This window comes from Neovison vison, chromosome 10 (genome assembly GCF_020171115.1).
Source record: "Neovison vison isolate M4711 chromosome 10, ASM_NN_V1, whole genome shotgun sequence".
In the NCBI taxonomy this organism is placed as follows: domain Eukaryota; kingdom Metazoa; phylum Chordata; class Mammalia; order Carnivora; family Mustelidae; genus Neogale; species Neogale vison.
This window is the reverse complement of record NC_058100.1, coordinates 40891881-41017500: the sequence shown is the minus strand read 5'-3', so window position 1 is coordinate 41017500 and position 125620 is coordinate 40891881. Positions and strand designations below refer to the sequence as shown.

Here is a 125620-nt window from a genome sequence, read left to right as displayed (position 1 = left end):
ATTAGAATCAGATCTGACCAGCATGCATCGCATCGGTCACTGGGCCCATGTGTTAGGAGGCACATGTCAGGAAGGCAGGCAGGTGTCCTAAGGGCAGCAGGGGGTGGCTCGGGCCCCTACACACTCTCGCCCTTTACTAAATATATGGCTGCCCAGTGAAGCAGAGCATTCACAAATGTTATCTGGTTTTAACAAAACGAGCCTCTCTGAACGGACAGGAGGCTTAGAAAGTTTCCCACAAAGTGGCCTGGAATGGAAAATAGCAGGAGTGTTGTTAGCAGAAGCAAGTGCCAAGAAAATGGCAGAGCTCTGTGTCAGCTAAGTGACAAGTTCTCATCTGATTTTGTGAAAAGTAACTGAAAAAGACTGTATATCATCAAGAAGACCAGTCAGCAAATCAATTTACCATCATTCTCACTAACAACAAACTTTGCCCCCTTTGGACATCATGCTTGGGCTCTGCGTAGAGCCACCACAGCTGGCAAGATACTTAAAAATTAAGTATCCAGGGGCGCCCAGGTGGCTCAGTCAGGTAAGCGTCTGCCTTCAGCTCAGATCATGATTCCAGGGTCCTGGGATCCAGCCCTGCACTGGTTCCCCTCCTCAGGGGAAAGTTTCCTTCTCTCTCTCCTTCTGCCCCTCCCCATGGTCATGCTCTCTCTCAAATAAATCAAATTAAAAAATAAATAAATAAAAACTAAGCATTCAGATCACAAAACCCCTAATTTTGGTTTTTTTTAATAAGATTTTATTTATTTGAGAGACAGAGAGAGATGCAGGCTCTCCGCTGAGTAGGAACCCAAAGCGGGGCTTGATCCCAGAACCCTGAGATTATGACCTGAGCCGAAGGCAGAGGCTTAACCGACTGAACAACTCAGGTGCCCCATGAAATTTTTTGATCAAAATAAAACACTGCTTCCTCAAATGAATGAGAGTTTTCTCCAGGGGGCAAGGTGAATAATTTATGCCACTTTAAAAGCACTATGGCTGCTAGCAAATTTTTTAAAAAAGAAGAAAGATCCAGCAATCCCACTTCTGGGTATTTATCCAAGATAATCGAAAGCAGGGTCTGAGAGAGAGAGATACACTCGCGTTCATGGTGATCTTACTCACCAGAGCCAGGAAGTGAAAGCAATTCCAATGTGGTGCCTAACCCCGCACAGCCTCCTTCGGACAGGACCCATACATTTACTAGTACCACTTTTTAAAAGAGTTTGTATTTATTTATAGAGAGAGAAAGTGTGAGCACACTTGTGGGGGGAGGGGCAGACGGAGAGTCTTCAAACAGACTCCCTGCTGGCCAGGGAGACAGATCTGGGACTCCACATGGGGCCTAAGATCATGACCCTGAAATCATGACCTGCACCAAAACCAAGAATCAGACGCCAACCGACAGAGCCATGCCGGTGCCCCACGAGGTGGAAGCAGTTTGGATGCCCACCGGAAAACAAATGGAGGGGCAAACCATGGTATGCACGTACGACGGAGTCTCAGCCTGCCTTTAAAAGGCAGGAGATCCCGCCACCTGCTCCAACATGCATGAACCTTAAGGACAGGATGCGGAGTGAAATCAGCCCATCACAAAGAGACAAATACTGTGTGATTCAACTTACAAGCGGTATCTAACTCGTAGTCACCAAACGCACAGAAACAAAGCAGAATGGTATTTGCTAGTGGCAGGGGGAAAGGGGTGTTGTCTAACGGGTATAAAATTTCTGATTTGCAAGACGAAAAGGTTCTGGAGATCTGTTTCACAAGAACATACATACACTCAGCACTACTGAACTGTACACCTGACAATGATTAAGATGGTTCATTTTATACTGTTGGGGTTTTTTTTTTTTACTGCAGTTTTCAGAAAAAGAAAGACCAAGTGCTGCCTAAAACCCCCTAATTTCACAATCTAGTAGTTAACTTAAGAGCTTATAATTAGCAGCACCAGGATAGCAAATCTCCTGTTATCTCTACCAGCAGAGATAGAGAGGCGGCTCTCTACCCTCGGCCCCTAGATTAAATACATGATTACCTACTTGCCCAGCCAGGCAGTGGACCTCTCCCTCCTCTCCTCCCCGCTTCCCTCCCTTTTCTCCTCTTCCTCCTTCACTACTTCCTCCCTACCCAGGCTGGTTTCCTATAAATAAAATTTGTGATATGCCTTATACTCTTTAAAGAATTTTCACCTTCATTATCCATTTGATTTTCCTACCAGTCCTACAAGGTTGGTATTCTTCCCACTTCATAAATTGGGACACAGAGACCCAATAGTATTAAATGTCTGCACCCAGTGCCTTGTCAGTCTGTGGCAAAGCCCAGCTCCAAACCCCACACTTGACTGCGCAATCTAATACTGTCCCAGAGATTCGGTCTTGGGGCCTAATGGGACCCAGGAGCCCGGATTTTTTTTTTAAAGATTTTATTTATTTATTTGAGAGAGAATGAGTGAGAGAGAGCATGAGAGAGAAGGTCAGAGGGAGAAGGCGACTCCCCAAGGACCTGGGAGCCCAATGCGGGACTCGATCCCGGAAGTCCAAGATCATGACCTGAGCCGAAGGCAGTTGTTCAACCAACTGAGCCACCTAGGCGCCCCCCCCCCCCGATTTCTAAGATATACCTCTCCCAGGTGTTCTGATGCAGGAGATTGCTGACCCAACTTGCAGACTCACATGGCTGCCCCGTCCGGCATGAGGTTTGGGGGGGGGGGGTATGTGACCGGGGGGGGGGCTCTTGGCTTCTTTAAAGTGCCCAGAAGAGGCAACATAGTGACACTGACCCTTTACAGGGAAGTGGCTGTAGGAAAAAGTGCTCTCTCATCCAAAAACAACTAGAAAAGGTGAAGGAGGGAAAGTTGGAAGGAAGAGAGAAAGATCTCGATGCATTGCATGCCACAGAAAATAATCCCGCCAGTGGAAATCCCGAGCCAACCAATGGTCTTGGACGTTCTGTTTGCCTCTTAGCATCTGGCACTTGGACACTTGGGAAGGCGGGAGAAGCTGAGGTGGGCTCTGTTTTCCAGGTGGGGTGCACAGGAGGGGGCACCTGACCAGAGTGAGTCACAGGCAACACAGGGCAAAGCCCAGCAGAGCTGGGGGGTGGGGCAGGAGCTCCAGAAGCCAGGGTCACAAGGAAAAGCAGACCCTGCCCGAGAGACCAAGCACCCCTCTTGCCAGGAAAATGCTCTTGTAGTTGAAGTCAGAGGCTGGGGGCTAAGTGGAGAGAGAGGTAAAATATGAACCAAAATGGTTTGAGTAGAAAGACAAATGTTCCATTTGTGACTCCCACATTTATTCTGGAACTGGGCGATAAAACCAGATTTCATGTGGGACGTCTGTGTTCTTCCTTTTTGGGGGCCTTAAAAAAAAAAACCAGACAAATTTGTGCTAAAGATAAATGAATCAGATTCCAAAGAGCTAACTCTTATGACTACCAGAATTTCCTTGAGATAGGCTATGCGGCTGGACATCAGCCAGAACTTTCAGGAGAATTCTAGAAGAGAGTACCTGATCCTCAGAAAGATGATGAAGATGTCGGGGTTAACTCACCAAACTGTGCTTCTCGGGCGCCAGGGTTATGCAGGGCAACTGGCTTCTAGAAGAGAACCTGGAGCCACCCGTGTGTCTAAACAAGTCCACACCTGGGTCTCCGCCCTGGGCACCAGCACACGCGTCACTGCGGCATGCTGGGGCGGGTCCATGCTGCCCAACAAGGTGCCCTTGGAGGCGCCGCCTTCAAGGACCTGTCACGTCCCTGCCACCATCCTCAGTGGCTGCAGTGTGTCCCCGAGGGGTCGAGTGTTCTGAGGGGTCACCACGTCCCCTCCCCATGCTGCTCTGCCCTCACCTAAAGGCATGGGGCTCAGACCCCCATCTGGGAAGTGACTCTCGCACACGTGGCTAAGTCAAACCTGCACTTGGGTTTCCTCTTGGGTCCCATCGCTATACCTCCCGTAAGTGATGATTCCTTGCCCGCATCCATGTTTGCTATTTGTAAATGGAATGACCCTAAGGACAGAGTGAAGTCAAACTTCCAGCAGCCTGGGATATTACTCGGGAATGGCAAGGGAGCCCGTCACTGCCTCCCTTCCCGCTACACTGGTCACTGTAGTGGAGGTCCCCAGACCCCTGTCCTTCAGTCTGGTAGCTCTCCTTTCTGCCTCTGACCCTAGCACACGGGCTCCAAAGGCCATCACTACCCCCACGTGCTGCTGGACCCAAGTGCCTTGACCTTCGGTTCCTTCCATCCCAGCTGACAAAACCCGAACCCTGAGCCGACACAGCAACCCGCCGTGTTTGCTCCTGAGCCTGGGTTATTGGACACAATCCTCCGGGAGTCCCTGAAAATCCTTACACGGTTTGCTCCTCTCCTGCTCTGGAACCCACCACCTTCTTCCTCGTGCAAACATGAGAGAGGCCGTTGGGAAGGAGCTGTCCAAGCTGGTTCAGCGCTCCAAGCCGTCCCAAGGTAACCCTTTCCTTGCTCTACAATCCGGCCCCTCCTGCTTCCTCCAGGAAGAGCACAAACACCCGCGGGTGTCCACTCTCCTGCAAATAGCCCCTCCGCCTTGCCAGCTCTCTCCAGCATGGTCCCGCAGCTTTCTGGCCCTCACTCACCAAACTGGCTCCTCAGAAGCCACCAGTGAGCTCGGTCGCCCCAACTGGTGGACATTTTCCGTCTTCAACTCACCCGCCCTCTCTACGGCCCCTGTCTTCTCCTTGGGATCATCTCCTCCTTGCCCCACGTGGGCTCCTCCTCCCCTGCCGGTCCTTAAATGCTGATGTCCCCCCTGGCCTGTTGACCATTTCCCCTTAACTACTACTTACATGTTGGAACCTCCAAAATCCATCTCTCTTGCCAGATCTTCCTCCTACTGCTCCAACTGATCAGCTGTCTCCCCTGGGTACCTCACTGGCTCCCTGATCCCAGGATGTCCACCACCAAACTCCCCATTTTGCCCACCGACCCTGACCTGCTTCTTGATTTCTTCGCTAAATAAATGGCTCTATCGTCCACCCCCTGGCCACCTGCTGGACTCTTCCCAACCTACCCCCTTCCACCAACCAGCTCCCTTACCACCTGGTCGCCCTGCTTCTGGTCTCGACGCTTCGAGATCATTTTCCACATGATTTACAAAGGATCTTTCTCTGTGATCTTTAGGAAAAGTCCAGATTCCAACAAGAAAACCCAACTGTATGACCAACCCGATATCCTCAATGGTACAGCTCCTGTCTACCACCCCAGTTTCATCTCTCACTGTGTTCCCCACATCTACATTACCTCCCATTCCCAGAGTGCTCCCTGTTTCATGACACCCCCGGGGTGTCTGTACTTGCTGCTCCCCTGTGGAAACCCCCTGGGTCCCATCACCAGCTTAGTGAACTACTCGCCTCTGTCAGTGTTGCCTGATCTGGGAGGTCCCTTCTGCTCAACAGACCATTTTCTCGCCAGAAACTCACCCCCCAGGCCGAGTGAGCTGCCCCTCTCTTGCACTTCCACAGCACCCTGAATGTGCCCTAGCCTGAAATGGGGTTGCTGACTGACTTGCAGATCTCCCTCGCTGAACTGTGGCCTCAGTGAGTTAGAGCCCTCTCGCAGCGCCAGTTCCTAACACAGGACCTGATAATACTCAGGAAGCGTTTCAGGAACCAAGGAACCAACAGTGACAAATTACCTCTCCAGTAGCAGCCCCCGTCCTGCACGCCTAGAAGGAAGCATCATAAGCAACATCAAATGCTGGGGGGGGGGGGGGGGAAGCACCTTCAAACAGGGATCGCCGTGTACGCACGACAGAATACACAGGCTATGGGAGATTATTCATTTTCCTTCACCTTATTTCCCCTCTGCCTTTGAGTCCCCGGGTCTTTCTCCGTTGGGATTCCTTGTGCTCAGACTTCATTCTGCTTCTCCCACAGCTGTCCCTCATGCGGACCACACAATTTCTCAATGTTCTTACTCAGTACTCAGAATGATATTCTCAAGGCAGCTAAGAATTCTTTTTTTTGTTGTTTATTTTTCAATTTAAATTCGATGAGAATAGCTAAGAATGTGAAAGACTGGACGAGGACGGCCACTCCCTTACGTTGTCAATTTCCATTCAGTCTTCTTGTGTCTAGAGTCCAGGACCTCAACCCCGTTACCTGCTCCGCAGATGGCAACACACCGCATCAGCACACTTACACTGCCACACTACGTCACTGACATTTCAGACGAGATTTGTAGACGACACTCTTAAGGGGTTAACTATGAATATTCTTTTCAACAACCCCCTCCCATCCGATGCTGAAGGTTCGTTGTTTGTGGCTTGTTTCAGCACGTTGATACTGGCCCTCACTTTGTGCTCACTCTGCCCCCTCCCAAGACCCTTCTATGCCCAACCTGGGGTCATTCTGGTCATTGTTCATTTTGTCAGCATAATGGATTTGAAGGTCACTGGGGTTTTATTGTAGACAATCCACAACAATCCACAGATAATGTTAAAATGTTTTTAAGAATAAGCTTTAAAATAATTAGCCATTGGTCATTCCATAAGGCTAGACATACCAAGTAAGTTTGTGTTCATCTTTACAATCTAAAGTATTGCAAAGTAGTCGTCACTGGGCATTAATTATAAGATGTGAAATTAACGAGGACAGGCCACCTCTACAGCCATCCTTCGATGAGTCTCCAGGGTGCCTAGCTCTCGTCCACCACCATCATGGCTATGTAGTCCTTGTAATGAATGGAATTCGATTCTGGGTCAACGGCAGCAGACAGCATTTCTTCCATTTCTTCCTGAGAAAAAGGCTCACCTGGGAAGGACAAGAAGAGAGTTTCCATCACTGACAATCTTCTGATCATTTTCTTTCTCCTTCTCTCAGCCAACTTCATTGCCCTGGAGCTGCCCAGGTCCCCACTGGGCTGCTGGCTCCCCTCCCCGGGCCCTGCGGTCAGCGTGTCAACCCAGTCCGGAGATCCCAAGAGTGGGCTGCTGTGCCCCTGGCAGATTTGGGACTTGTTTACCTTGTGGATGTCATAGCTCAAGCAACCTATGAAATCGATCAGTTGAGCCAACCCAGCAGGAGAACACTAAGACATCCTGAACAAGGCTGCTTCTTTAAATTAAGGCTATTGGGATTGCCTAAGGATTCACCTGAAGTCCCAGTTTTCTAGAGCGTCTTATCATTATGTTCGCAAGGGTGTGAGGATGGGACCACCCGGTCTCGATGCAAAATTGCTGAAGGGCAGAGGCTCGAACAGCAACCACCGTATCTCCGAATATCCCCTAACCAGGTCGGGCCGCTTCATGACACCAGCTGAGCCCAGGGACAGATGCCATTTTTCCGCCCTGTCTAGAGGGCCCTCTTTGTCACAGCTTTGGCCAAAGGAACCAGAAGCGGCACAGAAAATCTGTGGCTTTCGCTGGATTCAGAGAGCAGCTGAGGATCATCTCGGACATCGGTTTCACCAAGATGAGAAGCAAACTCCGGAAGAACGTTGGAAATGTCACCAAGTACATAAAAAAGAATTTTGTCCTGATATTAAGTAAAAATACAGAAACATCCAAATTGCCACTTTCCCCCCAAAGAGTCTTCTCTGAGCAGGTGAGTTACCAAGGTCTGTGGATCGCTCACCTTCTGAGCTTGCCACCTGCCCCATGAACAATCCTTTCTAGGCTGGAAGTCAGCTCGTACCACAGGAATTATTCACATGGGATCGTGATGACAACGATGATAGATGATCAAACAAGGGGGGTGTGTCGAGTCCTTGAAACCGTCCTTACATCCTAAGAAAAGAATACCTACAGAGCCTATGGAGATGATTCTGAATCTCTCTTATACCCAGCTAAATCCACTGCCAGTGAATTCTGATGGGCACCATGGAAATCCTTAAAAGTATGTTAGTAACAAGCATTTCTCGAGAACGGCTGTGTTCCAGATACTGACCTGTGTGTGCTTCAGATATGTTCACTAAGTTAACAGCCCAGCCACCTCATTAGAAGTAAGAACTGCTACCCGACTTACAGAAGAGGACACCAGGGGCACCTGGGAGGCTCAGTCTGTTAAGCATCTGACTCCTGATTTCAGCTCAGGTCAAGATCTCGGGGTCATGAGATCGAGTCCCACAGAAGACCCGCATCGGTCTCCCTGCTCAGTGGAGAGTCTGCTTCTCCCCTCCCCCTGCTCCCCTGCCCCCGCCGCTGCTCTCTCTCTCAAATAAATAAATAAATCTTAAAAAGAAAAAGAAGAAGGAGTAGAGGACACCAGCACACAGATGTGAGGCTGCTTGCCCCCCTGCCAGTGAGAGGCAGAGCTGGATCTGGATGCCGCCGTCCAGCTCAAGGTCCATGAACTCCAGGACCACACTCGACTGCTCAGAACAAGGTCTTGCTCACAGTAAAATCCAGAAGGCAGCCACGCCGCTTCCTTGGGCAAGGAAGGAGATATGCAGTATTTGATTAAGGTTGGAAGGAGACTAGCTTAATGATTAAGAGCACAGTCCCGGGAGGCAGACTGCCTGGGTTCAAAAGCTGGGCGAGTCACTTCGACTCTCTGAGCCTCAGTTCTCTTGTCTATAAAATGAAGTGATAATAACAGTGCCTACTGAATGTGGTCGTTGTGAGCACGAGAAACGTTATTATTGAAAGATCATTTAGAACGCCGCATGGCACGTGGGTGGCAATGTGGGTTTGTTTAAAAAAAAAATTTTTTTTTGAGACCTTCCCTGTTCCTAAATACTGTCTGACACCATACACACGCCTGGACAACTTGTAGGAATCTGAGTCCATGTGGTTTGCCACAATCGTCACGTGACATCCTGGGCATTCAGAAGGCATCATCCCAACCTAAGAACGTGTGGACATGGTGAACAGCCACGCTGTATCCATGGCAGCCCACTCCTGATTTCTCTACGTCAGTCAGCAGCATCACCTCGATCCCATCACCAAGGTCAAAGACCCGTCACTCCCGCTCCGGTGCCCACCTCTGTCCCCTGCACTCCGTGACTCACCGAGACCCACGGGTCCTGCTGCACACGGTCCTGCTGTGGCTATCACTTCTTTCTGTCCAACACCCCCTCCTGCACCGTGAGGCCCATGGGCCCAGCACCCTACAAGGTGTCTGCGGTGCCCACATGGAGACTTCCAGCCCCCCGGGCCCAGGCTTCAATGGGCCAGTCCACACACGTCCCCAGATTTCTCTCTTGCTGGCTGCCAGCGAGACCTCTGGGTCCTCTCCCCTCGCAGACTCCAGGATATCACAGTATCATACTCCCCCCGGCTCCCCGCTACTGTTCACACCGTGCGATCAAGGGCGTCTCTCTCCATCGACCCCTTCACACATTCTTCGTTCATCTGCACATTCATTCATTCATTCATTCAACACAGACTTGCTGAGACAGACTAGACGGGCGCTGGGACGTGTAAGACTTCAGCCCTGCTGCAGTAACTCACCCACATGAAGCCTACCATCCCGAGAATCCACTGTCTTATGCTGTGAATTGTCTCACGTCACCTTTGTTTCCCCCAGTCTAATATCCTGGAGAAATGGAGCTTTGAGTCCCTCCCACTGCCCTTAGTGCCCCCCACCTCCACACAGCAGGTCACCCTATTAATGACAATGAACTCTTTCTGGCCATTTGGACTAAATTCACATTGCCTCATATAATCCAGGATTCACTCCCCTTAACTAATCTGTAGGATTAAGAGGCTGATGCTTTGAAAGCCATTCTCTTCCCATCAAAGTGAACCGCTAAAACATGTGTTACAGTGTCCCAGAGCCTGGCGGCGGCTGTGACGACCATGTCACTCTCGCCCTCGTTGTCCACAGCCCCATGTCGCGCTGGGTGAGGCCAACATGGTCAACAGCGACGCAGGCGGACGCAGTGTTTGTCTCCCCTCCTCACAATTAGCTGCACTTTTGATTCCGCCTCAAGCAATCGCGACTCTGAATCACACTGGGCTCGATCTGGAAACCAGTGAACTGAACAGAAGATGGAGATTGGGGAGGTGACCGAGAGGGGCACGGTTTCAAGAGAACGCCCAGTAGGCCACTGACATTCAGGGAAAACAAACCCATCAGCCGAAGCGGAGAGCGAGTGCCTCCAGGAAACATGGCGGCCCAGAGAGCTGAGCCAATACAACGGCTAGGTGTGTGCATCTATAGGTCAAGGTCAAAGCAAATACAGAGTTCCACCAGCAGAAAAAGCTGTAAGTTTTTGTGTGGATTCCATTCAATGGAGGCTGTATTATCTGTAAGTTCATCAACTGAAAAGCTCTTCAAAAAGGAATTTTTATATAATCCAATTCAAATCTTCAATCCAGTAACAGGCATTGATTTCTACTGATTGACAGCTCATGTTTTCCAAGTGGCATAGCTTTTATTCTGAAAAATGCTCTAACTGAATGGAGTGACTTCAATTTACAGCAGAATCTTTATATGTTGTAAAATCCTATAAGGCAAAAATCAATCTTTCTTTAACCTACCCTTTGTCCACTTACCCCACAAAACAGAAACCACTCCAATACCAAAATAATAGGAACCGTAAATAACTCTTTGAACCTGAATGATTGATTTAAAGGTGTTCCTAGAATTTTTCCATAATTGTTGTTAAATTATTAATCACTTAAATAAGTCACAGTTATAAAATGCATAATAAATGCCTCGTACCTTCTTCAGTCATATACTTGATCAGTTCTTCCCTAGTCAGAAATCCACGTTTAGATGAATCTAACACCTAAGAGAAAAGAAGGGTAGATATTCTATTTTTTGCTTGGTGAATATGTTCTACAGGATGAATTTTTCATATAAATATATGTAAAATCTGGAGCTTACACACCTCAAATGCTCGAAGAAGGGTATCTTCTGGAATTGGTCTGTATCTAATCATGCGGTAAAAGGAGAAACACCACAGTGTTTAGCTCAGTCTCTACACAATAAATGATCACATAAAATGAAATAAAGCCTACTGATACACAAGGATAATAATACTTCCCTCATTGAAACATGTTCGGATTTCTAGAAGTTAAAGAAATTTCTGGAAGTTGAAAGCACTCCACCCACAGAAGATACTGAGTTCAGATTCACTGGCCTACATGAAGGTATCTGTTAGCCTTTCTCATCACTATGAAAATATTTGGAAATGAAGTTTCTACAATAAACCAACTGTGGTAAACTAACACTGCACGTTTCTTAGAAAAAGAATTAGGGTGAATTCTCACTGAAAGCTCACAATAGAAGATAATAAATACGTTGTTGATTTGTGCCTTGTGTGGCCTTTTTGCTCTGTGATCATACTTTACTTATGAGATTAATACAAACATGTTTGATATTTCTCTTTTTTTAAGATTTTTATCTATTTATTTGAGAGAGAGAGAGAGAGGCAGGCAGAGAGGAGGAAGCAGGCTCCCAGCTGAGCAGAGAGCCCGATGCGCGGCTCAATCCCAGGTGACCTGAGCCGAAGGCTGAGGCTTTAACCCACTGAGCCACCCAGACACCCCCGTGGTTGATATTTCTAAGCACACTTCACCTGGCAGTTCAGAAGTATAGCGAAAAGTCAGAGGGAAGCGATCCCAGGATAAATATTTGGCTGAGTATAATACACAGAGTGAAAAAGCCAAGTGTTTTGAAATTAACATAATTCTAATCACTGCTTCACCTTAACAATTACATGTAATTTCTTACCTTCTTTCCAGCAGTACTTCGGTCATCACTGGAAGAAATTTCTCATATCGAATGTATCCGGTGGGTTCTTCTTCCTCTACCTAAACACTCAGTAAAAAATAGCCACTGATTACTTCAAGTGTATTGAGCAACGCCTTTTCCCTAAGCCAAGTGCTAGGGATTTGATAATGATCATTTTGGGGCATCGTCTCTGCTCACAGTTTTTATTTGGTAGTAGAGACACAGATAAACCAAAATACAACAGAGCTGAGTGTCTAAATATAAACACAGTGAAGTGACAGCACATGGGTCTATCAGAGTGTAGAGCAAAGGAAAGTTCTAGGCCAGATCAGGACAGGCACTCATGAGGAAATAACACTGGAGCTGATTTACAAAATGTGTGTAGAAGCCAGTAGGGACAAGAACCCAGGTAGAGGAACCTGAGTGCCCTTGGAGGCCAGGAGGCTGGGGGGAGGGTGTGCACAGCGAGCCAGGAGGAGACTGTTTCCAGATGAGGCTGGAAGGAGAGAAAGACACCAGACCTTGCAGCGTCTTATGGTCCATGAAAGTGACTTTGGCTGTTATCCTAAGAACATCAGGAGATCCCTGAAGGTCTGGTAGGTGTGCGTGTTAAAGATCACACTGTTGTGGGCGAGGTGGCTTCTGCAGTGGGCTCGGCAGCTGTGAGGGAGCTTGGATTAGAGCAGTGGCCATGAGGGAGAAGTGGACGGTTTCAAAAATATTTAAGAAGTAAAAGCAATCGGACCCAAGGGTGCCTAGGTGGCTTAGAGTTAAGCGTCTGACTCCTGGCTTCGGCTCAGGCCATATCTCAGCATCATGAGATTGTGGGGGAGTGTGGGGCTCCACGCTCAATGGGGAGTCTGTCGGAGATTTTCTCTCTCTCTCCCTTTCCCCTGCCCCTCCACCTGGTCATGTGCGCATACTGTCTCTCTCTCTCTCTCAAAAAAAATTATAAACCTTAAAAAAGAAAAGGCAATAGAACCTGGTGCTGCATCTATTCTGGGCAAGAATGAGAAAGAAGAGAGCGATCAAGGATTCTGACTTGCAGAAATGGGATGGAGTGACGTGCTCCTGTGATAAGGAACATGGGATAAGGGACCTGGTTCGAGGGCACCTGGGTGGCCTGTTTGGTTGGTCGGTTGCCTTCGGCTCAGGTCATGATCCCAGAGTCCCGGGATCGAGTCCCACATCGGCCTCCCAGCTCCACGGGGAGTCTGCTTCTCCCTCTGACCTTCTCCCCTCTCATGCTCTCTCTCACTGTCTCTCTCTCAAATAAATAAATAAAATCTTTTAAAAGGGCGGGGGGGACGAGGTTAGAGAACCAATCATATCTCAAGGACCAAAATACCTACCAAATCACTGTGATAATTACTAAATGCCTACACAGTTAAGGGAACTTTGTTATACTACCACTAAATAAGAGAACACTAGACCTGAGAAAGAAACTTTGCTACTGAGCACTATTAGATGAGGAGGAGAGACTCCTGCCCATGGGTTCAGCTTCGATGGTGTGGCTGAATAAAACACTATTGATCTGAACGTTCATGTCAGGCTATTTACAAGGAGCCGTAAATTTCCACTCTCTTTCAAAGTTTCTATTAAAAGGCTCATCTATCCCAATTCAACAGTGGACCTTTTAGAAGATTTATTCTTTGAGAAAAAAATAAGAAATCTGTAAGTTGCCGCTAAGTGGAACATGCTGTTGTCCAAATGACTCTTTTTCAGTGTTTATATTGGATGTTCTCACCTAGCATAAGGGGAGCCCTCAGACTCCACTATGGAGAGAAATTGTCATCCATCGAATGACAGAATGGTCCTCCACAATCTCTGAGCCCATCAATCCTCGAACAATTGTTTCAGCTGCCTCTATGTACAAGGCAAGGTTTTGCAAATTAATGTTCATCCGGCCCTGATGTGCTTGAGTCACACTCTGTAACCTACCTACCCCTGGAGCCTCTTAAAAATAAAATGTCAATCCCATGAGATGACCTTTGGAGGGATAATTTTTATTTTTATTTTTATTTAATTTCTTTTCAGTGTAACAGATTTCATCGTTGAGGGATAACTTTTAAACTAAAATGGGGAGTTTCTACGCTGATGACTCCAGAAATGGGTTTCGGAAGCTAGACGAACGGTTTGTTTCCTTCTCTACCCCCACCCCCACCTCCACCCCCAACAAATCAATGCAGAGCAAACCGTCTTGACCTTGAGAAATCAACCCCCCCCCAGTGTTTTATGAGCATCTTCATCCATCTACAAACGGTCTGTAGTGTTTCCAAAGGGAAGTCACCTTTCTAGCACTCTCTCCACCATGCGAAAATTTGCCGCACGTCGTGTGTGCCCCGTAGTGATCCTTGGGCTCCCACAGGACTTCCACGAGCCCCCAGTGCTCTGAACGCAGGGGTGAAAATGGCAAGCATTCTGGCCCCGTCTATTTGTGAAGAGCCCGAACGGCACAAAAACAGCAAGTGAAAGCAGATCTCCAGCTGATCAGGATAGCTGAGGAGGCATACATGCTCTCTGACTTTTTTTGAAAGTCAAAGAGGAATAATGAATCAACAGAAGGCTTGTGGTTACAAAGGAAGAAGAAAAATAAGTAAATCCATCTTCATCTCAGGCAGATCGTGAAAATCTTTCTATGACCCAACACTGTCCTCTAGAGGCCACATCTAATCCCTTCCTCTGTATGAAAAGACATACAATGGCATAAAAACAATAAAACTATATGACCATTCTTACTACCGTGTTAGTAACCTGTTTAATATATGTAAAGATATTTTATATCATAAAAGGCTTTTTAGTATTTAACCTTTTGGGGGACCTGGGTGGCTCAGTTGGTTAAGCATCTGCTTTCATTCAGCTCATGATCCCAGAGTCCTGGGATCCAATGGAGTGGGGCGTCCTGCTCAGTGGGGAGTCTGCTTCTACCTCTCCCTCTAACTCCCTGCCTGACTTGTGCTTTCTCTCTCTCTCATAAATAAAATCTTAAAAAAAAATTTCTTTAGGGGTGCCTGGGTGGCTCAGTGGGTTAAAGCCTCTGCCTTCGGCTCAGGTCATCATCCCAGGTCCTGGGATCAAGCCCTGCATCGGGCTCCCTGCTTGGCCAGGAGCCTGCTTCCTCCCCTCTCTCTGCCTACCTCTCTGCCTACTTGTGATCTCTGTCTGTCAAATAAATAAATAAAATCTTTTTAAAAAATAACCATTGTATTTTAGAATAGTTTTAGATTCAGATTTAGATTTAGAAAAGTTGTAAAAAAGAAAAGAAAAGAAAAGTTGCAAAGACAGTGCAGAGTTCCCATCATACCGCCTACCCAGTTTTCTCTGTTGTTAACCCTTAGAACACTATGGAACAACTTTATTGTTTGTTGTCACAATTAATGAAGTGATATAAATACATTAGAATCTACTAAACTCCACACTCTATTTGGATTCCATTTGTTTTTCTAAAAGTCATTTTTAGGGACACATGGTTAAGCATCTGCCTTTGGTTCGGGTCACGATCTCAGAGTCCTGGGATCGAGTCCTGTGTCGGGCTCTCCCTCTGCCTGCTGCTCCCCCTGCTTGTGCTCTCTTCTCTCTTTGACAAACAAATAAAATCTTTTTTTAAAAAGTCATTTTAAAAATATGGTAATTCCTCTATCATCACAAGGAGACAACATTCTGAGCATCTGGAAACAAGACTGGAGACAGGGAAGAATAAGATGTGATTCTATTATTTCTGCTGCAGACAAATTAGTCAACTTTATGAGGCCATAGTAAGACTAGACAAAAACACTACTTTCCAGAAATGTTATGCAACAATGGCTCTATGATTATTAGACCCACATATTAAAATGTCATTAAGATTTAATAGAAATATAGCATATATCGAACAATATTCACGTGTGTTTATGTGTGTGTATGTGTAGAAGGGGAATATATACATAGATATAGGGAGAGAGAGTGAGTTATGGGTTGATTGCATCCTCCCCAAATTCATATATTGATGTCCCAACCCCCAGTACCTCAGAATGTAATTTATTTGAAGAGAGGGAATTTACAGACGTGATCAAGTTAAAATGAGGACAGTAGGATGGGCCCAAATCCAATATGACTGGCGTCCTTATAAAAAGGGAGTTTGAACACAGACGTACACACAGGTAGAAAGCCATGTGAGCATGAAGACAACTGTCTACAAGTCATGGAGAAAGGCCTGGAACAGATCCTTCCCTCACAGACACCAGAAGGAACCAACCCTGCCCGTGCCTTGACTTTGTACTTCTAACCTCCAGAAATGTCAGTTCATAAATTCCTATTGTTCAAGCTACTGTTAGTGGCACTCCGTTATAGCAGCCCAACCAAACACACACAGGTATACATACACACACGCATACACACAGAGGCATACACATGCATATATGTACATATATATGCATACATATATGTTTTAAGCATGCATGACTCACTGTAACCCAAAGACTTTGAATCGCTATCAAGCTTATGTCTCTACACTCACCGACTGGAGATTAACAAAGATACTGGAAATTCAGAACTGATTTTACAAGAGTTGATACAAGGAAAGGATGCAGCTCAGACCTGCTTTCTCTGAGAGAAAACTTAATTAACCGATTAATAATGAAATGAACTCAAGAAAGACCCCCCAGGTAATAGCGGACATGTTGGAAAAGACTGGGAATTCGTGGCCATTTCTCCACTCTGAGCAAAGCCTTAGGAAAACCTACTTCTCTTCTGTACTGGGGAGTTTAAAAAAAAAAAAAATAGGCGTTGCCTTTCTCATGGAAAAATACCACAATACAGTCACCATGTGAGACAACGGTTTAACTAACCTGCCCCCCTCGCATCCTCCTCTGTATCAGGGAGAGCAGCAGGTCTATGCGCCACAGCTGCTGTGAAGTTCACGTGTGACGGGACACGGGGTCCCGTGAACCGTGAGTCTCTTGCTACGATTATGATGCTTGCCAGCAACAGCGCACACACGTCTGGTTCTCTATCTCTATCACACCTCCTCCTAAGAGAATCAATCTCTGGGGCTGAAATCTCCAACACAACCTCCTTGACTCACCCGGTGGCCCTAACTTGCTCATACAGAAGTCTGGTCCTGATATCTGTCTGCAAATGCCACATCCCGCGTGGGGAGAACGTACTCCCTTTCCGGACAGATCTAACACCTTGTGCCTGGCTCCGCCCCCGGCCTAGAGGACAGGGCATGCCCTCCCCCTCTGCTGTCTCCCTTGGTGCCTCTTTGGACTGACTGATGGGGGTGGGGGGGTCGTACCAACCAGCCACCAAACACATCCCTCCTCTTCAGAAGACAAAACCAAGCCAGACCTGAAACCAAACCAGATCTGGTTACCGCCAACAGAAGCAAGGCAAAGTAAGTTATGGTCTTGCTTGCTTCAGCCACCAGGAGAGATAAGGTGCTGCAAAGGAGGTAAAAATTGGCAAGTAGCCTCAGCAGCAGACGCCCCAGTCTCTTGCCCCTCCCCCCCGCTTCCTGGCATGAAGAAGGCTTAGTGGGATTTCTCAAAATATCGACATTTATCTAAGACTCAAAGCCTGAGGCAAGTACTGTTTCTCAGTCCACTTTGGCAAAAGTCCATTTTCTTAATCTGTTTTGGCTTCTGCAGGAAGTCGGGCACAGGGAGGTGAAGTGCCCACCTTGTCCGTGATTGGGTCAGATGTTTTGATGGGACCACGGCCCAGAGGTTTTTACCTCCAATCTCACAGGGAAATCATCAGGCCATCCTTTTGCTCATTAAAGCATTATTTATTTTAACGCCAAAGTCACTGAGTAGATGCAATAAAACACACAGTGAAAATTCATTTCTCCCCAGTGACACAACCCTCAGTCAAGAGATTGAACTATTTCATGCTTCACAAACACCAGATAATATCAGTAGTTAAGATGGTTTATAAAGCACCTACATTTCAACTAGTTCCAGGTCACCAAATAAGATAGACATAACATTTTTTGCCTGTTTGCAGTTAAAAAAAAAAAAAATCCATGAGCTATTTCAAGTTTGACTCTAAATAACACATTCAAAGTTTGGCATAAGTCATGTTTCAAAATGAAAACAGGACAATTTAGAAACTATTTCTCCATCTTGGATGGAATAAAATAATAACAAAAGTTCATTGGCATTTGCCCCCAAAAATTACCTTTACAAATGAAGAATTTTTTTTATTTCTTTCTTATTTATTTATTTTTCAGAGAGAGAGAGAGAGAGAGAGCATAAGCAAGGACTGGCAGAGGGAAAGGGAGAGAGAATCTTAAGCAGACTCCACACCCAGCGCAGAGCCAGACAGGGGGCTCGATCTCAGGACCCTGAGATCATGACCTGAGCCTAAATCAAGAGTCCAACGCCTAATTGACGGAGCCACCCAGGTGCCCCCAAATGGGAAATTTAAAAAGTCACCTACTTTAGAAAATGTATTTACTACAAACATTCCAGAGGCTCTTACAAAAAAAAGAAGATGTGTGATTTTTTTCAGGTTTTTTGGGTTTCTTATCAATATAATATCAAAAAGTTTGAATCATCTCTTGGCTGCACCATCGGAGATGCTAAGAATCAAGGTGGCGAAACCAGACCATTGATAATGTCCCCTCCAAATGTGAGTTTCTACACCTTGAAGCTATGGGGGAATCGGTGGCAATCAAGCCATTAAATTCCCTATTTTATCCTCTTGTGGGGGAAGAAATCAAGAGCTTCCCGCTAAACTAACTGTACGATAAGATTATGGTCAAGTTGAAAACATGCACAGGAAAAGAATATGGAAGGAAGTACACTAAAATATTACAATGATCACATTATGATGATGCATTATTGGAAAGGATTTTTCTCTATTTCCCTAAAAATTTCCTATATATATTACTTTATTATAATAAAAATTTGAAATAAAAACTTTTATTAGTCTCCTGTTATGGCTATTTTACATAAAGTTATGAAATATATTTATTCATAAGTACTATGTATTTATGTAAGAAAGGGAAAGCCACTTTTACAGATTTCTCTGGGTTTTATTTCCTGCTACTAATCACTGCTTTAGCACCATTTAGTGGTTTTCTTCTAATTACAGATATTTTCCTTGTATAACACAATCTCCTCAACACCCCTCCCATTTACCTATTTGCATCAGAAGTCTTGGCTAGTAGCAATCTCCAGAGTACCTCTTGATCTACAGTGCTTATTTCTTTCTTTATTTTTTAAAAGATATTATTTATTTGAGTGAGAGAGGAGGAGCAGAGGGAGAGGGACAAGCAGACTCCCTGCTGAGTGCAGAGCTCAATCCCAGGACCCCGAGATCACCACCTGAGCCTAAATCAAGAGTCACCTAACCTAAACCAAGCCACCTAACCGACTGAGCCACCAAGGCACCCCAATCGGTCTACAGTTCTTTGATAGCACAAATTAGAACAGACCTACCCCCTCCTCCCACCTTCTCCAACGCCGGGTACTTAGGAAAAATAACAGACAACAATACGTCGCATCACCAGCTACTTCAATATCAGAACGTAATCACCCCCACACTGTCCTTCCCAGTCTTCTAAGAAGCTTGGCACAGTTGGGTTCTGAATGCTGTGACATCTCAGGGCTCCTGGGGAACCAGGATGACGCAGTTACAGTTCAGACGGATGGACAAAGCATGTGGGTAATACCGATGTTGTTCTACTAATTAGGCAGTTCTTTCTGGCGTTTCAAAGACAAAATCTCTGAGACTACTTAACCAATTAAAAATACCGAGAAACTGTGATTTGGGATCTTTGGGGCTTGTGGTTATGTCTGGTGTGGTCTGACATTTTTCATCCAAGATGAAAAGACTCGGTAGAACCATTACGTTGTTTTGGCCGGCTACCAGGCAGTACTGACCACATGGAGGCTTCTCACCAACATTCATTTACCATTAAATCCCTGACCCAGAAAATGCAACTGGACATTCATTTGTGGGTGAGTTTCTTCATTCTGCTGAATGAACAGGACTGAACGCAATCCCAAATATTTAAATGCCTATGTATTTAAATTTTTGATGTTCACAATTTTGAAGTGTTTGAAACTATCTTGAGCCAAATTGGAATTTTTTTTGTTTTTGTTTTTGATTTTGTTTTCAGTTTCCTTGGGTCTCTGAATGCCTGGTACCTGGCACATGGTAAATGCTTGATAATTATTTGATGAATGAATGATTACCAGCTCACAACAGTTTTTAATTACTTTTACTTACTGGAAACAGGATTTTTGAGCGCATGAATCAGACCTATTGTAAAACTCTTCTCTCATTTATGTCTGCGGTGCTTTGCAAGCATGAATTTTCCACTATTCTGATACTAGTTTTCGTAAAAGCAAGAAGAGACAGTGTAAGAAACGTAATTATAACCAGAATACTGCTTGGGCCCACAGGAGATGATAGAGCAGGTCCTTGAACCCCAATATGTCAAGCTTTGTTCTCAGTGCTGACGTACAAAGCGTAAACTCCATGCCTTTCAATAGTTTTTGTTTTTTTAAATGACAGAAGCGAGTTTTAAGACAGAAGTAAATTGGTAATTACAGATTATGTTGAACACTACAGACAAAACACAAAGGTTTGTACCTGTCAAATCAGATTGGCCAGAATCAGAGATCTTACCTAGTATCAAACCTCCAAGGATAGAGAGTCACAAGACACAGGTGAGACATGGGGCAGTTCGAGACGGCAACATCATCTCTGAGATGCTTTCTTGCCACATTAGGACTCACTCTGGCCCAGATCTAGAACATCAGGTCTCCAAGTGCTGTGGGTACTTACTTGGAGGACGAGCAGCCCAGAGCAGGGGTAAAGGCAAGAACAAAGACTTGGAGAGAAGCAAGTGGGACATAGTGGGAGCCAGCAGGGAAGCCAGTATGTGATCAGGGACAATGGCAGGAAGTGATAGGCCTGACCAGTTAGGGCCTTGTCAGCTGTGGTAAGTGACACTACTTTGGGCTTTTCTCCTGAGTGAGTCGGGCACCTCAGCAGCACGGTTCTGAGGAGCGGAGTGGTGAGCTCTGATTTAACCTCTTTTAAAAGCATCCTTTTTGCCCGTGTATGAAGAGTAGGTTGCAGGGGCCCAAGTGCAGGAGCAGAGAGTTCAAAGGCCGCCATGATAGTTCAGGGAGATGGGACAGTGGCTTGGACCAAGGTGATGGGTATGGAAGCGGTGAGAAGGGGTCAGCTTATCATCTGAAGGCAGGGTTCAGAGTCAGTGCAGAGTACAACGGATGATCTTTTTAAAGTCCAATTTTACAATCTCTGGCTTTCAAAACGACATGCTATGGGGATTCATCTTCCTCGCCCGGGTCCCCCGTACCTGGGCTCCCGAGGGTGGGGTCTGCTCCCTTCCCACGGTCAGTCCCACAGCTCCATTTGGCTCTCGACAAAGTATCCACCCTTCCTACCCTCTTGGATGTGGCCTCTTCTGTCCAGCTAAGGAGAGTCTGTTCTACCGTCTTTGGGTCATTTTCTGAGTTGTTTACGCAGATACGCGTGTTATCTCGTGGTATCTGTGAGACAAGCTTAGCTTAAGGTCCTCCTACTCTGCCATCTTCCCAGAAGTCCCATGTCTGACTTCTCTTGCTCAACATGTTCTTGATGAAATTCATCCATGTCACGTGTGTATTGTATTTTGTTCCTTTTTATCACTGAGTAGAGGGGTCCAAAGTATTTATCTATCCATTCCCCAGTCAATGGACATTTAGGTTATTTTCAGCTTTTGGCTATTATGATTAGCGCTATCAAGAACATTTGGTTACAAATCTCACGTGGGCGTAAACTTTCATTTTTCTTGGATAAATAGTTATCAGTGGGATTGCCAGGTTGTAAATAAGTGTATGTTTATCATTATAAGACACTGGCACCATTTTCCAAAGTGATATTTCCACCAGTGATGTGTGAATTATAGCTGTTCTAAATCCTTACCAGCGTTTAATATTTCAGAATTTAAAGCTGTAGCCATTCTCATGGTTGTGTAGTAACACTTCCAGCTCCCCAATGGGTAGAGATGTTCATCATTTCTTATGTGCTTTTTGGCCATTAATACATTTTCCTTTGTGAAATGTCTATTTAAATCTTTGGCCAGCTTAAAAATTGGGTTGTTGCCTTCCTAATATTAGTTAAAATAGATGTAACTGTATTCTGGATACAATGTCAAATAAATTATTTACAAATATTTTCCCCCAATCTTTGATCTGCATTTGTTTGTTTAGTTTTTAACTGTGTCATTTGGGATAAAATTTTCTAATATGATGAAGGAAATCATTATTTGTTGTGATTTTTTTTTAAATGGTTCATGCTTTTTGTGTCTTACCTAAGAAATGTTTGGCTAACCCAACATCACATGGTTTTCTCTCTGTCTTCTTCCAGAAGTTTATCGTTTTAGCTCATCTATTCAGGTCTATGATCCACTTTATGTGTGGAGTAAAAGACTGCTGAAGTTTGTTTTCTTTCTATTCAGATTTATAGAAATGATGATCCTTTCTTTGTTGAGTTACTTTGGCCCCTCTGCTGAAGACAGAGTGTGCTTCTATGTCTGGATCCTCTGGTTTGTTCCATTGGCTATAGGTCTCTCAGTACACAAATGTCACACTGTCAAGATTACTGTGGTGTCATGGTAAATCTTGCAATCAGGTCATAACAGTCCGCCCTGGCCTTCCTTTTCCAAAATCATTCTGGTGATTCTAGCTCCTTTGCTTTTCCATGCAAATTTCTGAATCAGCTCATAAATTTCTTCAAAAAAGCCTCTTATCATTTTGATGGAGAATGTACTAAATCTATTAATCAAAGAACTACCCTCTTAATGTTATTTTGCAATCCACAAACATGTATTTCTATCTGTTTAACTCTTAATTTCTCTCTATAGTGTTTGCTGTTTTGGTTAAGTTTTGCCTATATTTTGTTAAATTTATTCATTATTCTACTTTTATGCTTTTTAAATGGCATTTACTTAATTTCATTTTTCTTATTGTTGATTTCCAAGTATAGAATACAATTTATTTTTTCATATTGACCTTGTAGCCTGTGATCTGGCTAAACTCACATATTAGTTCTAGCAGCTTTTTGGTAAATCTCTCTGGATTTCCTACATGAAAAATCTTGTTGTCTGAAACAGAAAGAATTTCAGTTTTTCTTTTCCAAACTGCATATCTTTTATTATTTTTTCTTACCTTATTGTACCAGCTAGGATTTCAAGTAAATGGTGAATAGGAGTGGTGAATGCAGGCATCTGTGCCTTGTTCACGATTTTAGATAGAAAACACTGAGTATGAGTTTAGGCTTGAATTTTTGTAGCTGCCCTTGGGCAGCTTGACAAATTCCTTTTATTCTTCATTTGCTGAGTATTTTTCTCTTCAATGGGTATTGAATTTTTTTCAAAAGCTTTTCCTATATTTACTGAAATGATCATACAGTTTATCTACTTTGTTCTGTTGATATAATAAATAACAAAGCACATTGATTGATGTGAGCCAACCTTCGATTCCTGAAATAAACTCCACTTGCTCATAATGTATTATTCTTTTTAACACATTATTGAAATTGATTTGGCAAAATCTTATGAGGACGTTTTACAACTATGTCAGTAAGGTCTGTCTTTTTTATAATATGATTGCCTGGCTTGAATATTAGAGTAATGCTTGACTGGAAAGTGTTATCTCCTGTGACATTTCCAAAACAAGTTTTGTGTAGAACTGGTACTATTTCTGCCATAAATATTTGAGAGAATTTGCTAGAAAAGCCATCTGAACATCTAGTTTCCTTTATGGGAAAGTTATTAATTATAAATTTAATTTTCATCATTGATATGGAGCTATTCAAATTCTCCAGATTTTCTTGGGTCAGTTTTGGTAATTTGTGTGTCTCAGGGAATTTGTCCATTTCATCTAAGTTGCCCCATTTATTAGCATGAAGTTGTTCCTTTATTAGCTTTTAAAATGTCTGAATGATAATGATAAACCCTCCTTTAATCTTGAGGTTGGTAATTTGCTTTGATCACCTTAGCTAGAGGTTTATCAATTTTATTGGAAAAGACTAGTCTTTTGCTTTCAGTGATTTTCTCTATTTTCTATTTCACTGATTTTTGCTCTTCATAATTTTCTTTCTTCCATTTATACTGGGTTTATGTTGCTCTTTTTTTTTTTTTCCAGCTTGTTAAGATGAGAATTTAGATAATTAATTTTAGGTCTTTTTTTTTTCTTTTCTAGTATAAACATTAAAGTTTTAAATGGGCCTCTAAGCACTGCTTACCTGTATCCCACAAAGTTTGACATCCTGTATTTTTATGAACATTCAGGGAAAAATAATTCCCCCTGTGATTTCTTCTTTGATTTGTAAATTATTTAGAAGTAGTCTGCTTAGGTGGCTTAGCCTGGGTGGCTCAGTGGGTTAAAAAGCCTCTACCTTCAGCTCAGGTCACAATCCCAGGGTCCTGCGATTGAGCCCCACATCAGGCTCCCTGCTCAGTGGGGAGCCTGCTTCCCTTCCTCTCTCTCTGCCTGCCTCTCTGCCTACTTGTGATCTCTGTCAAACAAATTTTTTTTAAAAAGTAGGTTGCTTAATTTCAAATATGTGAGGATTTCCTAATTATCTTATTCTAAATTGATTGCTGACTTGATCCCTTCTTTAATTTTTACAATTTTTTTAATTTACTTTTTTTAGAGAGAAAAAGAGAGCAGGAACAGTGGGGGAGAGACAGAGGGAGAGGGATAGAGAGAGTCTTAGGCAGGCTCCACACTGAGCACAGAGCGCGACATGGGGCTCAGTCTCATGACCCTGAGATCATGACCTGAGCTGGGATCAAGAGTAGACGCTTAACTGACTGAATCACCCAGGTGCCCCTTAATTCTTTAAAATCAGAGAACATGTCCTATATGATTTTAATTTTTAAAAATTTACTGAGACTTGTTTTATGGTCCAACACTTAATCCATCGTATTGAACATTCCATGTATACTTAGAACACGTATTTTGCATCTGTGGGTGTACGTCCGATAAATAGGCCACAGTGACTGACGGTTGATCTTCTACGTCTTTGCTGACATTTTATGTAGTTGTTCTATCAGTTATTTAGAGAAGGTTGTTAGAAGTTCTTCTATGATAAAGGAGTTGTCTGTTTCTCCTTTTCATCTGCCCATTTTTGCTTCATGTCCATTGAAACTCTGTTATTAGGTACACAGACATTTAAAATCTTTATACCTTTCTGATGAATTGAACTTAAAAAAAAAATCACTGTATAAATGTCAAAATCTCACCCACATACATCTTATTTTCCAAAGTTCTTATAGTTCTCCTTTCCAAATACTTTAAAATCTCCACAATTCCACTTAGGTTTGAACTTCAAAGGCTGTTGACCTCTCCACGCCCTTCCCACTGGTACTGAGACACTGTCCTGTGCTCCCGGCTCCCACACAGAAGATCCTGGAAGGACAGTCCTTCTTAGTAAAGGAAGAATTGTTTGGTAACCTGACTGTCAATAAAATGTGGGTATTAATCCCTGTCACAGCTGTCGAGTTTCGTGATATTCCAAATGTGCCAAGATTATCTGGGGCAAGTTGGTAATTGTAGTATATGAAGTGGTGGGATCAATGCTGAGTGATTTTAAATGATCTATTTCAAGAGCAACGTCAGATTTCATACCGCTCTTCCCAAGTGAGGGGCTGAGGGTTAGTATGTACTTGGACTAAAACTCAAGCAAATGGTGACTAGACACCTGCTCAGAGGTTTTGATGTTTTACTGAATTTTAGAGCATTGTCACGTTATTGCATTTTAAAGCAAAAAAAGCAGAAATCGTTTCATTTCTGAAACTACCGCAGAGCACTCAGCAATAGGACATTCGCCCCTCAAGCTTTGATTTTCTAGATGTATTCAATACCTATAAATATCTATGTGCTTTGTTCCCCTCAGTCATTTGGGAAACCACAAAAAAGAGAGTCATGCCCAAAAGTTCTTAGGCATATCGCTCTAATTTGAATAAATTATACACAAGGACAATTTATGTGCGTAAAGCCAAATGTGTATAGGGATTCGACAGTGCAGTGATCTCTACTGATCCAACTGCTCTAAATGTGTGTAATTTTCCAAGGTTGCGTCAATATACCTAAGGAAGGGCCAAAGACAAAGTAAAACGTTGGGACCCGAGCACCTACTATGATCAACTGCCCAAACCCGTGGCGTCACTTGGTAGACAGCCACCTACAGAGCAAGCAAAATCAAATATGCCTCGGGTGCCCACCAAGTAACACGTGAATCCTCACAGTTACTACATTTAATCCTCATAAAGACACAATTTGCTGTTGTTGCATTCCTCCTGTGGCTGCGGAAACCAGGCTTTGAAAGGTTCAGCTGCTCGGCCAAGCCCGCACAGCTGTGAAGTGGTGGCTTTGGGACTCAGATACAGACCGCCTGACCCGAGATGCGCTGTTTGTTCTACTTTGCCAGAAAAACTTTCAGATCGAGAGTTGGCAAACTTCTTCTGCCAAGGACCAGACAGTAACTATACGGAAACCATAGAGTTTCTGTCTATCACAAGGACTCAACTCCACTCTTGTAGTGAGAACACAGCCAGAGACAAGATGTAAATAAATGGGTTTGGCTGTGTTCCGATAAAACTTTATAAAAACATGTGGTGGGCGGGGTTTGGCCCAGAGGTTGCGGATGGCTGATTAAAACAGACAGAAGGAATTAGGCTCTACAGGTTCTACTTTTCTATCCTTCCAGAGGCATTTTTCCTTGCTGCTCCACTTACCCTACTGAATTATATGCAATAATTACGATTTCACTGTAAATTCACCTTCTTGGTTCTATCTGCTCCACAGGGCCAACTTTCCTCTTTCCCTAGCACAAATTCTAGCTTTGTAGATAAACACTGTCGAGCAGTGATCAACACCTTTTTTTTTTTTTTAAAAAGATTTTATTTACTTATTAGAGAGATAGAGAGAGACCACAAGTAAGCAGAGCAGCAGGCAGAGGAAGAGGGAGAAGCAGGCTCCCTGCTGAGCAGGGAGCCTGATGTGGGGCTCGATCCCAGGACTCTGGGATCATGACCTGAGCCGAAGGCAGCTGCTTAACCCACTGAGCCACCCACGTGCCCCAATACCTTTTTTTTAAAACAAGGACCAACTCAGGAAAACAATAAGGTTTTTCTCCTCTGAGTAAAAATAGCTTTATTGGACCCCAAAATGGAAAAGCAATGTAAATATTCTGTGCTTTACTGAATATTTTTAAATGCTAATGAAAAATCGGTCCTGCCTTTTAGTTACAAAGATGCTAATACACAGGCAACAGAGTCATCTTTCCGTCTTACATTCCTTAACTCTATGCAGTGCTTTAGGATTCAAAACACGTCTTCTAATACATTATTTCATTTCTCTTTGACGGAGGATCATCGTGGAAAAACTGACACAGAGGTTAGGTGACTCATCTCGAGTCGATGCCAATTAGGCACAAAGATCTACCAAATCCCACTTCCTTGCCTGCCTCCTGTCTCCTCCTGCTTGAAGCCTGGCCTCCATCTAAACCCACACGCTTAGATCAGCAGTTCTGAACAGATTCGTCTCCTGCTGGGGGCCCAGGTAGCTTTGTTCCCTTCGGGCTTCTGCTTTGTCGAACCGAAAGCTGCATGACATGAGACCAGACACTTTTCTGGAAAACCAAACAGGGCATGAAGCTCTCCGATCTCACTGCTTCATGGGATCATTCTCTCCAGACACTCATCTACACTCTTACAAATAACCATTTTTACAATTCTTGGACGGGTCAGTCAATGTCAGGTTCGTTCATATTATTTTACTATCTTATTATCTTATCTTATTATTATTATATGTGTACTACTTGTTCTGAAAGTTAGTTTTATTCCCCCCCAATAAACATAAATTTTCTCCAGTTTCTACTTCCCTCTCTCCCCGCTCTGAGATGACTTTCTTCAATCCATTCCTTTTTCACCTGTCAGTGTTCTCTCGGCAGAGAGTTAGTCCCCTGAATCTGTTGGCCTTTCTCCAACTAATTTTATTTTTTTTAAGATTTTATTTATTTATTTATTTGAGAGAGAGAGAGAAAGAGAGGATGAGAAGGGGGAGGGCCAGAGGGAGGGGGACAAGAAGATTCCCTGCAGAGTCCAGAGCCCAATGCGGGGCTCGATCCCATGACCCTGCGATGATGACCTGAGCCAAAACCAAGAGTCTGATGCTTAACTGGACTGAGCCCCCCAGGTATCCGTCTTCATAATTCATTTTAAAGACTGTAGATAATGTCTAAGGCAGGCTCCTTACTTGAGCCGTTCCATTACTGGGTCAAAGCCATTTCTTGCAGATCTGATATTGTTTCAGAACGTTTGCCAGGCCAATCCGCAAAGCAGCCCCAATGTCTTCGCCAAGCACAGGCATTAGTTTAGGACCTGCCCAGTTGCAGGTAAGGGTTTTTAGCTACAAGGAGCAAGGGGGAGCAGAGAGCCCCCCCCCACAAGCAGCCTTGCCGCCACCCCCTCCAGCCCCCCCCCACTCACCTCTGCAATCAGGTCATGGAGCTCTCCTTCACTCGGGCAGCAGCCTAGTGACCTGATGATTGTTCCGATCTCTCTGCAAGGAAAAATGGTCAGAAGTTTCAGAATACAAACTTGGAAAAGCATGCCCGGTGTCCCTCGAAACTTCAGGACGGAGGTCGTCCAGCAAACAGTGCACTCAATACGCAAGCCTTGTGAGGACAGGAGATACTTTCCAGGGAAAGGTAAAAGCAGCCAAGCAAACCAAAGGGAGAAGAAATAAGTGTTTGCATTGATTAGCAAATGCAAGCCCTGCCTGAGCCAAAACCCAGGAAGTTCTAGAAAACAGAAAGGGGGGCGGGGTAGGAAAAAGAAATGCCAGCCACTTACTAGGCGAGTTTTAAGTTAGTTAACTATTTTGCACCTCAGTTTCTGCATCTGTAAAATGGGGACAGAGGTCTGTGCTGAAGTGCACATTCGTGGCAGAGTACTTAGAACGTGGCCTCTAGTGTCCGATTGCTAGAGTCAGATCCCAGCTCGAGGCCAGGCAGGCTAATCTCTGACTACATAGGCGGACCTGGTGGGGAAAACACAGCATCTTCCTTCAAATACTTAGAAGGGGGCTGGGCATAGCCTCAGAGTAAAATAATACGAACTACCATAATATAAAACATGGCTCTTGAGTAGCCCCCCCATAAATATTAGTTACTCCCCTGCCCCCTGTAATAATGTAATTTAATTCAGCAAATAGCCTAAGAAGAGTATGAATTACATTCGGTATTCTCTAGATGCTAAGACCGGGTCTGCAATAGATTATCAAATATTTCCACTTAAAATTACTAAAATTAAAGTTGCAGTACCGGGACGTGTACTTAATTTCACAAATATTCACTGAATCCATTTCTTTACCATTCTGGATAGCATCGATGGTGTTATATTCACTCACTATTTTACTGAGAAAACCTTTTAAAGAAGAACGTCCGGGTTCTTCATTTACAGAGGCTTAAGGATGAGTATCAATAGGAAAACCGAAAGTCAGTAACTGCGGAGGATGGGATTAATTTTCATTTATTGGTCTCCCTTCATCATAAATGAGGGCCCGGTGAACATGTCATGGCTTCCTGTTCCCTGCCTGCCGGACCACCGCAATCCTAACACCGTGCACTGCTTTTCACGCCCACGTCCCTCATGAAGGCAGGACGTGAACGTGAAGGTGGACGAGACGCTGAAGCATCCTGTAAGACGCTACTTCCAAGAAGTCCCCAAAGATGTCCCATGAATCTGGCAAACAGCACTGTAGTAAACAGATCATTGAACATCAGACTCCTACAGTGTACGTTAGAACCACGGGTTAATGAGGCACAGACGAAAGCATGACTTGGTCAGTATTCACAGATCTAGACCCTCTGTAACCTTCTAGGTCTATGTGCATCAGAGAAGCACAGGAAGTCCAGAATCAGAGGGAAAGGCCGTCACCCTGCATGACGGGGACCGGAAGCTCTTGCAGGCACGTGTGTGGGACAGTGGTCCCCACCTCCATCTGACCAGCAAGCCCCGGGCATGTGATCAGTCCAAGTGAAAACAGACTGTAAGTGTAAAATACACACAGATTTCAAAAAACTGAATACAAAAAAAAAAAATGTCAAATATCTCACTGATCATTTTTCAACTGACACGTTGAAATGACTCTATTTTAGACAACAGGGTTGCATAAAACATAGTGTTAAAATTAATTTTCCCTGTTTCTCTTTTATCTTTTTTTTAAATATGGTTACTACAACATTTTAACAGTACTAGAACATTACTAGTACCCCCTCTTACTGGAAATGGCGAGGAATCGCTGGCATCACGAGTCAGCGTGCAAGAAAAGAATTACTCTGCGCTGGGTCAGCAAGGTCATCGATGCCCCCGGAGTCTGTCTGAGAAACTGCAAACCAGAGTGAACTGAGCCCAGGTCATGGGAAGGGCTACGGCGCCAGCTGGGGGTAGGCCCGACCTCCCCTGGGACAGGACACCTGCGACACTGTGATCGGGAAGAAGGTCTGGCCAGGGACAGCTCTGGGAACAAAGCCACAGCAGCACAAGGGCTTCCCTGAGAAGAATGTGCTGGCGGGAAGAGACCAGCCAAGGGTCCAATGAAGAAGCTTCCAGAGCCGGGCCCTGACCCAGGGGTCCAAGGAAGAGGGCCGGCCTTAGACACAGAGGAGAGGAGCCAGAGTGCTAGGCGAGAACTCCACGGATCCGCCGAGGGCCGTGTCCAGGGAGTGAGGAAAGACATGGGGAAAAGTGGGCGCCATCTCGTGTCACGTGCTGCTGAGACTTCGAGCAAGTTCTGAGAAGCACCCTTTGGGTTTAGGAAAGGAACCAGCGGTGATTTTTTTGATGAGGGAAGCGGCTGTTGAAGGCAGTGCAGAAACCAGATTGCCCTGGGTCCGGGTGGGGGGGGTGTGGATGTGTGACGGGAAGGGGAGGAAGGGATGACTGGAGGGGACACGGGGTCAAGGAAGTTTCTGTAGGACCAGAGAGAGGGGAGCGCATGTGGCTGTGGGTGGGCCTGGCTCCCTGGGGGCGGGGGTGCTGGTGCTGGTGCTCAGTGTGCGGGTGCTGGTGCTCGGTGCTCAGCATGCGGGTGCTGGTGCTCGGTGCTCAGCGTGCGCACAGCCGCCCCCACCCCCGACCCAGGTCCCACCAGCAGCAGCAGCAGGCTGCTCTGAGTCAGAGGGTGGCAGGTCCTTCCTTCTGCCTAGAAAGCTCTCGCTCTCCCCTTCCGTTCCCCTTTGAAGGACCACTCGCCCTCTTAGCCTTTTCTTTTCTTTTTTTTTTTTTAAGATTTTTTATTTATTTATCAGAGAGAGAGAGAGGGGGAGAGAGTGAGCACAGGCAGACAGAGGCAGAGGGAGAAGCAAGCTCCCCGCCAAGCTAGGAGCCCGATGTGGGACTCGATCCCAGGACGCTGGGATCATGACCTGAGCCGAAGGCAGCTGCTTAACCAACTGAGCCACCCAGGCGTCCCCCTCTTAGCCTTTTCTGAGTGAATCCAGCTAGAACCAAGCTGCTGCTTTCTCTACCCCGAAAACACGAAGGCCTGATTGACTTAAGAGGAAAAGGCAAAGCTTCTACGGCGGACGAGTCCACAGTGACCTAAAGAGCGACACAGCAACTCAAGAACCCGCCTGCACCCCTACAACCCGGCCCGCGAGCTGCGTCTAGCGGTCATTTCCCGGCTGCTCCGTATTCTCAGTCAACCCTTCAAAATGGCCATTTGCCCCATCCTAGATTCGGGGCCCCTTAACTTTCCACTCTGCTCACTCTATCCATCTGCCATCTCTTGCCTCGAGCTCTAAGCCACATATGCGCATCATCTCAGCGGAAGAGCCCTCAGACCCACCGCTACGTCCCCGAACAGACGCCGATGGTTTGGGCACCACCGCTGACCACCCCCCACCCACCTGCCGGGGTAGCGCGGGCAGCAGAGCTCCACGCCAGAGCCCGGGCGGAGGAAAGCCTTGCACCGTTGCGCACAGTTGCAGAGGCTGCCGCGTCCAAGGCCAAGACGTCGTCAGGGTCCGTGTCTGCTGAGAACCCCGGCTTGCGACGGCCCCTGTTCTCTGTGTCCTCACACGGCAGACAGTGAGCCCACTCTGGGTCTCTGTCTTCTTTTTTGAAGGGCCCTAATCCATCGTGGGGTGCCACTCTCGAGATCTCACCTAAACCTCATCACTTCCCAGAGGCCCACCTCCAAACAGCGTGGGGTCCGGGCTTCCTCTACGAATTGGGGAGGGACGCACACCCTTGGTGGGGGGCACTGCCGTGACAGACCCAGCCCATGTACATTCTAGAAGTCCGGACATCCCTCCCTTCCTGTCCCTCTCAGCCTCTAAGAAACAAAAATCTCCCTTCCTTAACCAAGCGGACCCCTCTTGGTGTCTCGGAGCTGCAGTCTTGGCTCTTTCTTCCCACGGGTTATAGACCCCACTGAGCGCTCACCTTGCTAAGTGTACTTGTAAGCCCCTCAGTCTTGGTTCTTGTTCTGGACACACGTGCCTCCGGCTCAGCATCTTCATCCTGTCCTCTACCAGTTGCTTCCTCTTTTGCCCTAAAATGTTCAGCTATCTTCCTTCCTCATGTTGGGACATTTCTAATAGGTGCCTCACCACACCCCGAGCACGCTCCCCGCTTCGGTCACGCCCCAGCCCTTGCTCTGACCTCCTCTTGCAGCAGTCAGCTCACTGCCCACCCGTCCGCTCCAGGCCCAGCTCCAGGCCCAGCCGCCGCAGACCGGCCATGCCCAGCTCTCTGCCAGTCAGTCAGTCTGTCCTGCCTCTGGGAGCCTCTCCATCCTCTCTGCCTGCCACGGCCCCCCAACCAGGACCCCCGGTTGCAACATGACATCACTGTTAAAACTGTTCCCAGAGGGGAGCCTGGGTGGCTCAGTCAGTTAAGAAAATGCCCTCGGCTCAGGTCACGATCCCAGAGTCCTAGGATCGAGTCCCGCATAGGACTCCTTGCTCAGAGGGGAGCCTGCAGCTCCCGCTGCTTTTGCAGTTGTGCCTGCAGGGTGCCGGTGGGGGGGGGGGTTGGATTGGGGACCTAGACTTAAGGAGCAGGCACAGAGAGCACAGCCGGGGAAGGTGGCAGCTCTGGAGGGGCACCCCCAACCCCCGCTCCTGGCCAGCACTCTGTGCTCAAACTCCGTCCCCACGGACCTCTTTACTCCTTGCAGCAGCCCCTTGTGGGGGGGCGGGCACCGCGTTCTCTCTGTCCCACACACAAGGAGACAGCCCGGGACATTCAGCAACTCACCCGGGGCCACACAGCATTCCAGCAGCGGCTCCCCCAGGAGCAGGAGGCCGGGCCGCGGGTCGGACCCGGACGCAGGACAGCGAGACAGAGAGACAGCAGACTAACTGACCTGGCTGGGAACCCACAGCTCCTCCGGGAGTCACCCCGCAGCTCACTCCCACCGCACGCCCACCGGCAGGCTGCAGGGGGGCGCGGGCCGCACGTAGCCGTGCAAGGGTTTGGCTCTGCCCTCGGCGCTTCAAATGTCCTTACCTGCTTACACCTGACGACAGCCCGGGGAGGAAGGCGCCTGCTTTGATTCTACCGAGGAGGAAAACAAGAGCACCGGGTTAGGCAACTTCCCCAGGATCCTAGGAAGTCGTGGCTGTGGGACCCCACCCTCACCCCTGTGCAGCTCCGCCTCGAAGAAACCTGGCTGAGGATTTCCGGAGACTTCCAGGTGAACTTGAGTGTAACAAGGTGCTGCCCAAGAACACCAGAAGCTCCACCCCGTGGGAGCCGTGAGGACAGATCCAGGGCTCAAAACTGATGACCCGAGGGACAGACTTGGCCGGCAGATCGGGTTATGTTCAGCCCAAGTGTTGGTCTCATTCTCTAGGTGGGCCACCAGAAGTGTCACAGGCCTGGTCCCTATGGAAATCTGGGTTTATTACTCCTGGAAAACAGTCATTTACTGTAGGGATTTATCTGCAAGAGGCAGGGGAAGGAGCCAAATGACCTCTATAAGTTCTCTCCCCAGCTGCTCTGATTCTATTATATTCAAACACGCACACACACACACCTGTGGCTTATGTCAGTGAAGGTTCTAGTTCTTAGAAGACATACACTGGAGTACTGGGGGGAAAGGTCATAATGTCCTCAGCTTACTTTCAAATAACCCAGCAAAATGGAAATAATAATACAATGTGTAAATAGTGTGAATATGTGTGTGTGTATTCGAAAGAGAGAACACAAGCAAAAGCAAATGTGGCAAAATGTTCATAATCGGTGCATCTCTTGTCTGTAAGTGTAAAATTTTTTAAATAAAAAGTTTTCATTTAAAACAAAAGAAAACAGACAAGAGCGGGCACCTGGCTGGCTTCGTTGGAAGAGGGCACGACTTGTGATCTTGGGGTAATGAGTTCGAGCCCCACCCTCCGTGTAGAGATTACTAAAAACTAAATGTACTTTAAAACAAACAAGGGGCGCCTGGGTGGCTCAGTGGGTAAAAGCCTCTGCCTTCGGCTCAGGTCATGATCTCAGGGTCCTGGGATCAAGCCCCACATCGGACTCTCTGCTCAGCAGGGAGCCTGCTTCCCTCTCTCTCTCTCTGCCTGCCTCTCTGCCTACTTGTGATCTCTCTCTGTCAAATAAATAAATAAAATCTTTAAAAAACAAGATAAGCATATTGAGAATGAAAAGTGATAAGAAGTAATAACAGAAATCCTGCCTCATATAAACTATTTAAAACCATTAGGCAGATACTGTCTATCATTTTGGCTTCAGAACAGGTAAAAGTATCTTGAGAAGTTGGAGCCCGGTTCGTCCCTGGCCCCACAGTAAGGAGGGCAGCACAGTGAACCACTCCGGGCGGGGGCAGGACAAGAGGAGGGAGGGGAGGGAAATTATAGAAGCAAAGCCGCCTCTGAGCTCCTCTCGTTCTTACACATTTCAAAATACAAGACCAGAGGCACGGTCAGCCAACGATCCCAGGAGCTGCTCTGGCTAGGATTCTGGTGCCAAGAAACCAGGACTGCAGGTGGAGGGGTCACGTGGGCCTCCAGCACCCCAGATGGTGCCAGGATGGGGCTGAGGTCCTGGCCAGAAAGGAAGAAACCACACAGCTAACCCGCCAGCCTCAGGAGTAGTGAGGCTTCTAAAGCTGAGCTAAGAAAAACAGAGAGGGGGAGAGGGCAAGGAAGACCAAAGGCCAGAAAACGGTGAGGGGTAGAGTTCCTGAGAAAGGGACAGGGGTCTACAAAGGAGAAAAAGGAAAGGGAAGCAGGAGGGGAAACTGTAGATTTCAGAGACAAGGAATAGAAATCCCAAGACTTCATGATGAAAATTAAAGAAGCTCAGAAATAAGAAATAACAAAGAGAGTAGACCACTGGGACATTAAAACAAAATTATGAAATAAAGCAACACAATTACCCACATTAGGACTGATTGAGCTATTTCATGTCTACTAAATGGGATTTTGAATCAAGTGAAATGATTGAAAATTATTTTAAAGTAACTTTTAAGGGATGCCTGGGTGTCTCAGCCAATGAAGCATCTGACTGGATTTCGGCTCAGGGGATGATCTCAGGGTCCTGGGATCCAGCCATGAATCTGGCTTTCTGCTCAGTGGGGAGCCTGCTTCCCCACCCCCCCACCTCTGCCTGCCTCTCTGCCTACTTGTGATTCTTCTCTCTATCAAGTAAATAAACAAAATCTTAAAAATAAATAAATAAAATAAAATCTAAAAAAAATAGTAAACTAACTTTTATGACGATTGTAACATTTTAAAATCATTAAAGTATTTACAATTATTAAAGTCGCCTTTTAAAGCAACCAGTTAGGAACTTCCTGAGATCAATGTAGTGAAATAAAACTAAAAGAGTTTTTGGATTTTAATACTTCCTTCCAAAGCGTTTTTGGAAGAAAGTTCAGGGAAAAGCCAGAAACAAACTCATTTGCGTACAGTGGTGGGTGGGCTGGTTCCAACCCGCTCCCCAGAAGGGAGAAGCCCCGACGAGCAGCATTTGCGTTTCCACCGAGTCTACACCGTCCCCCACCCGGGGGCCAACTTGAAGCTGCGCAAGCTCAGCTGCTGGGGGAGGGATTGGGAAGAGAGACCCCCAGGGGTCCCCGGCACGCCCCTGCCCGGCCCCAGCACACGCGTACTCACTGCCTGGCAAGCATAAAGTCAAATACATTGACCTGCAGTTAGAAGCGGTCACCTTTGAGTATTTAGTACCTTTTCATTGTTCATAAACACATTCGTGTTGCATTTTATACAGAACAGCCTGAAAACGTGTCGGTCACTGCGTGAGTCTTGCACGTCGTCCTCGCGCAGGAAGGGGTCAAGCTAATCGGCGCGCGGGTCCGTGTCACTGTGAGTGCTGCCCCAGGGAGCGCCTTGGGTTTTTAATACGATTTCCTCCTAAGTTCGTGCAATTTACGTTTTACAGAAATCAGCCACCGGGCTTGCAGAATTCCTGAAAACGTAACCATCGGCTCTGGTGAGCTGTGGTTTGGCTGCAGAGCGGATTCCCCTGCGCTGAGACAGCTCCTGGCCCCCAGGTCCCTGGACAGGCTCCCCTCGGGACAGCCCACTCCGCGTTCACAGAATGGAAATGAAATACATTCCTTGTAAAAACAGCAACAACAACAACACACACACACACACACACACACTTCTCCTCGGGAAAAATTTTCTTCTGCTAAATCAAGTTCATGGGATTTTCCTTTTTTTAATTGCTGACGCCTCAATTACACCATTTCACATAAAGTCTGTAGCATCTGCAGAGCCGTCCCCTTTGCCGGAGCGAGTGTTTGCGAACCAACGCCAGAAGTCTTTATGGTTCGATACTAACAATCGGCTTCGCGCTTGCACTATCGATAACGTGATAAACACGGGGACAAAATCGGTTCAGAACACAAGAGTCACAATAAAGTCGCCCAGGAGAGACATCTTCCTCGAATCCGAGGGTGCAGTATCACGGTTCTGACACGAGGTGGCGCCCGTGCCACAGAGCTAGGCGGAGAGTTCTCCGTTTAAGGGCAGTCTAAGGTCAAAACCGTGCCCCGTGAAGACGTGACTCAGGACAAGGGACGCAATTCTGAGAAAGAGAAGAGAAGGCAAAGTTCTTTACCTCCTCTACGGGACAACTGATATTCAGCTAAGTATAAGAGAATGTTGAAAGCAATTCAAAAATGTCTAAGAAGGAACAAAAGCAGGATTTGAAAATGTTTTTCATTTATTTCATAAATATTTGCCAAACCCTACCACAGGCCAGGTACCATTTGCCGGGCAGCAGACAACAAAAGGAGGACCTTGACCTGGCAGAGGGCGTTGTCGGAGACTGGCCTTCTTTTGCAAAGCCATGAAGAAACCGAAATAATGGCTAAACCTCCTTATTCAGACAAAGGCTCTACTCAAAAAAAAGGGGGGGTGCTTATTTTTCTGAAGGTCTCTCTAACCAAGTGCGGATCATTTTTCCACTGCTGAAAGATGCTTTCCAAAAAGCTCTGGGTTCTAACTTGTTATTATTATTATTATTATTCTATTATTATTGTTATTCTAACTTGTTATTATTATTATTTCTCCTGCCTCCTATGTGCTAGAGTGTGCAGCCCCCAAGTGAAGATCAGACTTCGGTGTATCTCAGGGAAAAGTCTCTATAAGATACCAGACATTACACAGATAATAAATAAGTAATTCAGGGGCATCTTTACTTTTGCCCTAGGCAACCAAGTGCGGGAGAAAGCGTGCACATACACAGGTCTATGTGTGAGCCTCAGGCAGTGGGAAATACCATGAAGAAATGACGGCCACCATCATCGTTACTATAACCGCGTGAGTCCACTGGGGCAGCCACAACGAATGGCCACAGCCTTTGGGGGCTGAGGCACAGGGACTTATTTGCTCACAGCTCTGGAGGCCGAAGTCCAGGATGGAGATGGCGGCAGGGCGGCTTTCTTCTGAGGCCTCTCCCCTGGGCTTGCAGACGGCCGCCTTCTCCCCGTGTCCACCACCACCTTTCGTGGCCACCACTTCTCACCCGGACGGAAGTCACCCTTATGTAGTCACGGCTTCGGCTCCCACCAGCCACCTGCGTCCCCTCTCTTAGCAGCCAGAACAATCTTTTAAAAAATGAAAATTATGGTACGGCACTCCCCTGCCTAGAACATTCCGGTGGCTCCCCACGGCACTGATGTCTGGGAGGCTCTGCCTGAGCCGGACCTGCCGGCCACCCTGACTTGGGCTCATACCGGGGCCCCCAGCCGCCCACCTGGCGCCCCACCCTCCTGAGCTGATCTCCCAACACTAACCCCTGGCCCTTCAAAGGACCTTTACATTTGCTCCCCATTTCTTCACGGGCTGGCTCCTTCAAATCTTGAAGATCTTAACTCAAAAATGGCCTCCAGAGAAGCTTGCCCTGACCAGAGGTCTACACAGTTTCATCCCACATCACAACGCCCTCATTTGCTAACATGTCATCTTCTACCTTCCTCAGCAATGTGCGACACTGCCCTGTTTTATTTACTTGAGAGCACTTGTTACTATCTGAAATCTGTCTGCTGGGATATTGTCTGTTTCTTCCCTCAAAGGTAAGCCCCAGGGGGCTCTGTCAGTGAAGGGGCCAACTCTTGATTTTGGTTCAGGTGATGAGCTCAGGGTAGTGGGGTCGAGCCCCAGGCCAGGCTCCATGCTCAGCGGGGAGTCTGCTTAAGATTCTCTCTCTCGGGACGCCTGGGTGGCTCAGTTGGTTAAGCGGCTGCCTTCGGCTCAGGTCATGATCCCAGAGTCCTGGGATCGAGTCCCACATCAGGCTCCTTGCTCGGCGGGAAGTCTGCTTCTCCCTCTGCCTCTGCCTGCCTCTCTGTCTGCCTGTGCTCGTGCTCTCTCCTCTCTCTCTGACAAATAAATAAATAAAATCTTTAAAAAAAAAAAAAAAAGATTCTCTCTCTCTCTCCCTTCCCCCTCCCCGTTCTCTTTCTTAAAAAATAAAATAAAATAATAAAATAAAACGTAAGCTCCATGTGGACAGAGGCCCTTCACTGCTACATTCTGACACTTAAAACAGACTCACACTTGATAGGGACTCACTATACATCTGTTGAATAATACGTGACTTTGTAGAACACTTTAGAGATTGAGAAGTGCCTTTCAATTAAAAAGAACTTTCATTTAATTCTCACATCAATCCGTGTTATAGTCCCCATTTTAAATATAAGGAAACTAGAACTTGGAGAAGGCATTTGACTCACCCTCCAGCAGCATAACTAGCCTAAGGAGCAAAGCTGGAAGTTGGTCCTACTGTCTGACTCCTGGGAGTCTGTCGCTCAGGACTCTTGGCAGTAACATCTTCTTAGGACAAATCATGGTGGTTAATGGGATTTGAGGTGAAAAATAGTGGCAGAGAAAAAGGCCCGGATGTGGAACAGAACAAACATGGCTTTTGAATACTTCTCGTGGACCTTTTGATTATAATAAGGGCTTAATAAATGTTTACAAGATTCATTAACAAAAACATTTTTCCATTGTTGTGAAAGGTCTAAGTCATTCCAAGTTCTGCACTGCCAGATGGCTGCTCACTGTCCAAACAAAACCAACAAAAAGCTCACTGTCCTGGAGTCTTCTTTTTAAAAAATAACACCGAAACACCATTTGTCAAACACGACAGTAATCCTTGTTACGAATAAGATCAATCAATGAATGCTAAAACCAGTGGGCAAAGTTTAAGGAGAACGGAAATTCTGCATAGTCTTGTAGTATCTGCCCCAAGATGTTTACTAGTTACAAAGGGAAAAATAATAACCTTATAGTGGGGAACCCACTATATTTTCGGGAAATTTAAGCAAGTGACCAAGGTTGACATCACCAGTCATGAAACCTAACCACATCAAGTGCCCCTGACCTGCTCCTCTGAGAAGAATACAAAATCATTCCTCCGGCATTCCTGCCCAAAATGCATTACTTCGATCTGTACATGGGAACACTTGGATAAGCCCAAACTGAAGGGCGTTCTACAAAATCACTGAGCAGGACTTTTGATTTAAATGTATCCAGGTGACAAAAGGGAAACACGGGGGAACTGCCACAGGTTGGAGGACTGACCCCGACAATTAAATGCAACCAGGATTCTGTGTTGGCTCCTGGAGAGAGAATGGAAAGGAGTGGGAAAGCCGGTGAGAGTCCCAGATCTTCGCTTCCGTAATTGTGCGACATCTAGTTAGGGCATGACCATCAGGAGAAGGTGGGCAAAGGGATACACAGGAATGCCCAGCACTATTTTTTGTGTTTCTGGAACTCTAAAATTAATTTCAAAATAAAATGTTTTTAGAAACACTGAGATTAAGTTTTAAAATAACATTTATTTTAAATTTTTCAAATACAATTTTAAAATAATAAATTTTAAAATTTTAAAATAATAATTTATGCTTTTTTTTCTCTGTGGTCAAAGAATGGAGAGTTCTGGTTAATCAGATATTTTTAAAGACTTACCACTTTTGCACCTCAGAGATATTAGCCGTTTTGCAATATAATGTTTTCTCAGATTGTCACTCATCTCTTCATTTTTCTTTGAAGGTACTTTTACTTGAAATTTTTGTGATGTGGCTGAGTGGGTCAATCTTTTAACTTTAGGATTTCGTTGTGAGTCATTTTCCCCATTCCAAGTTCATAAAGAAATTCACCTATATATGTATTTTAAAAGATTTATTTATTTGAGAGAGCACATGGGGGAGGGGCACAGGGAAAGAAATTCTCAGACTCTGGTGAGCACTGAGCCCAGAACCCAACGTGAGGCTTGATCTCACGACGTGGAGATCACAACCTGAGCCAAAACCAAGAGTCTGACACTTAACTGACTTCTTTCCCATTTCATAAGTGAACTCTCCATACGCACTTGGGATATTTCTGGATTTTCTGTTCTATTTCATTGTCTTTTATGCCACACTCTCTTCATTGTAAAGGATCTGTAATGTTTTACTATCAAATAAAGCTAAACTAACCTCCTTTCTCTTTTTTATCAGCAATTTCCTGGCTATTCTTACTTATTTATTTTTATATGAACATGAAATTCACTTGTGTGGCTCCAGGAAAGATCTACTGGTATTTTAACTGTGACTGTGTTGAATTTGTGAGTTGATTTAGGATTACTTGACATCTTTATGAGTTCAAGTCTTCCTTTCCCACAAACATGGTATGTCCCTCCATTTGTTCAACTCTATTTTTGTATCTTTCAGGTATTCCTAAGCTAGCATTTGTAAATTTTTTGTTATATTTATGTCTGTAAATTTTAGCTTATAAATGGGTCTTTTCCTCTGTTTTATATCACCTGACTGGTCATTATATAGTTGAAGGCTCTTGATTTCTGTGTATTAGTTTTATTTCCTACTACTTTATTGGACTTTTTTTTTTTTCCTGAGGTAATTTTTCCATCGGGTCTCTTGGGTTTTCTAGAGATTTCATGTCTGCAAATAGGGAAAGTTGTCATTCTCTCTTCTATCTTTTCTACCTTCTACTGTGTCATGCCCAATATTTATGCCTCCATCTGTATGGAGGCAAATATGACTTGTCTAATTGTATTAGCTAAAACCTCTAATACTAAATTTGGGGGGGCCTGGTTGGCTCAAAGGTCCCACTCTTGATCTCAGCTCAGGTCTTGCCCTCGGGGCTGTGAGTTCAAACCTGAATTCAAACCTCGTGTTGGGCCCCATGCTGAGCATGGAATCTACTTAAAAAATTTCTAAATAATAATGGCAAGTGCGGATATTCTGATTTTGTTCCTGATTTTAACAGAAATGTTGATTGTCCTTCCTCATTAAGAAATTGGATTTTAGGCGGAGATATTTCACGTGAAGATATACATATATTCAGATCTACTTTATTGAGTGTGATGGTTAATTTTATATGTCAGTTTGGTTGGGCTTCAGGGATGCCCTCGCAGCTGGTAAAATATTATTTCTGGGTGTGTCTGTGAGGCTGTCTCCAGACGCGATTAGCATTTGAATGGCAGGCTAAGAAGATAAGAAGACCGCCCTCACCCAAGCAGGTGGTCATCATCTAATCCAATGGAGGCCTGAGCAGGAAAAAAAGGGTGGAAGAAGGGCAGATTTACTGACTTTGCTTGAACTGAGATACCAATCTCCTGCCCTGGGACATCCGTGCTCCTGCTTCTCCGGCTTTTGGACTCAGACTTACACCGTCGGCTCCCCTGATCCTCTGGCTTTCAGACTCAGACTGAATTACATCAATGGCTCTCCTGGTTCTCCAGCTTACACACAGTAATCATGGGACTTCTTTGCCTCCATAATTGTGTGAGCCGATGCCTATAATAAATCGCCTTATCCCCTCACTCTATATATAAATATATAGATACAGATGCAGATACAGATGTAGGTACAGATGATACAGACAAATCCAATTGCTTCCGTTTCTCTGCAGAATCTGATGTATTGAGTCTTTAAAATTATGAGCGTGTGTCGAATTCGGTCGAATGCCTCTTACATGTCTATAGAGATGATCCTATGATATTTCCTCTCAGATCTATGAATATAATTAAATATATTAATACACCTCCCAGCACAGCACTACTCTTTTACTCCTGGAATAAATCCCATTTTGCTTTAATACGATCCTGCATTTTGTTGCTGGCATTTCACTTCTAATCTATTCATATCTAATCTAATCTAGTCTAATCACTTATAATCCATTCATAATAATGAATAATATCTAATCACTTATAATCTATTCATAAAGTAGGATTGTTCTGGAGGATTTTTAAAATTAAGTTATTGTTATCTGTATTATAGTTATCTCCGAAAAAGAATTTGGAAGTTTGCCTTCATTTCTTATTTTTGAGAAGAACTTGGTACAAAAGTTTTTTTCATGTTTGATAGAATTCTCGTATGAAAGCATCTGGATGGAAGGCTTTCAGTGAGAGAGCTGTTTGAAAACTTCCCTATCGATTCTGTCGAAGTGAGTACGTTTAGATGTTCTATCTTCACAGGGATCCAGATTTTGTTCATTTGTTTTGCTTTTTTTTTTTTTTTTTTTTTGTCAATTAGCTTTTTTTAAGTGTATAACTCGGTGGTTTTTAGGAAACTCACATGGTAAGCAGCCACTACCACGACCTAATCCTAGAACAGTTCTGTCACCCCAGAAAGGATCCCCGACCTGTTAGTCCCTTCTCATTCGCCCTCCCCTCACCTCCTTGGGATCACTAACTACTGCCCCCACCATGGATGCCAACTGTGGAACTTCCCGGAAGCGTCATACCACCGTGGCCTTCTGTGTTTGGCGTCTTCCACTTGGCATAATGTCTCCCGGCTTCACTCCCCTTGTTGCGCAGGCCAGTTCTTTCACTCTCCTTTGCTGAAGAACATTCCAGTGTATAGATAGACCACATTCTGTTTGTTCATTCATCAGCGGATGGACACTTGAGTTTCTCCTTTTTGGCTATTAGGAATAATGATGCTATGAACATTCATGTGCAAGTTTTTGTGTGAACATCATTTTTCATTTCTCTTGGATGCCTACCTAGGAATGAAATTTCTGGGTCACAGAGTAACTCTGTTTTGTTTAACTTCTTGAGGAACTACAAAACTGCTTCTGAAATGGGCTGCATCATTTTACATTCCCACCAGCAGCATATGAGGGCTCTAATTTCTCCACATCCTCACTAACATTTTTTATTTTACATTAAAAAAAATTATAGCCACTCTAGGGGATCTGAAGTAGTGTTTCTTTATGGTTTTGATTTGTTTTCCCCTAACAACTGACGATCTTTGGCCTTCTGACTTTTTATTTTCTTTACAGTAAAAAATGAGTTTTTAATTTTGATTTAGTCCAATCTATCTATTTTTCTCCCTTGATGACCTGTGCTTGATGACCTGTGTCATATTTAAGAAACCACTGCCTACTCTTTGGTCACAAAGACTTACACCCGGGTGTTCTTGTAGAGTTTTACAGTTTTAGGTCCTACATGTAATCTCTTATCTACTTTGAGATAATTTTCGCATATGGTATGTGGCAGGTGACCAACTTCATTTATTTGCTTGGATATACCCAGCTGTCCTAGCACCATTTGGTGAAAAGACTATTATTTCTCCATTGAATTGACTTGCCAACTTTGTTGAAGAGCAGTTGACCCTAAATGTAAAGGTTGATTTCCAAACTCTCAACTCTGTTGCACTGAAGGACATGGGTAGCCTCATGCCATTATGCCGGTATCACAGAGTCTTGATTCCCCTAGCTTTGCTTATTTATTTATTTTCAGGATTTTTTTTTTTTTAAAGATTTTATTTAAAAATGCCATTATGCCGGTATCACAGAGTCTTGATTCCCCTAGCTTTGCTTATTTATTTATTTTCAGGATTTTTTTTTTTTTTAAAGATTTTATTTATTTATTTGACAGCGAGAGATAGCAAGAGAAGGAACACAAGCAGGGGGAGCTGGAGAGGGAGAAGCAGGCTTCCCATTCAACAGTGAGCCCGATGCAGGGCTCGATCCCAGGACCCTGGGATTATGACCTGAGCCAAAGGCAGATGCTCAACCACTGAGGCCCCTAGGCACCCCAGCTATAGATTTGTTTAAATACTGAAATTGGCAAGTGTAAGTTCAACTTTGTTCCTTTTTGAGAACGTTTGTGGCTATTCCAGGTCCCTTGCAATTCCGTACAAATTTTAGGATCAGCTTGCCAATTACTGAAAAAAAAATTTAGGGGCATCTGAGTGGCTCAGCGGGTTAAGCCTCTACCTTCGGCCTGGGTCATGATCTCAGGGTCCTGGGATGGAGCCCAGCATCGGGCTCTCTGCTCAGTGGGGAGCCTACTTCCCCCCCCCTCTGCCTGCCTCTCTGCCTACTTGTGATCTCTGCCTAACAAATAAATAAATAAAATCTTAAAAAATTTAAAAGGCAGCTGGGATTTTGAGAGAGATTACACTGAATCTGTTGATTTGGGGAGTATTGCCAGCTTACTAGTAATAAGTGTTCCAATCCACGTATATGAGTTTTGACAAACTCATATTCTATTAGAAAGCTGCCCTTTACAGCTAGATTTTCAAATTTGCTTGCACAGACTTGTACAAAATACTCTCATGATGTTTAAATTTTCTCTGTTTTGACTGTTATTTCACCCCAGTCATTGGTGACTTTTTGTGCTTTTCTCAAAGAAACAAAAAATGCCAGTGACTTTTCTTTTTTTTTAACCTTTCATTTTATTTTTAACATTTCATTTTATTTATTAGTTCCTACTGTTTCCTGGGGCCATTATGCTTTTATCTTCACCAATCCCTCTCTTCTGGTTTCTCTCAGCTCACTCTTCTTCCCTAGTTTTTTGAACTGAATATTCTGTTCATCCTCTTATGCTTTCATGTTGCTTGAAAAAGGCATTCATGAATTTTGACTTGGTTGTATCTCATGGATTCTAATGCCATTTCCATTTCCATATCTCATTTCCATTACGGTTACTTTCCAGAAGTGTTCAATTTCATTGTCCTAAAATTTCCCCTTTGACCTAGAGTTGTTCTAGATTCTTAAACTTTTTTTTCCAGATTGAGCTCCAGATGTGGATGTGGATGAGATTTCCCAAGACGGCGCATAAAGTGAAGAGAGGGATGGGGATGAGCCTCTGGGGACATTAATATGTCATCTAGAGGCCCAGCTGTCCCCAAAAGGAGCCGAGAAGGAAGAACTGGACATGTTGGATGAAAACAGCAGGTGAACTCAGGGAAGACAAGGGAAGAGACAACTGGCGACCTCAGGAGACCACAGTTTGAATGGGAATGGGGTTGGAGGTAGAAGTCAAATCACCAATTGCACATGAAGAATGAACAGAGGCAAGGTTCTCAATCAAAACAAACTCTCCTTCGTACCAAGATTCTTAGCTATGAAGAGAAAGACAATGACAGGGCATTGGCCGGGTGTTTTACTGGGTCAGAGTTTTTTTTTTTTGTTTACGTGAAAGACATGTATGTAGTGGGATATTTTGCAATGACAATGAAAACCTTTCCATCCAATTCATGGTACCTTTTTCCCCCCAGCCAAGATGGCCAGCGCATTCCACATTCACTGCCTCAGGGAGGGGAGGACTCAGCACAATACAGAGATCGGGGTGAATGCCAAGGGAAGCTGACTCACTTATGAACGCATGGCTAGGCACTCAGACCAGCCAGGCCTGCCCCTGTGCAGACTTCCTGTTTCCGGTTTGCGTTAGGCCGTGGATGCAGGAGAGCTGCTGGTCTCCTTAGGATGGGGAGCTCTCAGGGCTCGGAGAGCTGCAGTCCTCGGCTCTCCCATGTGCAGTCTTGGGCCCTCTGGGTGATGGGGCAGCTCTGTAAGGCCACCACACACACACACACACACACAGAGTTACCCATTTTTCCCCCCAACCTCTAATTAAGATTCCTTTGAGCAGAGCATGGGAATCCCTCTTGCCCCATACCCTTGTCCGTAGCTGCTACTGAAAGATTTCATGTCACTGGAGCTTGCTGAAGTCCCTGTTCAAGTCTTTGTTCATGTCTCTTGGTGGGGAGCTTTTTTTTTTAGACAGTCCCGGGTGATTCCAGTGTGTCCTCAGAACTGGAAACCATGGATCTGGGCTACGTGTCAACCTACCTACCCTCCCAGAGTTACATTTTCTTTCTAAAAGCCCAAATCCGTTAGTTACCTCTTTGAGTTGAGGATTTCTGCTGTCTGCGTAGGTAACGGCATCCAGGCTTCGCAGGGCACAAACAGGACCGCTCCCTGCACAGCCCAACTCACCTTTACACACTCATTTCCAATAATAACACAAATGAGTAACATAGTCTCTCCTAATATCATTGGCACTGAATATAGAAAAAGACCATGTTGTGCATAACAATGAACCCAAACATTCAATACATTTTGTCTTCAATATGCTTGTAACTCAGGAGATGCAAGAGAAAGAAGCTCTTAGTGAAAAACAAAAATACTTCCAGAGTTGGGTGAGCAAAGAAAAGATGGCCAAAATGAGCTCTCAGTGAAAAGGTTGGAAACCATTACAAAATGCACCGGTAGTTTTCAGGGAAGAAACAGCAACAACAACAACAACAACCAGGCATTTGAGTGTCACATCTCAGTAATTCAGAAAATGAAACAGAAGGCGACTTCGGGTTAGGAGTTGGTGTAGCCACCAGGCCTTTAAATTAACCGGAAGCCGACTTGAATTACAGCACGTGCAGCCTGGCTTCTGGCCTGGTTTCATCTTGGCATTACGCAGCGACACTTCCAAACACTGGTTTCGGAGTCCCTCAAAGACCCAACTAATGCATTCCCATGCTCCTTGGGACCCTGATCCCGTAATCGAATCTCCCTTTCACAACCACTCCAATAGAATCCAGAACAGTCCCGTCTTTCTCACCTCCCCCAGGGAAAGACCAGATTTAGACATCTGGCCATATCTATAGATGAAATGGATGAGGTTTCTGCCGCTCCCTCTGTGTACAACTTGTAGGATGCTGGATTCGATGGCCACAATGAACTATGGTCGGGACGGAGTCCCTTGCACTGTGTACGACACAGAACCACTGGTTACTAACCCTCACTGCCCTCCTCACTGCCCCCCAAGGAGAGCTGGGGCAATTTCAAACAATTCCCAGGCTTTTTTATGCAACCACAAATATATCTGCTCTCCATAGCTTGTGGTGTGTAGGGTAAGTCATAAAGGGAGACATTTTTTACATCATGCTTGACAGGAGTAGCAAACAATGATGGCTGTTCCCCTAGTCCCCGTCAGCCCTCTTCAACGAGCCACAACCTAGGACATAGCCTGTTAGATATCTAGGGTCCCCAAATCCTTCCTTGGGTTCCAGAGGAGAAAATTCAATAACGCCACTCTGCAAGGATAACGAACACCACTACAACAAACGCCAGCATCCAGTGGCTTCCTACACTCACAGAAGTGGCTTCTTTTATATCCAAAATGAGTCTTCCCGATTGAAGAATGGCTTTGCTCCAAAGACTCATTCAGGGGGCCAGCTCCTTCCATCCTGCGGTTCCATCAATTTCAACATACACAGTTCCAGCATCACTTGGCTTGTATGCGTCCAGCCGGCAGGGAAGAAAATATGGAGGACCATACATGACAGGTTTTTAAGCATCAGGTCTAAAAGTGACACTCATCACTGCCACCTACATCCCACCAGCCAGAACTCTGGCTAAACCCTACTTCCCAGCCTCCCTCTATCTTCAAGGGAATGCACGAATTTGTGCTTAGCTATATGTTCAGGAAGAATAATAAAATTAGACTACCCAATCTCTACCACAGTCAACCACTGTGGTGTGAGTCACTACCACTGCCAGGGACGAAGAGTATTAGTAGCACTATTGGCCTAGATATTGGGTTGAAATGGCCTAATACGCCCTCATCAGGATTTGGGGGTAACAGTACCAGATAAAGAGCAATCCTTGTGAGAGTTCCCTAATGTACAGGTTGTGCTGCTTTGTGCTGTTTGACCTCCTTCCCTAGGCACAGCTGCTTTAAGCGGAGATGGAAACTTAATCAAATATGATCTCTCTCCATGGGCCGACACCAGAAAGCCTATGACACTGTGTATCAGTGTGCTGCTCCGTCATTATTTTATTTTATTTTCATTATATTGTGTTTCCTATGTTAAGGAGACCAGGTTGAGGTTGCGGGAATATGAACCTGGAAGTCACGGAGGGTAGCCACCCAGAGGCCCCAGGAAGCACACTCTGAGACCACCGGTCCCCAGCCTCTGGCTCCCGATGTTCACAGCCGTACACCAAAATTCGCCCCAGATCCAGACAATACGGTAAACACAAAAGACAGATAGCTACAATCCAGGGTCAAGTGAGTCGGCCTCCAAAGCTATTAAATACAGAAAACATCCTCTTTATCACACAGCAAGTTAACTGTCCCAACAGAGTAGTCGGACTCCAAGAGTTATTTGTCTGTCACGTGTATCCTATTTGGCTCCCGTTTATAAAGCCCGGGGTATGGTTTAAGGGGCTTTCTGATGCCCTCCAATACACTAAAACTTAGCACACTTATGCACATAGACCAAGAATAAACTGGGGGAAAAAAGTAAACTGGAAAGCTACATCCATTCTAGACTCCGGAAAGCTACTGAGATGTCATTAAAATGAACTTCAGCACGGGCTTGATCCCATCCCAAGGGAAGAGTACCATGCAACGAAAGCATGCAACCATTTGAGGAAAAATGTAAGGGTGGGGTAAGAAAATAATGTGTACGTATACACAGAATATTTCTGGAGTGATCCCTAGGAATTAGTACTTGAGTAACAAGTACTTTGGAGGGCTCCTGAGTGGCTGGTGGAAGGGAGTTAGACTTTTCTCTGTACTCTGTTCACTTTGAATTTTTAACCATGTAAATACATTATCTATGTTTTTTTAAAAAATGTGTTTTTTAAAAGATTTACTTATTTTGAGAGAGAGAGAGAGAGAACGAGCAAGCAGGGAAGGGCCAACGGAGGAGAGAGAGAATCCCGAAACAGACTTCTTGCTGAGCACAGAGCTCCACGTGGGGCTTGATCCCAGGACCCTGACATCATGACCTGAGCCAAAGATTAAGAGTCAGCCACTCAAACAACTGAGCCACCCAGACACCCCTAAAAATTGTATTTTTCACCTTACAAATTACAAAATTTTTCATTTTACAAACTCTTCATGTTTTCCTCATTATCTTCTCTGAACTTAAAATAATGTTGCTCATCACCAGGAAACCTGTGAGATTCCACAATTTCTTCAATTTAAATTTATTTTTTTCTTTTGTTAATTCAAGTAAAATTAAACTAATACTTTTTATTTTTTTAAAGAATGGTATTGTGATCTTATTTCTACACCATAGTGTCCTCCTTCATGCATTTAATAAATGTATGTATACCGTAGACCTACCATGCAGCAAACACTGTCCTAGATGCTAAAATACAGCAGAGAGCAAAACAGACAGAAGGTCCTCCCTCAAAGAGATTATGTTCTAGATTTTTTTTCTTCCACATGTTTTCTTTTTTCCTGTCTTCCCATTCCTCCTCCTTCCTTTTGTATCAACTCCCCACCCTTCTAGCCATGTACCTTACTACACATGGGTAAGAAAAACATCTACAGCTACACTTGTGTAACATGAACAACTGTCCTTTCAGGAGGTAGGATTTGGGATGATTTTTTTAAACTTTAAGAGATTATTTAATCACAGTTATAATTACAGTTCATCAAGAGGGTTGTTATAAGCAAACCAATTTTTTAAAGATTTATTTATTTTAGAGAGAGAGAGAGACCGCATGCACTGGCGAGCTGGGGGAAGGGCAGAGGGAGAGAGAGACAAGCAGACACCCCGGTGAGCAGGGACACTCCCCACCCAAACACACACACACACACACACAAACTCAGTGCTTGATCCCTGGACCCTGAGAACAAGATCTGAGCCAAAATCAAGAGTCGGTCAACACCCTCAAGTGACTGAGCCACCCAGATCTCCATAAGCAAACCAATTTTTTACAAAGCAACTGGAGAGTGAGATGGAGAAAAGACAATGTATAAACCACTCTTGAGAAAAAATATTTATTTTTACAAATAATTGCGAAATATTACAGAATAAGTACAGAAAAAATATAACGGCCATATATACAATATTGAGATTTAACCGATGTTAACCTTTTGCCACATCTGTTCCAGATTTTTTCCTGAACAATAAAACATGGCAGAAAACAGCACAAGTCCCACTTCCCACTCTCCATTCCTTCCCCCTCTGTCTTCAGATGACACCACTATTCTGGGGATAATATTTATCATTTCCATGCATGTCACTATATTCATAAACAAAAGACACCATTATTTTGTAGGTTTAAAATTTATATATATTGTATCAGAACATATGCTTCCTTCTGTAATTATTTTTAACTCAACGTTGCTCTTGAAATTTATCCAAGATATCCTCTAGTCTAATTCATCAGTCATTTTGCTCATATGCGTGAACTATGTATAAATGGACCTCAGTTTTTATTATTAATTCCCTACAAAGTAGTCCATGGGTCCAACAATCCCATTCCTCTTTAACACTGTTTTTCCAGTGCACAGATACAGATCTATTGACCTGCACAGTTTTTCAAAGCTCTTTTGAGTGTCAAGCTTTCTCAGGTAATAATTGTTTTTCACTACCTGATTAAGCATATTGTGAAGGGTTGCTATTAACTTATCTTCAAACAAAGCATTAAATCTGAAGAGGTAGAAATCATATTTATGGTATCTCCAGTCTTCTTTGGAAGAGTGATCCCTAATCCATCACAAAGAGGTTCTTACTACCTACTTCTTACGGAATTTTAGACAAGACCTAATACACTCCGAGTTCCTGCCAACTGCTTAAGAAACTCAAGTCCCCTTATCAGCGTACATGATGAACAGTGGATGTTGTGTGCCTCAGAGAGTCATGCTGAGTTGAGGTGGAAGCACTGGAAAAGAGACTCACCGCATTAGCAGGGCACCGGGGACTGCTGGGCTGCAAAAAGTTTGCCCAAAGGTGAAGAAAACAACTAGGAAATACTGGGGAAAATCTCCTACAGTGGAGATAAGAGTAAAGGAAATATAGAATAGTCTAGAATACCAGTCACGTCACTTTGCAAAGGCACTGAAACATAAGCAAGGGCGCAAATGGATGTAGCTGGGGAAAGGGGATGACCAGCATGTTTATTCCAGGATCAGACCTACATCATCTTGGTTCACCAAATTCTTGAGGATTAATCCATTCCAGAGTTAATGAGAAGGGAGTGTTAAAAACATATATAACTTGATCTGACCTCCTCTACTTTTCGAAATGCTTTCATGTTTCTTCATTTGCTACTCTTGACACTCCTGTGGTTTAAAGTGATGCAGGAATGAGGAAAATGAATAAAAAGAGGGTGGTACACAAAAATCCAATCATAGTAATCAAAACAGTATGGTACTGGCACAAAAACAAACACATGCATCAGTAGAATAGGATAGAGATGCAAGACTATGCAATGGAGAGAAGACAGTCTTTTCAATAAATTGCATTGGGAAAACTGGACAGCTACATGCGAAAAAAGATGAATCTGGACCGCTTTCTTACACCGACTCAAGAAACGCCCCCTCAAAATGGATTAGACCTAAATGTAAGATTTGAAACCATTAAACCTTTCTTCCCGGAAGAAAACAGAGGCAGTAATCTCTTGGACATTGCCCTTAGCAACATTTTTGTAGATCTGTCTCCTCTGGCAAGGGAAGCAAAAGCAAAAATAAACTATTGGAACTACACCAAAACAAAAAGCTTTTTCACAGTAAAGGAAACCATCAACAAAAACAGAAAGGCAATCTAGCGAATAACAGAAGATACAGCCAATAAGGGGTTAATATCCAAAATATATAGAGTGTTTATACAATGGAACACATACACACATAAAACAAACAAGAAACCCAGATAATCTGATTAAAATGGGAAGAGGGCCTGACTAGACTTTTTTTCCCCTGGAAGACATCCAGATGGCCAACATGCACATGAAGAGGTGCTCAGGGAAATGCAAATCAAAACCACAATGAAATACCACCTCACACCAATCAGAATGGCTAGTCCCAAAAAGACAAAAAATAACAAGTGTGGGCAAAAAAGAAGAGAAAAGAGAAAAAAAAGAGAGAGAGAGAAAAGGGAGCCCTCGTGCAGTGTTGGTAGGAATATAAATTGGTACAACCCCCCCGTAGACAACAATAATGGAGGCCCTCAAAAAAATTAAAAATAGAAATACCATATGTTCCAGCAGTTTCACTACTGGGTATTTATCCAAAGACAACAAAACACTAATTCAAAAAGATAGATGCACCCCCATATTTACTGCAGCATTTTTTATGACAGCCAAAATATGGAAGCAACACAAGTGTCCATGGATAGATGAACACAGATGAATGGATAGAGAAGATGTGATACACACACACACACACACACACACAGCCCGGAACATTCCTTTGCCATAAAAAAGAATGAAATCTCTCCATTCGCAACAACATGGATAGACCCGAGGGTATTATGCTAAGTGAGATGAGTCAGACAGAGAAAGACAAATACCATATGATTTTACTTATATATGGAATCTAAAAAGCAAAGGAAATGAACAAACACACAAAAACCAGACAGACCCTTAAATACAGGGAACAGACTGGTGGCTGCCAGAAAGGAGGAGGAGGGAGGGTGGGTGAAATAGGTAAAGAAGATTCAGAGGTACAACTTCCAGCTATAAAATAAATAACAAATGAAAAGAACAGCATAGGGAATTAGTCAATAATATTGTAATAAGGTAAAAAAAAATCAATCATAGAGCCAACAACTGGCTCTACCAACTTCTAGTATACTTTTATCGTTAAGAGTCAAAGATGAAAGAACATACATTACAAAAAACTAGATTGGTTTGTGATTCAGATTTGAGCGGCATTCAAATTAAATTCATCATCTACATGGAAAAATTAATTCACTCCTTTAGAGACATTCTTTGTGGAATGTTGTGGGTTTTTTTTTTTCTTTTTTTACCATACTAGCTTTATTTAGGTTAACGTAAATTTATTCTATTAAAACCACTCTGATGACTTTGGTTTGTTTCCAAATTCATACTCAAATGGTCTGTAATTTAACCATTTTTTTAAAGTTTCTGAACACCAGAAAGTAAAAATAGTCAAAAGACAGATGGCATACATTTCACGCACTATGGCTAAGATCTTTAATATATAAAAAGGTAAACAATTCAATAAAAAAATGGGAAAGGCCATAAACAGTCAGTTCAAACAAAAGGAAATACAAATCACTTTTAGACATACAGAAAGATGTCCATAATTAGAGAAATGAAAATTAACACTGAGTTTCTATTTTTCACGTAACACAGTAGCAAAAATCCTAAAGGTTGATAATTAACTTTGTTTGAGATTGTAGGGAAACAGGCACACTCATAAAATGAAGTAAGAGAACACCCTGTCAATACAGCAACTTCAGCAAAAATATGGAGATGCATGGTAATAAAGTCAATATACTTAAAGTCACTAAACTACACACTTAAAAATGGTTAAAATGTTAAATTTTATGTTGTATATACTTACCACAATAAAACACAAGCGCATGCGCGCTCACACACGTATTTGCATAGACTTTCTCTGGAAAAAAACCTATAACAACTCTTGCCTTTAAAAAGAGGATAGCCACCTGTGTGGCTCAGTCAGTTAAGCGTCTGGTTCTTGGTTTCAGCTCAGGTCACGATCTCAGGGTCCTGAGAGGGAGTTCACGTCCGGTTCCACGTTCAGCATGGAATCTGTTTGTCCTTCTCTCTTCCCCTCGCCCCTTGCCCCCACTGTTCTCTCTCTCAAATAAATAAACAAACAACTAAAATCTTAAAAAGAAAACAGAGGAACTGCATACCATGAGTTAGAGGTAAAAAGATGTCTCCAATACTACTTTTTGTACCTTAAGGATCTTATCCTGGGTCTATATATTATCTATTCAAAAATTTCATTTTCAATCAGCCATATTGATTGAAATCTCAACACAGAGCAGGAAAATGTACGTAAGTCAAAATGTATTATGTTCGGGGCGCCTGCGTGGCTCAGTTGGTTAAGCCACTGCCTTTAGCTCAGGTCATGATCCCAAAGTCCCGGGATCGAGTCCCGCATCGGGCTCCCAGCTCCGTGGGGAGTCTGCTTCTCCCTCTGATCTTCTCCCCTCTCATGCTTGCTCTCTCTCTCTCTCTCTCAAATAAATAAATAAAATATTTTTTTAAATGTATTATGTTATAGGTTTTATACGAGGCAACACTAAAATGCCCCCAGTTAGTGTTATTTTTTTAAAAACCTGCCTCGATGTTTTTCAAGGTGCCAACTTGCAAACACTATGCAACAAAGAAAATGAACTGCTTCAAAAATTAAAAGATCAAAACAGAATGCACAGAAATATGTAAAAAAATTCTTTTTTTTAAAGATTTTATCTATTAATTTGACAGAGAGAGGTCACAAGTAGGCAGAGAGGCAGGCAGAGAGTGAGGGGGAAGCAGGCTCCCTGCTGAGCAGAGAGCCCAGTGCGGGGCTCGATCCCAGGACCTTGGGATCATGACCTGAGCCGAAGGCAGAGGCTTTAACCCACTGAGCCATCCAGGCGCCCCTATGTAAAAAATTCTTACGAGAGGCTTGTTATGTATAATTACTAATCCAGAGAAAATAGAGAAAAAACAACTCTAAATTGTTTACTTCAAGAATATAAAGTGTACTACTACTACTAATAATACCTAATTTGTTCTAAGTTTTAAATCCCAAGCTAGTTTTTTCTGAGCTGATATTGTTTTAAGAGCTTTAAAAATGTCCACTAACAACACTGGTTCCCATATTTTGGGGTCTCGGAACTCCTTTTGCAGTCTTAAACATGATAGAGATCCTCAGAAAGCCTTTCTTTATGCGAGTTGTATTTATCTGTATTTGCCATATTAGAACTCAAAAAATTTTAAAATATTCACTTAGAAATCTTTTTTAAATATTTAAATTTTTCATTTAGAAAAACAATAAATTCATTACAAGTGTATGTTAATAACATAATTTTATTAAAAATAACTATTTTCCACAAGAACAAATTTAATTAGAGGAACGGCACCATTTTACATGTTTGCAAATCTCTGTAATGTCTGGCTTAGCAGAAGACAGCTGGATTTTCCTATCAGGTTCGGCATCCAATCTGTTGGGATATCACACATCATGTAGCTTTTCAAATACTCCAATACATACTTGTGAAAAAACGAGAATGAAAATAGCAAATACTGACTTAGATTTATTATAAAAATAGTTTTGACTTCCCAGACCCCTGAAAGGGTCCTTTCTATGAGGTGAAGGAGAAAAGTAAGTTACTCTGAGAACCAGGAGTGGAGCCCAGGCAGTCTGATTCTGGACCCCGGGGTCGGCCCTCAGAGCCAGGAGGACAGCCGCAGGGACCCATTTTGTGATGTTTTACATAGTGGTACAGTTTCAAATTCGATCTTTCAATTTGTGCAAAGCAAAGGTAGGGAGAAGGGAGAGCAACAGCCACAAAACTCATCTGTAAGGGGGCCCGGGTCTGTCCTACAAGGAAAACGGCGCCTTACCTACAGGGGAGGGAAGACACAGCCAAATGTGCTAGAAGCTTCTCCAGGAACGGCTCTCTCCTGCTCAAACCAAGCCATTATCTCTGTCTCTGGACTCTCACTCCATCCGCTTCTTGACACTACTCTTTGCATAGAATTCTGCCTTTGATTCTTCTTCTCCCCCCAGTTTTCTTAAGAAAAAAATTGACATGGATCAACTGCTGTGTAAATTGAAGGCATACAGCGGCGTGATGGTCTGATGTATCCATGTTGGGACATGATGACCACAAGAGGTTCAACCGACATATCTTCTTACACACACACACACACACACACACACTGAAAAAGGAAAGAAAAGGTCTCCTCGTGCTGAGAACTCTTAGGATTTACTTTCCTCCCAGCTTCCCTGGAGCCCATACGGCACCGTTAGCTGTTGTCTTCCTGTTTCACGGCACACCCCTAGTTCTCGGCTCATAACTGAACTTCGCTCCTTTCAACCAGGCTCCTCCCATTCCTCCTCCAAGGACCTCCTCCCCACCCTCCGCACCTGAGTAACCGCAAGTCTGATCTCTTTTTCCGAGTTCGTGTCTTTCATTGTCTGTGTTTAGATTCCACATATACATGAAATCACAGGGTGTTTGTCTTTCTCTGATTTATTTCATGTAGCATATCCCTCAGGACTGAACCATGTTGTCACGAACAGCGGGATTTCCTCATTTTTACGACTGAATAACATTCCATTATGTGACAGAGATACACATACCTATATCTGTATATCACAACTTCTTAATCCATTCATCTGTTGATGAACAACTGGGTTATTTCCACGTCTTGGGTTTTTTTTTCAATTAAATTTTTTCAATTAACTAAAAATATTTAAAAAGAAGAGTAATAAAGAGCTCAGTTCTATCAGATATTAAAGCACATTTTAAATTTATAACAATTAGGATTGGGGTGCCTGGGTGGCTCAGTGGGTTAAAGCCTCTGCCTTTGGCTCAGGTCATGATCCCAGGGTCCTGGGATCAAGCCCCACATCAGGCTCTCTGCTCAGCAGGGAGCATGCTTCCCCCTCTCTCTCTGCCTGCTTCTCTGCCAACTTGTGATCTCTGTCTGTCGAATAAATAAATAAATAAAATCTTTAAAAAAAAAAAACAAACAATTAGGATTGGACTGACCTAATAGAAGACTGAAAGGTAAAGCCATAGATTAGAATACACAGCTCAAGTTAGATTCAGTTATAGAAAATGCAGCATATTATAAAGTAGGTGTAACAATTCATGATGTAAATAAAATAAACTTTAGCAATTTCAGGGGAAAAAAAGTCTATATTTAGACTTTCACTTTTAATCACGTGCCAAAATAAATTCTAGCTGGATTAATTGTTTTCACAATAAGGAGCGGCCAGTGGGGAAGGCAGGACCAGATCTCATTCATCCCTGCGTTCCCAGGGTCTCGTCTGGGGCCACCGGGCAGCTGCCCAAAAGAAGGAACTACTCTGAGCACCGCCTCTGCTGCTCAGCCCTTGTGCCCTCCTGGGCAAGTCACTTGGCTTCTCTGTCCCATACAGGGCACGTGGTAATGACACCAGCTGCATGAGAACACACGTGATGAAGTTCAGAATTAACAGAAGGAATAAAGATTAGGAAGCTGCATGCATCCCTCTTGCTACCATTCGAATACGCATAGCATTAATTGTTGAGTGAGAAAAACAATGCCAATTTTCTTTGTAACCTTCTTTACATGATGAAGTAGACCATTTACATTGTAAAAATACATACTTTCCCTTGGGGCCACAGTAAAATTTTTGAATTTTGAATGGGAGAAAGATGCATCCCATAAGCATGTCTGTTTTTCCTAAATTAGCCCTTTTACCCAAAAAAGACCTGGCATCAGTGCTCTAAGAGAGTTGGGAGGCTTTCTTTTCACTGCTTCTGTCAGGAGGCCCAAAGGCTGGAGACAGGTCCAGGGGGGCCTCCTGCAAAGGGGGAGGGGTCGAGGGGGGCGAGGAGGGAACAGGCAGAGACCTAGAATTTTAAAACCCTGATAGGACCTTGAGCAAACCTTTTCTATGTTTCCAGACGCTGGAGATGCCAACTCTTAGCACACAAGTAAAAAGACGAAGATGAGGTCATGGATGTGAGCTCCTGGCCCCAGCGATGGGTCCGACCCGGTCATTCTCCTCCTAGGAGCTCCCACTCCGGGGTCACTCAGGCCGCCTGCGCTGTGGCCCGAGCACCCGGAGCCCAGCACGTGACCCGCACATGTCCCAGGCGACAGCGGAGCCGAGGCTCACACAGGGCTGACTGCGGCGACGGTTCTAGAAGGTAGTTCTCAGCCTCACCCGCTGTTGTAAGGACCATAAACACAGACGAGGTACAAAACTCAGCTTCGTAAGGCGCTAGTACAAAGCATGAACTGGACGCACCTCTCCGTCCCTCTCCTGCAGTCACACCTGATGCCTCCAGATGTAAGAAACGAAACGACGTGTGTAGTGACAACCTGTCGCAAATACGGTAACAGCGCGGGCTGCTCCTCCAGCGTAGCTCGGGTTAAAGCACTTGGAGCCTTGCCTAGTCCTAAAAGGGCACCTGCGCGTGAGCCTCCGACTGTCCTTCCCTGTCCCTTCCCGCAGCCGGGCTGGCCGCTGTGTGCGGAGGCCTCGGGCCCGCCGGATGGGACCGTTGCGCTCGCTCTCCTGGAAGAACGGCTTCTCGGCCGCTCCGGGACGTGGCAGCGTGGACCCTACAGCTTCTTTGTTCTCCCGGGGAGTCTCCCTCTGCCTTTTTTTTTTTCCTTTCTGGTCTCAAACCATTCCGCCTCCTTTGCTCCTGACTTCCCAGTATTCATGGCTCTCTCTCATATGTTCTTTTGTTTGGGTTCTTTTTTGTTATTTTACTTGGGGAGCACATCATCGTTTAAGCATTATTAATCTTTCTAATTCACGGCTTGATAATACATACTTAGTTATTTTATTTGTTAAAGATTTGTTTATTTATTTGAGAGGGAGAGAGGGAGGGAGCACACAAGCAAGAGAGGCAGAGGGAGAGGGAGAGAATCTCTAAGTGCCGAGCCCAGCACGCGGCTCGATCTCACAACCCTGAGATCACAACCCGAGTTGAAACCAAGAGTCCGAGGCTCAACAGACTGCTCCACCCAGGTGCCCTATACTTATTTATTTTAAAAGCAAATTCTGTTCATTCAGTCAACAATTATTTACTGAGCACCAGCTAAGTCTCTAGCACTAATGCTCCAGCCGAGTTCACCTCCCCCGCAGAACTGACAGCCTGCGGTTGAAGTGGTCAATGTGGATAATCTTTTCCCAGACTATAAAGAATAAGAAACAGGATTGATCTGAAGAATAGTTAGTAAAGACCTTTCACAGAGCACGGAAAATAAAAAATTTAAATAGCATAATAAGTGGTGTGGCTGGGTAGCTCCACTGGTTCAGAGTCCAACTCTTGGTTTCGGCTCAGGTCATGATCTCATGGGTTGAGGGATGGAGCCCCATATTGGGCACTGCACTCAGCAGGGAGTCTGCTTGAAGATTCTCTCCCTCCACCCCTACCCCCCACAGACCCACCCACACTCTCTTAAATCAAAGATAGATAGATCCATAGATAGCATAATAAATCCAAGGACTGAAAAAAGACAGGAGGCCTCTTCTACTGTATGAGTTGCATCAATAATTTAGAATTAAGACAAAGAAAACATTGCCAAACCTCACATCCACTGTATTATTTGCCTCGTGGTCAAACACTTCAAAAGCCTCCTTGATTTTTCTGTGATATTCTGCTACGACTAGCTCTGCAAAACACAAAGTAATAAAAAGTGTTTACTCTACCTTTGAATGCAAAAACAAAAATTTCAACCACTAAGCTAGGAATAGATGAACATTCATTTCCCGAGACACGAGTCACACACAACACAGTACCAGAGGCGCACTGCTCTTGAGTACACAATGTCCATAGTCCTGGGGCCACCATGTGGATCAAGACACAGAATGCTTTCCAACACAGCCTATCTTCTGTCTCAAGTAGTCTGGACAGAGTCCCAGCCCAAGAGGCAGAAGGAATCCAGCTCTATGGATAGGTTGTGGCTCACTGGTGTGTCTGGCTGTGCACTTAAGGAGGGCTGACCTTGGGGTAGGAGGTAGGCAAAAGCAACACGAGACAGTCTCTCAAAAGGCTTTCAAACTAGTTTTGAGACTAAGATTTACTTATGAGAAACAACTACAAAGAGGTGCCTGGGTGGCTCAGTCGTTAAGCATCTGCCTTTGGCTCAGCTCATGATCCCAGTGTCCTAGACCTGAGTCCTGGATCAGGCTCCGCATTCAGTGGGAAGCTTGCTTCTCCCTCTCCTACTCCCCTTTCTTGTGTTTCCTCTCTTGCTGTTTCTCTTTGTCAAATAAAAATCTTAAAAAAAAAAAAAAAAAGAAAAAGAAAGAATCTAAAAAGTCATTTAGTCAATAAATATCTATTGAGTCTCTACCAGGTTCTAGACATTATTCTAAGTGCTAACATTATAGCAAGGAACAAAACAGGCAAAAATGCCTACCTCCACAGAGCTGTTTTTATTGGGAGAGATATATAAGCTTATACATATTTGGTAAATATACACTGTCAGTCAAATGGTGCTGGAAAAAATAAAGCAGGTAAGATACACAGAGTCTGGGGGGCGGGGTCTTGCGAAAGGGGTGGGGGGGGTTGGTACTGGAAAACCTCCTTAGTAATAAGGTGATTTTTGCACCTGGGAAAGAGCCAGCTTTATGAATATCTGCAGGAGTTTTTAGCCCAATAGAACAGCAGAGGCAGAATGGTAGGAAATAAGGTCAGAGAAGTGTGAATTTGGGGGTAGAGCCAGGTTCGACATGGTCTCTGTATAGTGCTTTAAAGGTTCTGTCGTTTACTTTAAATGAGAGGATGAACCACTGGAGGGTTCTAGGCAGTGACGTGACATGGCCTGGCTTTTAGAGTCACCTCAGCTGTAATCTTAAGAATATCCCAGAAAGGGACAAGGATGGAAGGAGACACCAGTCACTGCGGTGTTCTAGGGAGAGTGGAATGGTGGCAGGGATGGCGATGGAAGCAGCCGGCGATGGGGAGAAACGAGAGGATTCTGGGTATAATCGAAAGCGCAGAGCCGACAAGACTTGCTGACAGGTTTGATGTTAGACGCAGAGGAAAAGAAAGCTCTTGAGGTTGACTCCAAGGTGTTTGGCTGAGTGGAATAAAAGAAAAAATAATGCAATCAAGTCTTAAAATTTATTTTTCAAATAATAACATAGGACACCCAAAAAGAAAGAGATTAAGTTCATATACTCTTTTTTTTTTCTGCTTGTTCTTCTTCTTTTAATATATAAGATATAAATATATATATTTTTTTTCTTGTTTCTTAAATTGTCTGTCTTTTTTTTTTTCCAATTTATTTATTTTCAGAAAAACAGTATTCATTATTTTTTCACCACACCCAGTGCTCCATGCAAGCTGTGCCCTCTATAATACCCACCACCTGGTACCCCAACCTCCCACCCCCCCACCACTTCAAACCCCTCAGATTGTTTTTCAGAGTCCATAGTCTCTCATGGTTCATCTCCCCTTCCAATTTACCCCAAAGCACATACCCTCCCCAATGTCCATAACCCTACCCCCCTTCTCCCAACCCCCCTCCCCCCAGCAACCCACAGTTTGTTTCGTGAGATTAAGAGTCACTTATGGTTTGTCTCCCTCCCTATCCCATCTTGTTTCATGGATTCTTCTCCTACCCACTTAAGCCCCCATGTTGCATCACCACTCCCTCATATCAGGGAGATCATATGATAGTTGTCTTTCTCCGCTTGACTTATTTCGCTAAGCATGATACGCTCTAGTTCCATCCATGTTGTCGCAAATGGCAAGATTTCGTTTCTTTTGATGGCTGCATAGTATTCCATTGTGTATATATACCACATCTTCTTGATCCATTCATCTGTTGATGGACATCTAGGTTCTTTCCATAGTTTGGCTATTGTGGACATTGCTGCTATAAACATTCGGGTGCACCTGCCCCTTTGGATCACTACGTTTGTATCTTTAGGGTAAATTCCCAGTAGTGCAATTGCTGGGTCATAGGGCAGTTCTATTTTCAACATTTTGGGGAACCTCCATGCTGTTTTCCAGAGTGGTTAGGGTCTACAAGCAGGGGAGGTGGGGGAGGGAGAAGCAGGCTTCCCACTGAGCAGGGAGCTGGATGTGGGGCTCCATCCCAGGACGCAGGGATCATGACCTGAGCCAAAGGCACTCGCTTAACGACTGAGCCACCCAGGCGCCCTGATGTATGTGCTCTTTAAGTAATGACTTAACCCCGTGTCATAATTACTGCAAACAATTTTTCAAGTTAGTTGTTTGCGTTTCTTTTTTTTTTTTTAAATAAAACCAGTTTCATATCCTTGCTGATCACCAATATGATACATGATTACTGGAGGAAAAAAAAAAAGGATATGTAAGAAGAGTTTAGATTAAGTAAAAACCACTTTGAATCCTACCATGCAGGGTTAGCTACTGTTACTGTTGTCTCCTAATCTAATTTTCATTCAACAGTAAATTGGGAGCATTTTTCATTCTCAAAAGAATATCGATCGCAGTACCATTTTTAGTGACTGCTTGGTATTCCATTATAGAGTTTTACCACAATTTACTTAGCCAACCCTCTAATTGTAGACATTTCCGTTGTCTCCAATTTTCCACTGTTATAATTATTCTTTAGTGCACAATCTTGCCCAATTCATCTTTGTGAGTTTGTCTTATTATCTCACTGAAATACAGTGAGTTGAATATAGTGGGAATTTGTGTAGGGTATTGGGGAAGTTCTAACTAGTCGTCATATTGTCTTGGGAAAATCTCACTGGTTTTAACACGGCCAGCACACAAAGCTGATGTCTGCTTTTTAAACTTAAGGTCATTTTATTTATTTTTTTAAGTGTTTACTCAAATTCCAGGTAGTTAATATGCAGTGTAATAAATTAGCTTCAGGAATACAATATAGTGATTCAACATTGTCACACGACACCCAGTGCTCATCGCCACAGGTGTCCTCCGTAGTCCCATCACCTGTTTCCCCATCCCCCACCCCACCTCCCCTTGGGTAACAGTTTGTTCCCTATAGTTTCTTGAGTCTGTTTCTTGGTTTGGCTTTTTTTTTGTTTTTGTTTTTTAATTTTCCCTTTTCTTGTTTATTTCTTAAGTTCCACATAAGAGTGAATTATTTGTCATTTGCAAGTATCTTCTCCCATTCCGTAGGCTGCCTTTTAGTTCCGTTCATTGTTTCTTTCTCTGGGCAGAAGCTTTTTATTTTGATGAAGTCCCAATAGTTTATTTTTGCTTTTGTTTCCCTTGCCTCAGGAGACATACTAGAAGGAAGTTGCTACAACCAATGTCAAAGAGGTTACTGCCTGTATCCTCCTCTGGGATTCTTCTGGTTTTCAGGCCTCACATTTAGGTCTTTAATCCATTTCTTTTCTTTCTTTTCTTTTTTTTTTTTTTTTTGCATGAGAAAGTGGTCCAGTTTCATTTCTCTGCATGCTGCTGTCCAGTTTTCCCAATACCATTTGTCTTCTCCCATTGGATATTCTTTCATGCTTTGCTGAAGACTAATTGACCTTACAGTTGTGGGTTCATTTCTGGGTTTTCTGTTCTGTTCCATTGATCTATGTGTCTGTGTTTGTGCCAGTACCATGCTGTTTGCATCTCTACAACTTTGTAGTATGATTCCTAGTCCAGAACGGTGATGCCTCCAACTTTGCTTTTCCTTTTCAAGATTGTTTTGGCTATTCCGGGTCTTTTGTGGTTCCATACAAAGTTTAGGACTGTTTGTTCTAGCTGCGTGAAAAAATGTTGTTCGTATTTTCATAGGGATTGCATTAAAGGTGTGGGTTGCTTTAGCAGTACAGACACTTTCACAATATTTGTTCTTCCAATCCGTGAGTATAGAATGTCTTTCCATTTCTTTGTGTCGCCTTCAATTTCTCTCATCAGCGTTTTATAGTTTTCAGAGTACAGATTTTTCACCTCTTTGGTTAGTCCTAGGTATCTTACTGGTTTGGGTGCACGGTAAATGGGATTGTTTTCTTAATTTCTCTTTCGGCTGCTTCCTTATTGGTGTATAGAAATGCAACAGATTTCTGCACATTGATTTTCTGTCCAGCGACTTTACTGCATTTATCAGTTCTAGCAGTTTTTGGGTGGAGTCATTACATAGAGTATCATGTCACCTGCAAATAGGGAATGTTTCCCTTCTTCCTTTCTGATTTCGACGCCTTTCTTTCTTTTTGCTATCTGATTGCTATGGCTAGGACTTCCAGTTCTGTATCAAACAACAGTGGTGAAAGTGGACATACCTGTCTTGCTCCTGACCATACAGGAAAAGCACTCAGTTTTCCCCTATTTAGGATATTAGCAGTGGTTTTGCACAGATGGACTTTATGATGTGGAGGTTATGTTCCCTCTAAACCTACTGTGTTTTTTTTTTTATCATGACGTTGTTTAATTTTAAGGTCATTTAAAAAGTATACTATGTCTTATTTTTAGGTAGTCACATCAAGGAGTTTTCTTCTTATCCTTCAACTTTCTGAAACTTTCCTTTTGTGGACCTTCCATGTGGAGGTCCTGGGACAGTGACCCACCCAGAGAGGGCACAGAAGCTGCGCACACTTGCCCTCATCTCTCGCCCTATCTGTTCCTGGGTTAGAAGCTCAGGAGGAATGCTGGAGGTTCAGTCCAACTTCGGATCGGAGTTGTGAATTCTTCCTACGACATGCGTGATGTGTGGTTCTCTAGCTTCCGACCGATGAGCTCTGTGCCACAGAGAGCCCCCCACTCACTACCCACTCCCCACCCCACCCCCGCCTCAGGCAGCCTACCCCACACCTGAACAGTTCTGCTGTAAAATTTGCTTATATTGTACTGGTGTCACATCCCTAAGTCAAGTACAAGTGATTTTCATACTATCCAAAAATTCTTTGGAGGAGAACTATTGTAACTTTTAATCTGCATCTAAATAAAAGATATCTGCACCCCAGTGTGTATGCAAGACAGTTTAAAGGGTGTGAAGAAAACATTTCAATTACATTTAGAAAGAAAGGAAAAGAAAGGAGAGGAAAATGAAAAGGAAAAGAATTTACATTTTGAAAGGACCAAGGAGGAGGGAGAAAATCATCCTTTTCCTGGAGATTTGGTGAAAACTCAATTTTTTCTTTTCTAAAATTTAAAAATACATTTTACTCTTGGGCGCCTGGGTGGCTCAGTGGGTTAAGCCTCTGCCTTCGGATCAGGTTATGATCCCAAGGTCCTGGGCTCTCTGCTCAACAGGGAACCTGTTTCCCCTTCCCCCTCTGCCTACCTCTCTCCCTACTTGTGATCTCTCTCTCTCTCCATCAAATAAATAAATAAAACCTTTTTTAAAAAAAATTGCTTCTTAGTCAATTTACATTTCCTGATAACACATTTTGTCTCTTCCTTCCAAAATTTATACTTTTTATTTCCTCTTCGTGACTCATAGCATTGACTGACTACCAAAGTCACTTCAATGCATAAAGTTGTAATGATAATTTTTGGTTTTTAAAGACATTACTACTAAACAGATTCGCGCACCAGTCTTTGGCCAGCCAACCTTGCGCTGACTTGTGTCCCCAAACAGGTATCACAACGGAAGGCAGCTTCCTTCCTTCTCCATCTAACTTTGTATATTAAGAACGGGGAACAAATTTTACCACCCTCTCCAGTATTTTCTACATTTTCTGCAGTGTGCTCTGTCTCACACCTATTCCTCAAGAGGCTTCTTGATAAAAGACTCCAATGATTAACATTTCTGGGCAACTTTGAACACTGTAAGTCTCCTCCTGGAGAATTGCGATGTGTGCTCTCGCAATGAAGTCTGCAGGATGTCCTACAGCAAAGATACCTCCACTTACTTGACACGACATTTCCCAAATGCACTAGATCATGCAATCTCCTTTTTCCAGCTACCGTCTGCCAGGAATAATTCATGCCTTAATTGAAATCTAGGACTTCCCTAATCAGGAATCCTCACCTACTGGACATTAGCAAGATGTGAATGGATGACAGAGGCACCAAAAATACTGATCCTCTCATCTTCCACTGTGGCCGGATGAGGTCACGCAGCTGAGAGTATCTGTTTCAAGGCTTCCCAGAAGGAGGCTTAGAGGAGTGCAGGATATGACGGCGTGGCCCTCAGTCTGCACAGGTGGCAAGCACCACAAACGCCATCAGACGCCCACTGCCCCACATTGCCAAGAAGGTGATCTACCACATGAGCTCCCACCGGAGCCATATACCAAATGCACTGCCGTCCACCAAGGACAAAGGACCGGAGGGCGGCTGGAGAAGTTCATGTTCCAGTTGCCCAAGGAGCACACTGTGCAACCCAGTGTGTGATCAGGGACTGAGGGGTGTCATGGCTCTAGGTAGCAGCCCCACATCTTTATCTTCACATAAATAGTCTACTTCTGTCCCTCTGCAGCTGACGTGCTCTTTTAGTAACTTGCTACATGCCTCTGACAACACATACCTGTTTTATAAAGTAAATCTTCATCATTACTTTGAAATAAATTGATAGGAGAAAGTTCAAACGAGTTAGAAAACAACTTGCATTATTACAAAATTTTCTACATTGTATTTGTCAATTAAAGGATACATTTTTAGATTCTATAATTTCTTTTTTTAAGATTTTATTTATTTGAGAGACAGACAGCGAGAGAGGGAACACAAGCAGGGAGAGTGGGGGAGGGAGAAGCAGGCTTCCACTGGACAGGGAGCCTGATGTGGGGCTCGATCCCAGGACCCTGGGATCACGACCTGAGCCAAAGGAAGATGCTTAACTGACTGAGCCACCCAGGAGCCCCCATCTAAATATAATTTCAACTGTTATTATTTTTTAATAGTTGAGAACAGTTTTAATAGTTTAATAGTTGAGAATATACAAAAGTTATACTTTTGTATGAACAAAGCTTCTCGTTGGTGGTAGACTCAAAAACTGAAGCATAAAATCTGATATTAAACAATATTCTGGGGGGCTCCTGGCTGGTTCAGTTGGTAGAGCAGGCAATTCTTGATCTCTGGGTCCTGAACTCAAGCCCCACACTTAAAGTTCTTCGTTACAAATTTTTAAATACATTTGGAACTTTTATATATATATATATATATATATATATATATATATATAAACTTTTATATATATATATATATATATATATATATATATATATATAAATTCATCACTTACAAATTTCCCAATACTATTTTATTTTCTTTTAAAAATCATACAGGAAGGGCGCCTGAGTGGCTCAATCAGTTAAGTGTCTGCCTTTGGCTCAGGTCATGATCCCGGGGTCCTGGAACTGAGCCCCACGTTGGGCTCCCTGCTCAGTGGGAGCCTGCGTCTATCTCTTCCTCCCCATGTTCATGTGCTCCCTCTCTCAAATAAATAAATAAAACCTTAAAAAATTAAAATAAAAATCATACAGGAAATGCAATGATTTTTTTCATTAAGCCCCATGTGGATGCCTCAGTTGTTACCGCAGTGCATCATACTGGGTATTATTTTCCATGCTCCTGTTTGGAAGTGACAAAGGTTGAGAATCGATACCCTAAGGACTTAAGAATGTATCACTCATTCTCCCCATCAACGATCTCAGGGATTTAAGGAATATTAACAACATTTTGCTCCCCATTGCTGCTCACAGTCCCCTACTCCTAACCTGTCCTATTTTTTCCAAGTCTTTTAATTAAGAAAAATTTCAAACGTTGAGAAAAAGCGCAAGCTTGAGGTAGGGGGATGGGTGAAGCAGGTGACGGGGATTCAGGAGCGCACCTGTCGGATGAGCACCAGGTGATGTGTGGAAGTGGAGAATCACTATACTGTACACCTGAAACTAACACTGTACGTTAACTAACTGGAATTAAAATAAGAACTTAAAAAAAAAAAAACACAAAAGTTGAAAGCTTATTACTGTAAACAGCTCTATGCCCAGCACCGCCACTGAACTATTGTTAATATTTTGCCATTTGGTAAACCTCCTTCTGTCTCCGTCCCTAAATAAATAGTAAACATTACAATACTTCGTCCCTAAATGCTTCAGCATGCATCTCCTAAAAATAAGAATATTCTCCTACATATCCCCAGTATAACTGTGACATTCTCTAAAGTTAACAAAAATTCACTAAGATCTAACAATTATTCCATTTTCAAACTTCTCCAACTGTAACAGAATTGTCACTTAAGAGTTTTTTCAACCTAAACTCCAATCAACGTTTGTGTACCACATTTGGTTTTTGGCGTTGGTCTATCTATCTATCTATCTATCTATCTATTTTGGTCTCTTCCAAAGTGAGACAGTCTCCCTATCCTTCCCTAAATTCCTCTCCTTCCCACCATGAAATTAGTTTGAAGAGACCAGGCAATGCAATGTCTTTCAAGACGCCCCACATGCTAGGCTTGCCTGAGAGCTTCTTTGCTCTACCCCGTTAAAAACTACTACCTCAGGAAGCTTCATTCCTTCAGGACACCACTACCGACTCCTTCTCGTTGCTGTCTTCTATTGATTCTCTGATCGTTGCCCTTCAAACTTCACACCCCAACTAATTCAGTTTCCAACAACCCATCCTTACAGTCCTACTTGATCACCAACAGCCTCTTATTCTCTGTATGAAGACTTCTGAAATGTGTCTCTCTCCTCCGGTCCAAGTACAGACCCTTATCACTTCCGGCTGGGATTAACACAATCACTTCCTGCCCTTCTGCCTTTGGTCTCCTCTCCCTCCCTCCCCCTCCCACCCTTCAAATCACAGTCCACCCTCCGTTAGGATGATCTCCTAAAATAAAAATGCGCTCATGCGGCTCTACAATCTTTCAGTGGTTCCTGGGGTCTTAAAAAAATACACTCAGACTCCTTAACCAAACCCACGAAATGCTTTATGAACTGGGCCCCACCTATCTCAAAAATGTCATTTTGTAACACTTTCTTGTACAGATCTTCCATTTGGAAATCTTTGTAGTTTTCCAATCACTATGCTTTTTCACAGTGTCGCTTTCTAGACAGTTCTTCTGTATGAAACTCTTCTTTATCCTGGCTAACTCCAGGACCCATCATTCAAGGCAGTTTAAGAGTAACACAATATTTTCAAGGCTAACTTCATCCTCTTTTTCAGGAAAATACCCTCTAATGTAATTACGTAGCACTGATGGACATTTCTATCATAGTACTGTACTGAACTCTATGGTAGGCAGCAATTTATTTGTTTCCCCTTTCATACTTGTAAACACCTTCAGAATAACTTTGACAGTGCCTGGAACCCACTAGAAGTTCAATAAATGCTTCCTAAGTAGTTAATAATTGGAAATGAGATAATCCATGCCTTGTATGCACAGAGACATTCCATAGTTTTCCCTTTCTGGTGTTTTATTGGGTATTATTACCAGAGTTATATTATTTCCTTCACATAATGGAACTGGGTGGTGTTTAATGGTTTATTACATTATAGAACAATTTGTATAACAAGAGAATGATCTGCTTGCTAAGATATTGGCAAGGAAAGGATTAAGGTACTATAGTAAAATGTAGTGGTTGATAAATTCACTAACATATTAAAATAATCAAGAGGAATTTATTCCAGGAGTGCAAGATTGGTTCAACATACCAAAATCAATCAAAGTTATACACCACATTACTGTAGTAATTCCACTACTGGGTACTTACCCAAAGAAAACAAAGACACTAATTCAAAAAGATGCATGCACCCCTTATGTATATAGCATTATTATTTACAATAGCCAAGATGTGAATATATATATATATATATTTTTTTTTCATCATATATACGGATGGAATCTCACTCAGCCATAAAAAGGATGAGATCTAGCCATTTGTGACAACAAGAATGGATCTAGAGGGTATTACGCTAAGGGAAACAAGTCAGACAGAGACAAATACCATATGATTTCACTTATATGTGGAATCTAAAAAGCAAAAGAAATGAATAAACAAACTAAAGGTGGAATAAGACCTATAAATATAAAGAACAAATGGATGGGTGCCAGAAGGGAGAGGGGGATGGGCAAAATTGGTGAGAGTGAGTGGGAGATACAGGCTTCCAGTTATGGAATGAATAAGTCATGGGACTAAAACCTATAGGATAGGGAATATATTCAGTGGGGTCGTAACAGCATTGTCTGGTGACAGCTGGTAGCCACAGCTGGGATGATCATAGTAGGATACGTGGACTTGTTTAATCACTACGTTGTACACCTGAAACGAATGTAATATTTTGTGCCAAACATACTAAAAAAAAAACCCAAAAACAAACAAAAAAGTTATATACTGCAATAATAGAATGAAGGAGAAAAGCCCACATAATTATTAGAGCTGAAACAGAGAAAGTATTTGGCAAAATTCAGCATCTAATAATAACAATAATCAGAAAACCACAGATAGAAGACAAATTCCTCAACCTGATACAAGTCATATATGAAAAACCCAGAGCTAATATCATATTCAATGATGAAAGACAAAGCTTTTCCCCTAAGATCAGGAAAAAAACAAGGATGTCCTCTTTAACCACTTCTGTCCAACACAGGACTGAATGTTCTAGTCAGAGGATCTAGGCAAGAAAAAGAAATAAAAGAAATCCAAATTGTAAAGGAAGAAGTAAAATGATCTCTGTTTGTTTATGACATAATGACATATAGAAAACCCCAAGATATCATGAGAAAAACTATCAGAAGCTAATAAAGGAAATGAACAGTGGTACAGGACATAAAACCAACACTTAAAAATCAGTTGCATTTCTATTGATAACAATACACAATCTGAAAAGAAAATTTAAAAAATAATTCTGGGGGCGCCTGGGTGGCTCAGTGGGTTAAAGCCTCTGCCTTCAGCTCAGGTCATGATCTCAGGGTCCTGGAATCGAGCCCCGCATCAGGCTCTCTGCTCAGCACGGAGCCTGCTTCCTCCCCTCTCTCTCTCTGCCTACTTGTGATCTGTCTGTCAAATATATAAAATCTCTAAAAAAAAAATTTTTTTAAATTCTGTTTACAGTAGCAATGAAAAGAATAAAACATGTAGGAATAAATATAATCAAGGAAGTGAAAGACCTGTGTGCTAAAAACTACAAAACTTTGCTGGAAAAAATTAAAGACATAAATAAGTAGAAAGATGTCCTATGTCCGTGGACTGGAAGACTTAATATTGGTAAGTTAAGCTATTTACTGGAAACCTGGATTGCTGTATCCAAAATTTACATGTTGAAATCCTAACCCTCTACCCCCATAACGTGATCTTATTTGGAATAGGGCCATTGCAATTATAATTATCAACATTATAAAGTCATACGGAAGCAGGGTGGGTCACTAACCCAATAAAACTAGTGTCCTTATAAAAAGGGGACATGTGGACAGAGGGACAGATACAGACCAGAAAAACCATTTGGAGATGAATACAGATATCAGAGTGATGCAGCAAAACTGGCCAGCAACACACCATAAGATAAGACAGAAGCATGGGAGGAGTGCCTGGGTGGCTCAGTGGGTTAAAGCCTCTGCCTTTGGCTCAGGTCATGACCCCAGGGGTCCTGGGATTGAGCCCCGCATCGCATCGCATCGGGCTCTCTGCTCAGCGGGGAGCCTGCTTCCTCCTCTCTCTCTACCTGCCTCTCTGCCTACTTATGATCTCTCTCTGTCAAGTAAGTAAATAAAACCTTTAAAAAAAAACAAAAAGAGAGAGAGAGAAGCATGGGAAAGCACTCTTTATTACAACCTTCAGAAGGGACCCAACCCTAACACTTCTAGCCTCCAGAACAGTTAGACAATAAACTTCTGTTGTTTAAGCCATGCAATTTATGGCATTTTGTTACAATTCTAGAAAAATTAATATACTACCAGAGCAATTTACACATTCAGTAATCTTTGTCAAGATTCCAGTGGTGGTTTTTTGTTTTGTTTTGTTTTTCAGAAACAAAACCCATCCTAAAATTCATATGGAATCTCAAAGGACCCAACAATCTTGAAAAAGAAGAACAAAGTTAAAGGACTCATACTTCCTGATTTCAAAACTTACTACAAAGTTATAGTAACCAAATATACTGGCAAAAAGAGAGACATATAGACTAATGCAAAAAAATAGAAAGCACAGAAATAAACCCTCACATATGGTCAACTGATTTTTGACAAGGGTGCCAAGAATACTGAATGCAGAAAGGACAGTCTTTTCAATAAACAGTACTGGGGAACCTGTATATGGATACAAAAGAGTGAAGTTGGATCCTTATCTTGCCCCAGACACAAAAATGAACTCAAAAGGAATCAAAGACCTAAATAGAAGAGCTCAAACTATAAGACCTTTAGAAGGAAGCAGGGAAAAATCTTCATCATATTGGATTTGGCAATGGATATGACCTCCAAAGTCATAGGCAACAACCAAAAAAACTCATAAGCTGGATGTCATTGAAGTTAGAAATTTTGTGAATCAAAGATGCTATCGAAAGTGAAAAGAGAACCCACAGATGGTAGAAAATGTTTAGAAAGCATGTCTCTGGTAAGGGATTAACATCCAGACTGTATAAAGTACTCCTATAACTAAACAACTAAAACAAACAACCCAGTTTAACAATACGCAAAAAAATTCAACAGACATTTCTCAAGAGAAGTTACACAAATGGCTCCTAAGTTCATGAAAAGATATTCAATATCACTAGTCATTAGATAAATGCAAATTGAAACCATAATGAGATGCCATTTCACAACTATGAGAATGGCTATTGTCATAAAAATGGAAAATAACAAGTACTGGTGAGGATGTGGAAAAACTGGAAACCTTGTATATTACTGCTGAGATTGTAAAATGGTACAGCCACTGTGGAAAACAGTAGGGAAGTTCCTCAAAAAATTGAAAATCAAATTACCATATGATCTAGCAATTCTACTTCTGGGTATACACCCAAAAGAATTTGTATACTTGTATGCCAATAGTCACAGAGGCATTATTCACAATAGTTTGAAGGTGGAAACAACTCAAAAGTCCATTGACAGATGGATGCATAAACAAAATGTGTTTACACACACACACACACACACACACACACAAACACACAGTGGAATATTACTCAGCCTTAAAAAGGGAAGGAAATTCTGACATGCTATGACATGGATGAATCTTAAAGGCATTAAGCCAAATGAAATAAGCAAGATCCAGAAGGATAAACAGTGAATGAGCCCACTTCCAGGAAGTACTCAGAATCATCAAACTCACAGAGACATAAGTAGAGTGTTGGTTGCCAGGAGCTGGGAAGAATGGGAAGTTATTGTCTCATGGGAGTTTCTGTTGAGAACGATGAACAGTTCTGGAAATAGATGATGGTGATGGCTGCACAGCACTGGGTATGTACTTAATGCCCCTGAACTACACACTTGAAAATGGTTAAAATGGTTTAAAAAATGGTATAAAGAGTGAAAGTTAAAAGAGCCTAGATGTCCATCAACAGGATAAAGAAGACGTGGCATACACACACACACACACACACACACACACACACACACGTATACTATACAGCCATCAAAAAATGAAATGTTGGGGCACCTGTGTGGCTCAGTGGGCTAAGCCGCTGCCTTCGGCTCAGGTCATGATCCCAGGGTCCTGGGATCGAGCCCAACGTTGGGCTCTCTGCTCAGCAGGGAGCCTGCTTCCTCCTCTCTCTCTCTGCCTGCCTCTCTGCCTACTTGTAATCTGTCTATCAAATAAATAAATAAAATCTTTTTAAAAAAGATTTATTTTTTTAGAGAGACAGAGGGCATGAGAGAGAGCAAGTGGGGGAGAGGGGCAGGAGAGAATCTTTAAGCAGACTCCCAGCTGAGCACGGAGTCCCACTCAGGGCATGAGATCATGGTCTGAGCCAAAACCAGGAGTGGAATGCTTAACTGAGCCACCCGGGTGCCCCAAATCATCTATTTTCTTTGCAGTTCTATTAGCTGTTGCCTCATGCAGTTTGACACTCTTTTTAGGCACATACATGTTAAGGATTATTATGTTTTCCTGGAGAATTGACCCCATTATCATTAATGTAATGTGCTTCTTTATCCCTGATAATTTGCTTTCAAGTTTCCTCTGTCTGAAATTGACATAACCCCACTTCCAATTTCTTTTGATTCCTGTTAGCATGATATATTTCCCCCATCTATTTACCTTTAATCTATATGTGTCTTTCTATTTAAAGTGGGTTTCTTGAAGACAACATATAATTCTTGGTTTTTGATACACCTTGACAATCTCTTTTAATTGGTACATTTAGACCACTGATATTCAAAGTGATTATTGATATAATTGTGTTGAGAGCTACCATATTTTCTGTTTTCTATTTGTTGCCCTTGTTCTTTGTTCCTATTTTTGTCTTCCACTCTTTTCCCATCTTTTGTGGTTTTTGGTGAGCATTTCATATGATTCCATGTTCTGTCCTTTGATAGCATACACATTATGCTTCTTTTTTAAAAAATTCTTCTTAGTGGTTGCCTAGAGTATGCAATATACATTTACAACTAACCCAAGTCCACTTTCAAATAATACTACCACTTCACAGGTGAGTGCCTTATAATAATAAAATAATCCAAATTTCTCCCTCCTATCCCATATATCATTGCTGTCATTCATTTCATCTTTATATAGGCAAACATAAACATACATATATATACATTCTTAAGACACATACATAAACATACATAATCAAATACATTGTTGCTATAATTTTGAACTGTATCTATTTTCAGTTAAGAATAAGAAAAATAAATGTTATATTTTTACTTTTTCTTCAGTGCTCTTCCTTTTATATAGAATAGACCCCAGTTTCTGACCTATCTCATTTTCCTTCTCTTTATAGAGCTTGTTTAAAACATTTCCTGCAATGCAGATCTACTGAAAACAAGTTCCTTTGATTTTTGTCTGAGAAAGACTTTATTTCTCTTTCATTTATTTGAAGTCTAATTTCTTAGAATAAAGACATCTATGTTGGTGGGGAATCTCTCTGAACACTAAATATTTCACTCAACTCTCTTCTTGCTTGCATGGTTTCTGAGGAGAAGTTGTACGTAATTCTTATCTTTGTTCCTCTATGAGTGAAGTGTTTTTTACCTCCGGTTTCTTCCAGGATTTTTTCATTATTTTTTATTTTCTGTAGTTTGAAAATTATATGCCTAGGGATAGTTTTTTGGGGACTTAGCCTGCTTGGTATTCCCTAACTTCCCTGAATCTGTGGTTCGGTGTCTGACATTATTTGGGGGATATTCTCAGTCATCAGTTTCAGTATTTTTTCTTTTTGTATACCTTTTGTAGTTGCTCCACTGTCCTTGTTCTGATTTTTTTTCTGATATTTTTGAGTCACTATTCTCTTTTTTCTTTTCACTTTTTAAAGTTTTTATTGATACATCCTCAAGCTTGAGGTTCTTCTTTCCTTGTGTCTACTACTAAGGTCATGAAGTCATTCTTCATTTCTGCTGCAATGTTTTTGACCTCCAGTACTTCTTTATGATTCTTAGGATTTCCATCTCTCCACTTACATGGCCCACCTGTTCTTGCATGCATTAGAGCCCTTAGTGTATTAATTGGTTTTTCAAAATATTCTGTGAATGATAATTCCAACATCCCTGCCCACATCTGATTCTGATGTTTGTTCTGCCTCTTCCAGTGATGTTTTTTGCCTTTTAGGATAGCTTGAATTTTTTCTTTATAGCAGGACATGGTGTACCAGGTAAAAGGAACTGCAATAGGTAGGACTTTAGTAATGTAGCAGTAAGGTGTGGGAGTAGGGGGAGGGTTCTAGAAGTCCTGCGGTTAGGTCTTGGTCTTCTAGTGAGCCTATGCCTTTGGACTAGGAGCTTCACAAGTGTTTCTCTGTTGTTTCCTCTCCCTTTAGGTGGGACAACGGGATGAGATGGCTAGAGTGAGCTGAGTTGGGGACTTCCCTTCCCCCAGGTCAGTTTAAGCTCTGATAACACCCCAGCAGGTTAGGTTCTTGTTAACTAGTTTCTTTGTGTTAAGAAGGGAGTGCTCTGAGGGATTCCAAAATGATTCCTTTTTCCCTCCTCTTACTGAAAGCACAAGGGGATTTTTCTCTGATATTTACTCTAGGAACCTGGTCGAACTCATAGAGGTGAAACTCATAAAATTGTGGGGTCCCCCTGTGACTTATCCACATTGCATCTTCAGCAGCTCATCAGTTCCGGTTTCCCTAACCCTGGACTCGTTCTCATAGCAGCTTCTACTTAGGAGTCTATGCCCTGGAGTCTTAAGCCATGACTCTTTGTACTCGCCTATCTGCTTTTCCGATCTGGCCCCGAGTCTTCTCCTCTCTCACACATGCAAGAAGAGTTGTTACTCTTCCAATGCGTTCAGCTTTTTACCTATTGTTAGGGCAGAGTGGCCAAGCAATCCTTTTTATTATGGCAATATACACTGGCATTAAATCGAACACATCCCTGTAAAATAAACATTTTATTTGGCAGCATCTTAGCAGCTCAGTGGTAGATTTCCAGACATTCACTTCCCTGGCAAGTAATCCCAACATGAAAACGTTTGGTTAAAATTCTGTAGTGATATTTTAAAAAAACTGTAGTGATATAATGCTTGTTTTAAAGCATTAGTAGCCCAAAGTTTCTCAACCCTGTCTATGATAATTCCCTTTCCCAATCTTCACCTTTCCAAACCAGATTGCTTAACTAGAAAACCTGTGTGGATTGCAGGAATTTAGTGGTAGAAATATACTCAAAAGCCTTAGTATAAGAGAGAGAGAGTTTTCCAAAATACTATCTGGTAAATACAGTGCCATGATTTCATGCCCTTCTATCATCTGTTAATATACGTGCAGCCAAAAGATATCAGCTCTGAATAAAAATTGCTGTACAACGGCTTGTAAACAGTTCTTAGCTACCCTGCAATGAACCAGAAAATTGAGAAAAATAATCTCATCAGAATTCTGTATGTGCATTCTACTCTACCTTTCCAACACAGAAAGAGAAAGTTAATACCATATTGTAGACCCTGTCTCCTACATGCTACTTATGTAGAATACATTTGGGGCCATATGCTGCAAATCATAAGTTTAAGCTGAAAATATATATACGGAGCCACATCTAAAGTGCATAGATTAAGGAAAAACTAACCTGAATACTTTACAAACTCTTCCAAAAATGAAGAGGCAGAAACCAAATCATCTATTATGACGTCAATATCGCCCCGATCCAAGCAAAGAAAGACATCAGAAGAAAACTACAGGCCAGTATCTCTTATAAGTATAAACACAAAAATCTTCAACATGATACTGGTGTACCAAATGCAGCCACATATAAAAGGGATTGTCCACTCTGACCAAATGGGATTGACTCCAGGAACTCAAGCAAGATAGGTTCAATACCTGAGAAAGTTGCAGGTAGTTAAGCCAACCAACAAGCCAAAGCAAACTAAAGCACTGTTTCCCCCTTTTCTGTCTAGTGTTTCTGTCTTTGTTTTTTAACTGCCCCTGACTTCTTTAACTACATTTTTCATCATGGGAAAAAAAAAAAGCCTGTGTATTTTCATTTTTTAAAAGATTTTATTTATTTGACAGAGAGAGCACAAGCAGGGGGAGCAGCAGGCAGAGGAAGAGGGAGAAGCAGACTCCCCACTGAGCAAGAAGCCCAATGTGGGCTGTGTTCCCTCTGTCGCTGTGTCTGTCTTTGTCAAATAAATAAATAAAATCTTAAAAAAAAAAAAAAGGAAGCATTGTATTGACTTTAACCACCATTAATGACATTTACTGAAGTCTTAACAAATTTTTAAAAATCCATACTCTGTCACTTTACACAAAGCACAGTCTTATTTATACTTAACTCTTGTTAAGTTATAACATGTTGATAGAAATAAAGTCATAATTAATAAATGTGCTCTGGAAATAACAGTTTTTTGCCACTGAATACGTTTAAACTACAACCTTCACATATATAAGAAAATAACTGGTTGAAAACCCAAGTAATTCTGTCTATTTAATTCATGGTCACATCTAATTCAGTATGAGTATCACAAATTAAGTACAGTGGAAATGAGTATGTAAGGTTTCAGTAAGGTATATGCAATTTTGCCGAGCCTGGGGGAAAATATTAGCAATAACATATTAAATTTCACAGAAATGTCATGTTCAGCAGGTGTTCTAGAAAACGTTACCTTTTATAGAATGCCCATTTAGCAGAAAATGGAATGACCATATGTGAAAATAAGCACTTTTACAAGATGGTCAGATGGTGAAATTACACCAGAAACACCAGTTAGCAAGCACATGTTTATGAAAGAACCACCGTGATACAGGCCTCATTTCAGACGATCTTATAAATTTTTAAGTATACTGACTGAAGGTTTATCTATTTTGATAAAATTAGAATCTTAAAAGTATTTTTTGAGAGTGTTAATAAGCAGGAAGGCTTTTTGATTATTGTGGACCCCCCACAACATTCTTGGGGGGGCGGTGCTTACTAATTCTTAAGTGTGCTTTTAAAAATTATACCCTTTACAGGCACGTGGATGGCTCAGTCAGTTAAGCAGCCTGCTCTAGATTTTGGCACAGGCTGTGATCTCAAGGTCATGGGGCTCGGTGCTCAGTGGGGAGTCTGCTTGAGGATTTTCTTTCTTCCTCTCCTTCTGCCCCTCTCCCTGCTTATATGCTCTCTCTCTCTCAAATAAATAAATCTTAAAAATTATATATCCTTTACATTAACTTGATCAATTTTTTCTCTTCCTTAAAAAATAATTCAAAATTATAAAAAGCAAAATTGTACAATTGTACAAAAGTACAAAATTGTACTACAATGCAGTTTCCAAAAAAGAAACTAAAAAACACGAGGAAAAGTTCAAGCTTGAGCTCCTAAACATTTTTATACTGAGAGGTAGCTATAAATGCAAGGGAGGGATGGGATCTTTTTTCGTGTGAGACACATTAAAGGAATTTGGATTTTATCCTAAGGGCAACAGATATCAACTGAAGATTTATAAAGCAGGGAATATTGGGGTGGCTGGGTGGCTCAGTGGGTTAAAGCCTCTGCCTTCGGTCCGGGTCATGATCCCAGGGTCCTGGGATCGAGCCCCGCATCCGGCTCTCTGCTCAGTGGGGAGCCTGCTTCCCCCTCTCTCTGCCTGCCTCTCTGCCTACTTGTGATTTCTGTCAAGTAAATTTAAAAAAAAAAAAAAAAGCAGGGAGTATCTAGCAAGATTTATAATCAAGGAAGCTCCCTCTTGCTGCTATGAAGGCAACTCAGTGGGAGGCAGAGACCATTGGGGGATTCCTACAGCGATCCTGAGGAGAAGACGGCTGCATCCCACTGCACCCTCTGCTTCCCAAAGCGTCCTAATTGCTTGACTGTTTCCTTCCCCCTCCCTTATTAGACCCTCAATTCAATCAAGTCAGAGACCTCATCTGCTCTCAACACCCTCACATCACTAGGATACCTAGCATCCGAAGCACCCAAGCAGACACAAATCAAGTACTTAGTGCTCAATAAAATTTGTTATATGATCAAATGATAAGGAAATAAATGAATAAACCACAGGGACACTCCACGGTGTGAACACCCACAACGCACGGCCCACAAGAGCCCAGGGCAAGCTTCCAGCCTCCTTCCCCCAAGCCCCTCAACAAGAGACCAAACCACCGTATCTGGCCATATGTGAGAGCTTGGATACAGCCACTACATAATTCTTGAGTGGACAGAAGGAAGAGGATCATGGGGAAGAAACAGTAGCTCGGATCATATCCGATGGTGGTACCAGGAAGTTAGTTACTAACGGAAGGCCTGGTGTGAGAAGGGTAAAGGAGAGGTCGCGCTTGCTTCATTCATTCATTCATTCATTCCTTTACTCAATTAACAAACATTTGTTGAGCAGCCACTAGGCACTGTGGTCTACAAAACATATAGAAATAATGTGGCCCATATGCTCTGCACTCACTGCTCAGATCCCAGCTTTGCTGGGTGCTGCGTGATCTTGTGCAAGTTACTCCATCTCTCTGGGCCTGAGTCTCCTATCTGTCAAATGATGCTGATGACAGTCCCTATACTATAAGGCCCCTGCGAGCATCAAATATCACGTGTAAAGTGCTTGGTGCATAGTATTTGGCAATAACTTAAAAACATAGGCTATTTTTATTATGTTGAGAACTTGTAACTTGGAGATTACCTTTCCTTTGTATCCTAAGATGTGAAAGATGGCTATCAGCTTCATTTTCATTACCGAGTGTGGGAAACAGGTTTGAAAAACCAGTGTAATACTTGTACTGTACAGACACAAGGTTAAGTGTGACATCTGTGATGATTTCATTTAAAAATTAAAATTCTGGGGCTACCTGGGTGGCTCAGTCAGTTAAACAGCTGCCTTCGGCTCAGGTCATGATCCTGGCGTCCTGGGATGGAGTCCCATGTTGGGCTCCTTGTTCAATGGAAAGTATGCTTCCCCTTCTGCCTGCTTCTCTCTCTGCCTGCTGCTCCCCCTGTTTGTGCTCTCTCTCTCCCTGACAAATAAATAAAAAATTTTAATGTGATTAATATTTAAAAAAAATAAAGTTCTAAAGTTGGACAAAACTGATTGCATCCCCCAAAAAAATACAAAACCAAAACCAAAACGGATTGAATCCTCAAACTCTTTTTTTTTTTTTTTTAAGTAGGCTCCCCAGCCAGCATGGAGCCCAACACAGGACTTAAACTCCCAACCCTGTGACCCGAGATCAAGACCTGCATTGAGATCAAGAGCCTGATTTTTACCTGACTGGGCCACCCAGGCACCTTCAGTACTCAAACTCTTAGGAAATGACCAAATTTGGTAATTTTGGTAGTTTTAGCAAATTACCGAATCTCCCTAAGTCTTAGTTGCCTCATCAACATATAATGTTGTGATAATAATAACAATGATAATAATACTAGTAGCTACCTTGCAAGTCTCTGTGAGGATAAGAGAGACAAGGCATACCCTGACTGTGGCTCATAGAAATGTTCATTAGATGGGAGCCGCTGTTCTCTTTCTCACAAAAATCATCTGGACTAGCTGTTAATAGCCTTACAGATGAGGTGACTGAGGCTTAGAAAGTCAGATAAGTGACTTGAAAAGTACCTAGCAAGGGGGATATTGAAGATTCAAGCACAAGTCCATATAGCTTCTTTTAACTACATTATGCTGCTTCTCATTGCTTTGAAAAAATTGCTTGGATTATAGATATCATATATAATAGAGTTGATATTTAAGATTGATATATATGTAATTCTTCATAAAAAGTTCTGAATCTCTGAAATGTTTATAAGTTTCCTAATACTTGTATATAGCTGTAAAAAAAAAAAGGCACAAAAAATTGTTCAACTTCACATTAAATAAATGGCAGATAATAAAACAGGACTTGGGCATCCTAAATTTTTGCTTCCTACTTTAGATAAATGCCCCAACTATGGCCAGTTTTATGGCCTATTTTCAATATGTTCCCCTCGTAGGGTCTTAAAACTTATAGGTCATGCAATGATACTGATGAGTCCTACCCAGAGAGGAAGGTTTGCAAACAAGTCTGAGTGTTATTTCTGCTTACCCAGCTTCAGGAAACATTTCGTAACAATAACGACAACAAACGAACCAAAAGCAGTAAAAATTTGATGCAAAACTTTAAAAAACAAAATAGGTTGATTTTCATTCTTTATTGAGACAACTTAGTGGGCAATAAAGCAATAAAAAGAAAAATAGCATGAGCAGAAAAAAATAAAATGAGGGACATACAGCTTGAATTGAAAACAGAAAAACAGAGGGGCGCCTGGGTAGCTCAGTCGGTGAAGTGGCTGCCTTTGGCTCAGGTCAGGATCCCAGGGTCCTGGGATTGAGCCCAACATGGGGCTCCTTGCTCGGCAGGGAGCCTGCTTCTCCCTCTCCTCCTCCTTCTCCTCCCCGCCTGCCTGCTGCTGCTCCCCCTGCTTGTGCCCCCTCTCTCTGTATCAAATAAATAAATAAAAATATTTTTTAAAAAAAAAGAAAGAAAACAGAAAATGAGGGGAAGGAGTACATAAAATATACCAAAAAAGAGTATTTTTTTAGTCTACTAAAATGCAACCATTTGAGAGGTTCTCATACAATTATGATCCAAATCTAAAAGTCATACTGAATCTTTGTGTCGTTTTAAACTCCAGTACATCAAGATAAACTAAACCCCTCATGATATATTTATCATAAGCAGAAGACTTTGACTCAAGATATAAACACCTACAAAGGTACAAATTATTATAGAAACGTTTCGTGAGTTTAATGCATAAAAGGCACTGAGGCTCACCACTTCACGTTGCGACCAACCACATCTGTTTGTCTAGCTTGTAACCCCTTCTCAGCCAAGTGACAGTGCTGTAGGTCCGCTACAGATCTCTTCTCCGCAAACTCAGCCTATCGAAAACCAAAGTAATTTTCCATAGATCCTCCATCCGTCTTCAGATGGAAGATCCTCTGACTTATAACTGCGTGTGGGCCATCGGTGCGTGCCTCTGGCTCGGGAACAGGCTGGCCCATGACACTTTGTTGACGGATTACTCTGCCGCTGACCCACACTCTCATTCCTTTAATCTCTTTCTTAGACCCCAGGTATTACCATTTCAACCCCAAATCTGAGAAAGGACCAGCTTGCAAATAACATTCAGTATTTACTCAATGAAAGATGACCTTGGAGAGAGCCGAGGACAACGGAACGGAAGCTGCATTTTAAAGGTGAGGCAAGAATGAAGAACATACGAAGCAGTATTTCTTGACCTGACTGAAACCTGCCATTGAGTACAGCTGTTTCTTTTAAGAATTTAGCAAGGAAAAAGAGGAAACTCACATAATTGAAAGACTGGCAAGACTATGAGGAAAAAAATAGAGATTTGAGAATATTTGTGGGCAGAAAGGAAGGATCAGTTGCAGCAGAAATCTAAAGATAAATGTTCTTATTGCTTGCAACCTGTACCCTCAACTTTATCCTTCACATTGCTGCCAGAGTGGGTTGCAAACCTGGGTATGTGAGACGTCAGTTTCCAGCTAAAATCCTTCAGACACTGCCCCCACCCCTACAGGATGCGGTCAAAGACCGGAGGAACACCAGATCGTGGTCTGATCGGTGACTTGGCTCTGGACACTACAGGCCAGTCATCTGGCAAGCACCCAAGAACCTGATGACACTAGGGATCTCTCTAAGCTCTGCCCCTGGAAGTTTGGATTCAGTATCCCGGGCAGAGCCAGGAATCTGCATTTTTACAAAGCCCCTCAGGAGATCCGATGACTGACCAAGTTGGAGAACCACATGAGTCGAACAGGGTAGTTTTAAGACCAGGCTTTGCAGCCAGAAAGAACCCAAACGAAATCCCTGCTCTAACGTTTATAGGCTAAGTGGCCCCTAAAATCCAAGTTATTTTTCTTCTCTACAGTGGGAATCATACCTTACTCACAGAATACTTAGAATGCATATGTAAACACTCCATAAATGTTAACTGTTAAGAACTATTTAACACCTAACTGCTCATGCTGCCCACCTCCTCTTCAGTCCCTCCTTTGTTCCTGCTCCTGTCTCTGCCTGGTACTCTTAGCTCGTGTCTTCCCTGCTGACCTTAAACCTTGAAGATACTGCTCCTGCAGCTTCCTCCGCACCAAGCCTCCCTCCCCTGCCTCCCGCCCCCAAACTTCCCTCTTTCATTCTCTAGGCTGAGTCAACCACCCCTCCTCTGTGATCATTGCGCCCTGGCTTGCTTCTCGTTGTTCATGCAATAATATTTATTGAGCACCAACTAGGTACCAGATGCTGAAGACACAGCAGAGAACAAAGGGATGTTAACATTCTAATGGATAACCAGAAAGTAAACGAGTTACACAAATAATTCTGATTATGAGCAAATAATTGCACTGCAACCAACTCTTTGTATCTATTTTTCCCTATTAAATACTAACTCCTTCAAAACTGCATCAAATACATCTTTATATCTCTAGCATTCAAAAATTTCTGGCATAGATATTATTTAGTAATCTTAACAAAGAGACGGGGGGCATGTGGATGGCTCAATCAGTGGAGCATATGACTCTTGATCTCGGGGTCATGGGTTTGAGCCCTATTTGGGGTGTAGAGATTACTTTAAAGAAAAATTTTTTTAAAAGAGAGAGAGGAAAGAAAGTCTTAATTACTGAAGAAAAGTCCTGGAGAAGACAAGTGTGAATGAGATCATGAATACAAATGAGAAAATTAGCCTTGAACAAGAGCAGGAACAGCCAGCTCTTTTACTAAAATAAAAAGGACAGCAGGAAATAAGGGTGTTGAGGATATGTTTTAAAGGTAGAAGCAACAAGTTGAGGGGTCTGGGCCTTACGGCTACCATTTTTGAAATACAATGTAAGATCATCTACTGAGAATAAGGAGGCTGACATTGGAACAGACAGCTTTAAGCAGACAGCATCCCCCGACCCTGTCCCCAGGCCAGCAGGGGCTAAAGGAGACAACCATGGGTGTCTTCCCTTCCTCTTTTTCCTCCTCCTCTTCCCTTTTCCTCCATTTTTTCCCCCACTCCTCTTCTTTTCCTTCCTCTCCTTTTCATTCTTCACTTCTGTGGCACTCAGGATCCAAATATTTTTCCTATTTGGGTGGACTCTGCTGGGTATGTTAGCTGAATACAATGTCCTCTCACTAAGTAAGCTCAAGAGGCGAGATCTTCGCTCTCACAGTCTTCTGGTACAACAGGCATGTGAACCAGGCTCAGCCAATCAGATGTTCTTGTGCACGATTTTGAATCTTAAGGAGGTAATATAAAAATGAGGGACAATTTTAATTGCCTATGGGACTGATGGAAGCAATAACAGCAAGAATTTAGTGGCAGTGGTCCGGGGCAGTGGTACCAGCAGTGGCATAGTAACTAGACCGCCCTTATAGCATTACTTTAGCTGTAGTACAGAATGCTGAACCTTCTTGGTTCTTGCCTGTTTTGTGAGCTCCTTGTTATTGTCTGGTAAGTTCTTTTCTTCTTACATTAGCTAGAATCAGTTTTGCTTGACAAACTGGGAGTGGGAAAGAGAGGAGAAGGATCAAGGAAACTAGAGATCTTGGTAAGATTCAATAGCATGTACTTTATTACTTTTTTAGGGGGGAGGGGCAAAGGGAGAGGGAGAAAAAGAATCTTCAGCAGGCTCCATGCCCAGTGCAGAGCCCAACATGGGCTTGATCTCATAAGCCTGAGATCATGACCTGAGCCAACACAAAGAGTCAAACACATAACCAACTGAGCCACCCAGGTGCCCCAACAGCAAAGATTTTATATGTAAGGAAGCAGAGCACCCTTGAAATCTAGGAGATCATAGCCGATCGATGGAAAGGAAGAGCAAAGATTTCCAAGTGGCTCATAAGATTTAGCCAGGAGAGTAGGATCTTGAAAAGGAGTGGGAATTAAGGTCATTGAGGTTGAAAAGAACAAGGAATTATGAAACTAGTGTGTTGGATGAGTGGTCTAGCTGGTCACTGAACCCACCCAGAATGATGGTGGAATTCGGGATGAAGAGAAAACTGCTCAGGAAGTACCAAAAGCTTTGCTCAACAAAGAGCAAGTTAGAGGGAGATGACAAATGACAGTGACAAAGAGAGGTGGGTAAGATGGGGTAAATTTCAAAGGAAAAGAATTTTTATATAAGAATGAAAGAGCAGGGGTGTCTGGGTGGCTCGGTTGGTTAAGTGTCAGACTCTTGGTTTCTGCTCAGGTCACGATCTCAGGCTCATGAGATTGAGTCCTGCGTTGGGCTCTGAACTAGGTGTGAAATTTGCTTGAGATTCTCTCTCTCTCTCCCTCTCCGTCTGCCCCTCTCTCGGCTTGTGCTATCTAAAAAACAAAAACAAATTTGAAAATAAAATAAAATTAAGTAAATAGATAGATAGAGAGAGAGAGGCGAGCAGTAATTTGGAAGTAGAACTGGGCTGATTCAACTTATTACATGAAGACAAAAAGACATGGAAAATGAATAGCCCTTACTCAAGATGGCACCAAAAGAAGTGGTGTTCCAGAAGAAATGCCAGGGTTAAATAAGAAAAAGAAATGAGGGGAATGTTCTAGAAAGAGGACTTGTAAAGAAGTTTGTTCAAATTAGACTAAATCTGAAGTTCCAAAGGACTCCGTGGAAAGTGATGAGAAGAATATCGGGAGAAGGATGGGACAGGCCAGCTAAAGAAGTTCAGAGCCACATGGAGAAGGAACTACAAGAAAATATAATTGGCCAAAGACATCCCCATATGAAAGAGAAGTCAAATAGCTACAGCTGAACATAAGTATACTGAAGAAAATTTATGCTTAAAAACAAAAACAATAATGCTATGAAATATTTATCTACTCTCTTACCCAAGGCCCCGGGCTCCCAAGTCATTTATCCCCCCAAACTTAGGTTAAAATCTATGTTCTCTGGTGAGTTCTCCAATAAGCTATTTGATCTCTTTAAGCTTCAACTGGAGGTAACAGCTCCTTTCAGGGGCGTATATACAAGATGAACAGCACATGATAGTCTGAAACTGTCATGGAACCTGTAGGCACTGATAAGTAGTTGCTGGACTACGGAATTCCTAAAGGCAGGAGGAACAGGGCAAACAAACTTTCCCATTATCCTGGGGCTCATCATGTGACAATAGAAAATGGCAGATGTAATGGTACATCACTTTTTTTTTTTAAGATTTTATTTATTTATTTGACAGACAGAGATCACAAGTAGGCAGAGAGGCAGGCAGAGAGAGAGGAAGCAGGCTCCCCGCTGAGCAGAAAGCCCGATGCGGGGCTCGATTCCAGGACCCTGGAATCATGACCTGAGCCGAAGGCAGAGGTTAGGCTCCTGTCTTACTGTCTACCTCCCTCTCTCTGTGTTCCCTTCTATCTCTATCTCTAATAATTAATCTCTATCTCTAATAATTAATAGATAACAGTAATAGTACAGAATTTTGGTACCTGCAAGTGAGATGCTACCAAAACAAACCCTAAAAATTCAGGAGAGGCTTTGGAGTCAGGTAGTGCTGGCCTTTGAGTAGGCTGTTAGAGCTTAAAGGCGAGTAAGAAAAATCACATTGGCAACTACAAAGGGGGACCGTTTTTATGAATTGCAGAAAAAATTCCTATTAACATGGAGAGTAGAAAACACACCCAATGAACTTAGTGGTCTAGGGATCTCTAGAAAATTATTGAAGGTGCTCCCTAGTCCTTTTTGGCTGCCTGTAATAAAATGCAAGAGGAGGAAGATAACCCAAAGGAAAACCTGTTAAATAAAAAGGAGCCAGGAATTGCTAGTTGTGAAAATCCCCTGCCTCTCCAGATGGCAATAGATGCTAAGATAAGAAATGGCTTCTGGGCAAAGATCGAATTTGGGGTGATGCCAGGAAAACACAGTCTAAACATGAAACAGAGTATTTGGTTATAAAATCCTTTGTTAAGACCTCAGAAAGATCAAACATAGTGTCTCGGGGTACCAAGCAAAATGGAAAAAAAAATTTTTTTTCAAGAGTTCGAGGGCGTGTCCCACAGATGGTTTTGATCAAGCAGTAGGGTTTCATGCTTCTCTGCTGTGTGAGCAAAGGCCCAAGGGAGAGAATGGCTTGTCTCAAATAAAGTTGGGTATGGGCTTTTGTCTAAAGGACAAGATTCACAGGAGACCCAAGAGGATTCTAAGATTATTATATTTCCAGAGACAGCTCCAGCTTGGACCGACAGAGGATACACAGTACAAAATGAAAAAAAAAAAAAAAAGTCTTTGGACTCCCCAAAATTCTATCAGCAGGAAACAGGTTTAGAAAAGTAGTCAACTGAAAACATGTACTAATTCTCATAAAGCAGAGAGAGGGTAGACAGAGCCCAGACAGTAGAGCTAAAAGCCACCTAGAATCATTTGTGAACAGTAGAATGAAGTCCTGGTCAAGACCCTTCCGACATTTGCCCAGTTGGCTTTTACGCACCAGTAACTCCTGTGTGCCTCCTATTCCCCCCCACCCCCACTTTTCTGGTAGAATTGTCTCTGGAGGTTATCCCTCACCTACACTGCCATTGCACATTGGGTGGGAAGTGGCAAATAAATTGTCTCTCTGGTTCACAGGTCTCCTGCTTGAGAGAAGCCATCAAGAGACAATACTTAAGTAGCCGCAGCCAAGGAACTTCATCCACACCAAGACTCAATTTAGACAAGACATTCTGGACTTCTATCTCATACTGTAATGGGATGAGTCTTTGGTGGGCCTTGATAGGCGGTAGGTATACTCTGCATGTGGGGGGGGAGTGGATCATTGGGAGCCCGAGGGAAGACTGCGCTAGCTAGCCTCCTAGATGGTTCCCAATGACTCCGACCTCTTGGTATTCACACTACTGCACAGTCACCTTCAATATTATATCAGTGTTAGTTTATGTCACCAATAAAATATGGCAAAAATAATGGTATGTCACTTCTGAAATTAGTTTATACAAAATATTGTGGCTTCTGTCTTGACCTGCATCCATCTTTGTGTATCCATCTCAGCTGACTCTCTCTGCTAGATGCCAGGTTGCAAGGGCATTTAAATGGCCTGTGGAGAGTCCCATGTATCAAGAAATTGAGGCCTCTGGCCAACAACCATTAAGGAACTGAGGCCTCCTGCCAACAGCCATGTCAGTGAGCCCCAGACTTGTAAGAAAATCTGAGCCAGAATCACCCACTAAAGCTACATCTGGAAACTGTGTGAAATGGTAAGTGTTTGGTGGCTTAAGTTTCTGGTTTGGGGGTAACTGGTTGCATGGTAACCATTAACTAATTCAAGGACTGTGTCAAACTCATTCCTTGACTTCTGTAATCCTAGTTGTTTAACAAATTTTGCTAAATCAGGTTAGTTTTCCTTTTCCTTTCCTCTCTCATCTGCATTTGTCACTTTCTCAAAATTATAAAGAATTCAAGGTTTGAAAAATTATTTTAGAAGTAGTATTTAAAAACATCTCCTCGCTAAACAAAGGCTTCATTGTGTTCTACTGTGGCTGTTGTCTACACTTTTATGGAAATGTGGTCCAAGAGAGCTCCAAAGTGAGCTGGGTAGGTTTCTGTCTTGTAATAGTTTGCTATTTTACTGTAAACAGCTTTTATAAATTACAGAAAGGTTTTCCTCGATGAAAAAATTTTCAAGCCTAAAAAAAGTGTACAATCACAGACATGTCTATAAAAAGATGTCTGTCAACTACATTCTATGGTTTAGGAGAGAGCTTATTACAGTTTTCAGTTCCTCATCAGCTTTTCCTAGCTCTGTTTTTTCTATGGTTTTTGAAACACACAGTCACAAAATGTGAATGGCCTTCTATGAAAACCGATTTTTAACAATGTTCATAACTTTCTTTACATTCTGCACCATGAAATCCAGGAGGGGGAAAAAACTCTTTCTTTTCTATAAACTGCTTGAAAATGACTTGAAAAACACAGAATGTGAAGAAGAAACAAAGTTTCCTTATGGATTCCTGTTTACTGATTTTAAATCAATGTTAAAACGTTTACATAATTTTCCAGAAACTTGTAACATTAAGTTTAAGCAGCAAACAGGATAATGCTGACCAACAGGCCCTGCCTCTTACTAGTCTATTTTGAGAACAATACCTCATAGAGTTGTTGTGAAGATAAATTTAATGATGTACATAGAAGGATTACCATTAAAAAAAGGAACCAATCATAAAGTTGGTTCATAGTAAACAAGCTCTCAATAGATGCAACCAGAATGATTACCAGGAAGACAAATACTAAAAAGAGATCATCCATTAAAAATTATTTTATTGGGGCGCCTGGGTGGCTCAGTGGGTTAAGCCGCTGCCTTCAGCTCAGGTCATGATCTCAGGGTCCTGGGATCGAGTCCCACATCGGGCTCTCTGCTCAGCAGGGAGCCTGCTTCCCTTCCTCTCTCTCTGCCTGCCTCTCTGCCTACTTGTGATCTCTGTCTGTCAAATAAATAAATAAAATCTTTAAAAAAAATTATTTTATTAACTCAACAAAAAGGAAACTAACAACCCAAGGTTAAATATGGGCATTCTCAGGATGCCTGGGTGGCTCAGTCAGTTAGGCATCTGACGCTTGATTTTGGCTCAGGTCATGATCTTGGAATCGTGGGGACAAGCCCCGCATGGGGCTCCATGTACAGCAGGGGGTCTGCTTGAGGATTTCTCACTCTCTCCCTCTGTCCCTCAGCCCACTCTCTCTCTCGCTCACTTTCTCGCTAATAAATCAATCGTTGAGGGAAAAAATTGGTATTCTCACCACACGTGCACACACACATATGTTAAGGGGTAATGGTGTTCACTGACTAGATGAGAAATATCCTTTCACAATGCATACATATATCAAATCATCTCAATGTACACTTTAAATATCTTATCATTTTATTTGTCAACTATGCCTCACTAAAGCTGGGGCGGGGGGTGGGCAAAAGTTCTGAACAGAACCTCACCAGAGGAGATATACAGATGACAAATCAACTTATGAAAAGATGCTCAACATCATATGTCATTCAAGAACTGAAAATTAGGGGCGCCTGGGTGGTTTGGTCGTTAAGCGTCTGACTTTGGCTCAGGTCATGGTCCCAGGGTCCTGCTATCGAGACCCACATCAGCCTCCCTGCTCGGCAGGGTACCTGCTTCTCCCTCTCCCCCTTCCCCTGCTTGTCTTCCCTCTCTCGCTGTGTCTCTCTCTGCCAAATAAATAAATTAAATCTTAAATTAAAAAAAAGAACTGAAAATTAAAACAACCATGAGATACCACTACTCACCTATTAGAAGAGCTAAAATTCAAAAAACTAGTAAAACCAAATGCTGGCAAAGACGTGAAGCAACAGGAAATCTCATCATTGCCTATGAGAATGCAAAATGGTGTGGCCACTTTGTAAGACAATTTGGCAGTTTCTTACAATGGTTGATATAGTCTTAACATACATGACCTATCAGTCACACTCCTTGATATTTACCCACTTGAGTTGAAAACTTTTGTCCTCACAAAAACCTACACTTGAATGCTTTAGAAGTTTTACTTATAATTGCCAAAACTTGGAAAGAACTAAGATATCTGTCAATAGGTGAATAGATAAACCGTGACCCATCCATGCATTATAATATTACTCAGGGATTAAAAAAGATCTATCAAGCCCTGAAAAGACATGTTGAAACACTACATATTGCTAGTAGCCAGTCTGAAAAGGCTACGTACTGTATAATTCCAATAATGTGACATTCTGGAAAATCAACATTATAGAGGCAGGAAAAAGATGAGTAGCAGTCAAGGATGTGAAGCAGAAGATAACAGAATATATGATGGAATTTTTTAGGGTGATGAAACTATTCTATATTCTACTACCCCAATAGATATATGATATTGCATTTGTTAGAACCCACAGAACAAAGAGTGAACCTTAAGGTATGCCAATTAAAATGAAAATCATTTAGGAGGTCAAGCAGTCCCAAGTCCCAAGAAACTACCTGTATGACAAAATGTATGAAACAATCTCACTGAAGGAAAAGGCGGAGGGAAATGCTGACCTAAGTAACGTTGGAAATGAGCGGGATATGTAAGACTAAAGGCAAAAGGAAATGTGCATAAGCACTGTGTTCTAGTTAATAATGCTGTTTCCCACAGGGGTATGAGTTAACAATTTTGACCCTGCATAGATACTGGAACTGAACAATAAAGTAAATGTTAGGTGTGTGGTGGGAGCCACGTTTCTCACTGCCAGAGTGGAAATTTACTGCTAAGCAATGGTAGGTTGGAATGATCCATGTCATCGTGGATTGGAGCTGGAGATATCATTATGAACTCACGTCCAGCTAAATGTTGATACTGATGACTACAGAGATAAATCTTTATAGATGTATGTATAGGCATAGGTTAGTGGGAACACGTATTTTATTGATCGGTCAGCAGAGAGAACCTAGAAGCTGTAACATTCCTGTAGCAGTGAGCAAGCCTAGTAACCACATGTCGGTTTCTAGTACCATTCTCCAAAAAAAAGGAACTAGGCTCTTTGAGAAATGGCTGGTCCTAGGACTAGGGCAAAAAATAAAAAGGATGAGCCCAGAGTATCTTGTTGCCAGAAAATAAGGAAATACTTAAAAAAAAAAAAAAAAGAAAGAAAGAAAGAAAGAAAAAGAAAAACAAACAATACAGGGATGCCTGCGTGGCTGAGCCGGTTCAGCTTCTGACTCTTGATTTCAGCTCAGGTCACGATCTCAGGCTCCTGGGATCGAGCCCCACATTGGGATCTGAGCTCAGTGGAGAGTCTGCTTGAGATATTCCCTCTCACTCTCCCTCTGCACCTTTATCCACTGGCCATCTCTCTCAAATACATAAATAAATCTTTTTTAAAAATTACATTGATGGTACTATATCAAAAGGACAGAGGAGCCAACTGAAAGAGCTCCCAATAGCCAAAACTGGGACAGTCTGAGCAACAGAACAAAGTTGTACTGGATTATAACCCATAGTATAAAATAAATACCCATGAGTCCATACTGACATATATAGATGATCAAGTAAGCAAATAAATGGAAGAGACAAATCTCTTGCACAGACTGATTCCAAATAATTTATTTAAATTCTCTACCCTCAAGGAGGCAGAGCATAACTCCCCACTCCTTAAGTATGAGCTTTGCAGAGTAGTGCAGAGTACTACACTATTTCTTATATTCCACATGAGTAAAACTCTATAATTATCTTTTTCTGACTTACTTATTTCACCTAGCATAATATCCTCCAGTTTCATCCACATTGATGTAAATGGTAGGTATTCGTCCTTTCTGATGACTGAGTAATATTCCGTTGTCTATATGAACCACATCTTCTTTATCCATTCATCTGTGAAGGACATCTCAGCTCTTTCCACAGTCTGGCTATTGTGGACACTGCTGCTATGAATATTGGAGTGCAGTTGCCTCTTCTTTCTGAACATCGGTATCTTTGGAATAAATTACCCAGTAGTGCAATTGCTGGGTCATAGGGTAGCTCTATTTTTAACTTCTTGAGGAAAATCCATACTGTTTTCCAGAGTGGCTGCACTAGCTTGCATACCCACCAACAGTGGAAGAAGGTTCCCCTTTCTCCACTTCCATGGAACATTTGTTGTTTTTGTCTTGTTAACTTTAGCCATTCTAACCGGTATAAAGTGATATCTCATTGTGGTTTGATTTGTATTTCCCTGATGCCAAGTGATACGGAGCATTTTTTCATGTGTCTGTTGGACATTTGTAGGTCTTCTTTGGAGAAATGTCTGTTCATGTCTTCTGCCCATTTCTTGACTGGATTATGTTTTTTGGATGTTGAGTTTGTTAAGTTCCTTACAGATCTTAGACAGCAGCCCTTTATCTGATACGTCATTTGCAAATATCTTCTCCCATTCCACAGGTTGCCTTTTAGTTTTGTTGACTGTTTGCTTTGCTGTGCAGAAGCTTTTTATCTTGATGAAGTCCCAATAGTTCATTTTTTCTTTTGTTTCTCTTGTCTTTGGAGACATATGTAGCAAGAAGATGCTGTAGCCAAGGTTGAAGAGGTTATTGCCAGCCTGTGTTCTCCTCTATGATTTTGATGGATTCCCATCTCACATTTAGGTCTTTCATCCATTTTGAATTTATCTTTGTGTATGGTATAAGGAAATGGTCATTTCATTTTTCTGCATTTGACTGTCCAATTTTCCCAGTACCATTTACTGAAGGAATTGCCTTTTTTCCATTGAATATTCTTTCCTGCTTTGTTAAAAATTAGTTGACCATAGAGTTGAGGGTTCATATCTGGGCTCTCTGTTCTGTTCCACTGATCTGTGTGTTTTTGTGCCAGTACCATGCTGTCTTGACGATCACAGTTTGGTAATAATATAGGCATTGTGGTGCCCTCAGCTTTGGTTTTCTTTTTCAACATTCCCTTGGCTATTCAGAGTCTTTTCTGGTTCCACACAAATTTTAGTATTGTTTGTTCCAGCTCTGTGAAAGATATCAATGGTATTTTGATAGAAATTGCATTGAAAGTGTAGATTGCTCTGGGTAGCACATACTATTTTAACAATGTTTATTCTTGGGGCCTTGGTTAAGCATCTGCCTTCAGCTCAAGTCATGATCCCAGGGTCCTGGGATTGAGTCCCATAATTGGGATCCCTGACCAGTGGACAGTCTCCTTCTGCCTTTCCCTCTGCCCCTCCCCCAGCTCATGTTCACTCACTCTTACTCTCCAAATAAATGAATAAAATATTTTTTCAAAAAATGTTTATTCTTCCAATCCATGAGCATGGAATGTTTTTTCTATCTCATTGTGTCTTCTTCGATTTCCTTCATAAGTGTTCTGTAGTTTTTAGAGTACAAATCCTTTACCTCTTTGGTTAGGTTTATTCCTAGGTATCTTATGGGTTTTGGTATAATTGTAAATAGGACTGATTCCTTAACTGAGAGAAACTAAGTTTTCTATTATTCATTTACATGAAACATATATAGAAAGAGAAAACTGGCAAAATATTTAATTTCACAGAGAATTATTATTAGTTTCCATGAAATCATAAACCATACTGGAACCTGTTGATATTTCACTATAATACTATATATTACTATAGCAGTTACTATATAACACTATATATATTTTAATACTGTATTATTGTTTTGGGTTAAATAAATAATCTTTCTTCAAATAGTAAATAAAAGTGTATATTTTAGACTCCTTTAAAAATATGCTCTTTACAAGGATGCCTAGATGGTTCAGTGGGTTAAGCCTCTGCCTTCGGCCCAGGTCATGATCTCAGGGTCCTGCGATCAAGCCCCACATCGGGCTCTCTGCTCAGCGGGGAGCCTGCTTCTCCCTCTCTCTCTGCCTGACTCTTTGCTTACTTTTGATCTCTCTCTCTCTCTCTATCAAATAAATAAACAAATAAATAAATAAATAAAATCTTTAAAAAAACGCTCTTTACATTTTTAAGTTGTTCCTACTCCATTAGGTTACACAAACACCAGAACACTTGTTTATTATTTAAAAAAGTAACTAAATTAATAAATATATCAATATAATATAAAATGCAATTTCTTTGGTGAAATTCCAGTTAGAGGCAAGTTACATCGTTACATAGCAATTCCTTTTTCTCCTTAATCCCATATTAGGTGCTCCCAACAAAAAGAAATGAAAGGCATCCAAATTGGTGAGGAAGAAGTGAAACTGTCACTATTTGCAGATGACATAATCCTCTATATAAAGAAAACCCTAAAGACTCCACCAGAAAACTACTAGAACTCATAAATGAATTTAGTTGCTACAAGATCAATATGCAAAAATCTATTGCCTTTCTATACACTACCAAAGAAGCAACAGAAAGAGAAATTAAGAAAACCATCCCATTTACAATGCACCCAAACTAGTAAGATACCTAGGAATAAACCTAACCAAAGGGGTTTCACCTGTACTCTGAAAACTATAAAACACTGATGAAAAAAATTAAAGAGGACACAAAAAAATGGAAAGACATTCCATGCCCATGTTTTAGAAGAACAAATACTGTTAAAGGGTCTATATACGCAAAACAGCCTACATATTTAATTCAATCCCTATCCAAATACCAACAGCATTTTTCACAGAACTAGAACAAACAGTCCTTAAATTTGTAGGGAACCACAAAAGACCCCCACATAACAAAAACAATCTTGAAAAAGAAAAACAAAACTGGAGGTTATCACAATCTGAGTTCTGAAGTTATTACAACGCTGAGATTATCAAAATAGTATGGTATTGGCACAAAAACAGACACATAGATCAATGGAACAGAACAGAGAGTCCAGAAATAAAACCATAATTATATGGTCAATTAATCTTCAACACAGGAGGAAAGAATATTCAATGGGAAAAAGACAGTTTCTCCAACTAATGGTGTTGGGAAAACTGGACAGCAAGCAAAAGAATGAAACTGGACTACCTTCTTCCACCATACGCAAAAATAAACTCAGAATGGATTAAGGACCTAAATGTAAACCATAAAACCTAGAAACCATAAAAATCCTAGAAGAGAACACTGGGAGTAATTTCTCTGGCATTGGCTGTAGCAACATTTTTCTAGCTATGCCACCTGAGGCAAAAGAAACAAAAGCAAAAATAAACTATTGGGACTTCATCAAAATAAAAAGCTTCTGCACTGGGGCGCCTGGGTGGCTCAGTGGGTTGAGCTGCTGCCTTCAGCTCAGGTCATGATCTCAGGGTCCTGGGATCGAGTCCCGCATCGGGCTCTCTGCTCAGCAGGGAGCCTGCTTCCTCCTCTCTCTCTGCCTGCCTCTCTGCCTACTTGTGACCTCTCTCTGTCAAATCAATAAATAAAAAATCTAAAAAAAAAAAAAAAAAAGCTTCTGCACTGTGAAGGAAGCAATCAGCAAAACTAAAAGACAACTTAGTGAATGGGAAAAGATATTGGCAAATGACATATCCGATAAACAGTATCCAAAATATATAAAGAACTGATACCACTCAATACCCCAAAAATAGAATCCAATTAACTATGGGCTGAACACATGAACAAATATTTCTCCAAAGAAGACTAACAGACCCATGAAAAGATGCTCAACATCATTCATCATCAGGGAAATGCAAATCAAAACCACAATGACCACATCTGTCAGAACAGCTAAAATTAACAACACAAGAAACAACAGGTGTTGGCAAGGATGTGGAGCAAAAGGAACCCTTGCGTGCTGCTGGTGGGAATGCTGGCTCGTGCAGTCACTCTGGAAAACAGTATCAGTGCTCTTTAAAAAGTTAAAAATAGAGCTACCCTACAACACAGCGATCACACTACTGGGTATTTACCTAAATAATACAGAAACACTAATTCCAAGGGAGACATGCACCCTATGTTTACGGCAGCATTGTTTATAATAGCCAAACTACAGAAGTCGCCCAAGTGTCTAACGATAAATGAATAAAGATGTGGATGTGTGTGTATATACAATGGTGTGTATATATAATGGAATATTATTCTGCCATTAAAAAGCATGAAATCTTGCTATTTGCAACAACATAGATGGAGCTAGAGAGTGTGACGCTAAACAAAATAAGTCAGAGAAAGACAAATACCACGATTTCACTCACATGTGGCATTTAAGAAACAAAACAAATGAGCAAAGGGAAAAAAAAGAGAGAGACACAAATCAAGAAACAGACTCTTACCCAATGGTTACCAGAGGGGAAGTGGGTGAGGGGATGGGGGAAAGAGGTGATGGGGACTAAGGAGTGCGCTTGTCGTAGGAGCACAGGGTGATGTATGGAAGTGTTGAATCGCTATATGTACACCTGAAGCCAAAACAACACTGTATATTAAGTATACTGGAATTAAAATTAAAAAATTAATTTTAAAAAATTCCATATTAGATATTACCAAAACCAACAATTTGACATTATATTTGCCTTTCAGCAATGGGAACGCGAAGGCTAAAAATTAGCTATCATACCAAATTAAAATCAAACCATAAAAAGAGGGGCGCCTGGGTGGCTCGGTGGGTTAAAGCCGCTGCCTTCGGCTCAGGTCATGATCTCAGGGTCCTGCGATCGAGCCCCACATCGGGCTCTCTGCTCTGTGGGGAGCCTGCTTCCCCCTCTCTCTGCCTGCCTCTCTGCCTGCTTGTGATCTCTGTCTGTCAAATAAATAAATAAAATCTTTAAAAAAAAAAACCATAAAAAGAAAAAAGTTACACTTAATTTCAAAAGAAGAAACTAATGATAATAAATACAGAAGGAGCTGTCATAACCAAAATAAAAGTCACATCACCTACGGTTATAGAGCAGAGCATTTTGTTTGTTTAAACAAAGCAGGGCTTGAACTCATGATCCCAAGATCAAGTGTCACACACTCTTATGACTGAGTCAGCCAGGCATCTCTGTAGAGTGGAGTTTTAAACAAATAGTACAGCTTAGTTCTTTCCTAAACCTAAGACATCTTATACATATTTAAATATTTAACCAGGTGCTCAAAACCCCTCCTAGGAAATTAACATGAAATAATAAGTCCCAAGAGGAATCCTTCCCTTGAGAACTGTATAAAACATACAGCAAAGAAGGTAAAGAAATGCCCCTAAGGTTAATTAACAAGAAGTACAAATAACAATATTGTTCTGTTTGTCTCAAGTACCGCCAGTACCTATTCCAAAGATACTGTTTTTAAAAAGTCAAGAACCCAATTCGTTTTTTTTGTTTTTTGTTTTTTGTTTTTGGAGGACGGGAGGGAGTAGTTATTAATGAATTCTTATTTTATAATTAACTTGATCCAAAGACACTGTACCACTAAAACACCAGGCTTAAAACTGCATACCATATTTACTCAACTAGCTTTCATTCATGCTTTCATTTAGCAAATTTTCAGCTTTTTTTTTTTTTAAGATTTTATTTATTTATTTGAGAGAGACAGAGAGCAGGAGCAAGGGCAGGAGGGTGCAGAGGGAGAAGGAGAAGCAGACTCCCCACTGATCAGGGAGCCTGACACGGGGCTTGATCCCAGGACTCTGGGATCATGACCTGAGCTGAAGGCAGACGTGGAGCCGACTGAGCCACCCAGGAACCCCTGATTCAAGACAACAGGCTTGAACAAAAATATTTGTTCATGTGTTTATAAAAACATAAACCAAATGTGTTATCTCCCTGTTTAAAATGCTGCGATGGCTTCCTTTTCCTCTTTAATAGAGGTCAGCACCCACTCCCCTCCAACCTGGTCATCAAACAGGCCTGACCTCTGCCTACTCTGTCATTTCCCGTCACTCCTCACCACATCACTCCGTTCCAGCTACCCTGGCCCTCATTCAATGCCTCGGATAAGCCAGGCTCCTTTGCTGCTTCGGCCTTCTGAATTTGCTTTGCTTCCGCTGAACACTAGTAACAGGGAGGGCTACACTCAAAGCCCCTGAAGAAAAAATTAAGTGCCCCTCCTCTGAAACCCTGAACTTTTTGGAAGCACTTATCCAAAATGTGGTTAAATAATTATGTTCTTATGGGTCTCTCCTCTACAGTAATATCATCTCTAATCTAATTCTTCTCCCAATGTAGAGCACAGTGCCTGGCATTGCAGGTAATGACAGATAACCTGTGCACAGCTCTTGCGAACACGTGACGCTCTCTGCTACCTGCTTTGCCACCATATGAGGAAGGTTCCACTATACTCAGTTGACTTGTGAAGAAATTAGAATAGAGGGCACCTGGGTGGCTCAGTGGGTTAAAGCCTCTGCCTTCCGCTCAGGTCATGATCCCAGGGTGCTGGGATCGAGCCCCACATCGGGCTCTCTGCTCTGTGGGGAGCCTGCTTCCCCCTCTCTCTGCCTGCCTCTCTGTCAAATAAATAAATAAAATATTTTTTAAAAAGAAAGAAAGAAATTAGAATAGATCAGTACCTACCCTGAAGTTACCCAGCTCTTAAGTAACTTAAGAGCTGGAATTTGAGTCAGTAAAGATTTACTATAGACTTCATGGTTTTGCCTGTTTTTAGAAATTTATCCATTCATTTTGAGAGACAGAAAGCGCAAGCTGGGCAAGGAGAGGAGGAGAGAGAGAGAATCTCAAGCAGACTCCCTACAGAATGCAAAGCCCAACTTAGGGCTCAATCCCATGACCCATGAGACCACATCCTGAGCCAAAATCAAGCAACTTAGCCACTCAGATGTCCCATTTGTTTGCTTTTAAGTAGGCTCCATACCTAGGGTGGAGCCCAACACCAGGCTTGAACTCATGGCCCTGAGACCAATTCCTGAGCTGAGATCAAGAGTCGTGCGCTCAACCGACTGAGCCACCCAGGTGCCACTAGATTTCATGTTCTTAACCACGAAGCAACAATTTGTTAAATGAAGCCCATGCTGGGGAAACATGTGCACAGGTCCACCACTGCTGTGATGGGAACAACCAACTGTTCATAATGACAAAGGGCCGAATGCACGAAGGGTTGTGCCAAACAGGAGATCAGAAACGGACCTGGAGAAACAAAACATCCTAGTCTGCTCTGTTGAAGTTTAGTCCATCCTAAATCAACAGGAAAACAGTATAGGGTCTTAGGTTAGAGGATTCATAACCAGATAACCAGATTTTCAGTATGAGAAATGGAGTAAACCATTTCAGAGCCTTTCACAATCTGGTGGATACAGATAAATATATATGTGTCAGGAAATTGAGAGAATTTCTATCTTAGGGCTTGTATCTTCTCTTCCATATACAAAACAAAAGGGTTGCAGAGTGAATAGGGAGGTAGGTGAGGGGATTAGAGAGATGAGGTCATGAAGTCATGCAGATGACCCAAACTCCTTCTGAAGCAAGCAGGGCCAGGGCAAAGACTGACGGACTGCTCTAGATGAGAGACTAGAGGCCCGAGACTAAAATTTAAGATGTCAGAGGTACCACCATTCTAGATTAGGGCATCTCTGGTTTAGCTACGGAAGTGGGTCGCCAAATTGTAACAGATCAAAGTCATTGAAACTGAGGCCATCTTTGAGATAACGTCCCTCGCATTTGATTATATCCCAGTTTCGTATGAAATTTCATTTTATTTACTGATTTCACTTGAAGTTTTTTAAACTCTGGATTCCCTTTCACTTTTCATTTAAAGTTTCTAGTACTTGAACTACTTATAATGTAATCATCAACGCAAATCTGAGAATTTCAAATCCCCATCTGTATGACAACCTATTCAACATACTACCACTTTTCAGGTTTATTATCTTGGGTCCTACTCAGAAGATTTTTATCTAGGTGACAATACTTGAGTTTCGCACCAATTTTAATAATATTTCAGCTACTGTATCAAACATGGTAATAATAATAATGATGGTATATCACCCACTACCATCCACAGGGCTGGCATCCCTAAAACCTGTCTCTCTGATTTGAGGCCATCAGGGAGGGGCACCTGGCTGGCCCAGTTGGTTAAATATCTGAATCTTGATTTCTGTTCAGGTCATGATCTCAGGATCATGAGATCGGACCCCGTGCCTGGCTCTGTGCTGAGCAGGGAGCCTGCTTAAGATTTCCTCTCTCCCTTTCCCTTTGCCCCTCCCCACCTCTCTAAAAAAATATAATAATAATCAGAGTCTCCTGAATGGGTGGAAGGGAAGTGATCACCTGGTTATTCCAAGGAATGTGAGACCCAACCACTTGCCTAGGACTTCAATCCAAGCCACCCAGAACTAGCCTCACACACGCCTTCAGAGATGGTTGCTGCGTCAATCCTGAGGGTTGTACAGGGTTGTACAGCTCCACTTGGTTTGTTCCTTTTTGGCTCCTTTCTCTACAGACTTTTCTTTCCTTTGTTTCTGCTAGGCTAACGGCCACCCGTCCACCCATTTAAAAATTATGCCCTCTCCTAATCTCTTTCTATTCTCTTCTCTTAATGTCTTTTTACAAACTGCTGTTATCTCCTCTCCCCCTCTCCCTACCCTTGTAACGTCTAAGGCCTTTTTTAATTCCTTCACTGTCATTCTAGTTGGGTTTCAAGAAGGATAAAAATAAACATGTGTGCTCAATCACCATGGTGAAGCAGATGTGTCATTCTAGTTTTTTATGAGGTTAGATTAAATGTTTCCAGTCTGAGTGCCTCTCCAAACCTAATGGGGGTAGCTCTGAGCTATTTTTAATGTTTTTTAAAGGTTAACTGAAAAATACATTTATCCATAATGAGACCATGAAGGGTGACATTACATTTCTTTACTCAATGTGTTACTCCTGTTTCACTCATTCATTCAGTGTTTTCACAGTGACTACTATAACCTCCACACTGTCCCAAATTCCAGGCATTCAGCTGTAAATGAAACAAAGTCTCTTGATTTCATGGAGTTTCTACTGTAATAGGATAGACAACTGAGCAACTATGTATCTTATACTGATCATAAACTCTGGCAATTATGTGCCTTTGATTACAAAAAATTAAAAAAGAATTAATGTAATTAGTATAAGAGGATCACAAGGTACTCACAGAATTTAGAAATTAGATCACCCTCTGTTAGTACCTAGTAAGAACCAACAGGGGGGAGATTAAGTGAAATTATTTTTCCAAAGGGGGTAGAGGATGGGGATCAAAGCTGGGTCAAAAGATCTTTTTGGACCGACACTAACTGCAGCATTATTTACAGCACGGAAAATGTGGAAACAATCTAAACAGCCAACAGTCGGGGAAAGCTTAACTCACATGTTCCATAAACAACGATGCACGCGGCTATAACAAACGATGTGTGTGACAGACACTGAGGACATGAGAAAGTGCTCATTAATAGTTAAGTGGAAAAGTTAGATATAAAACTATATACAATATCAACTATATGAAACCAACGAAAAACAAATCTGCCAAGAAAAAAATACGTTAAAATGGCAGACTTTATTCTAGATTGTGGATCAATGGTTTTTAACAGCATCCTCATCCTATGGTGACTTGTTAGAAACACAAATTCTCACACAAATTCGGGCCTGGGAGCTTAGCAATCTATGTTTCAACAAACCCTCTGGGTGATTCTGACCTCACTGCAGTCTGGGTACTGCTCTAGATAATGAGATGATGGGTAAATTCTACTTTTATTATTATTTTTTCTTTCTTATATAGATTTCAACTTGACTTCTCTATGTGAGACACAGAGACTAAGGACATTGGTGTTGGAGACGGACTTGAATGGAGCCCTTGCTTCACAACGGAGCTAGTGACCTTGGATAGTACCTTCCTCAATACTGATTATTTAAAAAAATAACTCGGTCACATCTTTCAACGCCTCAACGACTTCACTCCACTCTCACCTGGCTTACATGGTCTCTGACCAAGTCCAGGTGGGGTGACTGCTTTCCTCTGGCATCGTTCAAGATTTTCTTGTTATCTTTGGTTTTCTGCAGTTTGACCAGGAGATGCCCAGACAATATGTTTTGGTATTTACCCTGCTTGGTCTTCTCTTAGTTTCCTGGATCTACTTTGGTATCTTGGGATGTTTGGGGGAAAACTCATCCATTACCACTACAAATATTTCTTCCGCTCCATTCTTTCATTCTCTTCCTTCTGGTATTCCCACTGTGTCTTTTACACCTTCAAGAAACTGTCCCACAGCTCTCATGCTGGGGTTTGTTGTTTTTTTTTTTTTTTTTCATTCTTTTTTCTCTTTGTATTTCAGTTTGAGAAGTTTCTATTGAAATCATCAAATTCTATCATTCCTTCCTCAATGTTGAGTCTGCTATGGACCCACCAAAGGTATTCTTCTGTTCCGCTACATTAAATTTCTAACATTTCCTTTTGATTCTGAGTCTCTGCTTACAGTATGCATTTGTTCTTGAATGTTGCCTTTTTCCATCGGAGCCCTCAACATATTAATCCTAGCTCTTTTAAATTTCAATCTGATAATTCCAAGATATGTATCACAGACCTGAGTTTAGTTCTTTTTTTTTTTTTTGACAAGATCACAAGTAGGTGGAGAGGCAGGCAGAGAGAGGAGGAAGCAGGCTCCCCACAGAGCAGAGCGCGGGATGCGGGGCTCAATCCCAGGAGCCTGGGATCATGACCTGAGCCGAAGACAGAGGCTTAACCCACTGAGCCACCCAGGCGCCCCCTGAGTTTAGTTCTGATGCTTACTTACTTGGTCTCCGATGGTGTTTTTGCTTTTGCATGCCTTCTAATTTTTTGTTGAAAGCCAGGCATACCGCTCAAGTTATAGGACCTAAGAGAGTCAGTCAGTCAAGAGGCTTCATAACAATTTGGCCAAGAACAGGGCTGTATTTAATCTTCGCTATAGCTGTACGTGCCGGATTCCTCTAAGGAGTCCTGAAGTAAGGTGCGCCACACACAGTTCAGCGGCAATCCACGATTACTGTACTACAACTCTGTGATGTGGTGGTCAAGTTAAGCAAAGGAAAGCATTCTACCTCATAATTAAACTTCAGTCTTTTACTGGACTTGTCTTTGGGCTGTGACCTTCACAAGTGTTTTTTGGCTTCTCTCTGCCCCCTCAGACGAGATAGGATTGCTACAGGGGACCCGAGTTGGTTAAATGCAGGCAGGGGAAGACAAAGCTCTGGGAAAGTCTTTTGCACCAGAAGGGTGGGTCTTGTTATGCAGAATGCTCTGAGACTTCAAAATGTTTACCTTCCCCCTGCCCCTGCTAGAGCAACATGGGGTCTTTCTTGGCTCTTTACCAGATGACATGGTAGGTTTCTGGAAGCAAAACCCAAGCCAGTAGGTGGCATCTCCCGGGCCTTCTCTCACACTTAACAGTATTTTGGATACACTCAATATCTCCATTTCATCTGTTTTAAATTGTGATAAAACAGACTAAGACATTAACCAGCTCAAGCACCCTACAGTTGGGCAGTGTTCGGTACATTCACATTGTTGTACAACCCATCTCTAGAACCCTTTTCATCTTGCCAACACTGAAGCTCTATTCCATTAACTAACAACCTCCCTTTTCCCCTTGCCCCTGGCAACCACCATTCTACTCTCTGTTCCTACAAATCTGACTATTCTACGTACCTCATGTAAGGAGAATTACACAGTACTGGTCTTTCTGTGACTGGTTAAATTCACTTACAAGTCCATTGGAAAAAAGACAGCCTCTTCAATAAATGGTGTTGGGAAAATTGGACAGCCACATGCAGAAAAATGAAATTGGACCATTTCCTTACACCACACACAAAAATAGACTCAAAATGGATGAAGGATCTCAATGTGAGAAAGGAACCCATCAAAATCCTTGAGGAGAACAGAGGCAGCAACCTCTTCCACCTCAGCCGCAGCAACATCTTCCTAGGAACATCACCAAAGGCAAGGGAAGCAAGGGCAAAAATGGACTATTGGGATTTCATCAAGATCAAAAGCTTTTGCACAGCAAAGGAAACAGTTAACAAAACCAAAAGACAACTGACAGAATGGGAGAAGATATTTGCAAACGACATATCAGATAAAGGACTAGTGTCCAAAATCTATAAAGAATTTAGCAAACTCAATACCCAAAGAACAAACAATCCAATCAAGAAATGGGCAGAGGACATGAACAGACATTTCTGCAAAGAAGACATCCAGATGGCCAACAGACACATGAAAAAGTGCTCCATATCACTCAGCATCAGGGAAATACAAATCAAAACCACAATGAGATATCACCTCACACCGTCAGAATGGCTAAAATCAACAAGTCAGGAAATGACAGATGCTGGCGAGGATGCAGAGAAAGGGGAACCCTCCTACACTGTTGGTGGGAATGCAAGCTGGTGCAACCACTCTGGAAAACAGCATGGAGGTTCCTCAAAATGTTGAAAATAGAACTGCCCTATGACCCAGCAATTGCACTACTGGGTATTTACCCTAAAGATACAAACGTAGTGATCCAAAGGGGCACGTGCACCCGAATGTTTATAGCAGCAATGTCCACAATAGCCAAACTATGGAAAGAACCTAGATGTCCATCAAAAGATGAATGGATCAAGAAGATGTGGTATATATACACAATGGAATACTATGCAGCCATCAAAAGAAATGAAATCTTGCCATTTGCGACAACATGGATGGAACTAGAGCGTATCATGCTTAGTGAAATAAGTCAAGCAGAGAAAGACAACTATCATATGATCTCCCTGATATGAGGAAGTGGTGATGCAACATGGGGGCTTAAGTGGGTAGTAGAAGAATAAATGAAACAAGATGGTATTGGGAGGGAGACAAACCATAAGTGACTCTTAATCTCACAAAGCAAACTGAGGGTTGCTGGGGGGAGGGGGGTTGGGAGAAGGGGGGTGGAGTTATGGACATTGGGGAGGGTATGTGCTTTGGTGAGTGCTGTGAAGTGTGTAAACCTGGCAATTCACAGACCTGTACCCCTGGGGATAAAAATATATGTTAATAAAAAAAAAATTCACTTACAATAGTATCTTCAAGATTCAGCCTTGTGGTAGCATTAAGTCAGATTTTTTTTTTTCCTTTTTAAAGATGGGTAATATTGCTGGGTATGATCACACTGCATTTTGTGTAACCATTCACCCACTGATGGACACCTGAGTTGCTTTGACCTTTTGGCTACTGTGAATAATGCTGCTATGAACACGGGTGTGCAAAGACTTATTCAAGTTCCTGCTTTCAGTTATTTTGGGTATAAAGCCAGATGTAGAGTTGCTGGATCTATATGGTAATTCAGTATCTGAATTTGTGAGCAACTGCGATACTATTTTCCACAGTAGCTGTACCATTTCACATGCCCATCAACAAGCACACAGGACCTCCAATCTCTCCACACCTTGCCAGTGCTAATTTTTTTTACCGTAGTCATCCTAAGGGGTGTGACGTGCTATCTCACTGTCCACTTGACTTGTTAAAATACGAATTTTCTTCACGGATTTTGATAGTTAAGTACAAAGATAAAATTCAGTTCAGTTTTTCTAAGTTTTATTCTAAATTAGAGGAAATAAATTGTAAGTTTTCTTCTTCAGTTAGTCTCTATGTCGATTGTTATCTGTCTAAAACAAGGAGAAAACTGCTAAATGGTCCTCAAAATAGGCATGGATGATGCATCATGTGTGATCAAGAATTGGTAAGACTTAGATTTAAGTTTTCCTTAACTCCTAGATTCCATGCCACACATATACTGATAGGTACAAATTTCCTAGACCGTGCCAAGTACTTTTCTTCCTGTTTATTCAGCATTTCTTTTCTGCCAGGCATCATGGTGGGTCCTGGGGATATAAAGATGAGTAAGACCACACCATCTCCATTACAACAACATTATGAAGTAGGTAAAATTCTTCCCACTTTACATTTGAGGAACTACAGGCTCCTGAGGTCTTGGCATCTTGGCTAAGATCAGACAGAGCTTGGGGAAATTGAGGTCTTACCCCACTTTTCTACTACTCCATTGTATACCCTGCACTACTAACAGTTTCCTTTTTAAAAAGTAATATCCACCTGTAGTTTGTTTCTTACCTTAGATTTTCAAATGTTGGGTTTTCGGAGGAAAGGCACAATACAAAGAAATAAACAAAAACTTGTAAAACTCTACCAGTCAGGAGTTGATAGTTGAATTAGAGACACTTTACCAACCAATGCAAAGAAACAATATTTTATACAAAAATAGTAAATCCTAAAGCAAGCTTTAAATATCTGAGGCTTACTGAAAAAACTGACATACCTTCCAAAGCTCCTTGCCCTGCCAAGTTAGCGGATTTTATTCCTAAGCAGTTTGTTTCCTAGACATGATTCTAATTACAAACAGAAGTTCTTTGCAGTCCTATGTAAAATTCTCGAGGAGATAGAGACAATAAGTTTAAAAGATTCAAAGAATCGACAATTGAGTTGATTCTCTAAACAAAACAAAACAAAACAGAAGGAAAAGGAAAAAAGTGTTCTGGCTGAGCAAACTTGAAAGAAATAATAGAACTTCAAACAACAATTTTTGCTATCCCATTTCAAATATTCTTTCAGTAAAACAAAATTAGCTCTTTTTTGAAATTAACTTGATTCTAAAATTTAAATTCCTTTTTTTTGTTAGCTAACATAACTACATAGATGGGGTTTTTTGGTTGTTTTTTTTTTAAGATTTTATTTATTTATTTGGCAGATGGAGATCACAAGTAGGCAGAGAAGCAGGCAAAGAGAGAGAGGAGGAAGCAGGCTCCCTGCTGAGCAGAGAGCCCAATGCAAACTCGATCCCAGGACCCTAAGATCATGACCTGAGCCGAAAACAGAGCCTTTAACTCACTAAGCCACCCAGGCGCCCACTACATACATTTTTTAATCTAGGAAAAAATAAATTATTTTTTAAAATATTTTATTTATTTATTTGTCAGCACACACAAAGAGAGCAGCAGGCAGAGGGTGAAGCAGGCTCCCTGCTGAGCAAGGAGCCTGAGACAGGACTCAATCCTAGGACCCTGGGGTCAAGACATTAAGTCAAAAGAGTTTAATCTACTGAGCCACCTATGTGCCCCTAGGAAAAAATAAAATAAAATATGTTAAACCACAAAAAGGCTACAAAGGAACAGAACAACTTCAGTGTACATAATCTTATAGGAAACTTATAAATAGAACATAATAGCCTGTCATAGTTAATTTTTGTTACCAATGTCCTCTGTACTTTAACCAAGATTAATTCCTAAATGTTGAAGAAGAGCTGGATAGGATATAAATCTAGAAGCTTAAACTTCCTCTGAAACTTTCTCAAGATTAAAGATAAATTATTTAAAATATATGAAAATCAGTTAAGGTGGGGCACCTGGGTGGCTCAGTCAGTTAAGTGTCTGCCTTTGGCTCAGGTCATGATCTCATGGTCCTGGAATCAAGTCCTACATCAGGCTCTCTGCTCAGCGGGGAGTCTGCTTCTCCCTCTCCCTCTGACCTTCCTGTCCACTACTGCTATCTTAAGTAAGTAAATAAAATCTTTAAAAAGAAAATACATGCATGTTTCTACAAAGAGAATTTTTGTAGTTGTTGTTTTTAAAAACAGGCCACTGAATACTTTAACTCTCAAAAAATACTTGTTAAGGGGTACCTGTATGAAGGCTCATAGTCAGTTGAGGGACCAACTCTTGGTATCAGCTCAGGTAATGACCTCATGGATCATGGGATCGAGCCCAGTGTGGGGAGTCAGCTTGAAATTTTCTCTGCCCCTTCCCTCTCTTTCTCTCTCTGAAATAAACAAACATATCTTTTTAAAAATACGTTGAGCCAGAAGTAATAGAAGTTTATGGCTTACTTGTAAGAATGAGGGAAAAAAAAACAAAAAAACACAACTAGTGTATGTAGTTTTGGGTACAGAATAGATTTTTAGTTAACAGCAAGTAATGTTTTGGCTAAAATATAAACATCTTTAATTAATACAAATATTCTCTATTCAATAAATATTGAGCTCCTACAATATGCTGGGAACCTCCTCAAGACACTGAGTGTAACAGATCAGAAAATGGTCCCCTTTCTTATAGCAGCCATATCCGCAGTAGCCAAAATATGGAAAGAGCCCCGATGCCCATTGACAAATAAATGGATAAAGATGTGGTATTATATATATACAATGGATTATTACTCAGCTATCAAAGAGAATGAAATCTTGCATTTGCAACAACATGGATGGAACTAGAGGGTACCATGCTAAGCAAAATAAACCAGAGAAAGATAAATACCGTCTGATTCACTCATATGTGGAATTTAAATAAAAGAGATGAACATAGGGGAAGGGAAGAAAAATAAAATAAGAAAAAAACAGAGCAAGGCAAGCCAAAAGGGACTCTTAACTGGAGGGAACAAACTGAGGGTTGCTGGAGGGAAGGTGTGTGGGGGAATGGGAAACCGGGTGATGGGCATTAAGGAGGGCTCATTGTATCTAATGAGTACTGGGTGTCATATGAAACTGATGAATCATTGAACTCTACCCCTGAAGCTAATAATACACTATATGCTAACCAAATTGAATGTAAATAAATTTTTTTTTAATGGTCCTTTCCTCTTAAAGCTAACAGGGTACTGGATATATGCTCCAAAACTATCCCTTCTTTTGTGTGATTCCACGCTCATCAAGGACCTTTTGAAATATAAATTCACCCTCCCTAAAAGCTTACTACTCATAAAACAAAATACTGCATTGCTGAGATCAGCTTTCTGGTTAAAGTATCAGCATACCCCTACTGAATTTAAAATTAATTAGTTTGCTTGAGTGAAACCCCAAAGCCTTGATCAATTACGATTACTGGTGAGATGTAATTTCTCAACCTTCAGGGCTGAGAATCAAATACAGGAGTGCAGTTATGTCCAAAGATGATAACTGCCAAATGAGTTGCTAGTTTACCCTCAGGCAACATGGCGTCATTTCATCATGTCCTACCAACTGCAATTACAATCAACTTGTAAAACTGTTAAGCATAAATAAGATATACCATATAACACTGGTTCTCAACCAGTGTTGAGATTTAATATACAGTCTGGTCCCCTACAGATCTGCTAAAATGCAGACTGATTCAGCAGGTAAGGGGCAGGGACTGCGATTCTTCATTTCTGGTAAGCCCCCGGGGATGCTCAGGTTGCTATCCACAGACCAGGACGGGATATAACACACCCGGGAACAGGTCTGGCACACAGGCTGCTCAGCCCAGCTAACTGCTCTCTCCCCTCCACCGATGTCTTATCTCCTTTACTGATCTCACCTTTTTTTTTTTTTTAAGATTTTATTTATTTATTTGACAGAAATCACAAGTAGACGGAGAAGCAGGCAGAGAGAGAGAGAGGGAAGCAGGCTCCCTGCTGAGCAGAGCGCCCGATGCAGGACTCGATCCCAGGACCCTGAGATCATGACCTGAGCCGAAGGCAGCCGATTAACCCACTGAGCCACCCAGGCGCCCTCACCTTTTTTTTTTTTTTTTTGAAAGATCTTATTTATTTATTTGACAGCAAGACAGAGAGAGAGCACAAGTAGGCACAGCTGCAGGCAGAGGCAGAGGAAGGGGAAGAAGCAGGCTCTCTACTGAGCAGGGAGCCTCACCTAGGACTGGATCCCAGGACCCCGGGACTATGACCTGAGCCTAAGGCAGCGGCTTGAACAACTGAGCCACCCAGTGCCCTGATCTCACCTTTCTCGAGAGTCAAGTTTTCTTCCCTCAAAATCCTCACCTAGGGACGCCTGGGTGGCTCAGTTGGTTGGACGACTGCCTTCGGCTCGGGGCGTGATCCTGGAGTCCCGGGATCGAGTCCCACATCGGGCTCCCAGCTCCATGGGGAGTCTGCTTCGCTCTCTGACCTTCTCCTCGCTCGTGCTCTCTCTCACTGTCTCTCTCTCTCAAATAAATAAATAAAATCTTTAAAAAAAAAAAAAAAATCCTCACCTAAGGAGAACACCGTCCACAGGCATTCAACATATGTCAACAGAATGAATGACATCCAGCCTTTGGACAGAACTGTTTCTTCCTCTGGATTTATTATAAATAGAAAAGTATTTCTGAAAAGTGAAACATCAGAAAAGCTTTTTTTTTTAAGAAAGTAAAGAAAAAATTGGATTTGAGACAAGATCCAGTGCGTTCTCTGCTGAGCTATTAAAAAAATAAACATCCATAATTAACATGTTAATTTATCTTGTTCCCCTTTTTTGTAAATAATAATGAGGAAATCACGTGGTTTTCTGGGGCAGTTTTTAAAAATTTGTCTTAAAGCAACACCTGGCTGGTCTAGTCCGAAGAGCATGTGACTCCTGATGTCCTGTCGGGGAGTTCGAGCCCCCCACTGGGTGTAGAAACTACTTAAAAAAAAACAAAAATAAACTCCAAAAAATAAAAATAAAACCCTTTAAAATCAGTCTTAAAAAAAAAAAAAAGTAATCACTTCCTTCGGATGCACCTTTTACTTTTAAAGCAGCACAATAAAAAATGAGGCCATCTTCGGAAAGGTAACATCTAGAACACACTTCCGAGTCTTCAGACTTGACAGTCCTAAAAATAAACCAAATCGTATTCCTCTTATCCACAGGCAGGCAGATCTTCGGCCCAGTTTCCACGGTTTCTCCGCCGATTTTCTGTGATTTTAGCCACACGAGTGACTTACTACCTCAGGGCCGGTTTCTGCACTTGTAAATGTGAACCTGATGACACTTGGCCGCAGGCTGAGGGAAGGGACACGAGACACGGCGCTCGCAGCTCCCCAGCCAGGAAACAAGGACGAACTGGAATTTCATTTCCAAGATGCTGACCTCGACGGGTGGACGGGGTTTTGCCAGGAGTGTGCCCGTGGGCACCCACGCACTGGCTGTTCCCTTGGAGCAACCGAGGAAGGGGCCGGGGCTCCGGCTGGCGCGGACACGACGTCCAGGGTCGCCGCGCAACGTGGACGCCCAGGGTTCCGCCCGCGCGCCCGCCGCCCAGCGCCGCCGCCTACGGGCAGCTCTCCCGCCCTCCTCACGCTGCCGCGCGCCAGCGCTCCGACCCGCCCCCCACGGGCGCGCGCTTCGGAGGCCGCAGCCGCGGAGGGGGCGCCCGCGAGCCGGAAGGGCCGTCTCCCCGACGTCCCCCCTCGTCCCCCTCACGTCCCCACCGAGCAGGCAAAATGGAGGCGGCGGGCGCGTTCCCGGCGGGCGGGGCTGCCGTGCGGCCCAAGGGTCCGCCGGGCGCGGGCGGCCAGAGACGGGCCGCCCCGGGTGCCCGCAGCCCGGCAGCCGCCGGCGTGGCGCCTGCGGCACAGAGGCCGGGGCGAGACTGTGGAGGCGGGGTGCCGGCGGCGGCGGCGAACAAGGACGCCATTATCGGCCTCGCCCGCCGGAGCCGCGGCTCGGAGCTCCCGGGGAGGGAGGCGGTGGGGGAGGGGGAAGGGGGGAGACGGGGGGAGGGAAGGAGGAGGACGGGGCGGGGCTCAGGCGTCGACGGGGAGGCTGCGGGCGCCAGGCTGCAGGGCGCGTCCGTGCCCCCCTGCCCTGTGGGCCTTCTCCCCGCGGGGCCGACTCCGCTGGAGGGCGGCCCACCCCGCCCGGCGCGCCCCGGTGCGGACCCCGGTCTTACCTGTGCCTTCCCTTTCTTTATCGTCCGCCATCTTGCTGCAGAGCCGTCGCCCGGGAGATGCCTGGCGTCACCCTAGGTCGTGGCGTCCTTGCCCCTTCCAGCCACCGCGCGAGTCGGGCCTCAGGCACCGGCGGCTCCGAACCCCGAGGGCGGGAGACCCCGGGGCGGGGGCGGAGGGGAGGCTCGTAGCGCGCGCCCTTCTTCCCCCCGCGCGCGCCCCCTCCCCTTCCGCCCCTCTCCCGCGGCCCGAGCGCGGCCTTCTCCGGCCCGGGGGGTCGAGGGAATGAGCGAGCCACGGGCCCCGTTTTCCCTCCTCCCGACCCGCGTGGGGACTCGCAGGCCCGGCTCCCTCCCCGCCCGTGGGTACGACGGATTTGAAAGCGCGGCCGGAGAGCCGGGGGCGGACCTCGCGGCTGCCCCGGGAGCCGAGAGGCCGGGACGCCGGGCGGGCTCGGGGTGGGGGGCATCCCAGCTGGCACCCCGACCCGGGCCGGCGGAGCAAACGCGCGTCGCCAAGGCGGCAGTGGCTGACACAGACTGGAAGGGTCTCATGGCAACGGAGACGGGCCCGCCGGCCCGCCTCGACCCCGACGTTAAATGTCCTAGCTCGTGAGGTTGGACGTGACCTCCGGCTAAGGTTACTACTGAGAAGTTGTACCTGCCGCGTTTCTGAAACTTCGCAGCTGTCGCAGGATGTTCCATTTTTGTCTGGGTTTAAGGATCAGCTCATTCTGCTAGAATTTTTTTTTTTAATAATTTTCTTGAATTACGTGCTTCAAACGAATACACGATTTTAAAGCTAATCTTGGATGATTTTTAAGTGTTTGCCTATTAGTTTAAAGGATATTGTGTGAAAATGTATGAACTGTTAACTGTAAATGTTGAAACCTTCAGAGTACAAGGTACTACTATGTGATGATTTTCTTAACATTCTCCTTTTATTCTGGTCCTGTAATTTCTCAGTAAGCCCGGAAGCAAACTGTTCTTAATTAAAATAACCTTTTTCTGTAGAATGTACTCGTTTGGTGCGGTGACCAGCATTCTCTTTTTGAAACTGATGAGAAACTATTGAATCATCACAAAATGGCTTCTGTTAGAAAATAGGTACTTACATAAAACGAATACGGTTGTTTACAGTTAATTCTGGACTAACCAGAATATGGGAAAGTAATCATTAGCATTGACATAATATTTAAATTTCGTAGTCATTATAGTCTGGTAGTTTGTTTTTAAAGACGCCCTCTTTGCATATAGATAATGAAGGGCTTTGAAATAAACGTCGGAAAACCTCAGCTTTGGGCTCCGGTTGACTTCTCACCCACTGTGCCTTCTCATAGGCTGTTTGCAGTTTCCTTTTTCTGGAATGCCCTCCCCCACCCTTCTCCCTGCCCTAACATTCACCCTCCCACAGACACTGGGGCGGCGCCCTCCCAGTTGTCAGTGACCTCCTTGAAGGTCACCTGCTCCTTGAAGCTTTCCGGGTCAAGCTTTTCCTCACATGAGTCCAGAACGCACATTCTAGAGCCTCTTCCATTGATTTGCAATGACTTTGTATATTTGCTTGTACTTTAAGCTCTAGAGGACCGGAAACACTTTATTTGTCCCTGTATCCCCTGTGCCTACAATAATTCTTAAATTCTTGCATCTGAAATAATACATGTTTTAAAAAATTAAAGAGTGGGGTTAGTCTTTCCAATGACTTATTAAGAAATGATTATTTAGAGGCGCCTGGATGGCTCAGTAAGTTAAAGCCTCTCTGCCTTCTGCTCAGGTCATGATCTCAGGGTTCTGGGATGGAGCATCTGACTTTCTGCTCAGCAGGGAGCCTGCTACCTCTCTGCCTGCTTCTCTGCCCACTTGTGATCTCTGCCTGTCAAATAAATAGAATCTTTAAAAAAAAAAAAAGATTTTTTAGATTATTCCAAACCACATTAATTTCTACTCTGAATTTCTACAGCAGATTTAAGACCATACTGTTTCTCTAAATTGGGATGAGTAAAAAAGCAATGTATGTTAACCCCTCCCCTCCAGTTAGGCTTGAAGACAGAAGCCTGATGATTTAAATCTTTTATGTACTCACAGTACATCACCTAATTTGGGACACGTATTAGGAGATTAATACATATTTTTCAATTGACTAATTAGCTTATTACACATAAAAATGTATCATTATTTTGGAAAACTCCACAAAATGGAAAAAAAGTAGTTATCCAAATGACAAAATAGAGGCCCACAATACCAATGAGTAATTACCTACTTTGTGTAGCTGACTTGACTTTCCACTTGTCTTTGGTTGTGGAAAACTGACTTCTGATTATATTACGATTTTAATTCTTTTAAAATATTATTAGCTTGTTTTGAACAACAGCAAATTAACCACAGCCATTTTTTCCCTTTAGAATATAATTTGTTTCTGAACTACGGCTTTGAGCACTCAAGTGCTCTTTCACTTACGATTCTCAGAGTGATTTTTCTGAGTTTGTCTGAAATTCCAAACTGGAAAATTATTTTTGGTCCCACTCAGACATTATACAATCTCAGGGCTAAGTCAAACTACTAGCCTCTTCAAAACAAAACGGGCATGGTTTTAGACAATGACATGCTTGATTAATTATTCAATGGGGCCAGGTTATGTCCTTTTGCATGTTTGAATTTATAGTGAGTTAAATCTGTTCATGAGGGCACCAGTTCCATGCTAGTGAGGGAACACAGATGTTTCTTTTGAATACAATCGACTCAGTTACCTGAGAGGTGGCTGACATGGAAAGGGTAAGTTGTGTGAGTAAGGCAAAATCATAGCCAAAAAATCTTCACACCATATCTACTTAACTATTCTGGGAATAACTGAAACCTCCTTGGATAAGGAATAATTGAAAAAACAAAAACGATTTTCCTTGGCCGTTACACTGGACTGACACGAGCCTAGGCAAGTCATTTATTTCATCTCTTTAAAACTCCATTAACTCAGGGCACCTGGGGTAGCTCAGTCGGTTAAGCAGCTGACTCTTGGTCTCTGCTTAGGTCATGATCTTAGGGTCCTGGCATCAAGCTCCCCAATGGGGCTCTGCTCAGCGTGAGCCTGCTTGTCCCTCTTCTGGATCTTTATCTCTAAACTAAATAAAATTCTTTTAGAAATATAAAGTAAAATAAATAAATAAAGCTGTTAACTCATGAGGTGCCTGGGTGGCCCAGGCAGTTAAGTGTCTGTCTTCAGCTCAGGGCAGCATCTCAGGGTCCTAGGCACTCTGCTCAGTGGGGAGTCTATGTCTCTGTTTCCCTCTGCCTGCTCCCCTCACTCCTGCTCTCTCCCTCTCCGTCAAATAAATAAAATCTTTTAAACAAAACAAAACAAAAACTCTTGTTAACTCAGGAAAAAATGGCAATGTCCAAACTCCCTATCTTGGAGTTTTCATGAGACCCCATAGATGTAACTGCAAGCTTTTGAAAGCTTAAGAACTTGAAAGGAAATCCACTTTCTTTGAGATAAACCCCCATTTCCATGTAGGAAGGAGCCCTCTGAGGTCAAACTCCAGCTTCTTTCCTGAGAATTCAGCTTCCCCTGGGAGAGTTTGCTTTCCCAGGGCTTTCCCTCACAACAGGAGGTGATCTGATTCCAGGCCTCACACCCTTCAGTTCGAGAACCTGCACCCCCATGACATCTGGAGTCCTTATTCTAGAGCTTGGCATCTTAGGTGTGCGGCCCCTTCCTGGTTTCCACCTTCCCATTTTGAAACCTCAAGTAGAAGTGGCTTTAAGCATATCTCAACTCCTTGAGCTCTAGACCCAGGAAGTGAGAGGGAGGCAGTTACTTTCCCTGGTTTGTCTAATTCCGGTTTCCTAAAAAAGGTTACAACCCTTCCCTAGATGATTAACATCAAGACGGTCCAGCCCTGGGGTGCCTGTGGGAGAGCATGTGACTCTTGATCTCAGGGTCGTGAGTCTGAGCCCCACATTGGGTGTAGAGATGACTTAATAAAATCATGGGAAAAGCCCCAAAACAAAAAACCGTCCAGCCCTTCAAGATACTAGCCCTACCTGTAGGGGAATGGCCTTACCCTAAGATCTCAAAATGAAAACCTTATCAGAATACAACAGAATAACGGTTTGGTTTCATTACAGTTACAGCAATAAAATACCTCTTCTAATTACTTTGTATACATTATCTCTTCATCCTTATGTGGCTGATACTGGTATCCCTCTTTTACAGATGAAAAAGCTACATCTTCCCATTAATGGCCGGCTGAAGGTCTCCGTCAACAAGGGAGCTGGCTAGGAACCTAGTTCTCATTCCAGAGCCCCTGTGCTCTACCACTTTTTAATAACTAGACCATTGTTATATCCTGTTTAGTAACGTGAATATTTAGAGAAGGACAACAGTCCTGGGCAGGATTAGTCACCTTCCTCCCCGACTCTTTTTTTAACCACTGCAAAACATCAACCAAAACGACGGGGCAGAGACTCTTAGGGACTGTGAGGGAACCCGATAATGCCGTACACGTTGCCCCCATGTGGACAAAGACTTGAGGTCCTAGCCTTCTGACGGCAGAAGAGGAGAAAAAACTCACTCTTCCTGCGAGTGGTCTGGTCAAATTCTCGTCCCTCCTCCTCCTGGCAGAATCCGATTTCAGGCCTCTGGAGAAGGAGGAAGAATCGTGCTAACTTCTTGGCCCCAGACAAGAGCGTTTTTTAGAGTCAGAACAACTCCGGGCTTTTCAGGGAGACCCCGAGCAAGAAGCCGGGGCTGTAGCCCCTGTGGGCAGCTAGAAAGTAAATGTTATGTGAAACCGCAGCTCTTAATGCATTGAGAAAACTCACGCTCCCGGCCCTGTGTTGCTCAAAAGCACATGTTTCTTTCTGTTTCACTTCAAAACACACACTGACAAGGCAAGTCACTGTTTAATTCATTACTTAAACATTTCCTGTCCTAAGCGGCACTTTTCAGGGACCCTCAGAGATCAGCAACTTTGGGGGAGTCTCTGTTCTTTCTTCACTGAAAATAAGATGGGAGGGGTGAAGGATGCTGGAGCTGACCCAGAGAGTCAGGAAATGTTTATGATTGCTCACATAATCTCTCCCCACCACCACCGCCGCCGCCGCCGCCAGAAGTGTGAAAAACAGAGAAAGAGCACAGAACGATGCTGGTAATTGACTTGGGAATGATTTTTCAGTTCCTTCTCCAAAAAATAAATCTTCGAAAATTAACTTTCACTTATGTCAACATTTACATAAGGAGATAATGCAGCATAGAAGAATCAAGCTAACAAGAGATTAAACAGACCCAGGCTCAAATTGTACTACCCATCAGCTAGTTAACTTTGGACATGTTCTTTCTCCTCCAGAACCTGTTTCCCCACCCGCGATTATGTGGAGGTTAGAGGGACATAAGGAGACGACTGGCCAGTTGGGACATGAAGCCACACTACAGCTCCCTTGCCTTCTGGCCTGATTTCATTTCTTTGGCCATGGCAGGCTGAGCCTTCAATGTCACCTGGGCCAGTAGAGATACTTATAGCGTTCTAGGAGCTTCGCTGAGCAGTTTCCGGGGGCGATCGTGCCTACTCATCACAATCTCCTTGTAAGAAGGTGGCCGGTCTGATTCCCATATGGAAGATGAAGAGACCCAGGGATGAAGACCCCAAATTGCTTCTCTGAGAAGAAAGGTCGCTGTTCTACTGTTGTGCCCCAAAGGCTCTCCTGATCTTCCCAGATTTTTCATTTCCTCCCTTTGCCAACTCCCGGGGACTGGCCTGCTCTCGCCTCTCTTGAGGGAGGCCTGGTCTGTGAATGGGGCGGGGGAACCGGAACATCCTTATCTCTCTGGCACCACCGTCCTTGCTACCCTTAAATACGATTGTGTAAACTTTTTTTTTTTTTTTTAAATTTTAAGGGTTTCACTGCTGATCTATGAGGAAAGAGACAGGATAATGAAATTAACAGGTGGGGATAGCAGGATAGTATACACATCCTGGAATCCTAGCAATTTTTTAGAGACGTGATTCCTGATTCGTAAAGTTCGCGACTCTGAGTCCCTGAGATGGTAAGAGGGTATGCCTGGCCCATGGAGCTCTTCTCCTTCCCCCCAGTTTCCATGCTACCACTACCATAATTCATTTTCCTTCCCAGACCTGATACAGATGAACACCAGTCCGTGTGGCTCTCACAGGACAAAAGAAAAATAGCCTAAGGGATAAATAAATTGTTCTAGATGTAGGTACATACGGATTTTTGAATTTCTGTATATGGTATTACTCTTCTGCATTATTGACAATTCCAATGCCATTGGCAGCCTGAGAATCGAGAAGAAATGGGCTCCGTGTTGTGCCTCACCTTGCCTGCACAGGCCTGGCCTGTGATGACGGTCACTTACTTAGACACCTGCAAAGAACACTCAGTTGAGACTCAACATTCTTGTGAATTGGAAACTAACTGCTTCTCCGTCCCCCCACCTTCCCTAGTAACTGTCCCAGAACAGGGATCTGCAACCCCCACCCCCAACAGACTCTATCACTAAGCAAAACAAGACAAACCTGCAAAGATTAAAAAAATTTTCTAAGATTTTGCTGGGTTTTTCTTCATACACTTTTTCTTTTTTCAGGTCAGCTATATTTTCAAGAAAGTAAGGGAAGGTGTGAGATGAAGAGTGAATGCTGGCAGCTGGAGAGAGGTTAGACAGGAAGTTATTTTTAGGAAGGCTTGGGTGGGAAGGGAAAGTCTCTCTCTCTCTCTCTCTCTCACACACACACACACACACATACACGCGCGCGCGCGAGGAAAGGGGACAGGTGCAGCCTGCACCAAGGGAGGGCTGACTACCTGGGTAATGGCTGACTACTCCTTTAGTCCCACTTATGTCTTCTCACATACTCCTAATCCTTTCCCACCAAGCTGGAAAAGTTGGCCCAAATGCCTGGGGGTGGGGGGCGGGGGATGTAGGCCAAGGGCACCGTCTCATTCACCTTACCTTTCCTCTCCATTCTTAGAGGAGGAAGATTCACTCACTGTAGAAAACACAAGCGCCTACTGTGTGCAGGACAGTCTGTTAGGCACAATGGGGATTGCACCAGCGTGACAGCTGATACCTGCTCTCTGTTTGCTGAGATACCCTTTGACCTGGTAGTTTGAAGCTAGCAGTTTTTTGTTTAAATTTTTTTTTTGAGATTTATTTATTTGAGAGACAGAGACAGCATGAGTGGAGGGTAGGGCAGAGGGAGAAGGAAATCAGCCTCCCCACTGAGCGGGGAGCCCGATGAGGGATTCCATCCTAGGACCCTGAGATCATGACTTGAATCAAAGTCAGCTGCTTAACTGACTGAGTCACCCAGGCATCCCATGGCTGGTTTGATGGTTGGTTTGTTTGTCCCAAATTTACTAAGTTATTGACCCACCAAACTGAAATATTTACCCAGCACAGCTACTTTCTCCTTCAAATGATGTATAGTGTATATTGTACCCGTGCTGTGGCCATAGTGGTTTGTATCTGTAAGGTGTGATCAATTCTTAATTATCCAGAACACCATAGAAGTGTGTCATTGTGGGGCGCCTGGGTGGCTCAGTGGGTTAAGCCTCTGCTTTCAGCTCAGATCATGATCCCAGAGTCCTGGGATCGAGCCCCACATCGGGCTCTCTGCTCGGCAGGGAGCCTCCTTCCCCTCTCTCTGCCTGCCTCTCTGCCTACTTGCAATCTCTCTCTCTGTCAAATAAATAAATAAAATCTTTAAAAAAAAATGTGTCATTGTGGGGAGGGGGAAAAAAGGATGTCATTGGATTAGACTAATGGTGTCCTTCTCCAGGAGGTAAGAGGTGGATTAAACCTCCATGTGAAGAGCAGGAGATTGTGAATTTAATTTGACAAAATCTGTTCACTAGATGGTTTTATTACAGTGCCTCGAATGGGTCTTAAGGCCTTTGAATTCATTGACCTTTAACTGAGTAGAATATTAACTAGAAACATAATACTAATTATAGTTATCTCATAGAGGAGAGGGCTTTGTATTGTATTTTCTCTAATCACACAACAATGTGCCAAAAAAAAACCTCGGAGAATATAATAAATACTTTTAAAATTAATGCCTACAAACATAAAACCCTCCCTGAATCTTAAATAATGATGACTGCACAGAATGAAGGCTTATGTTTATCTCTTTTTAATGTCCTTGTCTTCACTCTGTGAGCGCCCCAAAACTCTGACCCTGTCTTTCTGTTAATTTTTTTTTAAGATTTTTATTTATTTATTTGACAGAGAGAAATCACAAGTAGATGGAGAGGCAGGCAGAGAGAGAGAGAGGGAAGCAGGCTCCCTGCTAAGCAGAGAGCCCGATGCGGGACTCGATCCCAGGACCCTGAGATCATGACCTGAGCCAAAGGCAGTGGCTTAACCCACTGAGCCACCCAGGCGCCCCTGTTAATTATTTTTTAAAAATGATCACTTTAACAATGAAAAGCATAATGAGAAAGCCAGAGCTCTAGAATCCTGAATTCTATTTCTCTTTTCCTCTGACGTTATTCAGGAATATCTACTGCTGGAATGGCTGTGAAATATTTACCAGACCTCTGTACCTTTGTGTCTTTAAAATGGGTACAATATCTTTCCCACTTGATTCACGTGTGCTTTAAAGTCTTAAGATGATAATTATTATCTTTTCCATGAAATATCACATATCTAGTGACAACACAAATAGAATTTGATGATCAAACATGTTAGGATCAGGATATTGATAATGTTAAAGGCAAATTTCATATCCAGTCCAGGGTCTACACGCCTAAATGCCATCTAAGACTGTTACACTCTTGTCTGACCGACCTTGGGCTATGCCGACAATTAATACTTCTTCATGGTCCATAACAAAACCCCACATTAAAGCAAACTAGAAAAAAAAAATAAAGCAAACAAAAATAATATCAGTTAGCAATGAATTCTGGAATGCTGAAAAGAAATTTTAAATAAATAAATAAAATTTTAGGGACGCCTGGGTGGCGCAGTTGGTTGAACGACTGCCTCCGGCTCAGGGCGTGATCCTGGAGTCCCGGGATCGAGTCCCACATCAGGCTCCCAGCTCCATGGGGAGTCTGCTTTGCTCTCTGACCTTCTCCTCGCTCATTCTCTCTCTCACTGTCTCTCTCTCTCAAATAAATAAAATCTTTAAAAAAAAAATTAAATAAAAATAAATAAATAAATAAATAAAATTTTAAAAAAAGAATAATATCAGTTAGATATAATGCCAGTTTTTTTTAAATGAATCTTTATTTTTATATTATTTGTTTGTTTATTTTAGAGAGAGGGAGTAGGGGTAGTGGGCAGAGGAAGAGGGAGAGAGAGAATCTTGATCAGGCTCCACACCCAGTGTGAGCCCAACTTGGGGCTTGAACTCATGACTCTGAGATCATGGCCTGAGCCAAAATCAAGTCGGTTGCAACTGATGGAGCCACCCAGGTGCCCCATATAATCCCAGTTATAAACTGGGCTAAGCCTTGGGACACTTGGGTGGTTCAATCAATTAAGCATCTGATTTTGGCTCAGGTCATGATCTCAGGGTCCTGGGATGGGACCCCAAGTCCCAATGGGCTCCCTACTGAGCAGGGAGTCTGCTTGTCCTTCTCCCTCTGCCCCTTCCCCTGCTTGGGCTCTGTCTCTCTCTCTCAAATAAATAAATAAAATCTTTTTTATTTTTTTAAATATTTTATTTATTTATTTGACAGAGTCAGAGAGAAAGCACAAGCAGAGGGAGAAGCAGACTCCCTGTTGAGCCAGGAGCCCAACATGGGGCTCTATCCCAGGACTGTGGGATCATGACCTGACCCAAAGATAGACACTTAACTGACTGAGCCATCCCGGTGCCCCTAAATTTTAAAAAAAAATTTTTTTTAAGAGAATTAAGCCTCAGTAGCATTCTTTGTTTGTTTTTATTAATAGACTTTATTTTCATTTATTTATTTTAAATATTTTATTTATTTTTTTTGACAGAGAGAGATCACAAGGAGGCAGAGAGGCAGGCAGAGAGAGAGAGGGGGAAGCAGACTCCCTGCTGAGCAAGGAGTTGGATGTGGGGCTCGACCCCAGGACCCTGAGATCATGACCTGAGCCAAAGGCAGAGTCTTAACCCACTGAGCCACCCAGGTGCCCATCCCTAGACTATTTTTTAGAGCAAAAAAAATTAAGCAGAGTTCCCAAAGACCTCTTTTCAGCTCCCCCACCATTTCCCCATCATTAAAATTTTCTATCAATGTAATCCTATTTTTTTAAAATTTTCTGGTATTTTAAAAACTGGAGACAGCTATTGCTTTGGCAAATAAGAAAAGTATTCATGATCGTAAGCAGTTGGACCCATTAGCTACTGCAGAGGAAGTACTTTCATACCATTTATACCCTGAGATTATCTTATTTAGAGGAAACTCCCATATTTAAATAGCTAATCAGCTGGTTGGGGGCACAATTTGCAACCAAACATGACAAAGAAAGTACTAAATTTGCAACATTAAACTACAGACCAATGTTCTGTCCTTTTTTTTTTTTAAGATTTTATTTTTTTTTTATTTTTTTTTTTTAAAGATTTTATTCATTTATTTGACAGAGAGAGATTACAAGTAGGCAGAGAGGCAGGCAGAGAGAGAGAGGAGGAAGCAGGCTCCCTTTATTTATTTGACAGACAGAGATCACAAGTGGGCAGAGAGGCAGGCAGAGAGAGAGGAGGAAGCAGGCTCCCTGCCAACCAGAGACCCGGATGCGGGGCTCCATCCCAGGACCCCGGGATCATGACCTGAGCCGAAGGCAGAGGCTTTAACCCACTGAGCCACCCAGGCGCCCCTTGTCTTTTTGTTTGTTTGTTTTTTAAAGATTTATGTATTTGGCAGAGACACAATGAGAGAGGGAACACAAGCAGGAGGAGTGGGAGAGGGGGAAGCAGGCTTCCTGCGGAATGGGGAGCCTGATGTGGGGCACAATCCCAAGACCCTGGGAGCATGACCCTGAGATCATGACCTGAGCCGAAGGCAGAGGCTTAACAACTAAACCATCCAGGCGCCCCCCCAAGGTTCTGTTCTTAACTGTCCCCGTGGCAGGTGGCTTTGACCAAATCTCTTAACCTCCATGGAACTCTTGGTTGGGTTAGAAAAGCCAAAAGAGGACTTTGAAGTCCAAAATTTCATTAGTTTATTAATCCCCTATTGCCCGAATGGCTCAGGTGGCTCATAATTTTTTTTTAATTTACATAGTCGGGTTTTTTAAATATGTACTTAAAAGTCTAGTATCTCAAACCTATGATTTCCCAAAAACGGCTTAAGATGAAACTGAATTTTAAAAATTATTCAGTTCGTGTCAAATTAGAGGAAATATTACCTAATTTGTACCAGTAACATGGGTATGACAAAAACCAGAAGTGAATAAAGTTTGGGAACACTGGATTCATCAGTGAATGAACCCATTCAAGAAACTGTGTCAAACCCAGCCTCATCCCTGAGCTCTTCTTGAATCTCCGCTCTCTAGATAATTGGGCTCAATTAATGAGCAGTACCTCAACACTAACAGGGGGGAAACAGTACAATAAGAAAGGTACTAGAATGGAGAAATGCCCAGAGGAGCGGGAGCAGAGCAATTAAATCTAAATCCAAAACACCGTTGATATTTCTGGAAATTAGACAAAGTCTACAGGGCCAACTTTTGAATAGAGAGAAGGACTGATTAAACCTATCTTAAAGTTTTTCAGGCCATAATCACTTCCTTGTCTTATAAAGGCACATAACTTGCCGTACTCACTGTGAAGCTATCCTGGGGTTTTAGCTCATTCATAGCTTTCTCAAGTCAAACGCTGTCAGGGGTGTGGCTGGAAGCAGCCTCACCATCCCCATGGCACCAGGCCCATTGGGCTTCCCTTGGGGAGGAGGACAGGAGACCTTTGACTCACGTGTACATGAATTTTCCAGTAGCCAAAGTCTGTGGCTCTTTCTTTAATCCACATGTGGAACAGCTAAGTCCAAAAAGAGAAACGCATCTCACTGGTCTTCATAACCCAATGCCTGAAACCAATACTTGTTGGACCAAAGATGTAGGTAAGTTATGAATGAGCCGTGATCCACTTCTGCTAAAGGCACGCTTCAGGCACCAGTCATCTGAAATGTCATGTCCCCCCCCCTCAAGTTTTTTTTTAAGACTGTCCCTGTCCTACGTCCATGCGTTGTAAGGGGAAGAATTTGGAGCGTGTCTCCTTTCTGCCCTAGAGCCACAGGCTGGTGGGGAGTCATTTCCGAGCGCCGTCAGGAGGCGCCTTGCAAAGCTGGCCCTTGAGGATATCTGCTGGTCCACGCAACGTCCTGTATTCCAAGTTTCAGTTAATGTTCTGCTCTTTAAGGGGCGCCTGAGTGGCTGAGTCCATGGAGCATCCGCCTCTGGATTTCAGCTCAGGCCGTCATCTCATAGTCACGAGATCGAGACCCGCCTCCTCTCTGCACTCATGGTGGAGCCTCCTGGAGATTCTCTCCCTCTCTCTGCCCCTCCCCCCCTTCACCCTCTTTCTCTCTCTCTCTCTCAAATAAATAAATATTTTTTTTAAATAATAATAACAATAATCTCCTCTTTAAGTTTGGGTTGCCTTCCTTGACAATGCCTATTGCTTCTTTGCCAAAAAAGTGAAATCTTTTTTTTTTTTTCCTTTAGCTCTTGGGGAAAAAATCAGTGCTTGATTGTAGTAAACAGTTTATCCCAGGTACTTAGTGGTACTTTTATAAAATAACAACTAATATTTATAATCCTATGTGCTAGGCCAAAAACTACATATAGGACCTTTAACCCTCACACTGACCATATGAGGTATAAACCATGATTTTTCCCTCCTGACATTCTAAGAAACAGTGGCCTGGAGAAGTGAAATTTCTTATCCAAAGATGCAAAGTCAGAGTTTGTATTGACTAAAGTGAGTTATAAACCCAGCTAGTCTGAGTCCAAAACCCACACAATTTACCACTCTCCTGTGTTTTTGTTCTTAGTAATCCTATTTTGTTTCATGTTTTACAGATAAACCTCTCTCAAACTTTTTTTTTTTTAAGGAAAAGGGTTACTGTTCCTTAATTGATAAGTCAATATAATGGTGAATCCTTCTGTAAGTTTTTTTTTTTTTAATCCTTTCTATGGTACCCCAAGAATTCAGTTTTCAAATGTGTCTTTACATCTGTATTTTTATGGGAAGTTCTGCTTGATGCGATGCTCTATTTCAAGTGATAACACACACCCATCTGTCATTCCCCTCTTGCTGTTCATGGAAGAAGATTATGTGAGTTAAGGACACACGTTTCATGGCTTCCTCCCTAAACGATCACGCACACAGCTGGGACGCTCTGGCCACGGCAAGGAAGCAAATTATGTGCTCAAAACATCTTTAAAGTAGGGGACTGAAGAAGAACCGAAGCTCCGGCCTTCTGAAAGTCATTTGTGCTT

At 42.8% G+C, this 125620-nt stretch overlaps 1 protein-coding gene across 5 annotated transcripts; it reads right to left on the bottom strand.

The window, feature by feature from the left end:
- Window positions 1–6462: 6462 nt before the first annotated feature.
- EFCAB2 (EF-hand calcium binding domain 2) lies at window positions 6463–112333 on the bottom strand. 5 transcript variants are annotated; one of them, XM_044267066.1, is made up of 9 exons: window positions 112198–112238; window positions 110539–111138; window positions 59435–59519; window positions 33184–33231; window positions 28153–28225; window positions 11652–11731; window positions 10807–10849; window positions 10638–10704; window positions 6463–6782 (listed from the first exon to the last, which is right to left on the bottom strand). In XM_044267066.1, the coding sequence occupies exons 2-9, from the start codon at window positions 110759–110761 to the stop codon at window positions 6667–6669; spliced, it is 735 nt and encodes a 244-aa protein (XP_044123001.1). In that variant the 5' UTR covers window positions 110762–111138; window positions 112198–112238; the 3' UTR covers window positions 6463–6666. The 5 variants fall into 5 exon arrangements, with proteins under 5 accessions (XP_044123001.1, XP_044123003.1, XP_044123004.1 ...); XM_044267068.1 differs by lacking the exon at window positions 110539–111138 and having other exon boundaries at window positions 112198–112333; XM_044267069.1 differs by lacking the exons at window positions 110539–111138; window positions 112198–112238 and adding an exon at window positions 108219–108278.
- Between the last annotated feature and the right edge of the window lie 13287 nt (window positions 112334–125620).

Coding starts and splice junctions, on each gene's coding strand:
- EFCAB2 (XM_044267066.1), bottom strand. CDS start 110,761: ATGTTTATTTTTTTAATAGCTCAGCAGAGAACGCACTGGATCTTGTCT. Junction 11,732..28,152: donor TCCATGACCTGATTGCAGAG/GTGAGTGGGGGG, acceptor CTGAGTGTTTAG/GTAGAGGAAGAAGAACCCAC. Junction 10,850..11,651: donor GAAGTACTGCTGGAAAGAAG/GTAAGAAATTAC, acceptor CCGCATGATTAG/ATACAGACCAATTCCAGAAG.